The sequence below is a fragment of the Choristoneura fumiferana genome, chromosome Z, assembly GCF_025370935.1.
Source record: "Choristoneura fumiferana chromosome Z, NRCan_CFum_1, whole genome shotgun sequence".
In the NCBI taxonomy this organism is placed as follows: domain Eukaryota; kingdom Metazoa; phylum Arthropoda; class Insecta; order Lepidoptera; family Tortricidae; genus Choristoneura; species Choristoneura fumiferana.
In genome coordinates, this window is record NC_133472.1 from 27,976,010 (window position 1) to 28,085,824 (window position 109,815).

A 109,815-nucleotide genomic window follows, 5' to 3' on the forward strand; every position below is an offset into this window, starting at 1 on the left:
TATAAAGCAGGTCTACACTCTTAAGCAAATGGACAGTTTGAAATGTTGCTGTCCTGCTTATAATAGCAAATAATGACAAAGATAGAACTTTAATCACATGATGCGCACCCGGCTTTAAACAGTTGTCATTTATCGTAAAGTCCGAAATGTATACGAGTATTTCCAATGTATTTTTACAAATTAAATTATAAAATTACTACGTTACAAGTAAATACAAAAGAATATAAATATCAGATTATATAAAAATATCTATTTACTATCACACCATTAAACAAACAGGAATAATCGAAGCTAAAAGAAGAGAAATAAATAAAACTATTTGTCATGGTTCATTTAGGACCCTAAGCCGTGCTTGAATTATTGTCAAATTGTAATGCCACAGAATATGTTATGTACGACCTGAATTTTTCTAGGCAATGGAACGTGGCTGTCACTGACGTCATCCAGCGTATTTCGTAAAAAAATATATAATATTAAGTACTCATCCAAATTCAAAAACAATGAAAATGGTATCTTAAAATATCCTATTTTTTCCAAAAATAAAGTAAAAACTATAGGTTTTTTTTTTGGTGCATCCCAATTAGTAAAACACGCGAAACGGTTAATTGACATTTGAACTTTGAACACAGAATTATCTAATAATACTGCGCCTAGAACAGGTTGCATTTTAAATGATTGCTGATTTTCAGCAAGCACCGTCTTGAATTACGTAGTATCCATCCCCCCCCCCCCACCATGTTTCACCTAAGTTCCTGGTATTTTATGTGATATGCCTTCTCTATTTATTTTGTTCGGATAAGCAGAGACGGCATCACATTAAGTATATGTGTCTGTCACAAAAAATAATAGAAACTCGGCCGAGATTGATGAAACAGAACAATCTAATAATAATATTATATCTCTATCTGTTACGTTATCAATCCATTTACTTAAATCAAGGGGTTGCATAATGTGATATTTAAAATAGGTTAGAACTTATATGTATCTCTGGGTTCCGGTATTAATATTAATATTAGTACTTAGGTGAAAAAAATTCTACAGGTAGGTAGGTTGTAAAATTTAATTTAAATCAAAAACACTTTCTCAACTGAATGGAAAAAAAATATACATGCTCAATAATATACATTTTTCTCTTCGAATACTGTTATCCGCCCACTGTTAAAATAAAACAAAAACTTCGTAATTATGGTATTTTTGAGAAAAGAGGAAGCATAAAATTCTGAAAGTAGAGTAGGTAGGTCCAAACACTGTCGTGGCGCCTTTAAAGGTGCCCATCGGGTTGTCTAAACTTACGTGACTTCAGCAATGACAAGTGTATGGTTATGTATGTATGTAGCTCCTATTAGGTTCAGGTACAATGTTCAGGTATTACATTTTTACTTGCTGTTAAAGGGCGTTTCAATAAAAATGTAGAGCAGGGCGAATGCATTCTCCTTATCTAATAAATAGGCTCGCGCAACGATCTCTAATTAGGTGTATTTATCACTATCAATGTTATTGACTATAGAAACTTATCATAATCATTTGGGTCCCAGGGGTACTAGGTACCACACATATTTATCACAGTGGTTTTTTTTAAATTAGTGTAGGCAGTATAAATTTGAATGGAATAATGTGCAACTTGGCGTGCGGTATCACGACCCTAGTCCTTGGGGCAATCCTCGTATTTACTTCTTCTTTTGTAGGATATGGACTTGTCGATGGCTTTATTAAAAATATGATTGCTGATGTGAGTATTTATAAAATTATATTTGACTAAGTACACTCTGTAAACTAGAGACACAAAATAGGTACCTACTTAACTTAGTAACTTTTAGAAATAGGTACTTGTCGAGATATTTGCCGGCGTATTATAATGCATAGCCTGTTATCATAAGATAATACAGCGAATTAAAGAATGCGCTTTCTTATTATTATCATTATAAAAGCATAACTAAAGATAAATAGATTGTTTTTTTTTCAAACAAATACAATTTATTAAACGCAGGTGTAATTAACCCCAAAAATAGGATTTATTGTTATAAAGACTTAACTTTGAAAGAAGTTAGACATGCATCTTATTGTACCTACTATTTAGTGTCTTCTGACACTGTAGATACCTAGTGATATACTTATTTTCATTATCTAGTTACGCAATGTCCCTCTGATAAACCCAAAACGCGGGTGCTTATTATATTACCATTACTTTTATTTATGTTGGTTGGTTGGTTTTTGTTCTTAACTACTAAACATTACGATTTTTTTTACATGCGTCGAGGAAACTGAATCACGTACCAGGGTGGAACCTTTGTGCCATTAATGTCATGTTGACATCCCATACATTTGTCACAGAAATCATAGCGAAATTGATTATGAAAAGGTTCCATCCTGGTACGTGATTCAGTTTCCTCGACTGTACTTACATACTTTACAGTTCGAAGCTAAAGTGCTGTTTTGAATTTCTTGTCATATTTTGTAAAAACTGGATCTCAGGACGTAGTATCGGTTAGTGTGGGTCCTGTGAATAGAAACGTCAAAGAAACCTAATAAGCTATATATTCCTATTATGGGTATGAAATAATAAGCCCATTCCAAATATATAAGTATACTTACCGGCAAAAAAATCTGGCCCTCAAATGTACCTATGCATTAATAGGTAATTAATTTTGTATGTAGAGTAAGCGAAATTTTGTGTCGCAGAGTATATAATTACCTACTTACTTATGTTTACTATACTTCAAATAAAAACAAAAAAGGAAAAAAACAAGTTAGTAGCCTAGAATTCTGTTAAGTGACGTAAAGTTCACCAGATTTCGAATCGTGACCTACAGTTGTTCAATATAGGAACGGACAGAAGGAAAAAACCGGCCAAGAGCGTGTCGGACATGCCCAAAATAGGGTTCCGTAGCCATTACGAAAACAATAAGTAATATTTTTCTAAGGATTTAGTATTTTATACGGAATCTTCCAAGTTTAGGTATAGTTTATACCTTCGGCTCGTATTTACTCTTAAACTACTAATAATTCTCAAGCAAACTTAGCCGTTATAGTTTTCCTTGAAAGTTTGATATACTTACTACCATTCTGAATTTTTTCAAATTATGAATTTTTCCACCTACCAGTTTAGATTTTGGAGGACGCTCGATTTTAATGAAAATTTGCACTTGAAAGTTAAATATTTTGCAAACAAATCACTGAATCGAAAAATCGTTTTAGCAACCCCCTAATTATTTTAAAATACCTATCCAACGATACCCCACACTATAAGGTTGGACGAGAAAAAAAAATCACCCCCACTTTACGTCTATGTATTATGACTTTCTTAATTATAATTAATATTATTGAGATTAACTTTACTATTTTTCATATCATAATTTAAAAACAATAAAAAAACTTTTCCTATTTTGTTAAAAACAGAAAAGTCTTCCTATTAAATACCTAAAGAGGCAGAGGTAAAAAACATTCTGCAAGAAACGGGACGTTTATGATATTGTTAACTCAATAAATATTCTATACATTATTAATAGTTTTTAATCGTTAGTTTGGATCACAATGTGACGACTTTTAATCGTATACGAATAGTTAGCTTTTCATTGCACCAAATTTAATACATTTTGGAATGGAAAAAAGCTTGAATTTCATAGCAGAAACTACGCATACTTAGAATATTTTTAAACAGGGAATGAGAGCGGATGAGTCCACGAAACACAGTTATTAAATTATGTATAAATATAAATCGAATTGATATTATGTAGCAAAAATACGGGTTAATATTGTGTTATTTTGTAAGTACCTACATTACATTAATCTACTTACAAAGTTAACAAAATGATGACTTCATCTTATTACTTCTTTTATTAATCATCATCGTCATCATTATTAGGTACCTACGACTTCACAAAAAATGTTTAGAACCCCTGCTTCTGTGACCTTCTAGAGTCCAATGTTATACTGAATAGACTATAGCTAGCTCAAAAATTCTCAGTATCTAATAGATCCCGAATGTTGAAATGAAGTTAGCTACTTAACGAAGTTCTAGGCTACTAGACTTGTTGTTGGGCTTTTTATTTTTTTTTTTCTAAGGCAATCGAGCTACGTACTTAACTAACTTTTACGGTTTTTAGGAAGTTGCTCTGCATGAAGGCACTGTACAAATGGAAAGATTTGAAACCATCCCTTTTCCTCTGACTTTCAAAATTAGAGTCTTCAATATTACAAACAGCGATGAAGTGCTGACCGGTGGGGTTCCAGTTGTTAATGAAATCGGCCCTTACATTTACAAGTAAGTTGAAGTGCAATTCTGTGACTGTTAGTAAGTAGAGAATATTGGTGCATAAAAAGAGTCTGCTGGGACTGTGTATTGCTGTGTCAACCTTTAAAGATCTCGTCTCACGCTCATACATCGAAATATGTAGGTTCGTCAGTTGCGGCAGAAAGAGTAGTTTCTACTAAGTTTCAGATGGTTTCAGTTAATATTCCCTATAGGTATCAATTCATCTAAATTTTGTTACAGCAGTTCTAAAAAGCAAATAACGCCTTCTCTTATTAAATATACTTATTATCTATTGTACATCGTAAGTTGCATTTTATTTTGTTTTCGAATAGAACAAGAATAATGGTCGAAAAATGCAAATTGTCCCGTTGCCAATTTCCTTAACAATCGGATTATGTCCGCTAAAAGTGTCAGCTTTAAACAACTAAAGGCTCCGGTACAGCTCGAGCCGTTATGTCCAGGGCGATGCACCCATTGACCTCTTATAAAATGATAACTTTTTGGGTATAACTGATGCTAATGATAAGAATGAATACATCTGTTTTACTCTAACCATTATGGTTCGTGAAAGACACAGCAGTAGACCAATTTGATGAATTGTAACTGACGTCCATTGTCAAACAGGATCATTTGTGGTTCATGCTATGTAATTATGTCCTTAATGCTATTAAATTTTCAGGTTCCTTCGGACGCGGTCGATCACAGACAGAGGGGACGACACCCTGGATTATTATATCACAGATCAGTTCGAGTTTGACGCTGAAGGCTCCTACCCGCATACTGAGGACGACTTGCTGACCATTGCCAACGTGCCCTATCACGTGAGGATGGATACCCAACACAGGCTTTAACAATCTTGCATGTACAAGCATGCGGCGCAAGCATTTTGGCTTATTTATTATATAGAGTCTAGCATGCTTGTAAATGAAGTCCTACTAAATTGATTGATTTTAACTATACCTATCGCACGGAATTTCGCTATAGCGCACGCTGCAGACACACTATAAAAAACGGGCCAAGAGCGTGTCGGACACACCGAAAATATGGTTCCGTAGCCATTTCGAAAAAAATAAGTAATATTTTTCTAAGGAATAGGTATTTTATAGGGAATCTTCCAAGTTTAGGTATATTTTATACCTTAGGCTGCTATTTATTTATTTATTTATGCGGCTGAAAGAGTTCTTAAACTACTAATAATTCTAAAGCAAACTTAGCCGTTATAGTTTTCCTTGAAAGTTTGATATAGGTACTTACTACCATCCAGAATTTTTTCAAATTTTTCCACCCACCGGTTTAGATTTTAGAGGGGCGGGGGGACGCTCGATTTTCATGAAAATGTGCACTTTAAAGTTGAATATTTCGCAAAGAAATCACTGAATCGAAAAATCGTCTTAGCAAACCCATAATGATTTTAAAAGACCTATCCAACGAAACGATACCCTACACTACAAGGTTGGATGAGAAAAAAAAACATCCCCACTTTTCGTCTATGGGAGTACAAATAAAAATGGGGGTACAAATAAAAATAAAAACATAATACAATAAACATCACATGGTCCTGAATCAGCAATCTGCCGATCTTCCTTTGGGACCATTCTCACAAAGACATCATAGTCATCATCTTCATCATTTACACAGCCGTATTAAGGGGCTACCCGAGGTTTTCATCGATTTTTGTCAAGTTTTGAATCGTCTTCTATCGTCTCTATCTCCTACTTTTACACTACAAATAGAATTATAAGTCTGTTTGACTTCTCCTATCGGTTCTTTTATCTCCATTTTGGTCTACCGGATTTAAAAAAAAATGAATACTTAATTTTCTATGATTTTTTTAAAAACACTTATTTCGTATCTCTATTGACGTGAAAGATCTAACATATACGAAATCTGCATATTTGGGTTCGTCTTTGACGTCTCTAAAAACTGGTCGAGGGTTTTCATTTGAAACTAATTAACACAAAAGTTATGGCCAGAAAACCAGTTTTTTGGCCTAAAATTGTTCAACTTTGATGCCAAATATATCGAAAACAATGAACTTTGAAGTTAATATGGGATACTTTATTGCTACAAGCCGTTGTTGTTAATATAATAAGCTACAAAAATCATTACAAAACTAAGAAATTCAGATCGAAGGTCATTGGGGCATGGGATCCCCTTAATTAACACCGTTTCATTTACTGCCCAAACTACCCTATTGTGATGTCATTACGACAAAAAACCGGGGTATATTTATAATAGTAAGGAAGGATACTTTATATCATGAGGATCTTAAACAGGTCTTAGACAAACCTTGTGCTGTTTTTCTATAAAATGGACAAGCATGAACACAATATGTTCAACCATTGTCTAAGTTTTTTTAATAGATCTGCAATATTTTTAACTAGTGCCTAAACTACGAGTGTGTTAACAGATGAAAAAAAACTACAAGGCAGATATTTTTAATAAAATATGTAGAAACTATGCTATATACCTATCTTAGATTATAGATAGTTACCGACAATGCTTATCCGCTTATCATTTAATACGTATTAATACAATTTATGTTATCGGGTAAAGCTACTAATTGATTAACTGGTGTCAGTAGTGCTTACTGCTTACGCAAGTGTTTGTTTGGATTGTTCACAAGTACTATTCCTACTCAATACCTATACTACATAGTTAAAAGTGCCTGTATTAAACTTCGCTTTATTCATCGCAGATTGATCTAGTTTACGAGGAGCTACTTAATTACGTAATTTAAAAATAGCTCCGTCCATTCTTATACATCTATTGGTCATTTGATTATATATCAATTATACAACAAATTTTCGAACGTTTTTATATGTAGGTACTTTTAAGAATGTAAACGCAGACGAGATGTAGTTCGCGGGCTAAAGTCAGCGATACCATCATTATTACCACTCACGTAAGGTTGAAATTGTATCAAAAAGTAAAGGCATGTCAGTAGCAAGTTTTTTATTACCCTATGCACAGCCCTATGTAACAAGAAAGTAGGTAGGTATAATTTTAAATAAAACACGTCAGTTCAGATCATCTCTTCAAACTTTTTGTTTTTGTCAATCACCGAGAAGAGTACCAACTTGTCAGTGATCGTTTCATCTCTCATTTGGAGCTTGACGGCTTTTTTTGCAAGGGGGTTTATATTCTAAGTAGATAGTACATAGGTACGTACGTATACAGAAAGAATTTCAGTTTTAGGAATTTTACGCAGAGAGCTATAAACGATTTCGTGTTTAAATAAAAATACCTAACTTCTCGTAAGAAAAGTTATTGGATTATTGTATATCTATAATTACCTATTTTCATCATATGCCAAGTTTCATAGGTGGGAGAATTATTCGGGTTGAAAAAGCCTCGTTGGTCGGACTAATGTTTAAAACGAAATAACCCAGCTAGTAAAGTTGTCCTTTGAGTGTATAATCACAATACAAGTAACAGCCAGGTAGACTGACTCGGCCGTATTCTTGAAATGTATACCTACGGCTAGGCGGAGCGCTAGGGTTGGCAACTACAAAAATTAAAACAGACGTATGTAGATTTTTATTGTATGTGAGTAGTTTTAGGTGTAGGAATAAAACATAATGTTAATTTTATGATTATTTATTTATTAATTAATTATGTTGGTAATCGAAAAAAAATTGCGTCTATTGCGGCAAGTTCGAAACGACCTGTTGTTGAATTTTATGACATAAAAAATTCTCATTCTTATGAAGTTTTATTATAAAAAATTTTGGGAAACAGGGACACGGTAGTGGCGATAGGTCTATTTCTTTGAAATCGACGCTAAAATTTTTCAACACCCCCACTTTACTTCTATGGGAGGTTATATCTATACACCTTTATGTCACTATCTATTAGGTATACATAAATGTGACGGTATTGCTGTATAGATATTTATGCCCTTGACTAAACCTAACTAAAGAAATAGACTTAGAGGCTGTTTCACCACCCATTGATTAATTTTAACTGACGGATAAATGTGATGCTGTCTCTGTTTTTAACCCCCGACGCAAAAATAGGGGTATTATAAGTTTGACCACTATGTGTGTCTGTGTGTCTATCTGTGGCACCGTAGCTCTTAAATGGGTGGACCGATTTGAATGTGGTTTTTAGGGTACCGTAGCTAAAATGGCAAAAACTGAACCCTTATAGTTTCGCCATGTCTGTCTGTCTGTCTGTCCGTCCGCGGCTTTGCTCAGGGACTATCAATGCTAGAAAGCTGTAATTTTGCAGGGATATATATGTAAACTAGGTATGCCGACAAAATGGTACCATCAGCCAAATATGTGGTCTACCACCTTAAAGTTGATAATCGTTAGCATAAAACAATAATGCCAATAGACATGTCTGTCAACTTGAAAGTTCGACTTTAGCGACATATTCATTTGATAGGAAGTTGTTTAAAATTTGATAGACCTCTTATTTGGTTGATGGTACCTACGAGTACATAGATGTCGATGCGTACGACTTATGAATGCGAGCGATTCAGTCACGCACAAGATTTGTATGGTGGCTCATACTGTTCTCCCACACATGAATGTGTTTGTCTCAACACAATCCAATATTCAGTAGAACAAACCTAATGAGGTAGATATAGTCAACGACGGATATGAAGTAAATCCTGACACAATGCAAAACTTTGAAGTTTCTGAATATTAACTATATGAATGTAAATAAATAAATAAATAATAAATAAATAAATAAATGAATCATATATTAAAATGGAGTGCTTAGTTGTTGCGTGCGACAGAGTAGTAGGTAAGTATACCCTTTTTTTCAATGGTTGACATTAACAATACAGAATACAGGAACTTCATAGTTGTGTAATATAGTTACCACATTACCACTGAAGAGGTTTAAATACCCACTATTACAGATTAAAATATACTCAGCACCACAAAATGTATGCAGTAATAGGCAATTTTGTATGTAGCACTCTACATACAAAATTACCTATTACTGCATACATTTGAGGGCCAGTTTTTTTGCCGCTCAGTATATTTATCTATACGAGACTCATGCTTATTGAATTAAGTAATTAACTTCTAAATAACCGGCCGAGGGGTAGACGTGACGCTCATTTGGAACGAGTATATCACATTTTTTACTATTATTGTAGGTTCTTAGAACTTGGCAACCTGGTTTAATTACTTATCGTGGTCACTCAGGGAATAATCCGTCTGTCAAGATAGTACTATCGAATATCTAACTACTTAATAATGCCCCGCATTGATATCACTAAATCAACATTTACATAGAAATAAAAACGCTATATAATGTTCTAGGGTTGTTCTAAGGACGAGACTATAAAGCCTGAAATAGAAGACGGGAGACTTTCTTAGCCAAATCTCGTATCTAATTCCCATATCGTCTGTGAAGCACTTTCATAATAATTTTATGGTAATACTGCCGAAAATTTAATTTTTCTTTTTCCCTAAATCGGGAAATAGTTTTCGAAAACCTGAAATATTTTTAAAACTCCACTGAAAATAATGACATTCTACTTAACGTTTACGTTTAAGGTTACGTCTACCCACTAGGTACCTACACCACAAAATACTGATAGTTCAGAAATCAATCTCCATACAAGTGCGCTCGGGCAACGCACATATAGATAGACACTGCTCACGGACACGATATCTCGGATCGGTTGGGACCAGTGCGAGCGTGAGTGCCATCCGCTTGAGACACGCGTCTGTGAACTTTTTTGTGCAATAATGGAGCAACAAAAAAAAGTTATTATAATAACTGTTCAGTGGACGGTTGTTTAAATTAAATAATCGTGAATTTCGCCAATAACGAAATCGTCGCAAGATATTTTCTGTCACAAATTTATGAATGACATTAAAATTAAAATATTTTAGTTATTAATTAATATTTCCATTCTTCCCGTTTCATTCTCAACAAGATACGAATGCCACTACCACGATAGTTTTTTGGTGCATAAGCCATAGTTGACAACCTTAGAGCGACCTCCGAGCGTAGGTATCAAAAGTGAAGTACATACAGGAGATTTACTTCTGATCTATCTGTTTTTTGTGACTACACCGTATCATGCCATGACCGTAATAGGAACGTATCAGGAACGGAATGTCAAATGCATAGGTAGATACAAGACACGCCACGGCGACGGTTGGTTACGAAACATGCTAGTAGGCATAGTCTTATACTTTTTAATACAAATAATATACATGTCTTTGCTTCACACATTGCTATTACGGTCATGGTAGGTAGGATACGGTGTAATGGGTAGAAGAGACCTTCCTTAAAAGAGAGTACCTTGAAATACAGTGTAAACTCTACATAACGACACTTAAGGGACTGAGCACTTTTCGACGTTATTAAAGAGTGGCCGTTAAATGGAAAGAAAGAAATATACATAAATTTTCATCTAGGTATACGCAAAGATTTTCGTTTACTCGCCATTTTCAGTTCGAAAATCTGTAAGCAACTACAAATACTGCGATTATGATAACCTGTAACAACTTGACAAAAGTCTAGTAAACGAGGTAATCACGTGCACGTGCAAGTTTATTATAAAAAAACCAAAGACAAAATTTCTTAGAATCCCCGGCACTTCAGTCAAAGTAAAACCGTGCTAGATAATAAAACAAAACGGCAAGCAAACGAATGCTCACAGCTGCAGTTTTTATCAATTTCGGCAACATAAAGTGCTGTACCCTTAGTGTAAGTTTTCGGTTACAAAATACGTCTCGATCGCGTTCGCGTTATATGTCAATTTGTATGGAAACACGAACATCGCAAACGTTCCGCTAGAGGCGCTGTTCGTGTTTCCATACAAATTGACATATAACGCGAACGCAATCGAGACGTATTTTGTAACCGAAAACTTACACTTTCTTTCTTGTATCCACTAAGTGAAAGGCGGAAAGCTGACAGACAGACGGTCGAGGCAAAGCCCCGCTTTTACCTTTTTTGACTTCGGTACCCTAGATAAGGTCAATGAAGCCGTCCTCATGCAAGTCTACTGCATTTTAAATCATGAATGCATTTTAAATGCAACTACATAGTTACATTTTCTTTTCAAACACTATACCTAAGTACTTAGATACGTATAATTTTATCAACTGGTGCCGTAAACATGTAAATTGTTTTATTGCTTTAGGTACTCTAATTTCACCTTCATAAATGGGTGTTCTACGAGCGTTGCAACCGCTATCAGTTTCCTGCCGCATATATGTGTATTAAAGATGAAGCCGGCCACACACGCTAGGTTATAACTGAATGGTTATGCCACAGTTCATATATGTGTATTAAAGATGAAGCCGGCCACACACGCTAGGTTATAACTGAATGGTTATGCCACAGTTCATTTGTGCATGCATGGATAACCAAAAAAACATATTTTTTTCGGCAAGGAGTCACAAATGAACTGTGCAGCATAACCATTGGTTATAACCTAGCGTGCGTGGCCGGCTTGAGAGACCGTATTTAAGCAAGAAATTTTAATGATTTGTTATTGTACCGCATTCACACCATATCGTTTTTTACTCGTAAAATCCTTTTATTCTTTCTACCTGACTCATTTCTTTAGTATAAGCAAGAGGAAACTGATAGCGGTTGAAACGCTCGTAGAACTAGGTACTTAAATCAAATGTATGTTTTGTCACTAAAATAGTAATATTTTGTTAAAAAAAAATCCATTCAAATCGGTCCACCCGTTTAAGGGAATCCCATGCCCCAATGACCTTCGATCTGAATTCCTTAGGTTTCTAATGATTTTTGTAGCTTATTATCTTAACAACAACTGCTTTAAGCAATATAGTATCCCATATTTACTTCAAAGTTCATTGTTTTCGAGATATTCGGCATCAAAGTTGAACAAGTTTAGGCCAAAAATCTGGTTTTCTGGGCATAACTTTTGTGTTAATTAGTTTCAAATGAAAACCCTCGACCAGTTTTTAAAGAAGTCAAAGACGAACCCAAATAAGTAGATTTCGTATATGTTAGATCTTTCACGTCAATAGAGATACGAAATAAGTGTTTTTTAAGACAATGTTTAAAAAAATCATACAAAATAAAGTATTCATTTTTTTTTCAAAATCCGGTGGACAAAAATGGAGATCACAGATTGGAGAACCGGTAGCCGTTTGACTTATACGAGTAATTCTATCTGTAGTGCAAAAGTAGGAGATACCATTCAAAACTTGTCAAAAATCGATGAAAACCTCGGGTAGCCCCTTAAGAGCTACAGTGGCACAGATAGACACACAGATACACAGACATACAGACACATAGCGGTCAAACTTATAACCCCCTCTTTTTGCGTCGGGGGTTAAAAAAATTAATGCGAACGTTTTGGCTGACTACTTTTGAAGACAGTAATTGCATTATCAACTTAACTAAATATACCTACGTAGCATGGGTACTCCACTTAGTTTCGAGTTGATTAGCCGTTGAAGAGTTCCGTCTCGCGGAAACGATCCTGGCCAGATTTCTAGAATTCCACTACCAAAGTAACGTTTTGTCACCAGATTTACATTAGTGTCCGGAATTTAGGGTCAATCATATCTCGTAGGTATCTTAAGAAGTGGTCAAAAAATGGTTTGAATTTTTTTAAACTAAAACATACTTACCTACCTACAAATTTACTCACATACGAACGTTGCAAGTTAAACGCGGGTAAAAAGAATATAGGTGTACTTATGAGTAATAATAACTTAAGTAGTAAGTACCTACCTACAACCTATACATAAACTATATGCCACACGTTAATATTATGTACATTGTTCAAAGAAGGAGAACCTACTCGTGTGACTCATACCTAGGTATCTATATCACACGATATATACTTGGAATTAAGAACAGCACCACTTTTTTCTCGAATCTTTCACGTTTGTAATCATTGTGAGACATGTGACGTGTGTAAATAAATTTTTGAGAGAGAGATAATCATTTCAGGCCGCCATTTCATAAAATTGGCGTAGTTTTTTATAAATGTTTCTGTCGAAATATTAGGTAAGTAAAAGATTTTTCATCACACTTGCTCGTAAACAGTGTCGTAACATGCAGGCTACCTTGGTTGCAACCCCCTAAATAAAACCCTCGACCTTAATGTGCTTGTCATGAAGCCCGTGGTCGGTAAATGAGTCATTGCCCGTACTAATTTTCATGTCATGAAGCCCAAGGTCGGTAAATGAGTGTGATACTGCATGGCGTGCAGCAGCGCCTGCAGGAGCGCGGCGCGCGCAGGTCGGGCACATGCTACGTGGGGTAGGGTGGCGCGGAGGCTGGCGCTGCCAAGAGCGTAGTCAGCGGTATCGGCAATTTTTGGAAAAATCTTAGTTTTTCTTTTACAAATATATAATGATACTCGCAAATGTGATGAAAAACATTGTATGTCGCACGGGCGGTACTAGAATTACGAACATTTCAGGCGCTTTCTGCTTTATAAAAAATAGCATTCAACTATGAGATATGCATGGTACAGTACAGTCGACTACAAAAAAATCGATACGGCCAAAGTTACAAAATATGTACCTATCTACACACGTCTGTAATTATTGCCTTATCATGAAGAACGTGTCCTATACCTAAGTACATATATTTGTAACTTTGGCCGTACCTACTGTCTCTTTGTAGTCGACCGCATCTCTGTGTTTTACGCACCGTACTTTCGGTTGACGCGTAACGGTTTGTTTGCAGGCAATTCTGCAAGTAGCAGAAGTCGAGTATGAAGAACTGATGGGCGCGCTGAGCTTGGGCTTGAGTGGCGTGTTTGGTAATCTTAACGCCCCGATCATGACAGTGCGCGCGCGCGACCTGTTCCTGGACGGGCTGCCGATCTGCGCGTCGCCCGGCGCGCTCGGCCGCCTGCCCTGCACCGCTATCCGCGGCCTCGCGGCCTCCTCGCAGAACATAGAACAGCGGCCAGACGGCTCGATGTCCTTCTCGCTCTTCGGATACGTGAGTTATTTGAACATGAAACTACCGTGAGACTCACTCATATTTAATGATATTGTAACTTAAGGATAACGTCACGTCGCGTACTCCTGAGAAGAAGGGCTACGAAATAGCCCGAAACATGTCGAGCTAAACTCGGTTTAAGACGTGAGTTATCCGTTACAATATCATTTAATATACGTGAGTTATTCATTGCAACAATCGAATTATCTATAGCGAAACTTCACAACTTACTTGATTTGACACTTTTGTTCAATCAGACGACTGATTGGACACAGACCAAAAATAAAACAGTAAATGCAGGGCGATATCCCAATAACAATTCAATTAAATCCTATCTATCTAAGAAAATCTGAGCGTTCATATGTAAATACATACAGAACGACAGACAGCGGAAAGTAACTTTGTTTTCTTTATACTAAATATATATAGGTATAGAGATAGAAATTGACTGAATTATTATTATTCAGGTTTACGGCTAAACAGAACATAATATTCACAGAGAAACGGTTTTCCGTCACCCATCTATAAAGTACGAAGAGGAATCAATGATCCACAAGACGTGGCCCGTATCTTCAGTTACGACAACAGCCTGCGCTTGCGCAAGTGGCCCGAAGGTGACGACGGCTCTATCGCGGAAGACTCGCCCAACCAGTGCAACAGTATCAATGGAACTGACACGGGAGTGCACCCACCTTTCTTGGATAGGAACCGACCTATCTTCGCGTTCAAGAGCGATATTTGTAGGCAAGTATAGGTGCTTCAGGCTGCTATAGTGAGGGGAAGGTCCATTTCCTAATGAGTGATATTCGTTAGAATAATCAATTAATCACGGTGTCAATTTAACTGAGCAAAAGTAATAGGTAGAAGTAAAATAAATACTTACTTAGATCTTGTAACAAAAATATCAGTTGAAATAGGTACTTTGGTGACGAAATGGAGGCGCTTATGTTGACGAAAAATATCACGGATTATCATCAGAGGAGGATGGTAGTGTATTGGCGATCTATTTACGGTAATATAAGTTCTACAATCTGTAGTCTAATCTACCTATGAGTTTCATTTAGTTGTAACCGGTCTGTAGCTATTTTTTTATTTAATAAGAGGGACTAAGGGATTATTTCAGCCATATCGCTGGCTACGGAATGATGTGGCGTGGCACCAGGCTCAAAAGAAACGAGGCCTTAAAAATGTTTCACATCCGGCAGGTCCGTCGAACTTCGGTTCCAATTCGAGCATGAGTTATTCGGTGTGCCGGCGCTGCAGTACTCGGCCAACGAGTGGTACTTGGACAACCACCAGGGTTGCTTCTGCCTGAACCTGACCCGCGGCGTCACCGGCCCCGACGGCTGCCTACTGTCCGGTGCTATGGAACTGTACTCCTGCGTCGGTGTGTATCTTTCTTCTATGCAAACATGCTCCATGTACAGTCGAACCATTTGATTCCTGACTATCTGTAGAACGTTCTCACAGTAGGTCATCATCATCATCATCATATATTTAAGAGCTTAGCTCTTGTCGGTGGAGTAATCTCCTTTCTGTACGCCTCTCTGCCAATGCTTTGACCTCCTGATACGACATTACATTGACCTTCTCTTTGGCCTGATCCATAAACTCACGTTTTGGTCTTCCCCTGCCTCTCCTGCCCTAAATTTTCCCTTCAATTATTGTTCTTATGTAACTATCATGTCGTATCAGGTGCCCCAGCATAATCCCTCTTCTATTCTCAATCGTTCTCAACAGCAGTCTGTTTTCCACGCGCGAACGCGAACACACAGTAAAACGCACACACAGTCTCTGTCACAGTAGGTAGGTACGTGTCATAAATCATAATAAATTCCCTTGTCAAGCAATGCGATGTCACTATGACTTTTTCTAAGAAAAGGGTCCGGAGTGGGTCACGATTCAGTTGGTTCGATAGTACAGTCGAGTGCAAAAATAAGTACCTATTTGAATCGTTCAAAAATATGTTACTACGGCCTTATTGCGTCGGAATAAGAGTTTGTGGTAAGTACATATTTTTGAAACTGGTTATTTTTATATTTTTACAGTTGACTGTACCTACCGTTTTTATTTAGGAACCACAGCCATTTACAATAGATTGCACCCCGGCAATACTTACTATGAAAATGTTAATGACAAAATTGTGTGCGCCAGCTAGCCCATTTTATTAGCGGCCCATTTAAAATCCTGCGCCTCTTAAATTCCGTGCGCACTGAATCTGAATGTAAAAAAAGCAATACATAATTATGTAGGTAGGTATTGGTACTTTGATGTGAGCAGAGCAAAAAAACAAAAATGCACCATCGCATCGCTAAAAGAAACGACATATTCAATTTAGTTTCCATTTCTTATCAAATATTGATCAGATGTCCAGCGATGGCTCTTTGGGATAAACAAAACGTACCTTTACGTTTGTCGGTTTGTTTTTATTTTTGCAATTATATGTTTTTAATTAGGATGATATTAATTGCGCGTGTCTTTAGGTATACTTATGTGTTATATGTTTTAAATTGTTTATTTATATGTGTAGGTACCTAAATAATTATTAAAATTCCATTGCGCTTTTCATAAAAGCATACAATTGACGAAAAACCGGTCAAGCGCGTGTCGGGCCACGCATAGCAAAGGATTCTGTAGGTAGTCGAAATAAGTAATATGTTAATAAATAAATTATTAATGTAACTACAACAATCGCTAAGTCGCTAACACAAAACAGCGTACATTCACTTCATAGGAAAACCGTGGTGGTAAGAGTACATTCACCAGCACCAATACGAGTATCTGAAGCAACAAAGCGTACTTACATAAATATCTGATACGACTGATACGACTCTGTTGTATATTTGGTAGGTCTGGGAATAAGACGTAAGATATTTTTCATACCCCTAAATGTTTCATACCCCTCAATTTTTTTTGGGTATGATTTTATTGATCGCCTAATAAATGCGTTTTCGGCGACCTAATAAATAATATTTGTTTCTAAAATAGTAGATCTGTCACCTAAATTGAATGTATGTCTACTTGTTGTTTAGCACCCATAGAACAAACTTAGCTTAGTTTAGGGCTGGGTCAGTTGGTGTAATTTGTGAAAGGATATTATTATTATTATTTCGTTCATTGTATATCATTATCGTCAAATTTCAGTTCAATTATTTGATGAACAATATTATTTTCCAGTTATTAAATAATTAATGTTTAGGTAGCCATTTCTGTATTGTTTGGTGATTCAGTTTTAGTGACACATCTATTTTTTTGGAACCCAATATAATTATTTGATGATTAATATTAGTTCCGAGTAATTTTTATATAATATTTAGGTAACCGTTAGGGATTTTATTGATCACCTTTTTCGGCAACCTAATAAATAATATTGGTTCCCAAAATAGTAGATCTGTCATTGAATCACCAAACAATATTGAAATATAGTTTCCATTTTAAAATAATATTTAGGTAACCGTTCAACCCTTTGACCATTATTTTTTTAAAGCAATGAATCGAGAACTTTAACGATACGCACAGCATGAATGATTTTTTTTATGATTTTTGAGAAAGAGAAATGTATATATTATTGCAGGGTTTCCGAATTATGAGACGGCAATATGTTTGCCGCTATCAGCCAAGGGCATTAAGTGACAAGACCGTCATGTCAGTTTGCCGGGGGAACTACGGGTGGCACGACGTATCTAAAATAAATAAAATAAAAACCAATAGATGATAAGAAATAATTAAAACCTTTATTTAACTTAAAACTGAATTCTTTCAAATAAATAACCGGGCAAGAGCATATCGGGCAACAACAATATATTATATTATAAGATTGCACGCACGAACAATCAACACTTTTTTTTGCGAGATTTTTTTACTTCCGTTGTCATTTCTAACTAACACGGCTAATTCAGCAATAAAGGTAAAAGGCAAATTTGAAGTATTGAATTAAGCTATTGCTCCATATATAAATCAATAACAATTGTAGCCTAACCCACCCTTTCCTTTAATAAACACCAGACACTTAACGGATAGTGGCAAATATATTGCCGTCTTCATTTTTTAAAATTATCAAATAACAGTTTTTTTTTCTTTAAACTTTATATCGCCAATCTTGTCTCTGAAAGTAGAGAATTGTGACTATCGGATAAATCCAGCAAACAAAATTTTATTTAGGTACAAACATTTTTGTTCAATTGTAAGGAATAGTTAAAAATCTAAGTTCAGGCCTAAGAATCATCATTTAACATGGGTTGGAATAACGTTTATCTGCTATTCTTTTTTTCGTAAATTGGTACGAGTATGTTCTCTTATGCGAACCAAAAGTTATATTAACTAACAACACGTTCATTGAGAAAAAAATAAAATATCTGAGTCGTATGACGGCAAATCTTGCCGTTACCCACTAAAGGGTTAACCCATTTTTTTATATTTTGGACAACATTTTTATTTTTTATTTTTTTATGATTTAGCCCTAAAAAACATATACATACAACCCTAAATTTTTACCTCTCTATCACTAATATCTATTTTGTAACAGCGATATTAGTAATTTAAAAATTACCAACCCTATGGTCGATAACCAATGTAAGTACTTTTCTTTCTCTGTTTAAATATCAGTTATTTATTACCAATTGTAACGCGCGTATTTCAAGATAAAAATATAGGGTAAGTACTTTTTACCCAACTACCCAAAAAAGGAGGGTAATGTTTTAGTGCATCTAATAAACTGCGGGTAGTCCGCGACGTAGTACCGTCAGCATCAAAAGTAGCGGATCACTTTTTTTCTCTGTCGTTTTAACACATTTTTGAATTTGTATGGTGTTAAGTATACGTTGCTGTAAAACGACAAAGTACGAAAGTATGCAGCTACTTTTGATGCTAGCCGTACCATCTCAATGATTTTGATGAAATTTGATATAGAGGTAGCTGACACCCTGGATAACATATAGGGTACTTTTTACCGGGCCACCCAAAAAAGAAGGGCAATGTTTTCAGTATATTAAAATAAGTTGCGGGTAGTGCGCGACGTAATACCATCTCAATTACAAGTGTCTAACAGATTGGTTCCAATCATTCTCTGGAATACGGTCAATTTTACTACCATCCATCAAAATCTGTCCAGCCATTCTTGAGTCTTGTTCTAACCTGCCTTTGTTTTATTCAAACCTTATTATCCTAATAAATTAAAACTTAATATTTATTCGTACTCATTTAAATACGTTTTTTAAATCCTACTTTAAAAGTTAAAAGTTTAGCTAAAAGTTAACACAACATTCATTGCCTTTTAATTAAGCAGGTCTGAGAATAGGACGTAAACTATTTTTCATACTTCTACGCGGACGGAGTCGCGGGAAATAGCTAGTTATTTATAGATATTCGTGAAGAAAAATTTAGCGTACCTGTTTATAAACGCGACAAAGTTCAGATATTATCATATTACTCATTGTTTTTGTATAATATCTGGGATTAATTGTCGTTATCTGAGACGTATTACTTTACGTTAATTTTAATAGGTGTATCTGAGCGTGATTTTAGGCACCTGAGGCCAGCGGCTCACCTCTTGACCTGCTGCGGAAGTCGACCGATAATGTTTACACACGCGCCAGGGGTGGCCAATCTAGTCTTCATGCTTATTTTTACCCGACTGCTCGAAGGAGTATTAATGCTTTTCAAGCGTATGTATGTTTATTTGTATATCCTATCAAACCAACTGAATTGTGACCCACTTTAGAACCTTTTCGTAGAAAAAGTCATAGTGGCATCGCATTGCTTGACAACGGATTTCATTCTGACACTTAGTGAGAACGTTCTATGGTGGGTCAGGAATCAAACGGTTGGACTGAACACCTATGTGTATTTTTACATTTGTACTTAATAATGTATCAATGACATGTCGCTGTGCCTCTGAAAATTCATCAATTTTCAGAGGCGCGGCTATGGTTAGGCTTTCCGCTAGATGGACTTACGACATTGCGAGAGTTGCGAGAAACCGGTGGATGCAAGTGGCGAGTTGTGGTTCCTTGTGAGAGTTCAAGGCAGAAAGCATTTGTTTACTAGTTAACGCGCGTCTTCAGGCTGATGATGATAACGATTTTCAGTGTTAGATACCTACAGAAATCTAAGAAAAAATCTATGAAGTAGGTATTATTTTATTACTTATGTACCCAACCTAAAAATAATATTTAATTAAATAATAAAATTAAATAAGTAACAAAATTAAAAATAAATTAAATAATATCAAAAATATACATATATTAACCGATCATTTTTGTGAGGTAAGGTGTAGGTACAACCTCGGTTTAGCACCGCTGCGCTGGCGATGACGCGCCCCTCCAAGGTGAACCGCCGTTAAGTAAAGCCCACCGTAGCCATCCTTTTTTCGTTCTGCCATTGGTATGACAGACGTAAAGAAAACAACCGCTAACATTAAACGTATCTTTTTATTTGACCCAAAATGCTCGACAGTCTAATCCGAAGAGTGATAAAGCATACGGTTATAATACGGGCTTGACACGGATCGAGTGTGGGACGCAGCGGGAGGCTGGAAAAATAAAAAAGAGTGTCCGTGCGCCCCGTGCGCAAACGCATCGCAATGGTCGAAGTAGCGTGGTGGAGCTGCGCGCTAGTGGCACTGGGCGCGCTCTTGCCGCCGCCCGCGCGCGCGCGCGTGCTGGAGCGCTGCGAGCTGGCGCGCGAGCTGCGCCGCCTCGGCGTGCGCGCCGACCACGTGCCCGTCTGGGTCTGCATCGCTTACCACGAGTCGCGCTTCGACACCGCCGCGCTCAACCCCGGCAGCGGCGACCACGGCCTGCTGCAGATCAGCGAGCTGTACTGGTGCGGCGCGGGCAAGGCGTGCGGGCTGCCGTGCGCCGCGCTGCGCGACGACGACATCGCCGACGACGTCCAGTGCGCGCTGCGCGTCTACGAGGAGCACACCACGCTCCAAGGCGACGGCTTCTTAGCGTGGGTGGTATACCCCCAGCATTGCAAACAGAACACCAAGAAATATCTTGCGGATTGCAGTCTGCCTTTAAAAGATGCAAATTCGACTAAATTATTGGAAAAATCACGCTCTTTTAACACCGCCGATTATAAACTTAATTCTACGGTCGAATTGAACCCAATTATTGACGAACTGAAACCACCGTATTTTTCGACGACGTCCAATATTGGGCATCGCAGGAATGAACTGGAAATTACCGATAGCAGTAAAGTGGAGCCATTTAAATGGCAACATGTTCACTTCCCAAACATAGATGAACTATCGCTTCCAGTTTTTAATCAAAAGATGGTAAAAATCTCCGAGTCTCCACCCACTTTGACGACTACCCTTAAGCCGCAAGAACAAACCAAAAGGACAGAAAATAATGAATTTACTTATAAATTCACGACGGCGAAACCGATAGCGACAACTAAAACTAATTTCAAGTATAATTCTATGTCAAGTAAAACAACACCTCGTGCGTCTAGTAGCGGATCACATTTTCAGCCCCTGAAAACTACTACGACTGCTCCTGCAACGGTAAAACCAACGACTACCACCAGCAAACCAAGAGCCCCAACGGCTATTACAAGTTATTCATCCACCACTACCACTTCTCGAACTACGTCAACTACAACAACAAGACTTTATCAGAGTCCATATTCGCTAAACCTCAAATCATTAAATTTTTCAAAAGACGCTTTTAGTCCTGCTCCTTTAAATAAAGAGGTTCAAAAAAAGCAATTCAGGTGCCTTGGATGTCGAACGCCATCAACAACCAAACCCGTTCTAACTTTGGGTTTGACTACAACTCCTAAACCGCACTCAACGTCATTTTTCCAAAAACCCGTCGAATCGATTGCTGCTAACTCATCTAGATCTGCAACTACAAGTTCACCACTAAAGAAAACTACTGCTACTACTACCGTCAAGACCAGTACTTCCACGACCTGGCGAACTGGAAGTTCAAGAATGTTTTCGCAATCCGCTAACGCCAATAAAACCGTGACTACCAAAAAAAATTCTGTATTTGATCTGTACTTGAACACCAAACGACCGCAGTTGTCAACGTTTAAGTTTTCTCCTCGAGGCGACAGTTGGTACAAAAGGCGTATTTTCTTCGATGGTACTACATCTCCAGCAACGCCTTGGAAACAAAATCATGGACTAAGCAATAATAAAGACAATAATGGTGGAGTTTGAAAATATTCCTGATCACAAACGTGATAATCTCCTCAATATACACCGTGTTTTTTATATCCGTTAACTTCGGCAGACGACTCATTTCATTGATATAAACTACCTGATAATTAACTTCTAACTGAAATATTTTTTCCTTGCATAGCTTCACATTTATTGTTCATTGTTAAATAAACAAACTTATCAAGTGACATTGACGTGACACGTAGAGGCATAACAAATCCACATACCTATTTAACTTTCTTTGCCTAAATGTGTGAATTAAACACAGATTAGTTATGGACTTTGAATAAACTTCATAAATTAAGGACCTTTACGCTGTTTTACTGCTAATAATTAATTATCTTAACTCTTTTATCTTTTAATCAGTAAGAGTTAGGTCCTATAAATTAACTTCATTTGACATATAGATTGTCCCCTTGAAGTTAACGGATACTTATCAAAAATAACACGGTGTACCTATAAGGAGTAGAGAATATTAGAGACTAATTAAGTACTTGTAAAATTACACCAAAAAAAGCGTATACTTTTAATTAAAATAATTAAATTATAATTCATAAATAAATTTATTTGTTTTTCGAAAGATAGCCCTGACTCACCACACTCGATGACCGATAGTTGTTAAAGAGTTGCAACTTTAACACAAAAGTTTGATTTGATCCACTATCACTTCTACTGCTAGCTGATTCCAGCACGTTAGCATAATATGAATACTATATAAATCGATTCAGATGATTGAACTGCATCAAACAGAAAAATATACACTTGTGGCAGGGTTATTTATAGGTACAGGTTGTTTTAATAGCCAGTAGTTGTGTCGATGAGCCGAGCGATGAGTACCTAGTTACTATTTTTCTCCTACTGTAAATATGTCGATTCTTTTTGGATTAACCTGAAATATCCGGGACAAACAATAAACGAGTATTTTATGTCAAAGATATCAATATTAACATTTTAGTTTCTTATTATAACAAGTGCATTGAATGTCCTGTTATAAAACAAAGTTGTAATTGTGAGGCCCGCATGGTTGCATCGTAGTTGCAAATGTAGCAATGGCCTAGATGACTATTTTTTCTGAAACGATTTGTGACAACAAACCGACTCAAGGGTGTTAATTCACTTACTTTACTTTTGTTTTATTTTGTTCTAGTTTTATTGGGTAAGTGTACGTACTACTTGTAAGTACCTAATATGTGTATATTTAGTTTCGAAGAAGCTGCACGCACCGCACCTATTATTAGTTATTTCTATAATAACATTGTGGTTATGAAGATAACAACCTCCTTGTGAGGAAGTTAACTGATAGAACAGCATGTAAATATTCATTGATTGTAAATATCCACAGCATATAAATATCCTCATTCTGTGACAAAGGGCATGCAAACCTTTGTAAGAATACTAATTTGTTTAACTTATGCACGCATGAAGGCAAGTCTGATCCTACGTTCCTTTCTAATTTCTCACAAATTAATACTTAACATATGATTTTGGTTTCAGTTTATCGCAATCATAAATGTAGGTACCTATGTAATTATAATGTTCTTGTTATGCGGATGCAAATGGTGTGAAAATATCAGTCTTAAAAACGTTCGTAGTTAATGTTGAGGGCAAACTATTATACCTATACTTACCTACCTACGATTGGATAGGTAATTATTTATTTTATTATAATAATAATTATTATTTATAATGCACAGGCAGCTTATAGCTGATGCGTGCATATCATTCTTCACTTGTGTAATTGTCTTCAAAGTACTTATCAGGTCTGTTTTTAAAAGAATTCACTGAAGGTGCACTGATCACTGTCTCGGGCAAACTGTCATATATGTTATTTGTCATATATTTTAATCTTCATACATTACTTACCACTACAAGTAAGTACCTAAATACTCAGTACGTAATAAACTATGATGAGAAGTTATTTTCCATTCCGGGTAATAATTTGAAAAAAATAATTGGCAATATTTAATTAATACCTATCAAATAAAACTGTAGCAGCCAGATTAGAGAACTGGCAGTAGGTATGTAATATATTTTTAGTATACAAGATTGATGGTGACCTTTCGGTTCAAGATAGCAATCATTCTCAAAAGTTAATGTTAGCAATTAATATTCAGATGTATGAGACATCTCAGTGGAAAGCGTTAATCAAGCTGGAGTGTTGTCGGGCCGGTTCTCCTAGGGCTGCCGGCGACGCCGCAGCGACTGAAACTCCGCGCTTTAAATTAATTACTAATCAAGTAATCATAAATTATTAATTTTATTTAAGACTAATAACGTGTTGGTTTATTTTTTTGTTCGTTCGTTTTTAAGATTATAGTATATGTAAATTCAACAAAATAAACCTACGAAAGATAGCCAAATGTGCTGTGGTCGTCCTTGGTAGATAGGTACTTATTTTTATTTTATAGGTTGAAAATACTACTTTAATTCTACGTTGCGCAAAATTTTAAATAATGGACACCCCTATAATCAATCAGCTTTGTACTCTCAAACTATTAATAATAAATGTGATCTGCGTATTGTACTAAATTTAGAAATGACATTATTTGTTTTTAATAACATCCTCGATAAAATAATTAATTAATAAACTGTTTTAAATTACGAGCAAGTTTTGTCCTTGGAGATCCTTAGCTGAAAAATTATTAGTGTTAGCTGATTCTGCTTCAAATATAACTATGTAAACCTTTTAATGCGGCGGAAGAGCACCGTCCGTACCCTAGTTCAAATCGCGTGATGATAGGTAACATAGTTAGCGGATACATTATTACAAAGACGCCGCTATACTTATACGAAAGCACGCATAATTTTGAAACGAAGGTAATAAGGTATAATGTAATGAACCATTAGTTATTTTTAGGCCATATATATTTCATAAGATCGTCTTCGTATCGACGATCATAGAAATATCACAAAATAGTTATTTGTGCAACAAGAGAGCAAAGTCGTTTTTTGGTGCGAGTGTTGATTTTGAATCCCGATTAAGCGAAGGATTCTACAATTGTGATAGTAGGTTAGAATCCTGAGATCAGCGAGGGATTCAAACACAAGAGATGCCAAAAAAACTTTGGTCTCGTGTGACACATAGGTACAACTTTTCACCTGCAGAGCAGCGAGAACATTTAATTAAAGCTTAAAATAAAACCACATATATTTAGAAGACAAAAAAATTCAAAAACTTTAAAATATAGTACGTCTGTTAAGAAATAAATATAGTACTGGCTTAATCATATTTAAAACTTTTTCTCGAAAATGATTCATACAGTCGCCATTACATCACTTACTCACTTATGAATGCCAGACAACGATCAAAAGTCTCCGGTAAGGGCGGTAAGTACACTAGTCAGGTTTGAATATACGAGTACAACGAAAAAGTGTCCAGTAGGTACGATACAAATCTCATACTCGTAACATCATACTTTTTAATACTGCAAAAAACCTCATTTTTGGGTCATTTTCACCTTTTTAGGTGGAACAATAAACGTATATTTTTTTAATAAAAATAAACCTTTAAATATGATTTTATTGGAATTTCTATTGTTTGAAACATGAATTTATAGATTACTTGCAAATTCATTCCATTTGACAACTATTTGATCCAACTTTAAGACATTTGGCAATATATGAAACGATTTTATTAAAAAAAAAAAAAAACAAGAGCAGCGGCTTTCGTATAACGAGGTTCCAAACTTTATTAAAAGAGTGGGAAAATTGTAATATTTCGGAAATATTTCGCTGTCATATAATTCACCATGTTTTTCTTAAATTCACCTCGTGTTTTTGTTTTTCAATTTGTCCTTACTATAATTAATTGATTATTGACATAATATTTTTAATGCTAAAGTTCAACACAGTATTTTTTTATTAGGTTGATATATTACTTAATGCTTCTTGCTTAATTAAAAAGTAAAAAAAAACTTAGAAAAAAGTAAAATTGAGTGGGATATTCGTTAATTTAGCTCGTTTTGTTTGCTAATTTATCTTTATAATTTTTTTGTTTATATTTGAGAAAAGCACCGTACAGTCAACGTCATAAATTTATAAGTGATCACTTTTGTACCTTGTCACTTTAACGTCTTGTTTGAAAAGCCATTACGAAATTGTGTTACGACTGAAACGATCACGGTACAGAAATGATCACTTATTTATGACGCTGACTGTACAAGCTTCGAACAATAAGTGCTATAATCCCTCTAATAATGCACTATATACTTAATATATCAGACGTTTTGTAATATTACGGTTATAATGTGTATCTGAACGTTGGTTTGTTTCTTTTTCGGCCTACAGAATTTGAAAATCGAACTTAGTAGGTTCATATTGAAGTGAAAGTGACAGATCAAAGTCAAGTTCAAATATTTGGAATTCAGTGAGTGGTCCCGGCACTATCCTCAGCATTTAAAAAAAATAATAAAAAAGCTACTTTTGCTCACTGATTTTTCATAGCAAAACCTGCCTGTTTGAGCTGCTGAAGTGAAAAGATAATTACAATTTACCTTCAGACTTTATATAAGTACTTAGTACCTTAAAGTAGCAAGTAAATAATACACGACATTAAAAAAAGGCATTGACACTCTTAACGTAACCTTAAACTAGTTCCTATGTAATGTGCCCTTACCTACACTATGCAAGCAAATGATGAAACAATGTCAATAAACAAACACACATTTAAAATAATATTGATCATCCATAAATTATAAGGTACCAAAATTCATTTTCGCTGTACATTTATTTATTACAATGTAATAAACATAGTAAGTAATAATATGTCATATAGTCTACTAGTGATTTCTTCCGTGGATGTCGTAAGAGGCGATGCGACTGAGAGTTAAGGTATACCGTAAGCGACAGGCTGGCAACCTGTCACTATTGTACCGTTTTTTTAAGTGGCTCCGAAGCGGTAACGTTTCATGTGCTCTGCCTACCCCATTTGGGAATACAGGCGTGATGTTTGTGTGTGTGTGTGTGTGTGTGCGTCGATCAGAAATTGATTTACCACCCTAAGGTTTAGATAATGACATTTTCACGACACTGCTCGAAAATGTGGTCATAGATAATCTAAGCACGGTACGCAAAACTGCCTATATATGTAGGTACGTTTAACAGTTGACTCATTTATGGCTCGGAAAACACGACAATAATGTAACACACTACGGTAACAGGTCGTATCAATATATGTATTTCATATATACGATACGTCTTTTTAGAATATATTTCAGAATTTCATTCCCGGCGTGCTGAAACGGCAATCGGACCAATCATTTCAATATGTGGTTGGATAGGTACTGGCCTAAAGAACGGACTCGTTTAAAAAAAAATAGTCACAAAAGAAAAACTAAAATTGGCGGGAGCAATGCAGTCATTGGATTGTTATTTGTTTGTTTTGTGATAATAAATATTTTTTATTTCCTCGCAGTGATCGTGAAAAGCACAATTTTTAGCCTCGGCCAAAACCCAAAAGTGCAATAGATGAACTCTTATTATCGTATTTATTCCAACTAACTCGTTCATCTGTTACTTTCTTTTCAGCATCTACAACAATACAATACAATACAATACAAATATTCTTTATTGATCACCAAAAGCAGTACAGACATTACAAAAAAAAAACTGGTAGACAATAGGCGGTCTTATCGCTAAAAATCGATCTCTTCCAGACAACCAAGTTCTCAGAAATTAATAAATACTAACAAATAATGTTACTAAACTATTGTAGCGCTTAAATTAGCTTTTTTCGCTCCAATAATTTGTTCAGAGTGGTCGTGTGTTTGGATTTCTCATATTTATTTTTTGAACTAGCCTTAACCCGAGGCTTCGCCCGCATTAGTACCTATTAGCTTAATGCAGTCTTAACTGAACTGTTGTATATTAGGTACATATGACCGTGCAATTTTTGAAATATACAACGACAACAGTTTACTTACACGATTCTTGTTACCATGGCAACGCAACAAATAAATGTCTTACAGCCTTTTTCATAAAAAGTTAGAGCCTCCTTGAAGGCTCCTTGAAGGCCCGATGCTAAAAAACATGATTCATAAACGTCTGTTAGCGCTAATCAGTCGATCAAGGCTCTGCTAAAGTTAGCGGACCGTAGACCCTCCTTTATCTCCCTGCTAAGTCACAAAATGGCCGCCACAAGTTTGAACAGCTGACTTTGACAAGAGCAAAAAACCATACCGAAGATATTTTAGTGAAGGGTGAAGTTACGCAAAGATTAAAAAAAACCAGGAAAAAATATTTTCAGGAATTTGTATTTAAAAATCCTCTAAATTAGCAACAATAAATTAACAATAAATATGAAAAAAAATATTAGGATGATTAACATAATTATGGCTTTTTGCACAACATAAACATGCGGATCGGAAATGGCGGGAAAACAAACTTCTCGCTTTTTATTTTTTTTCCTGCTAATTTGCTGTCACTGCTGTCAACTTTTTTTTTTTAATTATCGATTAGGCCATTTTTTGTCTTTGATTTGTCAAGGTGGCCAACATAACGCGTCTAATCAGTCTATCAGCGGCTCAACAACTAGCAGACTGCTAGCAAGCGTTTATGAATCATACTTCTTGACAACCGTCTAACAAGCTTAATCAGTCTGCTAAGTAACAGACCGATCAAACCTCAATTAAGGATTTTTTATGAATAAGGCTGTTAGAGTTTGGCCTTGGTTTGGCCTGAAAATGGTTACGGTATTGGGAGGGTGCGAAGTACTAGGTGGGGGTGATGAAATCTATCGCAGTGCTCATGGTAGCCAAAAGTAGAAATACCTAGTTCTGTTCTGGCTCTGCCATCTGTCATACCTACTCATATGAATCTGTCATTAACAAAGCAATTTGTATAGACTTTAACTACCTCATTTTAGTAATAGATGTTTGCACACACACTGTCCCTGTTTTGTTCTTAATTCTTCTACGTCTCGGACATGTCCAGCAACAATTTTCCTTATGAAACGGTTTGTGGTTGTAATTTTATATTGAGTGATACTCACAAAACCGGTCTTCAAAATGATACTCATTTTGATCTGAAAACGATATTTAATTTATTACTAGCGATATAAGAGCAATATTATAATTTTACTTTTATTCAAAGGAACCAATAAGATAGCTTTATCTTTTCGTTTAACAGTAAAAGTACAACTAAACATGAAGTAAACAAACCCTGACATAACGAAAATAAAACACTTTTTGAATAAATTACTTACTTAACTCATTTAATTTTAATGACCAAAAATGAATTCACAACCTTTTGTCCACCCAAATCACGGTATCACAGTAATTTTGTATTATAAATTAATACGTTATAGGTTTGATTTTTGTCACAATGTCGCGATGAAATTTCAAAACGTCAGAGCATCAGAGCCATAAAAGTTGCGGACGCTAGGTGGCACTGATGTCGTGCACAGAGCCAATATCAATTTGAAAGGACAACGTTCGCTTGCACAACGCCATCTATTGATTGCAAACGAAGTTAACACGTCATCTTGAGAGCCGAGGTACGGTATCACCGTTCTTGGACAGCGCCTTCTATTCTTGTTTAAACTTAAAATATTATCCCACGGGAACGCATTTCCGGGATATCAAGTAGTAATGTAGATCTTTGTTTATCGGTAGGGGGGGGGGGGGAGGGCATAACGGGGACGTTAAGGGAAATAAACAATAAAAAATTAAAAAAACAAAATATTTTTAGTGAAAACTAACGACAACTCTTTGGTTACTTATTAAATTATCGTTTGGCACCGAATTTGGTGAAGTAAAAAATCAAATAATATTTTTAATTTGAATTTCACAAAACCTTCATGAAAACTCCATCGTGCCCCGGTGTAGGGGCAGTATGGGGTACCGAGTGGGGGGTAGTATGGGGTACATTATTTTGACTGTAGGGACGGGGAGAATGTCTTTGGGAGAAGCGTTTTCGAAGGAAGTTGTTAAATCACGTCATATTCTTCAAATTGGAGATCGGGAAGCGGTATTTTACTTATTTCAGTCTTGTATAGATGGTCCAGGCTGAGGCTCTGAGGTAGTAGTTTTCTGATGTAAATGTGTCGATATTGCAAGTAAAACAGGTTCAAGACAAGAAGTGCCTCTTCAAGGGGAGGCGACTTAACGCTCCAATGTGGTCTGTGGAACACCGACCATGCAATTGAGCTGCTTTTCTGTAACCTGCTGATTTGCTTAAAACTGCATCAATTGCGTTTTTCATGCTTTCTACAGACCAACTGCCTCTGGAACTTTTCTTTTTGTGTGTACCATTTTTATATACCTAAAACAAAATAAATAATATTATTGTAATATTATCAAATGACAGACCATTCAGGGGCATAATGGGGACGGGGCACAACGGGGTTAAAAAAAATAGTTTTTTAAAAAATTAATTGAAATGTCGTCGATAAAAGAATCGGTCGTCAAAAATAAACGCGTGCACCCTGGTCGTCGGTCACTGCCGCGCTGAAGGTCGATGCGAAAAGCCCTCATATTGGCGAAAACAAAACAAGGCTAGTGTGCATAGTTACTTGTATGTGTGGGTGGCCTCGTCGTGCCTCGCGTCCCCATTATGCCCCCCCCCTCCCCTACTACGCCAACTTTAACCTCTAAACATCCAAACCTCCAAACATCTTCACAAACTTTCATATACTTCAATTCAATAGGTACATTGAAAGCCATAATACTTTTGCTGGTGTATTTGTTCCCAATACTACCAAACCAATTCACAAATAACAAAATAAATTATCGCATTGGGTATGTAACCTGTAATGATAATTTTAAGTAAGTATAGAGAATAAAATAAATGAACAAGTAAATAGGTAATACTGGGAATGCACCCTTTTATTACATGGGTCTTACCTTCGTGAATGCGCTCAATTAGGCAAGTTATAATTTATAATGTAGCCCCAGTAACTACATACCTAAGTAATTAAAACTCATTAAGGTGCCAAGAACAGACCCATTGTTATTGAAATAATGAGGTATGACCTTCTGTGTCAATTATGAATCCTGTAACCATCTATCTATATTTTGTGATATTGCATGGCAAAACCCGGGTCTTAAAATAAGGACTGCGTATAAATAGCTACATACATTTTAGTAATAGCTACTAACAAGGTTAGCTGGAAGAGATCCCTTTTTGAGGGATAAACTCGCCTTTGCTCTCCTTTCTGTGTATTTGTATTTCTTTGTATTTTATTTTTATGTGCAATAAAGAATACATACATACACACAATATCATACCTATACACCTATAACATACTTAACACACATATATATATATATACATACATACATATGTACCTATAGGTACCTACTTATTTGTCGTTGTCGCATCACAATGTTTAATTACCTATATCTGCGCTGCGGCGCAGTTGCCGAAGACACCCTTTATACTTAGCACTTAGGTACGAGTAGGTACTTACCTACTGTCGATTTGGTGATCATAACTGCGTTTTCACACAAATTACTTACGAGTATTGTATCGCAAATCGAATCTCCTTGCGCTGCGCTGCTGCTTGGCTGCGTACAATAAATAATTATCTCTAACTACATTGTTTCTTTAATTTCAGGAGCCTTCTTGGTATTGTCCAATCCGCATTTCTTGTACGCTGACCCAGCCTATTTAAATGGTGTTATCGGCTTGACACCAGACCCTGAAAAGCACAGGGTATCTTTGGACTTAGAACCTGTAAGTAGATAGCCCACTAATTTATCTATAAATGTGAAAGTTTGTAAGTCTGTATGTTTGTTTGTTACGTCACGTCTTCACGTCTAAACCGCTGAAACAATTTAGATGAAATACGGTATGCAGAGTTTGACTCCCGGGGAAGGACATAGGATAGTTTTTATCCTGGAAAATTCCATAGTTCCCGCAGGATAGCGATATAAACGATTTCTACGCGGACGGAGTCGCGGGCAACAGCTAGTAAGGAAATAAAGAAAACTTAGTACTTACCTTATATCTCTAATATATAAAATTCTCGTGTCACATTGTTTGTGACCAAACTCCTCCAATACCTCCAAAACTTGACCGATTTTTGTGAATTATTTTGTGTATATTCGGTAGGTCTGAGAATAGGACGTAAACTATATTTCATACTTCTACGCGGACGGAGTCGCGGGAAATAGCTAGTGTCTATATAAAACATGGTGTAGATACTTATTACACTACCATAAGGGCTACGAGCTCAAAACCTTAAATTAGCAAATTGTAAATTGAATGTTAAATAGAAAATATTTTAGGGTAATCTATTCGTATTTTTTATGCAACTTAAATTTTTAATGGATTTAAAAAACCTTTGAAGTTACTGTGCTTATTAAGTTCTGGTTATAGTAGGTACATGTAATACCATTTTGTGTCTCAATAATTAAAAATATCGTCCTGGGTCCTGTCTTAAATGTACCTAACTGATTATAGTGCTTAAAACCTAGATGAGTATTTTTTTTTAATTTTGGAAATTAATGAAGCATATTTAAAGTAAATTTTTCATTCAATATTTTCTATTCGTAGGTACTTACTAAGTAATTTTAAAAATAACTTCCGAAAGCACAAAATATTGAATGAAAAATTAACTTTAAATATGCTTCATTATTGCTTTTCTGATGGTATCTTATCTACTCTACGACTCACGAGGATGCGAATTTTGTTAATTGCAAAGTATTTTTATAAACGTTTTTTCGGCTTCCAGAACACTGGCATCGTACTAAGAGGAAGTGCGAGAGCGCAGTTTAATGTATTCTTGCGGCCGATAACTCGGATAAGTGCAACTGCTAATCTACCAAACACCCTAACACCCATTTTTTGGATCGAAGAGGTAAGTTCAAAAGATTTTATAACAAAAAATTTAACTGACTACAAAAAAACCATGTGAATAATTTTCTAACTCAGCACGAGCCAGCAGGAATGGACCTATAGTCATCTACCTCACCTACGCACAATATGTTGGGCTTCAACCAATCCTGCTCTCTCGTGCTGAGGCACCGACCGACTTCAGACTGGTAGAAAATTAATTTCATGGTTTTTTGTAGTAGGTTAAATTTTTTGTTTTAATTTTTTTTTCCAAGTTTTTAGTGTAAATAATCTAAGATACAATAGTTTAATATCAACTGCTCTTCACCTTTTACGAAAGATTGCTTTTTCCGATGCAGAGACGTTCATTATTGAGGAGTCCTGTTGCTTCACCACCGGTTTTACCATATGCATTACGAGGAGCATAAATTTCTTAGCAACTGTGTTAAAGTAATTACAATTCAAACCGTGAAATACTTGTTATTGAGTAGTAACTCCGATGGTCAACTGTGGCTTTCATCATCAGTTCCACTTCACCAAATGATGATTTTCAGGAGCAAATGCACGAGTTACTACTAAATATATCCAATTTACTATAGGTGTCCCTACAACATTTGAAGAGTTCCCTCGATTTCCTTAAGATCCAATCACCAGATCCTGATTTGGTGCTTATGGGATCTAATTGAAGACATTCCTAAACGAACGCAAAAAGAAAATTCATCGGTTTATAAATGATAGAGTTATGAGGTAACAAACATAAAAAAAATACAATCGAATAGAGAACCTGCTCCTTTTTTGAAGTCGGTTGAAAAGTACAGTGAACGAAAAACAAGACGAATACAAATGTCACGCAAGCTAAAAGCTCCCAGCTCAGTCTGTACGAAGTTTATTAAGTACCTACTTAAATAATCTTGTATCTACGTATTGCAGTTTGTGTTGCAAACAGATTAAATTTCACTGATAATAAGTAGCTACTGTAATTTAAGCCGTGGTGGCCTAGTGGTTTGACCTATCGCCTCTCAAGCAGAGGGTCGTGGGTTCGAACCCCGGCTCGCACCTCTGAGTTTTTCGAAATTCATGTGCGGAATTACATTTGAAATTTACCACGAGCTTTGCGGTGAAGGAAAACATCGTGAGGAAACCTGCACAAACCTGCGAAGCGATTCAATGGTGCGTGCGAAGTTCCCAATCCGCACTGGGCCCGCATGGGAACTATGGCCCAAGCCCTCTTGTTCTGAGAGGAGGCCTATGCCCAGCAGTGGGACGTATATAGGCTGGGATGACTGTAATTTACGGAAACCTATGAAAACAATAATGACGTGTGCGTTAATAACAGGAGAAATGAAAAAGCGGCGAAGTCGATTTTTTATGACTCTGACAATGCTTTGATCTCCTACACTATACGACATTACATTAACCTTTCTCTTGGGCTTGATCCGTAACGCACGTCTCGGTTTTTATTGACGTTGCATTAAAAACAACCATCACAAATGTCATTACTCTAAGCTCAGCGGTTGCTATTTCGAGATTTTATCCCTATCCCCTGGGAATATCAAGATTAGAAGTAGCCTATGTTTTATTCCAGATGTCCAGCTATCTATATACGAAATTTCATCCAAATCCATCTAGCCGTTTCATTGTGAAGGAGTAACACAAACATACTCACTCACTCGCTGACAAACTTTCGCATTTATAATATAGCTTTTACCCGCGGCTTCGCTCGCGTGAGCCTAAATCAAATCAAAGAAGCAAGCAATCAAGCAAGCATGCAAGTGAACATGTTAAAAAGCACGTAATTATGCAAGAAATAGTGCAAGCAATCATACAAGCAAGCAAGCCAGGAGAAAGCATGCAAGCAAACATCTAAGCAAGCTTGCAAGTGAGCATGTAAGCAAGCATGCAAGCAAGCATGTAAACAAGCATGCAAGCAAGCATTCAAGCAAGCATGCAAGCAAGCATCTAAGCAAGCTTGCAAGCAAGCATGCATTCAGGCATGCAAGTAAGCATATAGGCAAACATGCATGCAAGTATGCAAGCCAGAATGCTAGCAAGCATGCAAATAACAGACTAAGCAAGCATACTCCCAAAGGTGCAAGCAATAAATGCGCTTGCAAGTTATTTAGTTTAAATATTTATTACTTCGCACGTGTAAATCATTAGATACAGGGGTTGAATATAGAGATTCTGGGATTTTACAGAATTCCCGTGGGAATTCCCGAAAACTAAATCGTGGTTTTCATTGACGTTGCATTAAAAACAACCATTCCAAATTTCGTTACTCTTAGCTCAGCGGTTGTTATTTCGGTTTTATCCTTAACCCGAGGGAATATCGGGATAAAAAGTAGGTAGCCTATGTTTTATTCTAGATGTCCAGCTACATACCTCACTCACAAACTTTCGCATTTATACTAACCATATACCTATCATTTACCTATTACTATTTATTTAATATTTACCTATTAGTAGGATTAGTAATATGTGCTATCAGGGTAATGGAGCGAAAAAAGTGCTCAAAAGTGTGTTTTATTAAATTTTATCTATGAATATTGTATTAATTTTATACAAGAGTTGTTTCGTGTTGATACACTTTTGAAAACCTTGCCCACCAGAATGCCACTGGAATCTTTTCATAGTAAATGATGGCATACGAAGTACGATGGCAAAACATTTATAGTCACTTCATCTGTAACTTCATAAAAAATATATGTATTAATTAAATGGTGATGGTGAAGTTATCTATCTGCTATATTGTAGATTAAAATTGCCTACTACTAGTAGGTAGGTACCTATACTATCCAAATCAAAATAGGAGCCACGTGAGTTTCACTCGTAAAACGAAAGTACCTACCTGCTAATAAACATAATTATTTCTTGTCTAAAAAATGTTTTTATCAATACAACATACATAATAAAATACAAATACTTTCAATTAAATGTATACAGATAAAAACGTATAAATGTATTTTTGATTTCATTTACCAATGGAACTCAAGCGGCCCTTATTTTTTATTTTATTTTGACTAGTAAATCAGCAAGTTTTAACTGTCTCAACTGTTTCAGGGTGTAGTGATGCCAGAAGAATATCAAGACGAGCTGAAGGATAGATTGTTGTCACCTTTGAGGCTAGTCGATATTCTAGTACCAGTGTTAGTTGCTGTCAGCTGCCTGGTACTAGTGTTAGGTATTGGCTTAACTGTCCGAGCGAGATTAAACAGACCGGCAGATAACTTACTTTATGACACTAACTAAGCTAATAAATTAAAATAAAATAAATATCACAATAATTATCACTTTTTTTTTTCAAGTTAACTTTATGGGGCCTCGAAGTTCCAGCGTACCTACCGTACCTACCCCCGCTAAGATACAGGCGCCCGCGCACACAAGGTATCAGCCGAAACACGACCACTGGTTACCTAACGATATACCTAATGCTATATTTACACCCTTTACCGAGGCTTGCCAAGCGTCTACAAACTCCAAGCCTATGCAAACGTTTGAATTTTGAATGCCATTTACATGCTTGCAAGGGCGTCAGTGTATTCCGTACAGGCAAGCATGGCAGACGTGTATTTCGAAGTTGCTGCGGCTCTTGTGACATATTTTTATTTAAAGAAAAAGGATAAAGTTTCTTCGTTAGTTCAAGCAGTCATGATAGTCACTAAAATTTATTTATTATGGACGTCCGTAGGTACGGCGTGAGCTCCTGAGGGACACTTAACACGAGCCAACGTGTAAACATGTCGCAAGCGATTGCCGCAAGTTCCTTTGGTCTGTGTTGAAAAACCGACACCGGGCCGGATCGGCGGCAAGCGCTGGCAAGCTCACGCAAGCCTATCCAAACGGGCCGTTTACACGCTTGTGCTGGTGAGAGCTTGCCGAAGCTTGGCAAGCGTGTAATTGTAGCATAAAATGTAGATTCATTCTTCGTAAAGAACCGGCCAAGTGCGAGTGGCACTCGCGCACCAAGGGCTCCGTGCAAATTTGTAGTAGGTAGGTATCTACAAATATGCAGTGTTAGAAGAGTTCGGCTCCCAAGCAATATGTACGCAGTACCTACTGCGTAATGACTAGGTACGCAGTATGGGGTCATTTATGATTGGTTACTTAATGCTCCCTGGCAACCCCACTGTCTATTTTGTGATTTTTTAAGACATTTTTTTTATTCGACTAAGTAGATGGCAAACGAGCAAGTAGGTCTCCTGATGGTAAGAGATAACCACCGCCCATAAACATCTGTAACACCAGGGGTGCAGATGCGTTGCCAACCTAGAGGCCTAAGATGGGGTACCTCAAGAGCCAGTAATTTTACCGGCTATCTTACTCTCCACGCCGAAACACAACAGTGCAAACACGGCAGGATTAGCGAGCAAGATGGTGGTAGCAATCCAGGCGGACCTTGCAAAAGGTCATACCATATTAGTTTCATTTACCTATTCATTAACTACCTGTTGCCCGCGACTCCGTTCACGTAGAATTCGTTTATTGCTATCCTGGGGGAACTATGACATTTTCCGGGATGCAAACTATTATGTCCTTCCCCGGGACTTTTACTATTAGGATACCGAATTTCATCTAAATCAGTTCAGCGGTTAAATTGATTCGTATGGCCTACAGATCAATCGTTCCGATTTTCATGGTTTAACACCATGTGCAGCTTTTTTGCCATACCGCTAGCACTATTCCCTCTACACTGTATTAGTCTACGTAGGTACTTATAGTGACTGTACTGCTTATAGTGACTGTACTGATTGCCTAGAGGAAGCTGAGTCTTCCATGGGCTCCATTGCCCATTCCTCACGCTGCCTCTCTGAGGACGAGTCTGATCGCGAACGAGATCCACTTCCTTTATCGAAATAATTATTTTTCTTTTGTGAGCGAGAATTCCTTTTTGTTTTTTTCTTCCCATTTCGGAGGCAGCTAATTTCGCCATAGAACTTTCGAACTGTTCATGGTCTGATAAGTTAATATTCCTCAAAACAGGGCGAAAGTAGTGTCCGACCCAAGTTTCGGTTTCGGTTTCGGCCGGACCGAAATTACTTAGCGGCCTCTCGCAGCTCTCGCATCGGGAGCGCTCGGCTTAATTCGGGCGCGCTCGGCCGGGTGGGTAGGTATAGGTAATGCATCGGCGGCCGTGCGGCCGTCCCAGCCGGGACCAGCGACAGTAGCACAGAGTAGGTACATTGAATATATTGGACCGTAGTATGCATGCAGTTTGTGAACCACGTGGCGCGCGACAAAATATTATGTGTTGTTTATTTATTAAATTATAATTTACTTTTTAGAATCTGTTACTGCAATTTATGCTGTGATTAATGAGCAATAAGTTTGATATTAGGATTGTGAATTTAGTTTAGACGTGATAAGAATAGGTTGTTTGTTTTAAGTAATACAATACCTATGCCGCGAATTAGTGATTTATGTTAAAGTTATTATAAATGTGGCTATACCCTTCCAGGGTGCATAATATTGTAAGAATAAGGCCTTATGTATTTTGTTTTTTGCCAAATAAATAAATATTTAAGTGGCATGCATGGCATTCAATGTGCGTGTCACGAAAAACAGGGTCGGGGGCTGGTAAATAGCGTCTGTAGCCCACACTGGAAACGAGCGTCGAGTGGTTTCATGTGGCATACCTTTGATTAAGAAATAATAGAACGAGGCCTGGGCGCAGCGGGCTCTAGGGTCGTTACAAGTCACAGAACTTGTTTAGATTTAGGGAATAAATAGTAAAACAGATAATTCAACATTGAGCTTTATTCAAGACTTAAAACATTTTCGTTTTAAACACAAATCCAGTTTACCAATAGATACGTAAACTTGAAAACAATAAGTCTTCTTTATTACAACGGAATAAGATCACATAGCTCCGAGGCTGACAATGGGGTTATTTAGTCTTTCCGTATCTGGACTAGAAAAAAAACTATATTATAATGCGTGAAATTGGTGTACATAACAACTACACAATTATTACAAACTAACTCAAAGGACAAATAAATCAGACCTCGCCGTCAGCCCCCAGGATCTACACAATATTCTGCTTATGTAATGAAAGGAACACATCATAAAATTTATTATAGCGATATATTTAATGCATGCACTTAATGATTACTCACAGGAATATTTCTTTTCCTAACATAAATATTAAGATGTTTCATATCTAATCACTTGTTAGAGAAATGCAATAATGCAGCAAGAATTATTATTTATTATTAATACAGAAAATGTGAACATATTAATGCGATACCTCAACTCGTAACATATTTTCCCATTATAACATAATAAATACATACTTTTTTTATTTATTTATAATCAGCACAAAGACTTTAATATGGGCAAGTAGATAAAGATGAGATCTCATTTTAACAATCCACAACATTCTGAGTAAACCCTGTCTAAGGGAAACGTGCCAATTCCAATCAACATCATTCTTACTAATTTATACTCAAGAATCAGCTAGGCTAAGGTAACTCAGCCAAGCCATGCCCTGGAGTCGTACGCTTAAATAAATTAACTAAATTATGCTTTAAAAAATATACATCATTTACACTTGCCGTGAATGTCAATTCAATAAAAAATAACAAAATATCAAACAATATCATTTGACACTTTTTTTCATTAAAAATTCAGAACAAAACAAATTTATTTACCTATGCTACCATACTGCAAGGGCCATACAGGATTGAACTAATATATTGTAAAAGATGTACATACAGTATTTACACAACTCAATTCAATTATATTTATCTTTAAGGGATTCTGGTCAAAATGTCATGAAAATGACATTTTATAAAGAACTAAATCAGTATATACAACATATTTACAACATTAATAAACACTAAATACACTAGTTATTCTACCAAATGACGTTTGTCGTCGTTATTACGTTTACGTCCTTTCGCATGTGCTAACATAGTTACTAATTTCTTATGGCTATCGCCGACGATCCAGCCGTGCTGCTGCTGTAGCTGCTGTTGCTGCTGCTGTTGCTGCTGCTGCTGCTCGTGGCCCTCCGGCGACCAGTAGAACACGGTATGGAACCGGCCCTTGCCGCTGGGCGCCGCCTCCGCTGGCTCCGCGGGCACGAGGAAGGTCGCTGACCCTTCTGCCCCCGCTGCGCTCGCCGGGCCCGCCCCGCAAGCGTTCGACGCTGACCCGGACGCGGATAGAGCGGCTGGCTCACTGGGTTCCCCTTCAGCGTTCGCCGCACTAGTGCTGGCCTCATTTATCTTTGCCGCAAATGCGTTTGTGCTGCCTGCACTTCTATTGTCCATAATACCGCTGCTGCTGCTAGCGCCACTTGCTTGTGTCGTTGTGTTGCGATTACTACTAGATACCCTGCTTTCAACATCCTGTTTTCTAAATGAGATGTGGCGACTACCACGCCGACTGCTAGACTGATGGCCGTCTTTCTTTTTGCCTTTCTTTTTACGTGTAGTCCCTGACGCTAAAGATTCTGCACTATGTGAACGTGGTGGGCCACCATCGGGCTCCGACTCTGAACTCCAAGTTTCAGCCAGTACGTTCTGTTTACCGACAGTGCATTTTCTACGAGCTCTTTGTCTCGCCACACCTGTTTCGTCAACTGTAGAGACCTGATCATATGATTCATTGTAATCACAACTGATTCCCGTGTCATCATCTAGTTTCTTTAAAGGCGATCTGTTTTCAAAAGATGTAGAATCATTGACTCTTAATTCGTCGTTTATATTAGAATGTCCGGTTTGATATTTTAAGAAATTATCCTGCAGCAAAGAAGTCTTTTCAATTTTCTTTGATACCGATTGTTGAGATTTTTCCAATGACATATCATACTTGTTTGGTGAAACCGGAGACGAAGAGTGACGCTTTCTATGCCTAATACTTTGATGTACACCAATTAATGATTTCATGGATATTTTAGATGTTGATGGACCATAATCAGTTAAAGATGAAGTTTCCTCTTCGTTATCAGAAGAAAGAGTTTTCTTTTTTAAAGAAGCATAATTTTCTTTACCTGCAAGTGATTGTTCATTTTTCTTAAAACTATACTGCTGTTCATATTTAGATAATAGCGGCTCCGACTGGTTAGGTGACAAATTTCCAGATATCCTAACGAATGGTACTTCATCTTTTAGAGGTAAAGATTCATCATTAAGCATAGAAGAACTAGGTTCATCTTCAAGTAAACTATCAAACAGTTGGTCGAGGTTAGCCTTTGGTTTTTGAGTTTCTTTGCTTTTTGGCATCTTTCTTTCGCTTCGTACAGCATTATTCTTAAATATTTTTCCCATAACTGCATTTTTCTCTACTACATCTCTTCTTTTTGTGTGAGTTAAATGTTTTTTAGTATCATTGACAACTTTTGTATTACTCGCATCGCATGACATTAAGCTATTTTCAGTTTCATCGTCACTGCACACATAATCATCAGACATGTAGACAAAGTCGTCTCCATCCGAAGCGCTAGTACTAGAGTTCTCAACCTCCTCAACAACAGGATTAACAACTTTTGATGTGCTCGGGGTTTCCTTGTTACTAATACTTTTAAATCTTTCCATTAGCGTAGATGGTCTAAATTCAAACAATTCTACATCCTCATTGTCCATAAATTCGTAAACATCGACGTTCTTTATAGAAGCAGAACTGTCATTTGCTGGTTGATCACTGTCGTATTTAATGCTTGACTCAGATATTTTATTTTCTCTTCTTTTCTTTGAATTTCCTTTCTTCCTTTTCTTATGAGATGTGCCTAGAGGTGAAACAATAGCGGCAATGTTTATGTCCGACGTTGGAATAGACACTTTGATGCCGTCAAAACCTTTAAGGGCGCCTTTCGTAAGTACAGTGTTTGAATGGATCTTTTTCGAACTCTTCTTTCCTTTTTTCTTGTCAGACTTTTTCCGGCCTTTGCGACTGAAACATAATTTAATTATTTATATTTAGTGAGAACAACAAAAGTGCCCTAGAAATAGAGCCGTATCAGATATTTATGCACGCCTTGTTGTGTCAGATATTGGTTCTAAGGATTGTACGGTCAAAAGCATAACTATATATACGTTACCAAGACGTCGAAAATATCTTTACACCTTTATGCCACTAAACATAAAGTTGATGTATAAATATTTTGACGCTATGGCTGCATATATATTTTTGTATTCGACAGTACCACTGAAAGCATTCTTGACAAGAGAATTGGAATACTCGTGATTTAAAAAGTTTTTGGTAAAAGCGGCACAAAATTACCTATTTCTGCATACATTTAAGGGCCAGATTTTCTGCCGCTCAGTATTATTTTCGTAACAAATTTCAAGGCAATCCCATTAACCGTTGAGGAGTTCCTTGTTCATATTTCAATAAAGTAACAAGTTCCCAATGAAAACAGAATGACAAGTACGTAGTCGGTCCCAAAGTTCTGTCACTGACACATTATTTTTAAATTTAGAACATGATTTTAAGAATTTTTTATTGAATTCCATTTTTGAATGTTTGACAATTATTTTAAAACAAAAGACAGTCATTCGCTGCAATTTCTCACGATGGAGTGGACATTGAAAGAAAACAGAATAGCTTTTAGCCGTTTCGTCACGTAATGGCCACTTCCCAAAACGACCACATGGCTGGAAGACCACTTCTCATAATGACCATTCCTATAAAGACCGATTCCCAGATCAACCACTTCCCAGAAGGGTCATTTCCCAAAACGACTAATTCTCAAGTCGCCCACTTCCCAAATTGACCACATTCCTATAGTGACTGTTTCCCAAAATGGCTACTTCTCAAAACGACTACATGGCTGGAAGACCACTTCCCATAATGACCATTCCTATAAAGCCCGGTTCTCAAATTGAACACTTCCCAGAAGGACCATTTCCCAAAACAACCAATTCTTAAGCCGCCTACTTCCTAAATTGACCACAATCCTACCACCAGCCCCTCGTCTACCGGCCAGCAGAAAAAAAATAAAACATAGGCTACTTTTGATCCCGATATTCCCACGGGATAGGGATAAAATCTCGAAATAACAACCGCTGAGCTTAGAGTAATGAAATTTGGGATGGTTATTTTTAATGCAACGTCAATGAAAACCACGATAATTTTTAGGAATTCCCACGGGAATTTGTAAAATCCCAGAAATCAATTAAACCGCTGTCTTTATAGGAATGGTCATTATGGGACGTGGTCTTTCAGACATATGGTCGTTTTGGGTAATGGTCAGTGCATGTTCTGGACGTTATGAGACTGGTTATTCTAAGAAGTAGGCAACATGAAAGTAGTCGTTTTGGGAAATGGCCCTTCTGTGAAGTGGTCAATCTGGGAATCGGTCTTTATAGGAATGGTCATTATGAGAAGTGGTCTTCCAGCCATGTGGTCATTTTGGGAAGTGGCCATTACGTGACGAAACGGTTTTAGCGTTGCATTGCACCGCTGTGGGCACTCGCCAAGTACCATTTTCAAGTTGCTCAAAAATTTAAATATAACGCTTAGCTTTGTGTACCGTACTATTGATAGGTACAATGAAGTCTCCAGTGTTGAGGACAAGAAAATAATTGGCCGGCCTCACTCCGTACGAACACCAGCAGTGATCAAAGCGATCAAGGCGCGCATAGCAAGAAATCCTGCCCGTAAACAGAAGTTGATGGCTTTGCAGATGGGTGTCAGTAGAAAAACCGTCAAAAAGGTTTTAAACGAAGATCTTAGTCTACGAGCATACAAAAAAAAGAGAGGGCACTTACTTAATGCCCGTCTAATTACAATAAGGCTTAAAAGATCCCGGAAGTTGTTAAAGCGGTACGCGAAAAATCGACACCGTGATATCCTCTTTACAGACGAAAAGATTTTCGATATTGAAGAGAAGTACAATAAACAGAATGATAGAGTATACGCTAGGAGCTCTGAAGAAGCAGAAGAAAGAGTTCCACGGGTGCAACATGGGCATCATCCATCATCAGTGATGATCTGATTGGGTGTATGTTAATACGGGCCAACTGAGGTTCATCAAATCAGTGCGAAAGTTTACCAAGAGACGGTTTTGGTAAGCATGTCAAAGATCTGCCCAACACGCTATTTTCAGGACATAATTTTGTGTTCCAGCAGGATTTTGCGCCAGCACACAAAGCCAAGACCACTCAAGCCTGGTTTGACCGTCAAAAAATCGACTTTATTAGACACGAAGATTGGCCTTCCTGCAGTCCGGACCTTAATCCTTTGGACTATAAAATTTGGCAGGTCTTAGAGGGGAAGGTCTGTGCTAAACCCCATAAAAATTTGGAGAGGCTGAAGTCATCTTTAAGAAAAGCAGTCGCTGAAAAAGACATAAATATGGTGGTTGTTGCGATAGACGACTGGCCGCGCCGAATAAAGGCCTGTATTAAAAACAAAGGAAGTAATTTTGAATAATTTTAAGTAATTTTAATTCTTTATTAAATGTACTTTAAATTGGTATATAATTTATTAAAAAATGATTGGTACTTTTGTTTTATCATTATTTTCATTTGTGACAGAACTTTGGGACCGACTACGTATATGAGTGTGTCTTAAATATTTACCTTGTATTAGGTTCAACTATATGTTGGGTTTGTTTTGCTGCTGCTGCTTGAGAACGACATTTTCTCTTTATCTTATCGAACTTGTCCTCAAACATATCGATTTCTTCAATATCTGGGTACATTTTCTCCTTAAATTCGGGATATTTTTTAGTTTTTCCAATATTCTCTTCAGGTTCTTCAAAATTGTCTAATTGGTCATAATGTGATTCTGTCGCAGCGGGACTAGAAAAGTGATCACTAAATTCCTGGTGTTGGTCTGTATCGTCGTCATTTACTGAATGCTGATAAACTATGTCACTTTTCAGATTACTAGCATTTGCGGCTTCTTTTAAACCAGATATTAAATCGTTTTCTAAATTTCGCACTTCTTCGCTTTCTAAAATTGATTTAGCGGTAATGGAATCAACATCACCGTCGTTTTTATTGTCACTTTTAACATCAACGTCACTTTTTCCTAAAAGATCTAAACCGATATTTCTAGATTCTGATGAGCACTGTAAACCATCGTTACTTTTAGCTCCTGGTGGCGTGTCAGCAACAGGTTCCGGTTTTTTGTGCGATTCCTTTAAAAGTTCACAACAATCTAAAAACAGTTCTTCATCACAACTTAATCCTCGATGGGAAAGTTGTTGTTCACGTACGATTTTGTTAACATCAGTTAAAATTTCTTCTAGAGATAGCGGAGTGACTTTTGGTCCTGATTTAGAATTCTTTTTACGTTTTGTGATTTTATCCGTTATAGCTTTGATTCGATCCAAATGTTCTTTGTAAGCTAGTAAATAATTTGGTTCTTCATGGACCGTGACAGTTTTCACTTTCATTTCAACCTCGGACACTTTAGAAACATGAAGAAGGGTCATTTGATGCCTCAAATAATTGTCTGGTCGACGAAATTCTTTCTTACAAATGTGACAGTACCGTGGAGTAGTTACAGTGGAATTTTTTTTCTTACGACCTCTCTTGGTTGACTTCTTTGGGAGTGGGGAACGTTGCCTTGTCCCTTTCACAGTGTTATCTTCATCGATAGACTTTCTATTTTCATTTGGCACAGATCTCTTCGGATTTCGGTCTTTAAATCCAAAGTACATGTCGTCACATTCGTTAGCTATAATATGGAATGTTTCTGATATTTTCTTTGTCGCCAGTAGATTAGATTTACGAGGTTTGCGTTCTGAAAAGAATCCAAAACTTTCCATAAACTGCTCCGACCGTAGTTGTTCTTCCGTTTGATCTGAGGTTACACCTTCGCCACTGTTGCGAACTTCATGTGTTCTTTTATCTCGTTTTGCATTGAGACTGTTCTGGTTTTCCGTGGAATTAACCTCAGTGGAGGAGTCAGTAAGTGCATCATTTTTATGATGTGGTTGAGATCGAACCAACTCACAATTTTTCTTTTCTTTTCCTTCGACATATTTATTTAGAGGTACATCACTTTTAGAGGAATCGTCGGAGTCAGTGGTATAATTCTTAGCATATAATTCCATGCTACGATCTCGTTCTTCATTATGATGTGAAGATTCTTCATTCATCTTTTCCTTTATAGTAAGATTTTGATTTTCGTTTGCACAAATTTGTTGTTTTGTACCACAGTTTTGATCTGCACTTATTTTGCGCTGCCGGAGAGGTTCAGCGTGTTCAATCATGTCATCCATATCTATGTCATAAGGGTCATATACAGCCGATGGAATAACTGCAGACTTTGAACGTGTAGTACGCCGTCCAGCTGCAACTGGCATATTATAACAGGTTTTTACCCGCAGTTCACTTTCCTTGGATACTTTATTTTTGGATACACTGTCTAATTCTGACTTTACAATGTCTGCAGATACATTATGATCACACATTTCTTGCTTTTTTTTATATCGCTTCGTTTCTTTCAGATTGGATCCAAGCTGTGCATTGTATTTATCTTCGTGCATGAGTGAATTAGACGGAGTTTTTGGATCAAAAATATTTACGGTTTTGCTCGGTTTTGCTTTTTTCGACTGAGGGCTTTGTAAACGTTCTGTTGATGTTAACTCGCTGCTTTTACGCTTCTCTATAGCTATTATTAAACTGTCATCTTTTTCCAAAGAGATGGTATCAGCTATTGTTAAATTAACAGATTTGGATTCCGAAAATTCACAGTCCGTCTCATCCAAACAGTGTTCATATGATTTCGAATGGATATTATCAGTTTGCGAGTTAATTTCAGTTGGCGTACTTTGGCTAAGCGTAAGTTTAGTTATTTCTTCTTCACAACTTATCCTGTCATTATCATTTTCCAATTTTTTCTTTTTATATTTTCGATTACAATGTGGCATTTTTTTACGTTTAACTGATTTATTTTTACCTATGATAATGTTTTCAACAAACCTAGATTCATTTTGCGGTACACTAGGGTCTATTGATATTTTGCTATCTGAAATACTTTCGGGAGTTTTTAAATTATTTTCTTCGTCAAGCAATAATTTCGAAAATATAAGTTGTTTCTTTGTCAAAGGTGTTTTGCTTTCTAGCGATGACTCAATAGGCAATAACTCTTCTTCATCAACTGAGTTGCTTAGAGATTTTCCGCGCCTGCTACGCCGAAGAGGACTACTTTTAGTTTCTGGTTCTTGAGGTTTAGAGTACAACGATATGGGAATGTAAATTAATCCACTGTTATCAAAATCTCTTAAATTATTTTCTGCATTTTTGACTTTATTACTTTCATCTGAAGTTGAAGATTCTTTTATAGTTTGTTCAGAAACTACTTCTTGCATGTCGGGTTTTATTTCTGCCATTTCTTCACCTTTTCTTTCGATGTCTTTGATTATCTTCGATGTGATTTGTTTTAGCTCGACATGAGCTTTATCAAACTCTTCTTCTAGTGGATCCTCAACAGTTGTTCTCTTTTTTTTCTTATTTTTTTGTTGGAGCGGTACTACTTTGTACAAGTCTTCATCATTTGGCTGTTTATTAGAGATTTTAGTTGTATCCGTGTTATCGTGTCCTCTGAAACGTTTTCGTGTTGTGTGGATTATTTGTTGTTCATCTTTCAGTGCAACAGCATTGTCATCAGATCTTTTTATTTCACTTGCTTCTACAACTGTGCTGATTTCACTAGCTCTTGTGTTATCGTATAAACCGCTTTCCTTTAGTGTTATATTCGATATGTTTTCATCAGAATTCAATACTTTGTTAATTATTACAATACTGTTACGCATTTTACTAACTTTCTTTTTTGACCTTTGATCAGTTGATGATTTTGATTGTACATAATCTTCAGTGCGTTTTGATGATACGTCACTTACATCTGGTAATGCATTTTGTTCATTGTTTTTGTGCGTTATAATTGGTAATAAAATATTATTATTACAAAAAGACTCCTCCCTTAACGAAACACTTTTCTGGTTATCTTTTCCCGATTTTTTCTTATTTTTCTTAACACGTTTATGTACAGTACTGGACTTCTTATGCGTTAAGTTTTCGTTTTGAATCGGATCTTTTTGCAGGTTTTGCTGTTTTTGTTTGCAAATCACCGCGAGCGATATGTTATCGTCAGAATCCTCTTGTTCTTCGCGTGTATCCGAACAGCTGTGATTTATTGAGGTAAGAACTCTTTCATTTTGACTGTCAAGAAGGGGTTTAGCATTTGGTGTTGAACATCGTATCGGTGCGTCTAATTCATACGATTCAGATATATTCAAAGCACTTTGTACCCTCGATTCAATAAATGAACCAGATTCTTTTTTGTTGATATCATCGCTTTCAGAAGATATATGATTTTTTGTCATATATTTTGTATTAGCCAAATCACTATTTAATAAATTACACGTTTTAGCCACAGCTTTACTAGCTTTTTTGCTAATGTTATTAACAATCGACGACGTTACTAAAGTTGACTTAGCAATGGATTTTAAAGGAATAGTTTGCATGTCATCATTCTTCACAATTTCATCTTTGGATGGAGTTGACATTAAACTTAATGAACAATTATTAACCTCTTCTACGTTAGATTCTTGAACATTCGGTGAAATGGCTGATGGGAACTTGCATTCAGGAATTACATTTTTGTTACTATGTTGGGTACTGCTGACTTCAGCTTGTTGAATAGCAAGAGAAACATCCGTATTCAAAGAGACATTTACATGTAACGATTTTTTGGCTTCGTTATCTTGTTCGTCATTTAATCTGTTAGGTAGCACTGGGGTCAGTGTAGACTGTTTTACAAGTTGACTGTCAACAGATCTTTGTCTTTCTGATGGAGCTTTGATACGAACTGCCCGTAAGCTAGCTGTTTGGTCATTATTAGTTTTGTTACGTTTTGGTTGCTGCACAAGTACCGATTTATGCGCCGAAACTTCTACGGGAGGTTCATTTCGAATATCAGTGCGTGGTGTACTTTCGTCTTCAGTCAAATCTATTACTTTATTAGTCGAATAATCATGACACAAAGGCAGTCTACTTAAAGACACCGTGCCATAGGATTCCTCAGATACCGCATCCGATTTATCGTTTAATATTTCTACCTGTGGCTCTTCTTTGGAATTTCGAAGTTGCTGTGTGGTTGAGGATTCTTGAGTAGTAACATCATCATTTAAGATAATTGGAGTTTGTGCCTCTAAAGTGCTAGGATGTAGTAAAGTTGATGATGACATGTTCTCAGAATGTATTATCGTCACAGACTTTAATGTACGCATGTGAGTATTTTGTTCTTCGATAATAAGAGACGATTTTTTATTTGTTTCTGGTTCTTGCATACTATCTCCTATGTTAGATACTGAAGCGTCATGTTGGTCTAGTGTTGGTGATGTTTTAACTTCATCAGGTAACTCCGAATTATTTGTTAAGTCGCTCTGCAAGTCTGGGACAGTCGGCGTAGAAACGTATTGAGGCAAAACATTTAGTAATTGGTTTCTGTGATCAACTGGCATGTTCCCTAAAATATCTACAAGTTCTTTAGGTAGTAGCGCAATTTTCCTTGCTGTTTCTGGATCATGATCTATATTAAATGGCTTATTAGCATCGTTAATCAACTCATTACTCATACCCTGTTTCATTATCAAATCACTATTTTGACCACACATACTCTCAATACGGCATTCATCATGATTCTCAATAACAGATATAAGATCGACGGTATCTTTAACGTCCTTAACGCTTGAGGGACTTTCAGGAACAACGTGAGAATACTTTGCTGGTACACCAATGGTTGTTCCTGCTAATGTATAAACGGGCGTTGTATTGGCTATTGTAGATCCGGGTATGCTCAAGAGAGTATTTGTTAAGGTACTAGAGTTTGAAGTCTCGATTTTTGTGACAGATATGCAAGCATTAGCTAGTGTATATACGGGAGTAGTACTTTCAAATTTGCCCAACTGAGAAGGTCTACCAGTGTTTGTAATACTAAATATGCTTCCAGTATTTGAATTGGAGGCACTTTGCTGTGTAGATCCATACTCGAATGTTGATTCTTGTATACCCATTAATGGTTTTCCAACTGAAGTCATAGCAAAAACGTCTTGAGACACAATCGCTGAAGCTGCAGTGTTATTAGGTACAATAGCACAAGTTAATGGAGGTGGCACAATTGCCAATGAACTAATCGTAGTAGTGGTAGGTATCTCTGTACGGGCAGGCATGTAACTTTTAGGAGTGGCTCTTATCTTATATTGTGGTATTTTCAAAGTTGGATCATATACAGGTTTTTGTATTGGTAGAGATTTTTCAGATGCACGTAGATGTACAGATTGAGAACTTTGTTCCTGATTAGCTTTTAGCTCTTGCAGTTTTTTAGAAGGGGACTCTTGAACTTGAGAAATCATCGACGGCAAGTCCGACGATATATGTTCAGGTACTCTGTCTGTAGATTTTGTCTCTTTTCGCAAATCAGCTGGTATTATTTGCACAGTATTTTCAATTACTTTTACAGGTGTCACGTTATTCATATTAAGTTGATGCAAACTTGCGGATCCACTTTTTAATCCTTTTTCAGCAGGTTGATTTTCTGGTGCTCTCGAATATGTTTGAGAGTCATTTTCGGAAAGAACTGTCAAGGTTTTATACGCGACTTCGGGCTGAGATTTTCCTTGAACTGGCATGCCTATATTTATCATTAATTTACTAAGCGGCAAAGCTCTCTTATCAATAACATCCTCTTTAATTTCCGGTTCATTACTGGAGATTTTATTGCTTGATTTTTTCACAGTTAGGTCTGTTGGGACATCATTGTTCTTGTTGGGCAAAGATAGATCTGTTACAATATCCTTTACAGTAGCATTATCCTCTGACGACTTGGATTGACATGTTTTGATACTCAAATCAACAATCTCATTAGAAATAGTTAAATTCATATCTGACCTAAACAGTACTTGATTTTTGTTCGACAAATCTAAGGTTTCATAATTGTCATACGAATTTCTTAACAAATAAGCATTTTCTTGATTTGAAAAGTCTTGCGAGTTGTTCGTAGATGCCTTCCCTGATAAGTCGAGAGGAATTGACAAAATTGATTTAACATTAGTACTAGCGTGTGCTGGCCGAATGTTAACGGACATTTGATTTAGATCTGTGCCCGGGTAGTTTTCTGATAATATCTTACGATTATATTCACATTCTAAACGAAAATCGGTTTGCTGTTGGAGATTTAAGCAACTATCATAGTAATCATTACTTTGCCCTGGCTTGAGGGACTCATTCAATTCTGTTGATGTCTGGGGGCTCATGATTAGGTCAACACGTACTTCTTTTTCTTGAACCGACACACTGTGAAGCATACCTAAGTGCTGATCTAACTGTTGATTTTCACTTGTTTTTACGTGATCCTCGGCTTTAGCATTACATATGCTGTTTGCTTGCGGTTCATTTATTTTAGGTTCATCATTCTGTTGATTAATGCCTTTATGTGGCGATACGTTTGCTACTATAGGAATATTATTTGATGGATCTGGCTTAGAAGATGCTAATCCTGAAGCTTCTCTTTGAGTTATTAAGTCACATTCGGACGTCACGACAGCGATTTTAGCTTCGTTCACGAGTGTCCTACGTCGTCGTGATTTCGGCTTTAGTGTCACCTCTTGGTAGGAGCTTGTAGATTGTTTACCTATATTGTCAGCACCGGCGTTTAAACATTTTTTTTCTTTGTTTGCAGCACGGCGACGTTTTGGCTCCAATGCAGTTTTTTTACTGTGCACTGTTTCACGATGTTCCGATTTAGCGACTTCAATGTTAGGCTCGGAACAAACTGGTGTTGGTAGAGTGGTATCTGTTTTAATATACAATGGTTCGTCATCACCACACTGCACAGATACATGTCCAGTTGGAATATTGGCATTGGTCGCTGGCTCAACTAATTTATTTTTCAGCATTGCAATACAAGCATTTAAGCCTTTTCTAGGCTTGTTCAGTTTATTCTTCTGTGAAGAGCAGGCGTCCAGTGGCGCATTTGAGTTAGAGTGTAAAGGAGGTTTGTCTAGTGTAAGGACTGCGGGATCATTTTCAAACAGCAGCTGCTGTCCCGAATTCACGTGTTGGTTAACATTATTACACTCTTGTTGGACTAGAAAGAGATGGTGAAATTGCACTGACTTGTCTTGTTTCTCTGAATCGGCTGTGAGTCGAGCAATCGAATGTTTAAGCGGAACATTTTGAACTGGAGCACAACGGTTTTGTGAGTTTTCATTTTCACCACTGCAGCCTGGTTGTTGGCCATCTCGATTAACGGAGTTACCGCGGCCAACATGCTCTCTTGCTTTAAATTCAGCTGCCTGAATATCAATCTTTTTTGGCGAATTCTCAACTGACATATCTGTCATAACACCTTTTGAACTGCTATTGGGATTTAAGTCATCTTTAACGTTATCGTTTTTTTGAAGTTCTTTTACCTGGATAATTTTTCTTTTTGGTCTTTTTAGGCGCTTAGTTTTAGATTTATCAGTTTCAATAGGTCGTGCGGCCTTGCGTACTATACGCTTAATTTTTGGTTTTAAAGGTTTATCTTCGTCGCTTTTGGATGACACATCATCATTATTAGGAGATTCAGAACGAGTTACGGCAGTTTCTTTGTTATTGCGCTTTTTTCTTTTATTATGGTCTTGAGACGAAAGGCTTTTTATTAAAAGTTTAGGCCTCTGTTTTATGCGCGGTCGCAAAGATGGATTATTTGGGTTTACCAGTACCCTGTGCCGCTTTGCCGGTAAGTCAGCGATCATTTTTCGAATCGTTTCAGCTGAAATTAAAGACATTTTTTATGTATTATCAGAAATCAATTTACATGTATTTTTTTTTATAATCACAAATTATTTAAGATTTCAATGTGGTTCTACATTCTAAAAACCTGTTTCACCATGTTGCTGATAAAGTTCCCGTTTACGTATCTAATGGAAACAAATTATACCTATCACACGATTCTCTTTTATTTTTTCATTATATCATTTCATATATTTTAATCACTGGTCTTGAATAAAATATTTAGAATTTTATTACAGTCTGTTCAATATAGGAATGGACAAAAGGAAAATAGGCTCTTTATAATGCACGCTTGAGGAAGTCATTTGATTAAATGCATTTTTTACACGGTCTAAACTTAATTCCAATTAAAATATCGAAGACGTCAATATTAGTTTCAATTATTCATTAACTAACAGTTGCCCGCGACTCCGTTCACGTAAAATTCGTTTATTGCTATCCTGCGGGAACTATGCAATTTTCCGGGATAAAACTATTCTGTGTCCTTCCCCGGGACTTGTACTATCTGTATAGCGAATTTCACCTAAATCGATTCAGCGGTTAAGATGTGAAGAAGTAGGTAACAAACAAACTTACAAACTTACATTCAGACTTACAAACTTTGGCAATTGTTATTAATATTAGCGAGTTTAACTTTGCTATATTCATATCATAATTTAAAAACAATAAAAAAAACTTTTCCTATTTTGTTAAAAACAGAAACATCTTCCTATAAAATTCCTAAAGATGTAGAGGTAAAGAACATTCTGCAAAAAATGGAGTGTTTTAACATTGTTAACTCAAGAAATATTCTGTAAATTATTTATAGTTTTTAATCGACATTTTGGATTAAAATGTGATGACCTATAATCATATACAAATAGTTAACTTTTCACAACTAAAGCACTGCACCAAATTTGATGAAATTTGGAATGGAAAAAAAGCAACTTCATAGCAGAAACTACGAGTAGAATATTTTTAAACAGGGAATGAGAGCGGATGATTCCACGAAACACAGTTATTAAATTATGTATACTTAAATATAAATCGAATTATTATACGTAGCAAATTACGTATTAATATTGTGCTATTTTGTAAGTAAATAACGTATTAATCTACTTAAAAAATAAACAAAATTATGACCATCTTATTATTTCTTTTATTAATCATCATCATCATCATTTTTACGATTTCACAAAAAATTTTTAGAACCCCTTCTTCTGTGACCTTCTAGAGTCCAATGTTATCCTGAATGGACTATAACTATACCAGAAAGTCGGAGCTCCAACGTCATACCTGTTTAAGCCGTTTTTTCGGTAAGTTCGCTTCTCAAAGTAGAAAGGAAATCATATGCTACATAACTGCAATAACATCCAAAATTGGTTTATTTATGATACTTTGTTGTTACGAAGTTGTTTAAAGGTTTTGTATTGATATGAAACTACTACTATACTATTTTGACCCTTGTTATTATGTCAAGTAAGTATGATTTGATATGTACTTGTCTACTTGGTACTTTGGTTTCAAAACGTACTAAGAGTCTATGACATTGTAAAGGAATCAATTTAATAACTGACGAAGGTTTTTTTACCCCCACTGTACGTTAAACGAATCGGAAAGTGGCGACAAATACATTTGACAAATTTAAGTTCGTTTATGATTTTTTCGTTGTTTTGGCGAGTGATGAATTTGTAAACTAAGATGAAGTAGGATTCACCTGTCATCGTTCATCCATTATTACCTCTCATGTCTCGTTTTCTAGATTTTTTACCGAATATCGGAAAAATGCAGCCACTGGTAAAATTGGCTTCTGGTAGACAGAGCAATATTAAAAAAAAAAACAACTAACGACAAGTCTAAGTAACGGTGGGAAATAAAATAAGAAACAAGAGCTAATGTCAATATTTCTCGAGAGGAGACTGAGAGACCCACCTCTCTCGTAGGAATGGCAGTGTTCGCGTTTTATTTGAAAAAAAAAAAAGTGAGTTAAAATTAAAAGCCACTCGATCTGACTGGATCTGGAAATAATGGAACAGTTTATTTAATAATAATAATAATAATTGTTTATTTCCTTTTACAAAAGTTCTTATCGAGATGACAAGGTTGAGGCCCCCTATTAAGTTTTGAACTTGTGTCACTTCACTTGTGTTATTTGTATGATTGTCTAATCAAAAATCTCGTGAAACAATTCTGTCCGATAACTTGCTATTAGGCTAAACCAGACTTTAAAAGTAAGTGGTGAAACAGGTCCTTAGGTTTATTTTATTGCGTTTTGAATTTTGTTGTACAAAGTGCTAACGAATAAGCTACGCCGCTTTTGTGTAACTACCATAACTTTATGAAAAAAAAATACAAAACTGTTTATGCTCTCTCTCCAATAACTTATTACTCTGTATATAATATTTGATACGGCTGTGTAGATCTTAACGGTCAAAATAGGACTTAAATAAACTGTTTTCTAGCTTACCGTCTCCTACTTCGGTTCTAATGGGCCTGGGCCTCATTAGGCTCTTGGGTCTAGTCTGTCTGGTTCGAATATCTTTACGTATTTTCTTGCGAATCGTATTGTCAGGTAGGCGCGGTCGGCGTCTCCGCACACCAAACGGCCGATATCGACATTTTCTGCGCACAGCGGGAGTATCTCCAGCGCAATCTAACATATGTTGATGTAAATCTTCAAGGGTCACAGATTTTTTACATTTTGTGCATTCTCTTATTCCTCTGAGTGGCCGTGTTCGATTTGACATCTGATTAGGGGGCACATAGAGATGTTTAAGTATATCAGCATTCAACAGCTGTTCCCCGACGATCTCGTAGTGCTGCACTTGGGCGTTGGGATGCTGGGCGGAGCCGTGCGCGCACGCGGCGCGCGAGTCGCGGTTCTGCGCGCCGCACGCGCAGCACACGTAGCAGCGCGGGCGCACCCACTCGCCGCTCAGCACGGCCGGCGGGGCTTCCAGACTCGGAGTCGCCGGTGCGAGCCCCAAGCAAGCGGGGAATTCTGCTCCGGTAACACTTGCTCTAGCTTTATTTACCACTTTCACGACTGGGGATGAGGAAGCGGGTAGTTCTCTGCTTTCCAATATGTCTTTAAGCTCGTTACTTATCATTGTCTGCTTTTCAGTCTTTTTCTCGAGCGGTGGACAGCCGAATTTCTCTTCAAATTTTCGCCTCATACGCAATTGTGTCCAAATATCTAGACTAGAGACCAACGTGATGATGCAATTGTTCGTATGTGAATCGCGTTTGATCTGGTCCGGATTGATAGGACTTTTTTCAGTTTCTAAATTATCCCACTTCCATTTGTGTTTTGGAGCGACCGCGCGCGGCATGTAACGGTCGAACTCATTGCGGGAATATTGATCACTTGCCAGAAGTATCGGAAATCCTTCGGCAGTGTTTATTACCACGCTGTTCTTCGATTTTCTTGTTTTAATTGTGCTATCTGGATCTGGATTGAAATTAAAAGACCCATCCAAAAATTTGCTTATATTTTCCTGAACATTACTTGCCACTTTGGAATAGAAAGAAGTGTCAAAACATTTTTCGAACTTTTGCGTTGAATCATCAATCGATTTCCAATCCTTTTTACTTGGTTCTCCAGTGCGGGGCGAGCGGTGCACCACACCTAGTCTAGAGAGTATCTGGTCGGCGTCAGTGTTATGGAACGAAAAGTTAGGTGGTATTCGTTTGTTCCATTGAATGTCATCTAGTACGATAACGGCATTCTTTTCAACAACCGTGCTGCTACCTAGATTTTTACTGGGCGGCAAAATTAAATTCGTTGTTATATTATCCTCAATATCGGCACCGTTGCTACCTTGGGATGGTTTTAACTCACAGGAAATAACTACGCCATTAAAGCCGTGTGCATCTGAGAAAATGTTACTTTCTTTTCCAAACTTATTTTTGCCGTCAATAGCAGATTTGTGGCTATCTTTAAAAGTCCCCGATGATACTTTCTGGCGTAGCTTACTGCGGTATGGTAGTCGCAAATCGCAACTTCTTATTTTATGTTCCGCTAGTTCAGATGGAGCAGGAAACCGTGCATGGCACTTAAGACAAGCAAAGTATTGTTGATGATGGAGCTCTGTCATGTGGCGGACGATGTCGCTGCTCTCGGCCTCAGCGTGGCTGCAGAACAGGCAAGCGAAGAAGTTGTCCTGCTTCGAACTCGACCCATGTATGCGCCGTATGTGTTTCGATAGAGATTGTTTAGAAGCAAACTTTCTGTCACAATATGGACAAAGAAATGTAGTATCAGACTTGGTTGCGAGATCATCTTGTTTATTTGGTGGAGTTTTGGGAAGGGTACTGGTTCGCTTAACCTTATCATGGCCAGTTTTCCCGCTCGACTTACGAAGAGATTTGGTAGTTTGTGGACTGTGAATGTTTGACTTCCTCGGCCTCAGCCTACCATTTAACCCAGACGATGGTTCAACAGCTCCCGGGTTCATCGTGTTTAACTTTTCGGGTCTGAAATCAAATAAATACTTAATTTATTACGTGCATACAAAGAAAAACACATTAGACGAAAATGCAAGAAAGTGTGCACACTCACGAGTTCAAAAGTAACAGATGAAACGGTGAAAAGTCATCTAAACAATCATCTGATGCAAACGGGTCCGGCGCAATGATGTGAGAGTTCAGCTCTACATCATGCTTAGTTTGTTCCGATGTCAATAAACCATCTGGTGGAAATCTAAACAAAATAATGCATTGGGTTATTTACATAATAATACTTAACGCAGTGCCACACGTGTTTGGTAATATTCACAACAATATTTAGTAAAATCTTAACCAAATCGCTGTGCACAAGTATCTAAGCGAAAACATGGATAATATGAGTCATTTCATAGAACATAAGATTAAATAAAATGATTGACATTGTAGTTAAAAATATTGAACACAAGCTATAATTTAATATTAATATAATAAATCAATATTCATATTAAATAATATAATAAATTAATATTAATATTAAATAATTGGTGCTAAAAGATTGTGCATGGGTTCTGGACACTCAGTTTATGTAAATTCAGAGTAGCTAACGTAACCGTAATTTAGGCAGTAAATATCTAATTGAGCGAAAGGGTGAAAAAACATAGATAAATTAGATAGCCTACGTTGGAGCCGCTTTGTCATCGTATACATGATAGATGCAGTTTGTGTTTGCGTATCGCTGCGCGCGGGTTTAATCGATAGATGTGATCTAGGCACAGCAGGGACGCAGCAGGGGGTGGCTTGACCCGCGCTACCCTCCCGGCCGCGCCCGTCCGGGTGGCGTAGCGGGTCCGCGGTTCCCGGCTCCCACCTGGCTCGCTCAACTGATTTCTCACCATTATGATTTTGGTGTTAGGTAAATATTTCGTACGTAAATTCCTTTTTCTTTAGTAATAAAGTGGAACCATTTTTTGCGATGAATCTTTGTATTATAATTCATATCATAATAACCTACATAATTCCTGTACGTTTTGCCTTGGCTGTGTCGTATAGTAATTAAATAACAACGTTAAGTCACTATTTTAAAAATAGAAAATAGCAAATCACAGTTACGATACAATGTACTTTATAAAAAAGAATTTATGTTAATTTACATACTTTATGTTAGTAAGAAAACATCTTTGGGGACAGAGGCCAAAGTAAGAGCCAGCCAGATTGATGAAGATCATGGAGGAAATCAAGACTAACAAAAGGTTGTAGCGCCGTTAAAGTAGTAGGTAAGTCGGTTCGTTGGAGAAAAATGTTGCCAATATCGAGTAAAAAAAAGTTTCAAAGCATATTTGTTTGTCCTGCGTACTTTTTTAAGATCTACTTTTTAAATAAATCGACACAGGAGTTGTTTTTTTTGTACATTATTTTAGTATTTTTCCATAGTCCCTATCATCCGATCTTCACGAAAACATAGTATTTACAGACGCTCTTAAAAATATCACATTTCGTTACAAAAAATGCGAAAAATACTAAGAAGCACAGCTTTCGTTAGCCAGTCAACTATACCTATTGCCTCCCGACTGCCCACTCAAATTACTTACTACATATATAAATAAATAAATAAAGAAAACCATTTATTATTTATTTATTTTCATCAAACATATAAAAGCACATAAATAAAAAAATATAGGTTATTGCCAATTTACTTGTTTTGTTGCAATCTGCTGTAAAATGATTTCGCTAAGCGAAAAAACTTAACAGGTGAAAATAACAGTCACAAGCTTAGCACGCTTAGCAAGATGAACAAACTTGGGCAATCTTTTTTTTAAATCGATTAATTACGAAATTCATATAATAACAAAATAGTATCGGTAAAAACAAATCGGTTCGGCACTTTTACAATAAAATATTCAAATAATGTGGCGTCATCATCATCATCATATATTTAACAGGAGAAAACTGTCTATTAGGTTTTGGAGATACAGTCGTAACTGTAAAACTGTTGTGTTTAGACGCCGGACTCAACAAGTGGATTCGCAAAATGCTTACCGTGGGGCGGAGGGACGGTTAACAGGCTTCAATAACATACGGTTACACCCTCGTAGAGTAGATGTTGCCGGGACATTGTCGAAGATTTTCGACAGATTTATATAACAAATCCTAGCACTTGACTGACACAATTGTCGCACATACGTGACATTATTTGATTTTCCACAGTTAAACAAGTATTGCAAAACAGAAAAAGTAAAATAAATATAAGGCGCCATAATAAGAAAATAATAAATGATATAAACATCGCAAAGTTACAAAACATGCAATTGATTAGTGGGCCGCGAGCGCGGCATCTTTAACACAGCTGTTATGCAACAGGTACGAGCTACCGCGCTGTCAGACGGAACGTCGATAACGCATTCGCGATAGCAGGTAAATATCCGGGGCTCTATTGCCATGGCGGCGGGCGGCGGGCGGCGGGAGGTGTGTTAACACACGCATGCAAAAATTGCAATCGCACTTACATATGCAGTTGTGGGGCGGCGCAGAGCGCCCGCCCCCGGGTGTACGCAGGCCCACACGTGGCGCCTTCTCCTCGCTGTGGCTAGCACGCAAACGATCACTGCTAAACAGTTTACAGCGGTCGTCCGTTACTACTGCCAGCGTGATGCAGCCCGCAGCGCAAGGCATTCGGTGTCACCTGTAACACCAGGTCCGACGTCAACATCAACCGGCGTCACCGAACTTAATGTATAATTTATTATGACCCATATGTAAGTGGCCGACCGTTTTGTTACAACGCCATCTACCGACAATTAACAGTCCTTAGACTGCAATTTCATCCATGCGCAGTAAAATTAAGCATTTTAACTAATTGGATAAGATAAAGAGATGGATACTGAAACTCAAATTTTAATTTAAATCTAAAAAAAGCACGAACCCCAAAATTGTAGTTTTATCTGCGTGAATTTAATAAACATTATTTTAAGGGTCAATTTTGTTGACATACCAATGGATTTAAGATACGAGATTTTTTCAGAGCAGTGACGATATATGTTGCCTAGTTAAGACATATTGTACAATCACTTGTTAAACCTATGGCTATTTGTAAGTAATGGTGGGATGAGACGATAATTTCTTCGTTTCCAGACTGATCCCGGTAAAGTAAACTTCAGACACGCTTTCATTTTCTGTCTGTATTGAGTTACAATAAGAAGCGAGAAATAAAAATAAATTAAATCGAATCCAAAACCCGGCCAAATTTTTTCAAATGCGAGTCCGACTCTCGCACTGAGAATTCCGTACAAATTTGTAGATATCTAAAAATATCCACTGTCAGCAGAGCCCTTCTCCTAAGCAAAATGTACCTGCGGTCATTTTAGACGGTTACTGATGTAGACACACTACATAAAATATATATTTTTAATTTTCCTATTGATGTGAGAGCTACCTTCATACCAAATTTCAAGTTTCTGGGACAACCGGAACTACTTTTTTACTAGGTTTTTCGGTTACGGAAATTTATATGAACACACATTTTTAGGGCTCCATAGCCGAAATGGCATAAAACCCGGAATGCTTATTGTTTCGCCATGTCTGTGTCCGTCTGTCTGTCCGTCCGTCTGCGGCTTAGCTTAGAGACTTTTAGTGATAGAAAGCTGTAATTTTACATGGACATGTACCAATTATGCCGACAAAGTTATAGAATAAAAAATATCATGATCCCTCCCATAGACGTAAAGCGGGGGTTATTATTGATTCTCGTCGAACCTTCTACTTGTGATATAATGAATGATATTAGTTATGCCAAAAGAATTAGAATTTTTCGGAGTCACACTATTTTGCATTTCACGCAAACATGCTCAAAATCATGATGTTCTATCTATCCCAATAGGTACATTGGCGTTGTCATAGGCGTATATAGAGGGGGGGGGGGGCGGGTGGGCCGTGAATTCGAAGGGAATGATTACACACGCAGCTAAGTACATGAAGAACTTATAGCATAAAAAAGAAGAATAAATGAAATGGATAAGTAAATGTCAAAATACCGCTGTCAATACATGACATGTTTTTTGTGCGCGTGAGCTCAACTCTGGTGGCACTACATATAAATAGGGAAAAGCGTTCAATTTTCTTCTAGTCAGCCCCACTAAACAGGTGTGAGTCGTACCAAGTTACATACTCGTAAATAAAACCGCCGTCAAGTCAAAGGGATTAGATGGCTGGTATGACATTGGTTATCTTATCGTTAAAGTAACTTTATGCAACTCACTGTAAATTAATAAATTATTTCACCATATATAATCCTTATGTACTTAAAGACATTTTTAAAATATAAAATTAGCGAGGGATTCAATTAGGTATAGTGCAAAAATCGGATCACTTACGTGTCAGACGTGTATAGCTCGACAAGTTCTGGATTAATCCGTATTCTTTTCTCTGGGAGCACACGTTTCGTCGGTAGCGAAACGAATACGGCGTTAGGGCCTACGCTAGTTCCCGCGGTTTGTACGGAGCGCGGTTTGTATTGAAAAATAATATGAGCAGCGCTAACTGCACGCATCGCGTGCTACGGATTTTACCTGTACCATCTAGCGAAGGCCCTTATTCGTTTCGCTCCAACCGAAGCGTGTGCTATATGTACTCGATGAACATACGTGAGTGATCCTTTTATTTCACTTTTAATGCATTCAGGGAAGTCCTGACTGATTGAAAGAGTCTAATTAAATTTTACCAAAATCTATCATTAACATTTTATAAATCTTACTTTCATCAACTTTTATAATCATCAATGTTATTTATCACTATCGATGTTTTGAACACTCTAAACTTCGTGCCAATTATACGAATCATGATTGGGGATTATGGTTTTTTTTTATAAAAAAATGTCAACGGCGGGCTCTGAGCCTTCTCTCTCACTTATGTACTTACATAAATTACCAAGAGAGTTATTAGTTTGGCACTAAAGATGCTCTAACATAAATAATATAATTTAATTAATATAATTGTTGTAGAGGCTCGAAAGTAAGCAATAGATGAACGAGTTAGTTTGAAGGCCGACCCGAAGGGGAGACCTTCGATAATACGAGTTCGTCTATTGCACTTTTGGCAGAGACTAAACATTGTGCTTTCCACGATCACTGCGAGAAAATAAATCATATTTATCTCAAAACAAACAATAAGAAACCAATGACTGCGTTGGTCCCGCCGGGTGACACTCGTTACCGGCCCGGATAATAACGACCTGATTTTTCTTGTACTCGCCCAATACGCCCATAGAAACTCATGTCAGTTTGAAACGGGTCTGAATGGGCGTTTACACGAATAATCGGGTCGGTATATCCATGTAGACCCGACGGCCTAGTGGTTAGAGAACCTGACTTGAGGCTTGAGGCTTGGCTTGAGGTCCCGGGTTCGATTCCCGTCGGGGCAGATATTTGCATGAAAAATACGAATGTGCTCTCGGGTCTTGGGTATAATAGGGTGGAGCGAATTATTTTTAAAAAGTTGAGATTTGTTCAAAGATTTATGAGAAAAATAAAAATATTCAAACCTACTTTGAGCCCGTACTGTCATTTAAAGATTGAAAAAATTTGTTATGTTAAATTCCGTAAAATATTGTGTTTTTACCTAAAATTATGTTGTCATCTTATTCAAAAACTACCTCAGTTTTAAGTAAAACGCCTTTGTAACGCACTAAGTGTTTATGTGATTTGCAACACGAAATTGTACGTATTGATACAATTTTTGATTGAACCTGATGTCCCGTCACCTTTCAGCATAAAAAATATTTATTTATTTTTATGTGAAATTACGAAGTTTTCATACAAGAATCAAAATCTTCGACGTAAGGTAGAGGACTAAAACATATGACGAAAAAATAATATAATAGTTATTTGTGCAACAAGAGAGCAAAGTTGTTTTTTGTTGCGACTGTTGATTTTGAATACCGAGTAAGCGAAGGATTTTATAATTGAATCACGAGCGTTAGCGAATGATTCTAGGTTAGAATCCTGAGAGCAGCAAGGGATTCAAACACACGAGATGCAAAAAAACTTTGGTCTCTAGTGACACATACAATTTTTCACCTCAGAAGCGAGAACATAATTTATAGAACTAACTGAACTTAGAACTTCTTGTAAAATATGTTATACTTATTTTTTATTACTGCAAAAAGCCTCATCTTTGGGTCATTAAAAAGTTTGAACAATAAACGTATCGACGGTTAAAAGGCTACTTGATTCAAGCGCCATTTTAAAAACTTTACAGGAAAGCGTTTTAAAGTTTTGAAAAAATCACTGTTCCCAAAATACTTAATAAAAATTTAAGAGTGACCACAATCATAAAGCGGTGTATTTTTTGCTAATTTTTTATACATATAAAATAAATAAAATATGTTTTTTACGAAATATTGGGAAATACGTTTTTAGTTAGATGTAACTTGAGCCATCTTGCACAATTCTCTGATCAGGGCAGAAAGATCTAAGTGCACAAATACGATTTATATGTTCAAAGCAAACTGCTCATGGATAAATGATTTAAAACGCCCACCTAGTTGTAAACTGTTTATGGATAAATGAGTTAACCGTTCACCTAGTTGTAAACTGTTCAAGCAAAAATTACTCAAATTAAAATAATTAATAATAAACTGTTTTAATCTCAAATACCTACCAGTGTTGATTTGTGTTCATTTGTATTTAATTTAAACGCCATTTTAATTGCTAGGTGAAAGAATAAACCGATATTTAGTATAAATAATAAACTAATATAAAAGAATCAAGCAACAAAAATACTAAAAAGTCGTCAAGGAAAATTAGCACAAGTCAAATTGTTTCATATACTAATTCAGGTAAGATTGCTTCAAGTGGGAGAAATATTGTTGAAATGTTCAAGGCAAAATGATTTAAGTTACATGCATTAAAAATTCTGGTTAAAGCAAAATGAATTAACATCCTATGTTTAATTTTATATGATCAAGTAAAAACAATTCAAATGTCGATGCCATTTGTTTCCAATCCAAGGATAACTGGCTTAAGTTACAAATAGGTTAAAAAACGATTTTTTTTTGTGGATCTATATACATGCTCTGAAAAAAAAAACAACCAAATTCGCTACACTTGAATCCCCGTAAACCGGAATGATGCCCAAATTTTCAATGGAGCCAAGCGCCAAAAAAGTGCTCAGATTTACCTCAAACCCGGCTCAAACGACGCGGAAAAATTCACTGATTCCAATGATGTATATAACTCAATATCGCCCACAAAATGGCGCTTAAATCAATTAGCCTTTTAACCGTCGGTATAATTTATTATAAATGTTATTAAACCTTAAATGTGGCGTTATCTGGTAAAAGGTACCTTGTTGTCGGTTCTAGTTTCCGAGATAATCGCGCTTGAAGTAAAATGTCGAAAAAAATCATTTTTTCTTTTTTTACCCTTTATTAATAAGCAGGGTCTAAATTTTAATTTGACAGAGACACAAGTTTTTAAATCGATTTTTTATGAGTTAAAACATCCCTTAAAGTTTAGTAAGAAAGGTACCTTATTGTCGGTGCCGCTCTTGAATGCTTTCTGTGCGCTCGGTATCGGTTTGGAAGACGTGTCGGACGTCGGTACTTTGTCAGCGCGTCATCATCATCATCATCATCCTAGCCTATACGTCCCACTGCTGGGCACAGGCCTCCTCTCAGAATGAGAGAGCTTGGGCATTAGTTCCCACGCGGGCCCATTGCGATGCTTGTCGGCGCGTAAAAAACGTCAAGAATCATCATAAAATGCGTTTAATTAGAGTAAGGTAAATCATCAATAACTGGCCACCCTTAGGCGGTAGCCAGTTAGGCCCTTATTACACTAGCGAATTGCGGGCGAGTTGAAAGCGAGGTGAGCGCGCAGCGAGTTCGCTTCGAGCGCGTAACGATTTCACCGCGAGCATGAAACGATATCGCCGCGAGCGCGCAACGATGTCGCTGCGAGTTCGCTGCGTTAGCGCCGAAGACGCCCTATTTATTATACGAAAGTCTACAATATGGCGTTTTTGGCGCTAAAGCAGCGAACTCGCCATGCGCTCGTAGCAGCGACATCGTTGCGCGCTTGCGGCGAAATCGTTATACGCTCGCAGCGCCTCGCTTTCAACTCTCCCGCGAATCGCTAGTGTGATAAGGCCCTTATTGACGATTTACGCCAATTTGTCTTTTTTTTTATTCGACTGGATGGCAAACGAGCAAGTGGGTCACCTGATGGTAAGAGATTACCACCGCCCTTAGACACCTGCAACACCAGGGCGATTGCAGATGCGTTGCCTACCTAGAGGCCTAAGATGGGATACCTCAAATGCCAGTAATTTCACCGGCTGTCTTACTCTCCACGCCGAAACACAACAATGCAAGCACTGCTATTCACGGCAGGATTAGCGAGCAAGATGGTGGTAGCAATCCGGGCGGACCTTGCACAAGGTCCTACCACCTGCTGGTCTTTAGAGGTTGATTTATAGTAATAATAATAACGATTAATAGTTACAACTACAAATCAAAAGCATTTTTTTAGATCTTATTCTTAACTATGTCACTAAACATTTTACGACCGACAATAAGGTACCTTTTCAAATACGTTAATCATTTAGTGTGTTGAGACAAAATTATAGGTTTTTGGTAAGAGTTTTAATACTACAGTGTTCTTAAATTAAGACTACTAAAATTAATCGTAAGTTATTAGTCGTTTTCAAATGATATCACTTCATAATCACTAAATATTTTACCACCGACGATAAGGTACCTTTTAGAAAATATATAGTGATTGTACCAACTTTTTACTAAACTTTACCTTGAATTTTGAGACTGAAAAAACTAGTTTTTTAAGATTTGTTGAGTTAAATTTGGTCTCATTTGGCTATGTTTTAGCGTACTAAATATAAAAATTTGTTGATTTTGACTGTTTAATTACATTTGTAATCAACGAAGTTATTTTTGTTAAAGTATTTTTTTTTTATAATAAACAACGTTAATTCAAAACGGAGTAGTTCTTATTTAGTGTCCAATTACGCATAATATTTTTTCCTTTGATAAAATCCAATGGAAATATACTATAAATAGAAAAAAATGTAAAAAATCCATCAACCTTTTTTTTTTACTTTATGCACTTTGGCAAGGTAAACTATAGGAAAACCGTTGTCCAATTACAAAATTGTTCTTGAAACCTGAAAGCCCGTATAATCTTCTCCTCAAATAGCATGTCATCTATGTAACTTCCAACAATAACATACTTTTATTGGGTGTATAAGTTTGAATTCAATTTTCTCATAATCACCTTTTCAGGCTTTTGAGCTTCAACATTTTTTTTAAAAATATCTATTAAACCTACATGCATGTTTTTTACATGGTTCGATAGCTAAATGTATGTAGATTATGGGGATATCAATAACTCAATACCGACAACAAGGTACCTTTTCCCAGATAACGCCACAAATATGTTTTTTTTAAGATTTCCATTACATGCACATAAATAGATTTGTTACAAATTCATTCGATTTGACAAATAAATATTCCAACTGTACTGCGGAATTCTTTTATAAAAAAAAACCGGCCAAGAGCGTGTCGGACACGCCCGAAATAGGGTTCCGGAGCCATTACGAAAAAAATGAGTAATATTTTTCAAAGGATTTCGTTTTTTATACGGAATCTTCCAAAATTAGGTATATTTTATACCTTAGGCTGCTATTTACTCTTAAACTACTAATAATTCTCAAGAAAACATAACCGTTATAGTTTTCCTTGAAAGTTTGATATACTTACTAACATCCTGAATTTTTTCAAATTTTTCCACCTACCGGTTTAGATTTTAGAGGGGGGGACGCTCGATTTTCATGAAAATTTGCATATTTCGCAGAGTTGAATATTTCGCAAAAACATCACTGAATCGAAAAATCGTCTTAGCAAACCCTTAATGGTAAAAGGCCTATCCAACAATACCCCACACTATAGGGTTGGAAAAAAAAGAACACCCCCACTTTACGTCTAAGGGAGGTACCCTAAAAATTTTTTATTAAAATTTTTTATTGTACCATTTTGTCGGCATAGCTTACATATATATCCGTGCAAAATTACAGCTTTCTAGCTATCAATGCTATAATCCCTGAGCAAAGTAGCGGATGGACGGACGGACGGAGAGACAGACAGACAGACAGACAGACAGAGAGACAGACAGCTAATACGGAAACTAAAGGGTTCCGTTATTGCCATTTTTGCTCCGGAACCCTAAAAAACAAGAGAAGCGGCTTTCGTGCAACGAGGTTGTATACTTTATTAAAAGAGCGGGAAAATTTCCATTTTGGAAATATTTCGTTGTCATGTAATTTACATATTAGGTATCGATATATTTTTAATACCATAAATTTAATTTAAGATTGTAATCAACACATTTGATCATATCTCTCGCTTTTTTCGTGTTGAAGTGAAAGTGACACATTAAAGTAAAGTTCAAATATTTGTAAGTAGACCCAACACTGTTTTCACCATTTAAAAAAAAAAATTAAAGGGTTACTTTGTCTCAAGGAGTGAGCAAAATGCGATTTTTCTCACTGATTTATCAAAGCAAAACCTGCCTGTTTGAGGTGCTGAGCGGGAATATCGGGTCAAAAAGTCGCCTATGTGTTATTCCAGACGTCCAACTACCTACATAACAAATTTCATGACTAAACCCAGCGGTTATTATTTCAAGATTTTATCCGTATTCCGTGGGAATATCGGAATAAAAGTAGCATGTGTAATTCCAGAGGTCCAGCTACCTACATACCAAATTTCATGGCTCTAAGCCCAGCGGTTCGACATTTTATCCCTATAGGTATCCCGTGGGAATATCGGGATAAAAAGTAGCCTATGTGTTATTCCAGAGGTCCAGCTACCTTAATACTAAATTTCATGGCTCTAAAGGGCAACACACCCAGAAAGCGTGCGCGGGTCGGGTCGTGTCCGCCGCGTGAGCCGCGCGGTTCGTTGTATTCACACAGAGAGCGGGTCGGACCCGCGACGGGCCCGCAGCGGCTATCAATGTTGCCAGTTTAGTGACTAAGTCCCTAGAAGTTACGACTTTTGCTTAAATCTTGGCGACCGCAAAAAAAGTTTTGACGAATAAAATGGTTTATCTGGCGACTTGGAGTACAAATTAAAACAGTTCTAGAACCAATAATAGATACGACATTTTTGACAACTCGACACAGAATTATACAGTGCCGCGAGATATATGTGGAAAACGACAAATGCGCTTGCGCACCAAGGTCAAACTTTATTTACTTACTTAATTAAATCCAATTTATGTAATGATGGGCGATGGACGAAATTTTTAGAAGTGGCTGATTTTTTTTTTCCGACAGGAATAAGCTTATACTAGTCAATGGAAAAAAATATCAGATTTCTCTGTATTACCAATTAATTAAAAAAATAAAATACTTAAATTTTATTCTCGCCAAAATAAACTAGTTACTGCGCATGAATACGATTTTTAGGGTTCCGTAGCCAAAATGGCAAAAACGGAACCCTTATAGTTACGTCATATCTGTCTATCTGTCTGTCCGTCTGCGGCTTTGCTCAGGGAGTCAGGGACTATCAATGCTAGAAAGCTGTAATTTTGCACAGATATATATGAAAACTATCCCGACAAATTGTACAATGAAAAATAAAAAAATTTTTTTGGTCTCATAGACGTAAAGTAGGGGTTTTTTTTCTCATCCAACCCTATAGTGTGGGGTCTTTTAAATTAAAACCTTTAGGGGGTTACTAAGACGATTTTTCGATTCAGTGATTTGTTTGCGTAATATTCAACTATAAAGTACAAATTTTCATTAAAATCGAGTTTTAGGGGTTTTTAACTTAAGCTTTAGGGATAAATATTTTTGAGAGTTGGTAACTCTGCGCTCGGCCCGCGCGCTGTTTGTGACGACGGGTGACGGGCGCGGGCCCGCGCACGACCCGTCCCGCGCCCGCGTTCTATGTGAAGGCGTCCAAATATCGCCATGCGAATACGCCTGTCGCGGGCCCGCGCACGACCCGCGCCCGCTCTCTGTGTGTGTTGCCCTTAAGCCCAGCGGTTGTTATTTCAAGATTTTATCCCTAGGTATCCCGTGGGAATATCAAATCAAAAAGTCGCCTATGTGTTATTCGAGGCGTCCAACTACCTACATACCAAATTTCATGACTCTAAACCCAGCGGTTATTATTTCAAGATTGTATCCCTATCCCGTGGGAATATCGGGATAAAAGTAGCCTATGTGCTATTCCAAGGGTCCAGCTACTTACATACTAAATTTCATGGCTCTAAGCCCAGCGGTTGTTATTTCGACATTTTATCCGTACGTATCCCGTGGGAATATCGGGTCAAAAAGTCGTCTGTGGTTTTTTAGACATCCAACTACCTACATACCAAATTTCATGACTCTAAACCCAGCGGTTATTATTTCAAGATTGTATCCCTATCCCGTGGGAATATCGGGATAAAAGTAGCCTATGTGCTATTCCAAGGGTCCAGCTACCTACATACCAAATTTCATGGCTCTAAGCCCAGTGGTTGTTATTTCGAGATATTATCCCTAGGTATCCCGTGGGAATATCGGGTCAAAAAGTTGCCTATGTATTATTCCAGACGTCCAACTACCTACATATTACATATTAAATGATATTTTATCCCTCTCCCGTGAGAAAATCGGGATAAAACGTATCCTATGTTTTAATCCAGGTTATAAACTAACTTTTCGCCAAATTTCATCCAAATCCGTCCAGCCGTTTCAGCGTGAAGAAGTAACAAACATACTCACTCACTCACTTACTCACTCACAAACTTTCACATTTATAATATTAATAGGAAGTAGGATAATCAGGCAACGGGGTACTGTTTTTGTACTCTTAGGACAATATTTGATTAAAAATGTTAATAAAATGGCATGCATATTAATTGAAATACTACTTTATTATCATCACACCCCATTATCAGTGTTGCAGAATCATTGAAAAAGCTAGGGATGGCACTGCACATATTTTTTTACAGGTTTTAATAATTCATATACCTTTTTTTGATTCATTAATAAAACCTCTTTGCAGCCCGGAATTAAGAGGTTTTTTTTTAACTCCATAGGTGGGTGCATAATTTATTTGTCAATGTTAATTAATGTCGTATATAATTTGTTTGCTTAGTATTCAGTTAAAATCATGAATTTCCTTAACGATCATGCCGAATTTTCCCAATTTAAAAGAGAGCTGATGCCGAAAATAGAAGAAAACTCATGATTTATTCAGACAAGTAATGAAAGTATACAAATCTGTTATTTAAAAATTCTTGTTATTAAAAACATTATTCTAACAAAAACGTTTTATATACCAATATGTCACTTATCACATTGACAATGAAATAAATATTGTGTGACAACCCTATGACTTAGTTTCAATGGATCTGCAACACTAATAATGGGGTACTTATGATTATCATCAATGATGTAACCATCTTTTTGAGTTGAATAAAGAAACTAATATTATATGATACTTATCAAATTCTGGGTTGGGGACATGTCAGGGGACTGCTTTTTGGGGTGTCTAAAAAATTAAAATCCAATAGGTGGTTTTATTTTTGGTATAATATTAGAAGTTTAAAAATATGGTTGTTTTTAAGCACAAACATTTTGCTTTGACATGTATCTTAACACGTTTTTCCAAAAAAAAAAACCAAGGACAATGATTTTCCAATTAGTGGAGAAATGCCCATACAAGAATGACAATCATAAATAACCATTATGTGCTATTTTTATAAAATATCCATGTGTATTTTTTGTGTGATGATGTATGTAGGGTCCCGATTGTTAATTAGGGAACCATTTTGTGAAAAAGTCCTGTGAATTGTCATACAAAATGACAGATTTCGATCTTAAGTGGGTCCCAAATTAACGATCGTGACTGTATGTATTCACTATGAAATTATTTTTTTGCTTAGTAGAACCATTAACTGGACCAAACCAATCAACTGATGTATCAAATGGGTCATTCTAAGTTAAGAGGTAATCACCTCCTAAGAAATGCGGCAGAACAAAAACGTTACAATTTGAATATAATTACTTGACTGTTGTATTAAAACAACTAACTTGTACATATCCACACAATGGCCAGTCAATTTTTTTTTCATCCCAATGTCACTTGATTGATTGATTTTTGGTGATTTGATTGAAACCACTAAACTGATTGAAACAGTAGTTTTTGTTTGATTTGATAGAATAGCACAGACTACAGAAGATAATGGAATGGCGCGTGCACTGAACATGTCATTTGTTTGTATTTATTTTAGTTTTTTTTTCTCTATTCTTTTTTTTTGCTTTTTCAGTTCCTGCCGTTCCTGCCCTAAAGGGTAAAGGAACTTGATCCATAATGAGCAATGCGATGTTTGTTTTTGTTGGAATTTATTTTTATGTGTTTCAATTTCACTGTTTGTTGTTTTTATTTATTCTTTTGTAAAATGTATGCAGTCCATGGTCCCAAAGGAAGACCAGCGCCGTTCGCACGGGCGGTATTATGCTGATTTGGGACCATTTCGTTACCGTGATAAGTATTTTTGTTAGTTTATTTCTATACCTGTTTTATTTTGTGTGTCACAAATACTTAAGGTGGCACGATTTCCATACTAATTTATTAACACAATCATGTGCGCTTGAAAGAAAAATTTGAAACTAAAATCACATGTGTTGACTTTTATTTTGTTATTTATTTGAGGCATTTTTTTATTTACCTAAAGAAAGCTTTTGATTAATAGCTTAATCTAGATGATTATTTTAGTTAATTTTTGTCAATATGTGAGTGGACGGCGACAGTACCTATCGTACACCAACGGCTCGGTTAGTTAGTAGTGTGCGTTTCAGCTACTTTGTCAACTCGCTGACAATGAGGGCTATCGCGTATGAATTCGCCACTAGAGGCGCTAGTGTAGCGTGAGGTCTCCGAAATGTCAAATCTCATAGTTTTTGGGTGAGCTACGCAGGTTTATTTATAATTAGAATAATTTTGTGAATATTTTGCAATATCTGAAATTAATTATGGCAAATATGCGTTCCGGGGCAATGAATGTCTGTGTTTTGAGACAGTTTTGTCTTTCGGAAACCTTTGTCCTCCCTTTATTCCGAACAAAACGGGGACTATGCAACACTGTGGCATGCTCGATATTTTTATGGTACGGTTTTAAGGTGTATTAAATATGATTTTAATCTAAACTTTGTTTTTACGCCCGTAATAACAGACTTTGAAATCCATACTTAAAAACCTCACGCAACAGTGCGCCATCTAGTGAGACAAAAAACGATAGCCCTCATTCGATGCTAAGCGACGTTGCCAGGTTTCGTTTGATTTATCATCAAAATCACATAATTACCATTTTGAAGCGCGTTTCCCTTTTTTAAAAAATATTTTTGCTGGCCATAGGTACAAAGTCCTTTAATCAAAAGACTGAAGCGCAACGGACAAATGCATTGCCAATTCTTTGGATTTCCGACAGAAATTATGTCTCGAGATGTCTCGTAAAAGACACATTATAAGGAAATTAAAAAGTAAGTACAGTAGAGGCTGAGTACAACATACAACTTCTACCACCCCCGTGGGTACCGTAGGAATCGGCTGAAGGATAATATCAGAAGATGGGCAGCAGCGTTTTCCAAGCAACCCCACATAATATACTGCGCTCGCCAACCCGCTTATCAAGCGTGGCGAGTTTTGGCAACATGGGAAAATATGGGAGAGGCCAAAAGTCCACTGGTGAACGTCCTGAGGCTAATATGAAGATGATGACGGTGATGATAATATTGAAAACCATATCCATACTTCCATACTAATATTAAAAATGCGAAAGTTTATGTGTTTGTTTGTATGTTTGTCCGTCTTTCACGTCGATACGGAGCGACGGGTCGGCGTGATTTTTGGCATAGAGATAGTTTATGGGTCAGAGGGTGACATTTTACAGATTTTTTTACTGATTTTTTCCAAGTACCTACCCAGCCCCTTGGTAGCGGACTTACTTTTGAGCCTCATATTATCGCGGTAATTTTAGAGTTCAGAGAAAAGTTCATTTGACAAAAAATGCTTCTTCAAAATATGTTTTGTTTTCATAAAAAAATATTTAATTACAGAGTGAAAAACACTCAAAACATACATTGTCGGCTGGTAAGCTGTGTATGAGACTGGCACAAGATGGAAAAGTGGCGTAAAAATGCAAGAGGCACTCAGCAGTGGTTGTATGTGGGCTAATTTGATTGATTGATTGATGTAAATAAATAAATAAAAACGTACTTAGTGATCGACTTTTTTATTTGTTGTTCAATAGAGCCTTAGATTAAATTACCAATACCAATTAAATTTGAAATAAAAATAAACAAGTCTAATTTCATATTTTCACGTGTTTTTCGATGAAGGAAAATATTGTGAAGAAACGTACATACACCTGCAAAATAATTAATGGTGTGTGCTATATTTCAAATCACACTGTGCCTGCGTTGAAAATAACGCCCAAGCCCTGATTGTGAGAGGAGGCCTGTATGTATGTATACGGATAATGATTATGACTAATTTTCTCATAGTATGTAAACTGTATTGTAAAAAATAAATAAACAAACGTTGAGTTACGGTCAAGGAAACTGAGTCACATACCAGGGTGGAACCTATGTGCTACTAATGTCATATTGACATCCCATATATCTGCCAAAGAAACCACAGCGAAACTGAATATGAAAAGGTTCTGGTACATTATTCGGTTTCCTTGACTTTGTAAAGGCGAACTTATTCCTCGGAGGGATCTCTACCAAGAAACCCTTGAGTGGATGTGAGGAATTATAGTCTCATAGTAGGTACTGTAGTTGTGCATATTCATAGATAGATTCACTTAAAAGTTAAAAAAAAGCAATATTTGTGCCTAAATTAGGTCTTATAAATTTTTAGCTACACATTTCAAAAAATATTAACATCATTAACTGGGATAACTAAAAGAAAAAATAAAATAAAAAAGCTTTATTCTTCAACAGGTTTGAACCCGAACTTCCTAAGCTGTGCGTAGGGCAAACTCTAGCCTAATGCAACTAGGCCAATCTGCTCTCTGATCATAACAGCGAAATTAACAAAGACTTTTGTTTACAACAAATTACACGCATGTGTGCGAAAATATCTCAGTCGAAACTGCAGCGATCAAGTGAAAGTGTTTTCTAAATTAAAATACATCTGAAACTTGGTAGGATATATCACAAATTTCACGCTATTGGCGGTATGTACATTATTTTATAAAAATATCCACATTTTCATTCGTAAAAAAAATAAAATATGTGGAATTTGCACACTAACGTCATCTACTGGCGCTGTAGTGCCTAGCTGACCGTGACAATCCACCTCAAATGTTTTTTCTTCTTTTCTTTTTCTTCTTCAATTTTTAATTTTTCTACTGTTTTAGAAGGGACCAGGAGAGAGACTGTAGGTACTCTCTTATATAATTTACGGAATACAGTCTATCCCCTGGTTCTTTCAAAAACAAGAAAGGGATTAAAAATCCACTACACGTCTTAAAGATATACAATTGAAAATGTAATGGTTCATTTAAGCTAGTATTCATAACCCCAATGAAATTTTGGTAAATTATGCGCCAGGGGAGAAATTTTTTCATGTGAAAGCAGGTATAATAGTAAAAGTATTTATTCTAAGTAAATAAAATAAAGTCAGTGTAATCTATACACAATATATAGTCAATATAATAGTAAAATATAGTATTTAAATAAATAATTGTGAAATAAAAATGACCAGAGGAAAGACCACCTTCACAGTAAACTGCATCCATAGTTACAGATATCATAATCAAAATCACTGGCAATAAAACAGATGATTTTTATAACACTGATTATTAGTCTTCAATATAATTCATTTCAATTAGGATTAAGATTGCAATAATTAAGATCATAAACACAATATTTGTAAGATTACAAAATGCCAGGGGAGAGGACACAAAATATGGAGGACAAAATTTAAAGTGAATATAATTCTATGAAAAAAATAATTTTAAGGTACTTCACTTATAAGATTACAATAAAATTATTACTTACTTATATTAATTTATGAAATATACCAAATTAAACTGTTCTGAGGGATATAAATCTACATAAAGTTACTACTGGTTTACTGTAAAAAGGGAAAAAAGGGATAGGCCAGGGGAAAGACATTTTTCGTGTTTGAGGCGCAATACGGTATTTGGCTATTTTGTATATGTTTTATAAATTAAAACTACACAATGCCTGTTATCGAATAGAGAAACAATTTTTAAGCTACCTATACAAGTAACAAAGTTATAAAGGTTTGAAATTCAAGATTAGACAGAGAAAAACATACAGGCATGTGACGTCTCAAGCCAGTAGCGCCATACTTGCTGCATAGAGAATAGCGTTTGAGAAAGAGACAGGTACATAGATTTTTCAAAAAATCACTATAAATCCCATTTTCAACCAATTTAAGTTTTCTCTTTGCTAAACACTGTCGTATATCTATATTTTCTTAATAATATTAAGATATGGCAAACTCAAGAGTTGTCAAATACTGTATTGTGACAAAACTAAGTAAATGAATGAATTGAAATTAACTGACCATAAAGTATATGCAATATATTAAGAGCTACTTAGGTCATTAGTTCCAAACCATAAAAAAAAGTATGGATATATATCATGGACATTGTTGATACCTCTTAACTTAGAATGACCCAAATATAAGACTATTTATTGTCAATCTTATTTTATTTTTACATTTCGTTAATTCACTATATTAACACATTCAGTACCAAGAACTGGCTAGGCGAGTTCTCTGTTCTTAGGCAGTTTTCACTATAAAGCGGAAAACGCTGCTACAGTCTATGAGCGTAGTGCTTAGTGTATGTGGTCACGAATGTGTTAATTTGTGGTGTTCAATAAACAATATTTGTATTGTATATGTAATTACATTATTTCTTGAGAAGAGTTTCTTGGAATTTATGTACAAATTAACATTTGAAATTTACCATGAGCTTTGTGATGAATGAAAACATTGTGAGGAAATCTGCACCTGCCAAGAAATGGTACAGTCGAGTGTAAAAATAGGAACATAAGCAAGGCCTCAAAAATATGTTTATTCCGATGTAATAAAGCCGCGGTAACATGTTTCTGAGGGGTTCAAATAAATAATTATTATTGAACTTGATTCTACCTATGTTTGAAGTTCCCAATTCGCACTGGGCCCATGTGGAAAATAGTGCCTAAGCCCTCTCATTCTGAGAGGTAAGTCCACCCGAATAGGGGGAGATAATGTAGGCACTGAATCTATTGTTAACTAAAAATTAAGACAGCAAAAACTTGTTTAAAATGCAAGATATTATTTAAAAACTCTTCTACTTCACTTGTTGATATACCACACACTGATTGAGTGTAGTAAAAGAGAAAATGTGTCAGTGACCACATGAAAACTAATAGTAAATGTTATTTATGACCTGCCTACAAACCCATGTTTTTTAAAGTTACAAGTACAACACTATGGTTTTAGTTTTACAAAGCAATATGTAGTGTCATTTATAAAACACAACATTGAGGTATATTTTATAGAAATCAGTGACTATTATCATTACATAATTATCACTAAAACAGAACAACAAAGCATTATTTCTATAGTTAGTCAAAATCAACATAAATTGGATTGGGATCATCATGGTATAGCGCAGCCTCTATAGCTACTTTTTTATTGTGTAGTTGGTACCATGCACGTAGCAGTAAAATATGGAGGATGCCTATCTGAATTCATCCGAACTAAATCTCGATCAAGCAAATCACAGAAGTAATAGGAGTTTCAGTAATTACAATCACACAAAACCGAATTAAGTACAGTCGTGTCCATGTCGAGACACGCAAGTAAAATAAAAACGCTGTCAATTCCCACACGGCCGTACGCCCTAAGCTAAGATGTTGATGTAGGACAAACTTCTACTTACCAATCTTGAAAATGACATTTTTCACTAAAAAATGTATAATAATGAAGAAAAATAAAAATTACACAGATTACTTGTGATAATAGTGTACAATTTAGTTAAGTTTTTCAATTTTTTCCACAAAACAATAACACTACGCGCAATCACTATCTCACCACCACACTGAAGTTGTTGACAAGCATATCATGGGAGCCAACCTTAATGAAAAAATAAATCAATTCTGTGAAACATGAACAATGTATGTTTTTTTTTTATTATTGCATGCACTTTATTTTAAAATCGACTTTAATTACTTCGAGATAAGTACGTCTGTAAATATAAAGCTGTATATTTTTAAATTAAACAAAGAAAAATAAACTTTCGCTCAAATCGTAGAAATGCTTAGAAAATATAATCTATAGAAAATATATATTTGACAAAATTTAATGTTTTTCGGTAGAATCTGGCTAAAAATCTCAGCTAAAATTTTGTCTTCCCTCTGTAGTATGCTGGCTATACACCATCCTTCACATCGTCCAATCGGCTTGACGCTGCCGATTAGACGATAGGAAATAGGAACATAGGAAGGATAAGTCATTGGTAGGGCCGAAATGATCATGATGGACGAAAGAAATGCAAGACATACGTGACATAATTCATGGTAATTTTCTGGCCACAAAAATTTTTTTTCAGCTTATTATCTCCAGTATCTATGTAAGCTTTTTGCGCTTACCGTAACGATTTTGAGAATAGCCAGAACGGAGTGGTATTTTAGTAGTTTGTGCTATTATAATTAAAGCGTCACTCGCATCCTCTTAGCTGTATGGATAATGTACTCTTTGTCTATCAGGAATGAATCAAAGCAGAAAAAAATATATATTATAATTTTGTCTCTCCTTCCTCTGATCAAATCATCATTTGCAGTGTTGCCAGACACCCCACTTTTCTGCTTTTTACCCCGCATTTTGGCTACTGGCCCCGCTATCCGCGTGAAGCTATCGCGGATCCGCTTTTTTAAAATAATAATAATAATAATAATAATAATAATAATAATAATAATTGAATAGTGAAAATATATTTGAAGAAAAAATATTATCATTTTTCTTCGGCTTTTTAACGTGCCAAAAAAACCTAAAAACGTATTACGCAAATCTGCATTTTCATGAAAAATCCACGTTTTGAAAGCTTTTTGCATTTCAGCATCTGGCAACACTATCATTTGTCAATTTTGTTAATTTTGACATTTTGTCATCATGGCTCATCATGCCATGCATGACAGTAGGTAGACTAGACACTAGACTATATTTTGTTGAGTTGAGTAAGAGTAATAATAATAATAATAAACTTTTGTGTCCATTGTGATAATTATAATAATATATACGACACGACAATTTAATGATCCAGTGCGGTGCGAGGCACAGGATGTGCACATAAATGTAGCTGTAGTGCATGCACTTGTGATGAATACGATAGTTTTAATGTGCCTCTGGATCTGGAATAGGTTTTTCTTAATTTATGATCTGAGTGCTGCAAATTGTATATAATGAATTCTGTTTTTATACGCAAAAGAATATTTATTATGGCTTTATTTTTGAGTGCTGTTCTTATATTTTTCTTCAAAAGCAGTGTTGGGATTCAAAGGTAAAAAAAAAGCATTTAAATTAAATTAAAAAAAGCAAATTAGGTTAAAGTTAAATATTCATTAATAAAATTACTTATAAGTAGTCGTCTTTTTAAAAGTTCATTGTGGTGATTGTCTTTTAAGAAGATCATAAGCAACATTTAAATAAGTTACACATATCATAACATATTATTTTACTTTGTGGATTTCCTGTCATAACTTTATTAATTGCACATAAATTACACAACTAGATTTTGCTCGTATCATTAGTATATTACGATTCCTGGCTATTACTTTACTTTGTCCATGTTACTGCAATAGTTCACATTATTGGTATGCAACACCTATTTATTATTATTAATGAATTATAATTTTTTTATCCACATTAGTGGTCCGCAAGAGTAAAAGCCTCCTCCATCTTTTTCCATTCAACACCTATTTGTAGCTAATTCTATTGCTTCTACTGTTCTCTTACTCATCAACTAAGTATTTACAGGAAAAGTTTAGAACTACATACATTGAATTATCAACCCAATTTTATTAGTTAGTGAGGTCATTCTACAAAATATATTCCTAATGAGTCAGTCTTTTACAAGACTGAAAACAAATTATGAAAACTATTATTCTACCAATGTGCTCAGACTGATCTTCATATTGCAAGATTGAACTCAAATTATGAATGCTATTGTTTTATTATTATGCTAGAAATTAACATAAGAGTGGAATAGGGGCTGATTTCGATTAACTTATGTCCTGACACAAATACAAATAAGTTTTGTTAAAAATGATATTTTAATACAAGATTTTCTTGCTGACTGTACTTTTTGTTAACTGTTGGTACCTGCATTGTCATCTTATAATACGGTATTTGACAACTCCTGAATTTGCCTTATCATAATATTATTATGAAAATATAGATATACAGACAGTGTTAAGCGAAGAGAAAACTTAAATCGGTTGAAAATTGGATTTATAGTGAATTTTTGAAAAATCTATATACCTGTCTCTTTCTCAAACGCTTTTCTCTATGCAGCAAGTATGGCGGTACTGGTGTGTGACGTCAGATGCCAGTATGTCTTTCTCTGTCTAATCTTGAACTTCAAACCGTCATAATTTTGTTATTTGTAAAGGTAGCTTAAAAATTGTTTCTCTATTCGATAACAAGCATTGTGTAGTTTTAATTTATAAAACATATACAAAATAGTCAAATACCATATTGTTCCAATCGTTTATTTAACTTTTGACAGCTCGAGTACTAATTAAAATAGTGATGCCCTGATGCGTTACTGATTTGATTTCTTTTAACAATCGATTTTATTCATGAAGAAGTTTTAATTGATTTAACACATTCATATTTTATTTTTGCTCAACATTTTGCATTGTTTTATAAACATTCACAGGTGTTTAAGTTACTTTATCTTACATATTAAAATAAACCATTTATGTTAAGTTTATATGTTTATCACTTCTGACGGTACCTAATTTAGTAATTTTGACAATTATGAAGCGGCAAAACTGGACGCGGCAGCGACGCCAGTTTGTTGTCACTCACAACAAGACGCCCGTGGTAGGTATAATAAAAAAATTGTATTACAGTGCCTATTTTAGTGGTTTTAACTTTTAATCCCTAAAGGCATATTAATTTATTTATTATTTTTAAATGATTTTGATATAAAATATAATCACAATAATTTTAAATGTATGTTTTATTTATAAAATCGTTTTTTTTTTTGAAAGCGGTTTTTGTAGTCTATGGCCATTCATTACGAATGGCACATCACTAAGTGGGCGGAACCCGTCCATGAAGTACGGTATTTTCTGTAGTACATTGTACCGAAAATTATTGTAAAACTTCACGTGCGTGATCTGTCAAAAGTTAAATAAACTATTGGAACGACTATAACTATATTTCTGTATCAAATTTCAAGATTTAAGAATTCCAAACTTTCAATTCCCTCCTGCGGAGACCAACCTGGCTGAACCACCAAGATGTCACTGCCAGATTTTACTGACACCAGATTTACAAAAGTATGCTAAATTTCAATTCAATCCAACCACTGGAAGTGGGTTAAATTTAACTTGCAAGATTTGACCGCCACATACATACATACATTGCAAGTTAAATAAAAGGTTGTAAAAATACAGTACTCTGAGACAAAAAACATGAGCAAGGCTAGTGTGCAAAATCCGATGACTGAATTCTACCAAATCAAACCAATAGATTTGTGCTTAGAATGGGTCAAAAGATGAGAATATAATATTTTTTACCATTTTATCCATGCAATATTACAGCTGTCTAGCAATAGCTAGTCTAAACTACTCTAAACTTAGCTGTGGACAGATAAACAGATGGACGGACCAACAGAAGGGCATGTTAAGTGTTCCTTACTAAGGATACAGAACCTTAAAAGTATAATTGGCTCCTTGGAGTCTTTTTTGTATTTTTTATTTCAACTCCAAGTTTGTTACTTTTACGGGTGTCCTGTGAGACCAAATCGAAAAAAGACTCCAAAAAGCCAATCATAATCTGATTGCTTAGTAGCGACATCTCTTGTCTGGGTGAGCGGTTAGTTCCGAAAGAATGTGATGTCTCTCGATGAAAGCGGAACATACATGTCGCTAGTGCTGCTGCTTAAGTAGCATAGTAGATAAAAAGCAACCTGAGATATGTATGCATAGGGAAAAATTCGGCGGTGGTGTAGGGGTTATAGCACGCAGCATGGATTGCTGAGGACCTGGGGTCGATTCCCAGCACTGGTCTCTTTTTCTGGTTTTTCTGTGCATCCATGTAATAAAGTAAAAGTATAAACCATTAAGTACTATAATAATGATTAAAATATTTTTCTAGCTTGTACTAAATAATATAGCCCATATATAGCAACAATACCTCACTCGGACATCACTATATGCTTTTAAATATACTTTTAGCTCTTGGTGGTAGTTAATAAGGACATATTTATATTTTCCAGCCTTGAAAACATTTCTCCTAATAGCATACCAATAACTGTAAAGAATAAATTATGCCATGTGAGTTTTGAAGATGAAAGAAGTCATTTTAGCAACAAATCTGACATGAAGACAATATATTTTGTAACACCTACATATCCAAGGCCGCAACAAGTACCTGAATTAACAAGGCTTGCTCATACTCTAATGCATGTGCCTCGAATACATTGGATTGTAGCTGATGATCAGCCAACATGTTCTGATCAAGTGTCAACAATTCTCAAGTAAGGCATCAAAAAACAAATGTATTATATAAATGTTAGGTATCAATTGGACTTGACTTGACAATCTCATTTTGTCCATTTTAGGAGGTCCGGCCTTCCTTACACACACATATCTAGCCCGAAGCCGTATATTTACAAATATGCCAACTTTCCACGGGGAGTAGCGAATCGTCGAGCAGCCTTAAACTGGCTTCTAGATAATGTCAGCGAGGGTGTTCTTTATTTTGGTGATGATGACAATACAGTGGACCTTCAGCTCTTTGAAGAGATACGACACACTAAGAGAGTGTCCATGTTCCCCGTGGGTTTAATTGGAGGCTATGGTGTGTCTTCACCAATTGTCAAAAATGGAAAGGTATTTTTTTCTCTAATCTAAACCAAAGCAGATTATTTTTATACTTAACTTTAATTTTTATGTTATGTAGAGTTGCAGTTTTTTTTTCTTATTTCGTTGAGGCTTTGAACACTCCAGGTGATCATGTCAGCCTCATGGGTGCTCGCTCATTTCCTTACACAAGGGACATATAAAAGAAGTGGTATATGCAAATGGCTTTGTCAGATGTTGGCTCTGAGAGCCAACAATTGATCTGGCTATTGTGTGTGGGACCCAAACCCCCAAGAACTCTTCATCTCAAGTCTTAGTTCTGAACACATTCCAACAACAAATGGGACAAGTCTTTACTGCATTCAAGTGGAAACTTGGTGTGAATATTATAAATGTGAAAGTGTGTGTGTTTGTATGTTTATGTGTTTGTTTGTTTGCCCGTCTTTCACGTCGAAATGGAGCGAAAAATCGACACGTAATTTATGGGCCAGTGATTGACATAGGCTACTTTTTATCCCGGAAAATGCAGTTCCCGAGGGAACAGCGGCGCGATAACCGAATTCCACGCGAGCGAAGCCGCGGGCAAAAACTAGTATTATGTATATGTCGGCGGCCGATCGTAAAATCCGCCAAATCACGTAATTCCCGGGCATATCGTGAAATGGCGCCATTTCATGAATTGGCTAAGGGACATCCGCCATATCGTGAAAAACTCAACGTTGACGATTTGCCTAGTGACGTATAGGCAAATCATGAAATTCCTAGGCATACCATGAAACGCCGCCATTTCATGATATGGCCAGTTTAGGCAGGTCATGAAATTCCTACGCATATCATGAAACGCCGCCATATCGGTTCTGGCACTTCGCCGGCCGCTGTCGCGAACGCTCGCTCGGCTCGTGCGTTGTGTTCACAATTAACACATTCGCTGCCGCGTATACGCGGCACACACGCTGAGTATACGCGGCTACTCCCTTTAGCTCTAGCTCCCCTAGCTCCCTTGTGCAAACGTCACCCACGTCACCCACGTTCATTAACATGTTTGTCATACTGTATTAAGTTTTGATTTCCAAGTAGGTAATTAAATCGACATGATAAGGGTAGGTATACTTACTGTTGACTCGTAAGATTGTGCGACTGTTCGAGTGTGGTTCACATTCGTCTTAGGCGGTTTTTTTTTCTAGTATACCATTGATTAGGTTAATTTATATCGTTTTAAATAATAATATTTTTGAAAAACTTCTAGATAATCTGAAAATTTATTTTAAATATAAGGTAAACTATCTGGAATAGTCAAGATTACCTGCCAAAACAATGAATTATATTGCTGTATGCATGATTATATTGCTGGAATCAATGAAGCTTAATAAAATTATGATCAAACTTCTCTTCCATCCGTTTTCAGATAGTTGGTTTTTTCGACTCTTGGCCAGCCTCACGAACATTCCCGGTCGACATGGCGGGGTTTGCAGTTAACATTGAAATCCTTAACCCATCAGCAACCATGCCCTTCATCGCTGGACACGAAGAAGACAAGTTTTTGGTTAGTTTAGGTGTAAAATTAGAGGATATAGAACCATTAGCTGAGAATTGCTCCAAAGTGCTAGTTTGGCACACAAGAACAGAGAAGTTTAAGAAACCTACACTAAAGATAAATATTGATAAGCTTGATAACTTGCCAAAGTATCAACACTTTGTTAACTTGCTCAGAGAAATTTCTAGGCTGGGAATGGCCGTACTCGATCCAAAGAATGGGACAAAAACGTTTATAATACGTAACCGCAGAACTTACGAGACACTGCATGGCCTTGATTAACCTCTAATTATGTTACCTTTGAGCAAACATTCATAAAATGAATGCTGTAAGCGTTATTGCTGTAGATAGGAACGTGAATAACAAATAAGGATGCCTCTTATATGTATATATTTATATTTATGAAACGTGGCGTTATATCGCCTGTTCAATAAGAAACAAGTAGGTACCTACATGAAAGAAATCGGGAACTAATCCGAGAGATCATACGAGTACACTAGGTATAAACTAACCTTTCTATACGTGACGGTCCAGTCAAAAAGGCGCGACCGGCGGCGCGGTGAGTATTCCTTTGCTGCCAGCTAACCAATCTGTAGTCAGCTTCCGAAACCGCTCGCCGTGCCATCCGTCGCTCTCGCTCATTGTATTGGCCGGGCCCGGGCCGTTAAGGCATGTGACAAGAATATTGCAGTTTTTAGCGATGCATATGATTTGCTTTTAACAATTCTTAACTTAATTAAGTTGATTGCACATTTGGAAATACAATTCGGCGTAGGTATAAAATGCTAATTTAATTGATCTGATTTATTATTGAGTAGGTACTAAACTACCTACGTACGAAATAAAAAAAAAAAATAGCGCAACTAGGAGTCCAAAAAGATTGCCAGAAAAATAAGCAAAGTTCCATTTATTTAATTAGAAACGCATGTCGAGATAAGTGTCAACATTTAATAAAGCTGCCGTGTTTTGACTGCTCTGGACAAGTGCGTTCATCCGATAAAAGCCCTGAATACCTACCTACTGTATAAGCAAAGCTTTTATCCGCGACTACGCCCTCACGTATAACACGTAAATTCTACTGAACAATATTAAAAACATTTATTTAAACCCGGGCTTTCTGATACCAACCAATTTTTGATTCAACTAAGTATATACATATATACATCTGAATTATTTAACGACTTTGCTTAACTACTTCACTCGAACAAATAAAAAACAGAACAGGAAAATCATGGATTATTAATATTATTATTGAAGTTTCCAAATATATCAAACCCACTCTCGCTAAAATTTATTGGAAATTATTAATTCAAAAGATATTATTTTTTATTGTTAGTCTTCGAGGGAACGGATACCCTTTGAATATTTCCGTCCGAATGACCTGGTCTTAACTTCGAAATCCCCATCCAATTCAATGGTTATAATGTCATCTTTACCTATATTAAAAATGCGAAAGTGTGTTTGTTCCGTTTTTACGTTTTAACTACTAAACCGATACTTGAAATTAAATTTTGCATACCTGTATATTGGAAGGCCAGAATAAATAATAGGATAATGACGTTATGTGTACCTACTTTACACATTACACCTTTGCTCCTCGTACCGGCCGCGTATTTTTTCCATTGGCACTGGTTGGTTTTAGTTTCTGCTGTGTTCTTGCTAGTCATTAGATAAGTACCTAGTTTTTTTACATAAGAAAAATGTTATCACTTATCAGTTATATTATTTTACTATGACGGAGTCTATTGTAAGCCCATAGGCGAAGGGCTTTTAATGACTCGAGCAAGTTTGTAATCCCCTTACTGCCCGTGATACATACAATGATTTTCATCACATTACAAGGAAAAAAAGCAAAAAATAAAATTATTTTGTGTCTAAACACTTCACAAGTCGGCAAAAGAAAGAGACTAAGAAAACAACTGAATACAGTAATGGCTACCAGCCAATACAGATTGTCACTTTTTAGGGTTCCGTAGTTAACTAGGAACCCTTGTAGTTTCATCATATCTGTCCGTCTGTCTGTATGTCCGTCCGTTACTGTCGTACCGTTAGTACTAGAAAGCTGTAATTTGGCATGAATATACATATCAGTCACGCCGACATAGTGGTAAAGTGGAGGTGATTTTTTTTCTCGACTAACCCTATGTGGGGTATTGTAGGTTAGGTCTTTTAAAACCATTGGGGGATTGCCCAGAAAGAAATACGGGTACCTACGTCCACAAATCAGTCCGTTAAATCAGTACCTAATAAGTTTTTGGTAAAAAAATATTTTTTAATACAAGGTTTTTTTGCTGACTTTACTTTTTATTGACTGTACTTGTATTGTCACCCAAACTACATTTGCGTACCAAATTTTAAGTTGATGCCATTAACCGTTGAAGAGTTCCCTCCCGTGGAGACGATCCTGGCCGGACTACCAAGATGTACCAGATTATTCTATCGTCACGCAATTTACATAAGTATACCAAATTTCAAGTTAGTAAATCCAACCACTGGAAATTGGCCGAATTTAACTTGCAAGATTTGATTACAGACATACAGACAACAAGACAGGTGATACTTAATAAAAGCTTGTCAACACCAAAGAGATAATAATAATCGATGTATTTTTTATAAACCATTATAAAGTATTTATAAGTCTTTACATACATTTCCACTTCGTCATTTCGTTATCATACCTTTGCAGACAAAACATTTTTCATCACACTTGCTCGTCAATGATGTTATTCCATGCCTGTATATTAAAGGACAATGGCCTCAATTGTTCCCGCGGGAATTACGTATACTTTTTGTGATCACTTCTTACTTTATTAATGCAGAGTTCAAGTAAAGTAGAGACGCCGCCGGAATTACTAAGTAAACCACAAAATGCAATGAACAGCATGTTGACATCAAAATTAAAGAGAAATTCAAATCCAAACAATAGTACAGGAAAAATGGCATATTTTGGCGGCAAAATATGTACACCGATGGGGTATTTTAAATCGATGACACCGATGTAACTTTTTTATAACTTTATCTTGGCACTATAGTTGGTTTTGATAGGTATTTAACTAAATGTAAGCAAAACAACGTCAATTGGTGTCTTAAATATTGAAATTCCCCCAATAAACTATCTAAACAATTACATTTCTGTATTGAAATAAACTAGTACTTAGTCTAGTTTGAATTACAATGATAGATATGTAAAATGTTTAAAATCCTTGAATGTACCAAATTTGTCAGTTGAAGTTTCTTTAAATTTAGTTAAATATCTATCCAAACCAAGTCTAGAATTGGGATGTCCCAATTTTTGACAACGTATAATAAATCAAAAACCATTTGGAGCAATAGGCTTTGTGAAGCGTTTTCAGAAATCAGATTCCAAAAATATGACAAACTGAATTAAATAAACAAAATTAAAGTAATTACCTTCATTTGACCCCTGCAGTGTCCCGTCACAAAGGCAGTTATAAAGCAGGTCTACACTCTACAGCAAATTGCCAGTTTGAAATGTTGCTGCCCTGCTTATTAGCAAAGAGTGACAAAGATAGAACTTAAATCACATGATGCGCACCCGGCCTTAAACAGTTGTCATTTATCGTAAAGTCCGAAATGTATACGAGTATTTCCAATGTATTTTTACAAATTTAATTATTTAATTACTACGTTACAAGTAAATACAAAAGAATTTAAATATCAGATTTTATTAAAAAAATATCTATTTACTATCACACCATTAAATAAACAGGAATAATCGAAGCTAAAAGAAGAGAGATAAATAAAACTATTTGTTTTGGTTCATTTAGGACCCTAAACCGTGCTTTTATTATTGTCACATTGTAATGCCACAGATTGGTTGGTATGTACGACCTGAATTTTTCTAGGCAATGGAACGTGGCTGTCCCACTGTGACGTCATCCAGCGTATTTCGTAAAAATATTATAAAAAATTAAATACTCATCCAAATTTAAAATCAATGAAAAAGGTATCTTAAAATATCCTATTCTTTCCAAAAATAAAATGAAAACTACAGGTTATTTTTTTGGTGCATCCCAATTGAGGATCTACCGAGTCCTACCAAAATTTAGGCGCCCTACCCCCTCCCAGGGTGTAGTGGGAAACGCTAAAAAAAATGCAAATTTTACAAACTAGGCAAGTAAGTGAGGTGTTATTTTCTATATATATACTTTTTTAAACTGGATCGAAGACCAGACCCATTCTCATAGGATCAGTATTTTGCAAGATATGGAGAAGCCGTGGTGGCCTAGTGACATATCGCCTCTCAAGCAGAGGGTCCTGGGTTCAAACCCGCACCTCTGAGTTTTTCGAAATTCATGTGCGGAATTACATTTGAAATTTACCACGCGCTTTGCGGTGAAGGAAAACATCGTGAGGAAACCTGCACAAACCTGCGAAGCACTTCAATGGTGCGTGTGTAGTTCCCAATCCGCACTGGGCCCGCGTGGGAACTATGACCCAAGCCCTCTTGTTCTGAGAGGAGGCCTGTGCCCAGCAGTGGGACGTATATAGGCTGGGATGATGAACTCTGCGCTCGGCCCGCGCTGTTTGTGACGACGGGCGACGGGCGCGGGCCCGCGCACGACCCGTCCCGCGCTCGACCCACGCCCGCGTTCTGTGTGAAGGCGTCCATATACCGCCATGCAAATACGCCCGTCGCGGGCCCGCGCACGACCCGCGCCCGCTCTCAGTGTGTTGCCCTTTAAACCCAAAATTGGTCGAGGTAAAAGAAAATTATTTTGTTTTCTATTTTTCAACAAATACCCTCATATCTCGCAAAATATTGATCCTATAAGTAGCACAAAAAAATACATAGAAAATGGCACCTCACTCGCCTAGTTTGTAAAATTTGCATTTTGTAAACGCTGCCTCCTGCTTATACCCCCTGGGAGGAGGTAGGACGCCTAAATTTTGGTAGGACTCGGCAGATCCTCATTTCTAGTGTCATGATAAAGTTATAAACAAAGTTTCAATGATGTACATATTTTGCCGCCAAACTGTCGTATTTAGTCTAAATTTTTCTGTACTACAATTGAATGGAACAACAGAAACAAACGTGCGGAGTTTTCTTGAAATGTGTTAGGTATATAATAGTACATTGTGACTTAAGGGCGGTAAATAAGGAATTACGAACGAGAGTCTATTAAAAGCCCGAAGTCGAAGACTGAGGGCTTTAATGAGTCGATGTTCGTAATTCTAGTACCGCCCGTGCGACATACAATGTTTTTCATCACATTAGCGAGTAAAATTTTATATTTCTAAAAGAAAAAATATAATTGTTCCAAATATTGGCGATACCTTAGGCTGCGCTCTTGGTAGCGCCGCCCTCCCCCTCCCCCTCCCGCGGCTTGTGCCGCAGCACCATCAGTACGGGCGATGACTCAATTACCGACCTTGGGCTTCATGACGAGAAAATTAGTACGGGCAATGACTCATTTACCGACCACGGGTTTCATGACAAGCACATTAAGGTCGAGGGTTTTATTTGGGGGGTTGCAACCAAGGTAGCCTGCATGTTACGACACTGTTTACGAGCAAGTGTGATGAAAATTATATTATACGTATTAATATCTTTCAGTAGTTAGTTACTATACTATTATTATATTTTATTGCGCGAAAGCTTTTGAGTGTTTTTGATTTGTCTATATGTTTGTCACTCTTTCACGCTGAGAGGACGGGACGGATTCTGATAGTCTGGCACATAGGTAGTTCGTAACCTGAATTGACGAGAAGGATATTTTTGTATCAGGGAATATTGCAAAGCTTCCGCGGGATGTCTAGAAACGAATTCTTCGCAGGGGAAGTCCTAGACAGGGGGGTTACTACGAAATTCGAAAATCGACGTTCGTATCGTGCCTCCCTCTCACTCTCGTATTCATAAATAATATGAGCGAATAATTTCTCATATTTATATTATGTTATATTTTCTCCATAATTTGAATATATTTCAGGTGCTCGTAAAAAACGTTTTTTTTTTTAATTTAATCGTTAGTGATAAAAAGGTAGTTGTGAAAGATTCGAATAAGATCGCTAGTGATAGTAATGTTAAAGTCCAAATTTTGCAATACTCAATTAATAGGTAAGTATCTATGTTAACCTAGTAGCACCGGGTGATTTTTAAACGTAGGTATTTGTTAGTTAGGCTAAATAATCTGCTGCAACTTTTAATTACTACAATTAACATAACTAAACTTGTTTGGACAATCTAGATGTAACATGAATAAATGGAAACATAAACAATGCTCAAAAATATTATAATTTTTTCAAATACGAAAATTCGTAAGTACCTACGTGATTAGTCCCTATACATTATGTTTATATTGCAGTACCTAGGCATGTTGCACTAAGATAAAATCCCATTCTGTTACTTAATTGTTTGTTGTAGGTCAGAAATAAGTGGTGTAAGTAAGAAATTAAGGGCCGATTTCACTACTCATTGATAAATACGGTATTTGACAACTCCTGATTTTGCCATATCTTAAAATTATTATGAAAATATAGATATACATATAGTGTTTAGCGAAGAGAAAATTTAAATCGGTTGGAAATTGGATTTATGGTGATTTTTTGAAAAATCTATATACCTGTCTTGTTCTCAAACGCTTTTCTCTATGCAGCAAGTATGGCGGTACTGGCGTGTGACGTCACATGCCAGTATGTCTTTCTCTGTCTAATCTTGAATTTCAAACCTTTATAACTTTGTTATTTGTAAAGGTAGCTAAAAATTGTTTTTCTATTCGATAACAGGCATTGTGTAGTTTTAATTTATAAAACATATACCAAATAGTCAAATACCGTATTATATGTGACGGATATCCGTCATAAAAACAGGACCTAATTTATTTTGACGCTTATCTACTGCCCAAAACGTAAACTATCCGATACTCAGATGACCAAGTTTGTATACGCATTTTACAAGCTGCGAAAAAGACCAGGATTCCATTTCGCAAACAACCGGACATTTGAATTTGTAAGATCCGTTCTTGGGCATTGGCCTTCTCCCATCAATAGATTTTTTTAAATCTGATCGGCTTTATCGGCCACCCCGCGCGCGTTATGTTCGATCAAACTTTCATTTTTTGTTTTTGGCTGTGCCTTTCGATTGAGCCAGCGTCATGTCGATTTCTCTTATAAACAAATTCGTAGGTGAAGAGTCATTTGCTATTCCTGAAAAGAGGTAATCACAAACCCAAAGTAAACCAAAAAAGCCACTACCGTTAATAATTATTTATATTTAGATAGTGTATGTTCATTACTTTAATGATAATTAATACCCAGGGAGCGTTTTAGTAGGTACCTAACCACTACGATTTATATATATATAAATATATATGCACAGTTCTGTCAGCAAAACGATCTCAATCTATAATTCACATCACACATCACACACACACACACACACACACACACACACACACACACACACACACACAGATCACAATACAGACAGAACAATATCATAGAAAATAACAGAATATATAATAGAGAATATGACAGAATTGTGCAAGTACAACAAATATTTCTTTTTGTTTTTGCTTAAATTGCAGAAGCTCTAAAATATGACTAGGAAACGGAACCTTCAATCTAATCACCTCGTTATATATTGTATTTCGATCCAATTTATGAAAAGTGTAAACAAAGACGCCATTTATCCGACCACAGACATTCAATGATTTGAACACCCAGAACCTATTGCAAAATAATTAATCTGTTAAGTAAATCGATTAATTTATTAATTGAATAGATCAAAGTATTTTTGCCTATTTTATTATTTACAATAGTTGATATCATTCCAAAGACTGTTTATTCAATTATAAAAGCAGTAACTATTTTTAATTTTAAGGAAAGTAAATAAAAATCGCTTATACATCCGCGCATTAAACGATTTTTAAAATGTCAAATTTTTCACCATCTCTACGCTAGTCTATGCTACTACAGATTATACACATGTTTCAATCAAGAAATAACGTCATGTTTTTCAAATGAAAAATAAATATTGAAATCAAGTGAATATTGGTGAAAAAAGTGATAAGAAATCTAGTTAAATGACACGAATTATAGGTAAACTAGCTTTTGCCCGCGGCTTCGCTCGCGTTAAATTTGGGGTAACAATTAACATACATTTACTTTCTGCGATCCTTTTTTTTTCGTTTTTTGATTGTTTTTTCGGAGGATTAGGTACATGGAAATATAACTACAGTAAGACGTTGTTTTAGACAGATGGTGCACATTTTGGAATTTAAAAATCAACCTACATACGTAATTAATCATTCATAATTCGTACCAACTCTGAAACCCTGTTTCGCTGAAACGTTAAAGACGTTAAAGTACTACGCGTTTCTTTTGCCGGCGACTTCCTACACGATATAGGATTGTATCTCGAGAAATTGTAAAGTCCCCGCGGGACATGAATTACTGTTATGATCTATTTTAATATTCTTAATTGTCGATGACAGACATATTGTAGTTTTTTATTATAGAAAGAATTTTGAAAATCTGCCCCGAAATTGAAAACACTTGTTGTTATTCTGCGGAAATTTTGCATTTTAAAAAAAGAAGTCTGTCCATCAGGAATATTGTAGCTTTCTATTGTTAATAGAGATTACCCCCAACAAACAAAGAAACAAACAAAGTTGAGATATTTTCCTATTCCATGGATTTTTTTCTAAGTGTTAGTCTTTCCCTAGTGCACCTCTGTATTACTTTAGGTCCATCTATGCCAATTTCAAGTCTCTAGCACCAGTAGTTTTGGCTATGCGTTGTCTGTCAGTCAGCCAGTCATGGTACTGTTCAGGTGGAGTTAGGTATAGAATTATAAATAAATCAACCCTGAAGTTAAATTCACTTTTTGCTATCCCGCGGGAATTTTACGTTTTCCCGGAGAAAAGTAGCGTATGCCAATCAGGGATAATGTAGCTCTCAATTGGTAAAATATCTTTTTAAATCAACCCCAATGATGAATTTACTTATTTCGATCCTGCGGGAATTTTGCATTCTTCTGTAGAAAAGCAGCCTATGTCAATCAGAGATACTGCAGATTACTATTAGTGAAAGAATTTTTAAAATCAGCTCCGAATTTGGATTGTCTTACTTACTTCTACCTATCCTGCGGGAATTTTGCATTTTCCCAAAGAAGAGTATACCAATCAGCAATAGTGCAGCTTTATATGAGTGGAAGAATTTTTAAAATCAGCTCTGAAGTTGAATTCAGTTTTTTCTATCCCATCGGAATTTTGGATTTTCCGAAAAAAAAGTGGCCTATGTCAATCGAGGATAGTCAATTATATCATATGAAAGAAATTTTAAAAGCCAAGGTTGAATTTACTTATTTCTATCCCGCGGGAATTTTGCATTTTCCCGAAGAAAAGTAGTCTATACTAATGAGAAATAGTGTAGCTTTCTATTGGTGAAAGAATTTTTAAAATCATCCCCGAAGTTGCATTCAGTTTTTTCTATCCCATGGGAATTTTGGTAATTTCCCGAAGAAAAAGTAGCCTTTGTTATTTGGAGATAGTCATATCACATAATATGTAAGATTTTTTTAAATTAGCTCCGAAATTGAATTAATTTATTTCTATCCCGCGGGAATTTTGCATTATCCCGGATAAAAAGTAACTTATGTCAATCAAGGATAGTGTAGCTTACTAAAGGTGAAAGAATGTTTAAAATCGGCTCAATAGTTTCGGAGATTCGACTACAAACAAAGAAGCGAAAAATTTTTAGATATTTCCCTATCCCGTGGGAATTTCGAAAAATCCTTTCTTAGTGCGCGTCTACATCTATTAAGGAATATATATTTCAAATTTCAAGTTTCTAGCCCCAGCGGTTTGGGCTGTGCGTTGATCTATAAGTCAGTCAGTTTCTTCTTTTATATATATAGATGTGTTATTGATTTGATCCAGTGGGTGTTTATACAAGAATTGTGATGAAATCGGTTTGTTTTTACTTAATAAATTGGATAGGCATAAACCATAGAAGGTAGTATTGTCATATTTGTCACAAGCAAAGAAAATTATGGTGAAGAGAACCCTCATCCATTCCACACTTGGAGAGGGAGGAGTCCCTAATGTGAATTTTCGCCAAGTGCGTGGCAATGCAACAATGTCCCAGACGCATTCGAACGATGGTTGAGCAATATTTTTTGGGGATAACTGATTTAGCGAATCAGGGCTTTCTTGAGACCGCTGTTGGACTAGAGAAAATAGCCTACCCTTATTTTTGCTAGATATTTTCCAATAGGAAGACCATGCGTGCGTTAGTGATTCGGACGATAATGCTACAGTACTTTCATTGTAGCATGGTGCGGGTGACAGCTGTCACATATCACAAAACTAGCAAGTCAAAGTGTCGAAAATTATTTGCCACTTAAGTAAGGCTAAACGGAGTTTGCAAGAATATTCGTTACTTGCTAATTAATATGAACCGATATATATAACTCAAGATCCATTAGGTCCCATAACTAAACGAATCTCTGGTGTTACGTTACATGCATATTACGTTTCTTCACTTAATTGTGCTTTGAATTTAATTAATTGATTATAAAAATCTGATAGCTTAAATTTGTTTCGTATAACCACAGGTATAACATAGCATAGTTCTTTATGTTCAACTATTTTACGCCAGTCATATTCAGACTTCAACTGAAATATCCTTCCATATATTTAGACCGCAGCAACTTTTTTTTTTTGAGTAAAACGAAACGTGCATCAAGTGTCACCCACACCATGGTAGAATGAAAGCACTGTAGTACGTCATGACAATAATTCTTGAAAGGGACCTTGTCGCCATCTATCCACTACTGCTTTCTTGGCTAATTGCTCGGCTTTTTCGTTGCCAGTGACTCCCGAGTGACCCGGGACCCATACATCATATCCATCATCATATCCCCGTAATTTGCATGTGAATTGAGTTATGAAACTTGACACTAAAAGGGTTTGAGTTTGGGTGGTGAGAGAACTGAGGGGCACGAAACAAATAGCTGTCAGCCAAAAATTGTGTACGTAAGTTTAGGAGGGGAATAAGTGCATTCCACCTGCAACGCGTTTATAGGACTTGACTGTATGAGATCGAGTCTTATAAACCCTGCCTTGTTACCTGGTACTAACCGAAAAACCCATAGTCTAATGTACTTCGGCCAGTTGCATTGTATAACAGCCTAAGGGACGTTGAATGGGCCTCCCACCAGACGCCAGAGACACAAAACAGGAGAGGCATCATCTACTCGTAAGTGTATTAAGACCTCGTTCACATTTCTTGGCTATGTGTTCAAAATGCAAGGCACCAGTCAGTTTGCAGTCCAAGACCACTCAAAGAAATTTATGATGAAGGAAACTCAAAGGAATTTCCACGCCGTGGAATTAAATATTTACGAAAGAGATTACACGTTTTCGGGTGAACAAGACTGTACTTTTAGTCGGTGAAAGAGACAAACCGTTGCTTATCAGCCACGAGTTTACTGACTGAAGGGATGTGAAAATTGATTCACTGGCAGGTTCAATATCGCTGTTAGAAGAGTAAATTAGTAAGTCAAAGAGTGTAAAAAATGGCAACCTGCAGCAGATTCCCCATGTCGTGTGTATGTAAATTGTATAATAGCGGGCTAAGGACAGATCCTTGCGGTATTCCGCGCCAGACAAAATGCGAGGTATTAATCTGCGGGTCTCTTCCGCGAAAAGTTATATTTCGTACTGAAAGAAGGTTTCCTACGAGATTGGCCAACCACTCCGGAATTCTCAGCTTGCGGAATTTTTACCTGAGAATAGGAAGCTGGGCGTTGTCGTTAGCAGCCTCCAGAACCAAAAAGACAGCGACTACTGACTCTCCCCTAGAAAAAGATAGTCTTATGTCAGTAGTAAAAATCGGTCAAGTGCGAGTGCGAGCGTCACCGTCGTAGCCGTCAAGATGAATCAAATGAGACCAAAATCGATGCGGTCGTGTCGTTTTATTACAGAGTTCCTATGGCCAACATCTAACTTCATCATCAGATCAGCTCTACGTCATAATAATATTGCATTGTCATCGAATTTATACATGCATGCAAAATTTCAGCTCAATCGGTTGAAGATATCCACTTCAAATTTAAGGTGAAATATTAATTCCACCCGAACAAACATAAACATAACTAGTTACATTACATTACAAATTAATAATAGTGTAGGTAATAAAGGTAGTGGACCCCAACAGTAATTCCTCTGCCAGAAAAAACTTTTTCATCTCTCCTGTTCGGAAAGTTTAATTATCATGGGTAGATAGCCGGGTGGAAAATTGCGTTTTCATCTCTAGGGTGGAAAGTATTTTTTTTTTCAATTAGCCACGGAGTCGAAGATAACTGAGTTACGTCAATGACACTTTTTTTTCACGTTTTGGCATGGCCATCTGGATGCAAGTCGTGACCAAGGAGCTTATATACAACACTGGGGGTTGAACGCCGAACATCAGTTTGAAACAAGAAATTTTATCTTTATTACGTCACGAACATATTCCATCTCTTTCTTTAGTTAGCTTAAGAAAGAGATGGAAGTCATTCGTGAAATGTGAAAGAAAGAGATGGAATATATAAATAAGTAATAAAGGTCAAACTTCTTCGTTCGGCGTTCAACCTCCAGTTTTGTAGGTATGGCTTAGATAGTGCAAATAAATGTAATCTTTAATCTTACCTATTTATTTAAACCTACTTAAAATGTGTCTGTCTGTGTAATTAAGCATTATTATTTTCCATTACAATAGATATACGACTACAAACTTAAACGAATTATTCGGTAGATAGTTATTTCATGTATTAATCGCGCGCGATAATTTCAGAAATCATTATTTATTTAGAAAAAGGAAGTAGGTAGGGTACCGTTACCATTTCGCAAAATAATTAGTGTCGTGCGGCCGACATACATCGCGTTGCGCACCCGACTGCTTTGATGCGGTTTTCCTGCAATCTGCGCTTGAGGGGTGGGGTAACTCGAACCGGTGCGGGGCGGAGCGTGGCCATTCTGTACGTTAGTACTATTATATATTCTGTGGCGTCACTTCTGTACGGCAGTGATGTTTCTGTACTTGTAATATTACTGATTCTGCGGTGATACCGGTCTGCAATTTTTTTGAATTTGCCGCGTTTTTGCAAGTTCATCTTTTATTAGCCAGACTCTAGTACTTCACGAGTAAAGCATAAGTATGATCCATCATCCGCGTATCAGGTAGTTTGCGCTTCTGGCAGTACCTACACGTCGAAATGCCCCAAAGTACGAGTATTATATCTACGTAGTATTATATCCTCAGTTTTTTTAATTGGTAATGATAAAATTGACAAATAGCTTTATTTTGCTATTGGACTTTTGCCCAAAATAATAGATTATTTTTTCATTCATGAGTTACCTACCTGATATTACCGGAAATTGTTATTTGTTTGTATACCAAAAAATATGATGTTGTACCAACACGTCGGTAGGTATAAGGCATAGTGCGTGGACAAAATACGCTACCACTTAACCCCTCGTATGCGGGAACTAAAAAAAGTAAAGTAAGGGCCTGTTTCACCACCTGTCCACTAACTTTAACTTTAACAAATACATTAGGTACATACAAGCGACTCCACAAACACACAAAACAACAACAGATATATAGATATATATAGATTTAAGTAGGTAGAATGAGCACGGCGACATGCAAGCTACCTCCGACCGGCCGCGCGGTGCGCGTCGGCGCTCAAGCCCGGGTGTGGGAGTTAAATAAACAACTCATAGTAGAGGATGTTTGACTATCGCCGAGCTTTACTAAATATAAAATTTAATTTGTTTATTTTTATTAAATATAAAGAAGAATCTCTTTTTCATAATGGATCCAACCTGTTCACAAATATTGGACAAATACAAAATACTGAATTCTAGTCTCATCTGTTTTAATAAGCAGAAATTCTGCTGATTAAAAAAATACAAAAAGATAGCCTTAAATTTGGCACTGATCAGCGCCTAAACACACGAGTCCGAGGGGTTAAGTAAAAAAAAAAAAAAAACCGCACGACTCTTTTAGAGGATATGACGTGGTTACAAACTGAGGCTTTAGCGGGTGACACTCTTTCCCGTCCCGGATAATACCGATCCTGTTTTTCGCGTACACACGCCCATAGAAACTGACATGAGCTTCTATGGGCGTTTACATGAAAAACAGGCACGGTATTTCCATGTCGGTATTATCTGGGCCGAGAAAGAGTGTCACCCACCGCATACTAGAAAAAAAGAAAGAATAAATTTACTTATTTGCCAAATTTCGGCACAGCAAAAAGAAAAAAAAATACAATTAAAAGTAACACAACCTTATAACATACTCTTACATAGAAAAAGAAAAAGACATTGTGCCGAAGGAAGCAAAAAGGGCCATACTCAGCGTGTTGCCACGGCAAGCCGCAGCGCTGGTTTCCAGCATGACCCTTTAATTTACTACTAAACTTAAAAGACTAATGCCGCGACGGCACGAACGTCAGAAGGCATACTAATAAAACAATAGATAATAATCCTTGAACACGTGTTCAGCACATGTCTGCTTATAGAAAACTGTAGGTTTGTCTAAGTCAGGTTTAAGTTTTTGTTGTTGTAAGACTAACCGTGTTACCTACAATCTTCTATAACAACTTAAACTGTCATTTTAGCCATATAAGATGTTTTATGTTTAAGTTTTTTGTGGTAAATAAAGCCAGAATGATTTTAGCCTTTGACTGTAGATATTTAGGTTATCGTCACGGGAATACGTCAAGGTGGTTGCTATTGACTGTACGCGGCTCCACTGAAGGCACAGTTGTACAGTCAGCATCAAAAGTAGCTGGTTACTTTTGTACTTTGTCGTTTCACAGCTACGTACTTAGCTCTATACAAGATTGACAAATGTGTTAATGTGACAGAGTAAAAAGTAACAAGCTACTTTTGATGCTGACGGTACACTACCGCCAGATCTGAATTGTTAATTCCTTATTCATACATTTACCTTTTGTAATAGAGGATAACTCAGGGTAAGAAGGTACATGTATTACTATGTATTTTGTACTCAGAGGTTTCGCCAAGTTATCAAGAAGATAGTGTTCAAGTAAGCAATAAATAATTTAATGTGATTTTCATGTATTTCAGTTTTTACATTATTGCAATATTTATTTATTTTTTATTATTATAATGAAAATAAAGAAGATTTTTATCATATTGTTATTATATACAAGTAGGTACCTTTCGACATATTAACTTGTAAATATATTGTTTGTCTTTCTTTCCACCTTGCATGTCACACAACAAAGCTGCTGTAATGCTTTGATTAAAGGCAAGAGACCAACTGACCACAAAGCTAGAATTAGGTAGGTAGAAAGCGATTAAGCTATCTCGTAGAACTGGAACCTATCTCCTCAGTTGTGAAGTTTTAAATCATAAGCAATAAATCTACGTACGTAGGTATCTAGAATGTTTTTAAGCTATTATGATGTTCCAAATGTGATCAATAAATATAAATACATAATCATTAATATAGTCTGCCGTCATTATGTAATTCTTTGTAAAATTATGAAACAAATGCTACATTGATCAGAAGTCGAATTTTTATTAACCAGGTTATCTATCAATTATAAGTACAATGTATGATAAGATACGCGTATTATTAAAGATGATTCCATTTAAGCCTACTGTCGCAAGTCCGAGATAGGCTAATTATATGTAGGATATTGTTATGTTATTGTATCAAAACGATAATATGTATTGATAAAAATTACATAATATTAATTTTACTGTTGTTATTGAAATTTGGTGCTGTAACTGATAAGTTTGTAAATGTGTTTTACCATTGTAGCACTTGAATCATAATTAAGAATCAAATGAAAATTCTAGCGTAGAGCGCGTGAAAAATAAAGACGATGTTTTCTAGGTGTAGGTAACTTTGAAATTTTTAATTCTTTACTATATTAATATGTGATAGATATATCTGCAATAAAATGGATAATACATCAATCCCACGAGTCACCTAGATTACCTAATTGGTCGCATTTTAAGGCTGACACCCGCATCAAGTGTGCGAATAAGAATGAAAGTACCGTTGAGTAAGGCAGGAAAATCAAGTAATCCTATTGGTGGAATGTTCCTCGCACATATCTGGTGTATGCGCGACTTAACAGATTAATACCTACTATGATGTGAAAATGCGACAGTAATTGGGCTCTCAAATACCCTGCGTGCAATACCTACCATAGCAATAAGTAGTCGTTGGTATTATTGAAGGGTTAGTAGGTATCAGATGGTCTACAGCATCAACTGGTCCTAAAATCATCTGGACGAAATCGCAACTAGGCTAAAAAGTAACCCGTCTTAGAAGCAACTCGTCAGTTGCCCAAAAAGTAACTGGCCTCTATAGATAATCGTCTTAAAATTATCCGGGCAAATTCGCTATTCGGTTAAAAAGTAACTGATCTAAAAATGAACTCTTCAGAAATAATAGTTTGTTGAAAATATCATCTGTACAAATATAAACATAACGAGTTATTCTCACAGTCTTAGACTTATATTCCATCAAAAACATATTTTTTTTTTTATTATTAGCCTATTTTTGTGTCCCACTGCTGGGCAAAGGCCTCTCCTCTCTTGCTCCACTCCTGCCTATGAAAGGCGAGCTCCCGCCATCCCACATTATAGGCATCTAAGTCGTCTCTCCATCTCCTCTTCGGTCTGCCTCTATTACGGTATCCGTCACTAGGGACCCATTCCGTAACATTTTTGGCCCAACGTTCTGGGTTCATTCGACAGACATGTCCAGCCCAGTCCCACTTCAACTTGGCCGTCTTTACGCCCACGTCAGCAATTCGAGTCTTTGAGCGCAGCTTAGTGTTTTTAATCCGGTCCGTTCTTCTGTAAGTGACCACGTTTGCGCGCCGTAGGTTAGGATGGCCAGGACACACATGTCGACGAGTTTACGCTTTAGCGATATTGGAAAGTTCCCTTTCATTAACGATTTCATATACCAGAAGCTCTTCCAGGCGTTTTCGATACGTCTATCGATTTCTTTATCTGGCCTGTTTCCGAAGGATGATATCTGGCCTAAGTAAATATACTCGTCGACGTAATGTATGTCCTGTACATCCACTACGGTTTTACGTTTAACACTATTAGTCATGAGTTCATGACCTTAGTCTTAGCTCGGTTCATGATGAGTCCAACCTCAAGGCTCGCACTGCTGAGGTCTTGAAGCATTTGTTCAAGTTACAATGCTGTGTTTTCAACGCCCCTGTTCTCCCATGAGGCGGCTAATTTTTGAAAGATCTCCTGGAGACAACTGGTTAACAACTTGGGAGACAGCGGGTCGCCCTGTTTGACACCTTTTTCTATTTTAAATGTGGGACGTACAGTCTGCAGTTTAATGTTGGCTGAACTGTTGTGATAGATTGATCTAACGAGTTCAACATACGTGGATGGGATCTAAAATCTAAAATTTAATACTCATATTTATTATATATAGGTAAACATACTATTTATAATTACTCTCCTTCTCAATCCAAACTTCACCGAACAAGTCTGAATAAAATTATGTCTGTTTGTCTCAGGTTGTCCAATTTTTACTCATTTACAATACCGCTTAATCTTAATGTTCAGGTAAGATTGAAATAGGCTGAATGTTACCCGATTCGTACACGCGAGTTGCTTCACGGGCGGACAGTAGATAAAATAATTTTCTGACGAGTTGCTTCATAGACGATAACTCTTAGCCAAGTTGCAATTTCGTACAAATGATTTTAGGACGAGTTGATGCTATGCTTTACCCACACCCCACACTTCAGTCTACCTACTCGTGACCACGGCCACTGTAATGTGGTCGAAACGTTGAGGTATATATTACTCGTGTGTTTAGCGTGATAAGTCCCGTTTGTGGTATTTTACTTACGAGTTAATGCTGTAGACCAGCTGCGTTTAGGACCATCTGATACTAACCCCAGCATATTGCATGCATGGCTTTGAGTTATTAAAATTGCAGGTAGCAGTAGGTAGTGGCTGTGCTGTGTTTTATCACTAAATAAGTCCATGTATCTACATTTTTAGTCCATCAATGACCATGACCATTAACACCTTCAATTTTATAGTTAAGTACATTCCTGTTTGAAAATTAAAGAATATAACAAAATACTGGAGTTTATTTATTTATTAACATATTATTACATGATGGGAAGTAGGTATGAATGAACATATTATGATAAACTCGGGTTTATGGAACATACCAAGTATATATATATATATTTGAGCAATGGAATCGTTGTGAGATGCACTTTGGCTACAAATCACTAAAAACTATATATATATAGTTTTTAGTGATTTGTAGCCAAAGTGCATCTCACAACGATTCCATTGCTCAAACACAGCATAGTTATATCATTTTATAGCAGAGTACCGGTACCTACGGTCTTCTTTATCAGGGTCCAGTTCACCAAATGATACATTCTGAATGTAAATACTTGACTTGATGTTAAAAATGCCAAAATCGCTATAGGTGTGCTTTAAAAATTCGATGGTTGCCCTCGATTTCTCTAAGATCCCATTATCAGATCCTGACTTGGTGTCAATGGGACCACCTCGGAAGTATGTGTTTTAGAACTAAAAAGAATTTTGAAATTCGGCCCATAATTGGCGGAGTTATCGCGTAACAAACATACATAAAAAAACATACAATTGAATTGAGAACCTCCTCCTTTTTTGAAGTCGGTTAAAAAGTAATAAATAGGTACTTAATAGAAGATTGCACTGGAGTATTTGAATGTGATGTTTGGCGTCGTCTTTTTGCCAAATACCTGAACTACCTTTAAAAACGCCATCTTTCCCGGATATTCGCAAAGCATAATAACTCTGTAAATTATGTAGGTACCTACAACATATAACAATATGATGGAAGTTGTCTCAAATGTGGACTAAGAAATATCAAATACAGAGTATTTGTTTGGTATAAGACTTATTTAAAAAAGAACAAGTTAAGTAGGTACAGTCAAAAGGATATCGACACGGCCAAAGTTACAAAAATATGACCTTAATGTTAAGTTAAGTATCTTTGCACTTGACTGTACCTACATAACAGCTGCAGTTTCAAATAAAATCAATCATAAAATACTTGCATTTTTTATTACTTTTTATCAGGAGAAGCTTAGTTTTCAATTACTCTCTAAATATCTTAATAATAAGTTCAGCTACTATGACCCAAGTTCTTAATGACCTAAAAACAGGAATTATTAACTAAAATAGATACCTAACAAATCGTGACACAATTTTAATTCTATCGGTGCTGCCCAGGGCGATCTCCGTTATTTTATTTATTTTTATTTTTAAGCTCCTCTCTATAGGCAGGCAATTCCACGCCATCCCAGTGAAGGCAAACCTTGTCGAAGAACCTAGTAAAAAGAAATAAAACGGGTTCAGTTAAATCGAGCTAATGAGCTATTCCCACCGAAATACCTAACCAAGAATTTGAAACAGTATGGAATAGAAAACACGTGAACACCCAAATGACAGACTCGAAACCCATTCCAGTACCCCTAGTGTAAGTTTTCGGTTACAAAATACGTCTCGATCGCGTTCGCGTTAAAATCTCAATTTGTATAGAAACACGAACATCGCAAACGTTCCGCTAGAGGCGCTGTTCGTGGTTCCATATAAATTGAGATTTTAACGCGAACGCGATCGAGACGTATTTTGTAACCGATAACTTACACTAAGGGCACAGAACAACACGGCAATATGGCCGCAGCGTCCGTTCGTTTGCCCAGGCCAGGCGTTTGACGAATACTTAGGCACTGTTATGCCTGTAAGTGTAAGTTTTCGGTTACAACATAAACGAAATCTATCTCGAATAAACACGAACAATGCAAACTCGTGTTTCCTTTCATACAAATTGAGATTTTAACGCGAACTCGATCTAGACGTATTTTGTAACCGAAAACTTACACTAAGGGGCTGTTTTACCATCCATTGATTAGTGTTAACTGACGGTTAAATGTGATGCCGTCTCTATTTGTTTTGTTTGAATAGACGGAGGCGGCATCACATTTAATCGTCAGTTAACACTAATCAATGGATGGTGAAACAGCCTCTAAGGCAGGCATTGGACACTCCGCAGTTCAGGTACGTTCGGCCGGCGCACCCAACCATTGGGTGCACGGCAGTGGGTTGCCGCTTAGCTCGCATGCTGGACGCGTCGCGCGTGATTTGTGTAGGTACCTACCAACTTATTTTTTTTGCAAACTATGACTTCGATATTGTTTACGGCTGTATAAATAAACGGTGCCCAAGGGAATATGAACGCTCGTGTAACATGATAAGTTTCAATTTCGCGTGCAAGTCGTAAGAGTAGGCAACGATTTATACCTAAACTTGACTTTTGTTCGAGAGAGTCCCTTCTGTACGGTAGTACTATTAGTTATTCTGTGCCTAAGGGTACGTGGGCCAATCAACTTTTTACCGACACTAATCTGTCCGCGACATTTTTCAAACAATTGCAGATTTTTGTAAGTAAGTAAACATGTTTTTTCTGTAATTTAATAGATGGTGTACATGAATACATGCTATTATCCTACGTAAGTTTAAGCTATTAAACCGTGAAATATCTTGTTGGAAGTGCGATTTTTTGGTAATGCCAGATACAATTTTGGTATAACGGAGACACCCAGTGTCGGTAAAAAAGTTGATTGGCCCCATTGGCCCACGTAACAAGAAACTCAGTTCGCGCGGTGACAAGCGATGCCCGTCTTTCAGTTTGCGATAGTTAAGCGACAGACAGCCGCTTTTTCGAGACGTTATCATAATAGGTACTTATCAACTTTCGGCGAATACACTTTAGTACCTATAGTGCCCTTCATTTTAATACTCACTTTTGGGGGCAGCGGAGACAGATGATATGACACAAATACACGAACTGATCAACTAAGTGGTCTCCCAACGTTCTATCTTATTTATCTATACCTTGTTTCAAAAACAGTAGGTAACTATTAATAAGGTTATTTTTTTATAACATTAAAACTTATAAGTACTTAGCAAGCAACTTGGCAAGCACAAGGTCGTTTAGATATCTTGTTACCTTGACTGCAAATCAGCTAGGATATTTTGTTCATGTTGAGTGAGCCCTCCGTCCACTAGGCTTAAGGTATCCTTCATTTGCGCAATGTCGAAAAATCCGCAAACATTTGTGTCGATATTCGGTTGGTTTAGCGTAAACCACGTTGCTAGCCGAGCTAACTCTACACCTTGTTCCTGAAATACCATTGAGTGATTATTAAATTTTGGTTATCAATCTTTCGCCGTGTCAGTGACGAGTGTTACGATTATGGTTTTAGAGGTCTATGTAGGCAAGCGGTGTAGGGTAGCTATAGAGTCGCCATCCATAACATAGAACCATTATTAGATAAGAGGAATATAAATGTCACGCGAGCTAAAAAACGCGAGCGCGTTGTAAAATATAAGTTGACTGAAAAGCCGCTCACAAAATTGAGTTATCGCGGAGATGATGGATCAAAAAGGAGTAGGTCTATTTGAACAAGTTTCGGTGAACTGATCACCCGAATCGCCCTGACTTTACTCCTTATGTGTCACGTAAGTACCTAAGTAGCTATTGCTCACTTTGCAGTAGTCAGATGCCTGCTTGCAGAAAGACTTGATGTGGTCGCTGGCGGGGTGCCACGGCTGCGGCCCGTTGTTCGTGAGCAGGCCCATGCCTGTGGCAGCTGCATTAATAACTCCCACGCCTTTACTCTGCGAAAGGGTTAGATGATCATTATTAACTTTTTTTTTAATCGACTTCCAATAAAATACGGGTCCTTTTATTATTTAGGGTTCCATAGGTTACACAACGCCCGTCCGTCTGTCAGTTCGTTCGACACCAAGTCAGGATCTGATATTTTGAACATGAAACTACCGTGAGACTCACTCATATTAGAATTATACATTAACTAGTTACGCAGCAAAATGGTAAAATTAATTTTTGAAAATACCTAATGCGGGTTTCGTTAAATTATACGTCTTTCAAAATATGGCAGGTTTCAGGCACTTTTGCAGGCTTTTAATTGGTAGGCACTTTTTGATTCAGATGAGTTTACGAAATTTTTAATGGACAAAATAAACTATTTAAAAAAAAAAACTTTTTCACCTCAGCACCTCAAACAGGCAGGTTTTGCTATGAGAAATCAGTGAGCAAAATCGCATTTTGCTCACTCCGTGAGACAAAGTAACTTTTTAATTATTTTTTTAAATGCTGAGTACGGTGTTGGGTCTACTCACTGAATTCCAAATATTTGAACTTTACTTGATCTGTCATTTCACTTCAACTCGAAAAAAACAAGAGATAGGATCAAATTTGTCGATTACAAACTTAAATTAAGTTTTTGGTATTAAACATATATCGAAATATCCAAAATGTAAATTTTCCCGATCTTTTAATAAAGTATGCAACCTCGTTGCACGAAATCCGCTTCTCTTGTTTTTTTTTATAAAAGAATTCCGTATACTGCCTCTACAGTATAATTTTATTTGTTAAATTCAATGATTTTTTAACAAATCTATTTATGTTTATGTAATAGAAATCTTAATAAAAATCATATTTAAAGGTTTAATTGTTCAACCTTTTCAATTACCCGAGATGAGGCTTTTTGCAGTATTAAAAAATAAGTGTGACATTAGTACAAGAAGTTAAGATTGCATGATGAGTATGCGATTTGTATTGTAGCTGCTGGACTCTTTTATGGTTTTAAATGTAATTATTATATTTGATAATAATCGGATTCAATTTAAAAAAATGTGTTTGTTTTGTAAACAGGTAGGCATATGTGGTTTTATTCTTATGTTACATTTAAATTATGTTCTCGCTGCTGAGGTGAAAATTGTATGTGTCACACGAGACCAAAGTTTTTTTGCATCTCGTGTATTTCAATCCCTTGCTGATCTCAGGATTCTAACCTAGAATCACTCGCTAACGCTCGTGATTCAATTATAGAATCCTTCGCTTACTCGGGATTCAAAATCAACACTCGCAACAAAAAACAACTTTGCTCTCTTGTTGCACAAATAACTATTTAACTTTTAGAATAGTCGACCGAGAATACCTTTACCATTCAAAGGTTCAATGTCAAATGCCGCGAAATAGGGGATTGCCTGCCGAATTGGCCGAGTGTCAATGAGTCCCTGTTCGTGGCAGAAGCTTGTAGATATAGTGCTTTTCTCAATAAATCCAAGGAAATCGGAAACAATAACACTTATGTGTTTAATTCAAAATCACTCGTTTTAGATATAAACCGTATAAGTATTTGTTTTTTTTTTTCTATACCCGCCAAAATAGGTAGGTACTCTTTTTCAACTATTTTTTTGTAAGTTAATGTTTTGTGGGTTAATGTTTTTTTTTCACCAAATCCTGAGATGAGTTAAATTACTAAAAAATGACGACACCTTAATAATTGGTAAATAAATTATAACAATAAATAAAACCCACTGAAACAAAAGACGATATCTCTTTGCTGGCCTAGGCTAGCAATGTTGTATGAAATTCCATTACTGTCCTCTAATTTGAAATTAGAACTAGTCTTCAATAAGCGCTATACAATGACGTAGGTACTTCGCGTTCTATGACCACGAAGATGAGGACATTTTCTTGGATGTCTGAGAAAAAGACTATTGTCACATTTGTCACTTACAAGTAATGCGACAATCAGCCTTATTGATTTTCTGATAAAGGAAATGTCATAACCTAAATAATGGTAAAGCACATCTATAGGTACCTTAGTACCTTGAGCCAAATATGTGGTCACCACCCTAAAGTTGATAATCGTTTGCATGTCATTTATTTATTATTTATTTATTTATTGGTAAAAACTATGTTCATGTGGTGTTCATAAAACAATAGACGTGTCTGTTAACTTGATTATTCATTCGAAAGGAACTTGCTTAAAAATTGATAGATCACTATACTTGGCTGATGGTACTTGGGCAAATTATTTTTGATAATATCAAGTTCAATGTTACCTACTAAGTAATACCTAGAGTACAGCGATTCTCAAACTTTTTTGGCAACGGAACCCAATTAGAAAACTAAATATTTGCCGGAGCCCTGAAATAATTAAAAATAGCAAATTTAACGCGGTGTGGTACAGTCATCTGCATTAATATTTACCACAGCAGAACGTGCAAAAATATCTGACACCTCTTTGCCGGTTCTAGAGAATAGAGTCGTATCTGATATAATGCAGGCTTTTTTGTGTCAGATATTAGTGGTGGTACCAGCGAAAAATAATGGTACAATGGTAAAAACACACCTTGAAATAGTTAGTAAAATTTTGCAATCTATTGTCGTGCAGTGTTGATTTAGCGTATGATAATACTGTAGATATTTTGATATCGGTCTCTTCAATAATTTCTTCATTCTATCTAAATCGTAATCACACAATCCGATAAATCGGGCTTTCCATCTTTGACGGCTCTTTCCAGGCTGGCAACGTTTCTTTTAATATTACGGACAAGTCTGGCACAAAGGTTGGGTCATGGATCTGTAAAATAAAAAGACTATGTACTTAACGCAACGCAACCTTCGTCCAGAGCAGACGCCAAGTCGAACGTTCCGTTACATATGATTAAAGCTCAAATAGACTACGACACTTTACACATTGCCGTACACTTAACTAGTGTTTAGATACAATACATGACATGCTTCTGCAGCTTTATAAAAGTTCAGAGAAAAGGTCGGACATTGCAAAAAAAGTCCTGACATTTTACGAGTACCTACACTACGTTACGATTTACGTGTACATAATACAATAGGGTATGTTGTGTAATTAAATAAAAGAAGCTCGACTAGTGTGAATAAATTTGAAACTGTACTTATTATAAACCTTGTAAATAGTGTTAAATACTTAGTATGTTTTTTTTAGTGTAAAATACAATAAGTAAACGTAGTGATTATAAGGTGTGAATTTGGCGAGCGCTTTATCAAAGTTGGCTTCATTGAGTTTTTGGTTCATAAATTGCTTTATTAATTTTGCACAAAAACCAGGCCCCTCTTCCCACTGGGCACACTGGGCACGTGCCCAGGGCCTGCGATGGATTGGAGCCCCCTAGTTCCTACTCCATTACCAAACGATAACCGATAGCTACTCAACTCTCGCCTGAAAATTAGGCTTAGTACCGAATGCAGCATGTTGTGCCCAGGGCGCTAAAAGTTTTCAAAAGAAGCTCCGGAGAGTCAGTACTTGGCAACGGTCAGTTGAACTTTATAAAAGTTACTAACAATACAGGTATATAGGAAAACGTCGTATGCAACTCACATCTCGCCGTATCAAATACAAATATTGATCATTTCATTACACACGAGGCTTTATTGTAAGCGCGAGCCGTAGGCAAACGCCCTAAGGAAGCTGACCAACTTAGCACACTTGTATCATCATAACGTACTATAAACTAACCTGGATTAAGGTCGAGCCCAAGTCGTTCCAAGGTCATGTCAACGGCGGCTTCGGTTTTTTCCGCGGAAAAGTCAAACATGCGCTGAACATTCTTCTCATAGCGTCCAACTTTACTTCCAATGAAGTACGACTCTCTTGGAATTCCTTTGAGTGCCTAAAATTTTCAATATCAATGAATTTGTGCACAAACTTTAAGTCAGGTTAACTCACCGAGAGTATTTTGTATTACAATTGCTGGGATTATTACGTGACAACACACCAGTGCACCATCTCAGAACGATTTAGAATGTGCGCCATTTTTCCGCTAGTCGCTCATGGCATTTTTCCTACTTTCTTCCGCACAAAAGACAAAGCCAGTCAAGAACGGTTTATCGTGCTAGCTGTATACCTACTTAACAAACATGACCCGCCCGCCCTGCAGGCTTCTACGAAAACTCGAAACTCGAAGTT

General features: G+C 36.5%; 5 protein-coding genes and 1 long non-coding RNA gene across 6 annotated transcripts; 3 read left to right on the plus strand and 3 right to left on the minus strand.

Moving 5' to 3' along the window:
• The first annotated feature begins 1,511 nt into the window (after positions 1-1,511).
• Positions 1,512-36,412, plus strand: LOC141433172 (sensory neuron membrane protein 2-like). The gene is made up of 9 exons (XM_074095085.1): positions 1,512-1,729; positions 4,104-4,261; positions 4,932-5,073; positions 13,919-14,179; positions 14,679-14,923; positions 15,385-15,566; positions 31,906-32,024; positions 33,025-33,150; positions 36,186-36,412. Exons 1-9 carry the CDS (start codon positions 1,613-1,615, stop codon positions 36,372-36,374), a joined length of 1,539 nt encoding a protein of 512 aa, XP_073951186.1. The 5' UTR covers positions 1,512-1,612; the 3' UTR covers positions 36,375-36,412.
• On the plus strand, positions 20,541-24,953 carry LOC141433163 (uncharacterized). Its single transcript, XM_074095074.1, has one exon. It carries the CDS (start codon positions 20,760-20,762, stop codon positions 22,350-22,352), a length of 1,593 nt encoding a protein of 530 aa, XP_073951175.1. The 5' UTR covers positions 20,541-20,759; the 3' UTR covers positions 22,353-24,953.
• LOC141433267 (uncharacterized) lies at positions 25,968-29,884 on the minus strand. The gene is made up of 3 exons (XR_012451918.1): positions 29,554-29,884; positions 29,205-29,373; positions 25,968-27,881 (listed from the first exon to the last, which is right to left on the minus strand). It is a non-coding gene; the product is annotated as an uncharacterized lncRNA (long non-coding RNA).
• Positions 36,413-38,864: 2,452 nt separating the features above from the next.
• LOC141433098 (uncharacterized) lies at positions 38,865-59,862 on the minus strand. Its single transcript, XM_074094937.1, has 5 exons — positions 59,791-59,862; positions 57,402-57,542; positions 55,308-57,316; positions 44,651-52,841; positions 38,865-42,017 (listed from the first exon to the last, which is right to left on the minus strand). Exons 3-5 carry the CDS (start codon positions 57,295-57,297, stop codon positions 39,974-39,976), a joined length of 12,225 nt encoding a protein of 4,074 aa, XP_073951038.1. The 5' UTR covers positions 57,298-57,316; positions 57,402-57,542; positions 59,791-59,862; the 3' UTR covers positions 38,865-39,973.
• Positions 59,863-78,520: 18,658 nt separating this feature from the next.
• LOC141433219 (galactosylgalactosylxylosylprotein 3-beta-glucuronosyltransferase S-like) lies at positions 78,521-93,024 on the plus strand. The gene is made up of 4 exons (XM_074095157.1): positions 78,521-78,873; positions 81,823-82,083; positions 82,168-82,438; positions 83,814-93,024. The coding sequence occupies exons 1-4, from the start codon at positions 78,776-78,778 to the stop codon at positions 84,222-84,224; spliced, it is 1,041 nt and encodes a 346-aa protein (XP_073951258.1). The 5' UTR covers positions 78,521-78,775; the 3' UTR covers positions 84,225-93,024.
• Positions 93,025-103,035: 10,011 nt separating this feature from the next.
• On the minus strand, positions 103,036-109,662 carry LOC141445650 (uncharacterized). Its single transcript, XM_074111544.1, has 6 exons — positions 109,633-109,662; positions 109,366-109,519; positions 108,223-108,323; positions 105,542-105,673; positions 105,003-105,175; positions 103,036-103,320 (listed from the first exon to the last, which is right to left on the minus strand). The coding sequence occupies exons 1-6, from the start codon at positions 109,660-109,662 to the stop codon at positions 103,239-103,241; spliced, it is 672 nt and encodes a 223-aa protein (XP_073967645.1). The 3' UTR covers positions 103,036-103,238.
• Between the last annotated feature and the right edge of the window lie 153 nt (positions 109,663-109,815).

Excerpts from the sequence above, each read along its gene's own strand:
- LOC141433098 (XM_074094937.1), bottom strand. The coding sequence starts at position 57,297 with ATGAACCCGGGAGCTGTTGAACCATCGTCTGGGTTAAATGGTAGGCTG. Across the intron at positions 52,842-55,307 it reads TAGAACCGAAGTAGGAGACG|CTGAAACGATTCGAAAAATG; the intron begins GTAAGCTAGAAA and ends CTTTAATTTCAG. Across the intron at positions 42,018-44,650 it reads ATAGTTGAACCTAATACAAG|TCGCAAAGGCCGGAAAAAGT; the intron begins GTAAATATTTAA and ends ATTATGTTTCAG.
- LOC141433219 (XM_074095157.1), top strand. The coding sequence starts at position 78,776 with ATGAATTCTGTTTTTATACGCAAAAGAATATTTATTATGGCTTTATTT. Across the intron at positions 78,874-81,822 it reads AGCAGTGTTGGGATTCAAAG|CCTTGAAAACATTTCTCCTA; the intron begins GTAAAAAAAAAG and ends TATATTTTCCAG. Across the intron at positions 82,439-83,813 it reads CAATTGTCAAAAATGGAAAG|ATAGTTGGTTTTTTCGACTC; the intron begins GTATTTTTTTCT and ends ATCCGTTTTCAG.
- LOC141433172 (XM_074095085.1), top strand. The coding sequence starts at position 1,613 with ATGTGCAACTTGGCGTGCGGTATCACGACCCTAGTCCTTGGGGCAATC. Across the intron at positions 14,180-14,678 it reads CCTTCTCGCTCTTCGGATAC|AGAAACGGTTTTCCGTCACC; the intron begins GTGAGTTATTTG and ends TAATATTCACAG. Across the intron at positions 15,567-31,905 it reads GGAACTGTACTCCTGCGTCG|GAGCCTTCTTGGTATTGTCC; the intron begins GTGTGTATCTTT and ends CTTTAATTTCAG.
- LOC141445650 (XM_074111544.1), bottom strand. The coding sequence starts at position 109,662 with ATGGCGCACATTCTAAATCGTTCTGAGATG. Across the intron at positions 105,674-108,222 it reads ATTTTACTAACTATTTCAAG|AGTAAAGGCGTGGGAGTTAT; the intron begins GTGTGTTTTTAC and ends ACCCTTTCGCAG. Across the intron at positions 105,176-105,541 it reads AGGCATCTGACTACTGCAAA|GAACAAGGTGTAGAGTTAGC; the intron begins GTGAGCAATAGC and ends ATGGTATTTCAG.
- LOC141433163 (XM_074095074.1), top strand. The coding sequence starts at position 20,760 with ATGGTCGAAGTAGCGTGGTGGAGCTGCGCGCTAGTGGCACTGGGCGCG.